A 144,179-nucleotide genomic window follows, 5' to 3' on the forward strand; every position below is an offset into this window, starting at 1 on the left:
ACATAACAAACCACAAAAATACTCACCCATGATCCGAAGCAGTCCACGAGTGTGTCCCACGACGATCTTGGGTAGAGAACTGCAGCATCAGCTGATGCTGCCGCTCTCTACGGGCTGCAGGAATCCAATGACGGAAGGTAGGTATCCTTCCGCACTGTATTCCTCCGCCACTTAAAAAAAAAAAAAGTCCCTAGTCTCACTTTATGCCATTGCTGTGTGGGAAATTCCTACATACATACTACATATATACTACATGCATGCTACATACGCAGTATGTATGTAGCATGCATGTAGTATATATGTAGTATGTATGTAGCATGTAGTATGTATGTAGCATGCATGTAGTATATACAGTGTTGGCCAAAAGTTGGCCCTTTTTTTTAAGATCGGCCGATCCATTCCGATCCGATACTTTGAAGTATCGGACGGTATTGCTCAACTCTAGAAATGACACATGGTTTACATATAGTTAACTATTTCATTTCATGTTTTTTTTTATGTCTATCACTAGTAATTAGATGAGGGTTTTTGTGTAAAATTTTGGAGTTGTAGGTGTTAATTTAAGGGGTTAATTCCTTGTAAAAAATTGCGGGGAATTCCGCTGACATCACTGAGACTGCAGGGAATCCCCGCAATTTTTTACAACGAATTAACCCCTTAAATTAACGCCTACAACTCCAAAATTTTACACAAAAACCCTCATCTAATTCCTAGTGATAGACATAAAAAAAAACATGAAATGAAATGGTTAACTATATGTAAACCATGTGTCATTTCATGTCGGGTAGGGGAATGAATTTACAGAAGCCGGCAAATGTTACAGTGGCTATTCTGCTATGAAGAACTGCATGAAATATATATATATATATATATTGTATTCTATGTGTCAATATCTATTCTTTCGTTTCTTTATTTAACTTGTCAGTGTGATTTTACTGTATTGCTAAATGAATTGCCGGCTTTTTGCAAAGGACACCGGGTGCGATTTTATCGCAGCTCACATCTGGTCCGTTTGTAATCCGATTTTTTATCGCCCCCATAGACTTGCATTGGCGAGTCCGATCCGAAAATCGGTGACAATCGCAGCATGCTGTGATTGTCTCGGTCCGAGGAAACGTTCAGAAAAAAAAATCAGATGATGGGAGCTACCCCATAGAATAACATTGGGACGAATGCAATGCGATTTTTTATCGCATTGCATTCGTCCGATTTAATCGCTAGTGTGACTCCAGCCTTAAATGCAAAATTTGGCTGGAATTCAGATCGGACGCCATGTCACGTTTGGCGAGCCCCTGATGTGCCTAAACGGTGGAAACCCCCACAAATGACCCCATTTTGAAAACTAGACCCCCCAAGGAACTTATTTAGATATGTGGTGAGAACTTTGAACCCACAAGGGCTTCACAGAAGTTTATAACGTACAGCTGTACAATTAAAAAATCATATTTTTTCCACAAAAATGATCTTCTCACCCCCAATTTTTATTTTCCCAAGGGTAACAGGACCCTAAAAGTTATTGTGCAATTTGTCCTGAGTACGCTGATACCCCATATGTGGGTGTAAACAACTATTTGGGCGCATGGCAGAGCTCGGAAGGGAAACAGAGCCATTTGACTTTTTTGGCTGGAATTGAGATCAGACACCATGTTGCGTTTAGAGAGCACCTGATGTGCCCAAACAGTGGAAGCCCCCCAATTTTAACTCCAACCCTAACCCCAACACACCCCTAACCTTAATATCAGCCGTAACCCTAGCCCTAATGGGAAAATGGAAATAAATAAATTTTTTTCATTTTATTATTTTTCCCTAACAAAGGGGGTGATAAAGGGGGGTTTGATTTACTATATATATGGCGGGTTTTTATGTTTGGCAGCTGTCATACGCTAAAAGATGCTTTTTATTGTAAAAATAGTTTTTGCATTATCACATTTTGAAAGCTATAATTTTTCCATATTTTGACCCACTGAGTCATGTGAAATCTTATCAGGACGAGTTGACGTTTTTATTGGTACCGTTTTCAGACACGTGACTTTTTTGATCGCTTTGTATTCCGATTTTTGGGATGCAGAATAAACAAAAACCAACATTCCATAAATTTCTTTTGGGGGGGTGCGTTTACACCGTTCCGCGTGCGGTAAAATTGATAAAGCGGTTTTATTCTTCGGGTCAGTACGGTTACAGCGATACCTCATTTATGTCTTTTTTATGTTTTGGCGCTTTTATGCAATGAAAACAATTTTATAGAAAAAATAATTATTTTTGCATCGCTTTATTCTGCGAGCTATAACTTTTTTATTTTTTCGCTGATGATGCTGTATGGTGGCTCGTTTTTTGCGGGACAAGATGACGTTTTCAGCGGTACCATGGATATTTATATCCGTCTTTTTGATATTGCACTTTTTGTTCAGCGGTATGATAATAAAGCATTATTTTTTGCTTTGTTTTTTATTTTTATTTTTTAAGTGGTTCTCTAAAGGGGTTATCTAATGGGACAGTTTTATAGGGCGGGTCGTTACAGACGCGGCGATATTAAATATGTGTACTTTTATTGTTTGTTTCTTTTTATTTCCAAAAAATGAATTTATTAGGGAATTTTTTTTTTAATTTATCTTGCGATTTTTTATAAACTATTTTTATACTTTTTTTTTAACTTTATTACACTGTCCCAGGGGGGACATCACTGTCGTGTGTGAGATTGCTGATCTGACACATCACAGATCGCTGTGACAGATCAGCGGTGTGACACAGGCGCTGCACAGGCTTCCTCCATATTGGATCCGTGGACCTGCAGGGAAGGAGGCCCCCGCAGCAGCGCTGCTCATCGCGCTGCTGCCGGGGTCTCAGGGAAGCATGGAGGGAGCCCCCTCCCTGTCGATGCTTCCTTAAACTCCCAGTACACTGCGATCGTGTTTGATCGCAGTGTGCCAGGGGTTAACTTGCTGGGGGCGGTCCGTGACCGCCCCTGACACATGGTGCCGGGTGTCAGCTGTGATAATCAGCTGACACCCGGCTGCGATCAGCTGATCGCTATGACGTACTATCCCGTCCTTGGGAATTAAGTCCCAGGGCACATGGACGGGATAGTACGTCATATGACAGAAAGGGGTTAAGTTAAAGGGGCTGAATAATATTGCACGCCCCATTTTCAATTTTTGAATTCCCACAAGAATTTAAAATAACCAATAAATTTCGTTCAATTTCACAATCGTGTTCCACTTGTTGATTCGTCACCAAAAATTTACATTTGGTATCTTTATGTTTGAAGCATGATATGTGGGAAAAGGTTGGAAAGTTCCAGGGAGCCGAATACTTTCGCAAGGCACTGTAATAAAAATCTAATATATATTAGCTGAAGAAACCGGCGCTGCCCGGGCATAGTAACTAACTGTGGTTAGTTATAGCAAATATAATTATCCTCCATCCCATAGTCCCGTGCCCATGTACCCATCATACATATCCACGATCCCATAGGCCCGTGCCAATATACCCATCATACATATCCTCCATCCCATAGTCGAGTGCCCATATACCCATCACACATCCTCCATCCCATAGTCCCATGCCCATATACCCATCACACATCCTCCATCCCATAATCCCATGCCCATATACCCATCATACATATTCGCCTTCCCATAGTCCCGTGCCCATATACCCATCACACATCCTCCATCCCATAGTCCCATGCCCATATACCCATCATACATATCCGCCATCCCATAGGCCCGTGCCCATATACCCATCATACATATCCTCCATCCCATAGTCGAGTGCCCATATACCCATCCCATATGGGCACTGGACTATGGGATGGAGGCTATGTATGATGGTATATGGGCATGGGACTATGGGATGGAGGATATGTATGAGTGGTATATGGGCATGGGACTATGGGATGGAGGATGTGTGATGGGTATATGGGCACGGGACTATGGGATGGAGGATATGTATGAGTGGTATATGGGCACGGGACTATGGGATGGAGAATGTGTGATGGGTATTTGGGCACGGGACTATGGGATGGAGGATGTGTGATGGGTATATGGGCACTGGACTATGGGATGGAGGATATGTATGATGGGTATATGGGCACGGGACTATGGGATGGAGGATATGTATGAGTGGTATATGGGCACGGGACTATGGGATGGAGGCTATGTATAATGGGTATATGGGCATGGGACTATGGGATGGAGGCTATGTATGATGGTATATGGGCATGGGACTATGGGATGGAGGATATGTATGATGGGTATATGGGCACACACGGGACTATGGGATGGAGGATATGTATGAGTGGTATATGAGCACGGGACTATGGGATGGAGGATATGTATGATGGGTATATGGGCACGGGACTATGGGATGGCGGATATGTATATAGGCACGGGACTATGGGATGGAGGATGTGTGATGGGTATATGGGCACGGGACTATGGGATGGAGGATATGTATAATGGGTATATGGGCACGGGACTATGGGATGGAGGATATGTATGATGGGTATATGGGCACGGGACTATGGGATAGAGGATGTGTGATGGGTATATGGGCATGGGACTATGGGATGGAGGATATGTATAATGGGTATATGGGCTCGGGACTATGGGATGGAGGATATGTATAATGGGTATATGGGCACGGGACTATGGGATGGAGGATATGTATGATGGGTATATGGGCACGGGACTATGGGATAGAGGATGTGTGATGGGTATATGGGCATGGGACTATGGGATGGAGGATATGTATAATGGGTATATGGGCTCGGGACTATGGGATAGAGGATGTGTGATGGGTATATGGGCATGGGACTATGGGATGGAGGATATGTATAATGGGTATATGGGCACTAGACTATGGGATGGAGGATATGTATGATGGGTATATGGGCATGGGACTATGGGATAGAGGATGTGTGATGGGTATATGGGCATGGGACTATGGGATGGAGGATATGTATAATGGGTATATGAGCTCGGGACTATGGGATAGAGGATGTGTGATGGGTATATGGGCATGGGACTATGGGATGGAGGATATGTATAATGGGTATATGGGCACTAGACTATGGGATGGAGGATATGTATGATGGGTATATGGGCATGGGACTATGGGATAGAGGATGTGTGATGGGTATATGGGCATGGGACTATGGGATGGAGGATATGTATAATGGGTATATGGGCACTAGACTATGGGATGGAGGATATGTGTGATGGGTATATGGGCATGGGACTATGAGATAGAGGATGTGTGATGGGTATATGGGCATGGGACTATGGGATGGAGGATAATCATTATAAATTGTTATAACTAACCACAGTTAGTTACTATGCCCGGGCAACGCCAGGCTCTTCAGCTAGTTGGTTATATTTCCCAAACAGGGATTTGAAATATTTCATTATATAATGTGTGTGATGGTTTATTATTCACAATGAGTTTATGGAGGCTATGGACCTCTTTTTAGAAGACTAAGTAAAAGTTACATTTTAAAACCACATTTTCTTTTACTAATATTTTTGTTCTTTTCTGTGGTAAAAACGGTGAAGGAGAATTTATTAATATTTCTCCTCTGGCTATATATTTCTGTTATGCAATGTGACAGGTTCCCATTAAAGGCATAGAATCCTTTTTCTTCTCTATAACCTTTTTCATAGATGCTTCTTATAATGCTACAGCTGTCATGTCCCATGTAAAGTATAGGTGCAAGTTGACTTTTCTAGTTTGATCAAAATCTGTACTAGGGACTTTTTCATTTTTTAAATGTTGCTATGTAGCAATAAATCAATGTAAAAACTGTATGTCCAGGCATCAGACCTGGTCTCTTCCATCTCTTTGCAAGACTGGCTGTGCTATGAACCAAAGTGAACAGTAGGTGTCAGCAGAGTATAACATGGGCCTGAAATATAGTCAACATCTCACAATTGTGCGCCAAGACTGGTGGAAAGGGCGTCGTGCTCATTATACAGCTGAATGGGGCCCATGAGTTGGTGGCCAGAGCAGAACATCTCCACCTCCTGCTCAATATCTGCCCACTTCTACCAGTTGCTGGTTGTTTTGCACAGCAGACTTGCTGGTAATTGTTGTGACTGAAATAGCTCTAATTGCAGAAGGTAAACTCCTAAGTTGCCATGATCGCTGTTCATGAGATTATCTAAGTGGTTAGATAAAGGTGGCAGCTTCCTGGGTTACTCCCATTGGACCCCGTGAACTCGATGGGTTGATGTTATTGGCTGAGGCTCTAACACGTTACCGGGCTTTTGTTTGGAGCGTTACCGAGCTTTTGTTTGGAGCTGACTTTAGAACCATTATTGGTCTTTAGGACCTAAATCTCATTGTGTTTACTAAACTTACTGATTCTGTTACAGAAAGGATAAGATGGAGGACTGAGCAGTGAATTGGAAAAAGAGGTTTAAAAGGGAATCTGTCACAATGAACCATCCCCAAACTGCGTGTCTGGCAGAAGGTAAAGCATAAAGTAACAAGTCCATACAATAGTGCTGGTTAGCCCACCTGGCTTAGATTACTGCTTCCATGTCCTTTAGCAAAGGACATTCATTCAAGGACACCTGCAATCTCTATAGTCCAGCTTTCCATAACACAAAAGCTCATCTTCAGAGTTTTCACCTCCAGACCCACCCACACTCCAATATTCTACAAAGCTGGGTTTTTACCCTCTAGACTCCTCCCACTCCATAGTTGTTCAATCAGCCTATTATTAAGCATGGCTGATTAACCCCTCTCATCACTTAGGGTATGTGCACATGTTGCAGATTTAGATGCGGATCCGCAGCGCTTTTGGCCGCACGGATTCACATCAAATCCGCAGTGTAGTGCACAGCCAATGTTAAACTATGGGAAAAGGAGGTTTGTTGTGCACATGCTGGGGAAAAATCCGTGCAGAATTGCAGCATTTTTTTTCCGCAGCGTTTCTGCACCCATTGACTTCCATTGAGTCAGGCACATCTGCAACTTAATGGCAGATGTAAAAAAAGATCTGTGGGTTTGCTGCAGATGTGGGTGCTAGAAACGCTGCAGATCGAGAAGTGTGTGGGCGGAGCTATGTGCATGTATGTGTGTGCAGGGGTCTGCGGAGCTGTGCGTGTGTGTCAGTGTGTAGGCAGGCATAGTCCGATAGGACTATTACTCCCATCCGGCTATGCCTGCTACAGTGACACCATTAGCCAATGATGGGAAAGTAGTAGTCCCATCATCCGGCTAATTTGTTGAATGTTAAAAAAAAAACAAACATATTCAGTACACATATAGTACATACTTACCATATACACCTAATCCCCGAAGTCATCGATCATCTGCAAAGAAAATTAAAATAATAAACAAACAATATACTCCCTGTTCTGACGTAATCCAATTAATAACGATTGTCCCACGACGATCTCTCGTGGAGAGCTGTCACATCAGCAGATGTGTCCGCTCTCCAGGGGCTCCGGTTATCCAGTGACAGAGATAAACTTCCGCATGGTATCACTCCGCCACCGCCAGGTCATTTGAGTTCATCCTGTCACTTGCGGTTTATCTCCGGTCACTGGGTCACCGGAGGCCCTATAGAGCGGTCACATCTGCTGATAGAACTACTCTATAGGGGAGATCACACTTGTTATTGAAGGGATTACGTCAGAACAGGGAGTATTTGTGTTTATTATTTTACATTTTTTACAGGAGATCGATGGCTTCGGGGAATTAGGAGTACAATAAAAAGATGGATAACTGTACTGTTTTATTTAATTAAAATACTGTACTTTTTTCTGGCTGTTTTTTTAACCCATTAATTACTATAGGATTAGTAATGGATAGGCGACTTATTGACGCCTCTCCATTATTAACCGGGCTTAATATCACCTAACAATCAAAGGTGACATTGACCCCTTATTACCCCATATGCCACCGCTACAGGGCAGTGGGATGAGAGAGGCTAAGTGCCGTAATTGGCGCATCTTAGAAATGCGCCATTTCTGGGGCAGATGGGAGCTGGTGTTTGTAGCCATGGGTGGCAATATCCATGGCCCCTCCCTAGGCTATGAATATCAGCCTGCAGCAGTCTGCATAGGCTTTCTGGCTATTAATTATAGGGGAACCCCACTTCATCCGCATGAAAAAACGCATCAAATCCGCATAAAAAATGCAGTGCAGGGTATTGAGGTGCGAGTTTCTCGGAAGTGTGACCCCGGCCTTAAACGCATTATCTGTTTAATTTTTTTAAAAAAAGGAAAAAAAAAATTGCGTGGGCTCCCACGCAATTTTCAAGTCCAGAGTGGGAAAGCCGGCGACTGAGGGCCAGTGTTTACAGCCTGGGAAGCGGGTAATACCCATGGATCTTCCCAGGCTATGAATATCAGCCCGCTGCTGTCTGCGTAGCCTTTACTGGCTATTAAAATAGGGGTCCCCTATAATTAATAGCCAGAAAGGCTGCACAGACACCTGCAGGCTGATATTCATAGCCTAGGAAGGGGCACCCCCTGGCTACAAAGACGAGCCCGCAGCCGCCCCAGAAATGGCACATCTGTAAGATGCACCAATTCCGGCACTTAAATTCTCTCTTCCCACTGCCATGGGGTAATAAGGGGTTAATGTCACCTTTGTATTGTAAGGTGATATTAAGCCCGGTTAGTAATGGAGAGGTGTCAATAAGGTGCCTATCCATTACTAATCCTATAGTTGTTAAGGGTTAAATAAACACACACTGTCAGAAAAAAGTCTCTAATGAAATAAAACACTAGCTTTCCCACTAATCCATGCGACGCCCTCGATCTCCTGAAAAAAAGAAAAATAAACAAATACTTCCTGTTCTGACATAGTCCATTTAATAACAAGTGTCCCGTGACGTTCTCCCCTATACTGTAAAGAAGTCACATCAGGAGATGTGACCTCTCTACAGGGCCTCCAGTGACACACTGACAGGAGGTTACCCGAGTTCAGGCTCTCACTTTACAGTAATGCTGCGTGAGAATTAGGGTTACAGGACCTCTTTCCCGGCGGCGGAGGGATACACAGCGGAGGATTACCTCCGCCTGTCATTTAATCGCGGGAGCCCCTGTAAAGTACCCGATGTCAGTGTTCTACATGGGAGATCATCATGGGACACTCGTTATTATCTGGACTACAGCGGAAAGGTAAGCATAGGTTGGTTTATAATTTTTATTACAGGAGATCGAGGGCTTCAAGGAATTAGGTGTATATGATGAGTATGTACTCTATATTATATGTACTGTCTGTAATATATGTGTTTATGTATGTTGTTTTTTTTTTTTTTTACACTTAACATGCATTGTCTGATAGGACTACCTTCCCATCATCGGCAATGCAGTAGTCCCATCCGACAATGGCTGCACAGAAGACACGCACACCAAGGACACACAGACACGCACACACCAGGGACACACACATGGACGCGCAGATCCCCGTGCACACATACACGCAGACCTCGCCCCGCAGAGACACGCACATAGCTCCGCCCACACACTTCCCTACTCGCAGCGTTTCTAGCACCCACATCTGCAGCAAAACCACAGATCCTTTTTAAACACTGCAGATCCGCACAAAGAATTGACATGCTGCGGAAAATAAAACGCTGTGAATCTGTGTTTTTTTCCGCAGCATGTGCAAAGGAAATCTCCATTTCTCATAGGTTTACATTGGCTGTGCACTACCCTGCGGATCCGATGCAAATCTGTGACAAAAAACGCTGCGGATCCGCAATAAAATCCAAAACGTGTACACATACCCTTAGGGTGCTGGATAATTTTTCCTAGATTTATATTACTGATCCTAACAACCTCAGTGCTACATATCTTCACTCTAGTACTCTGCCAGTGACTTTGTTACACTATATTTAGGGATTTTCCAGATATCTAGTAATGCTCACCTATTTTTAGGACACAGCTGCTAGATGTTCTGCAGAACCCGACAGCAGCTGATTCATTTTGAATGGAGATGAGCCACACAATTTCAATCAATGCTTACATCTAGCTGCCAGAGCTAATAACACCTGATGAGTGGGGGTGCTGGGTGCAGAAACCCCACCGATCAGATACTGATAAGCATAGATCAATAATATTATATGTCTGGTCAAGTTCTTTAATGCGAAAGTCTTGGGTCACAAATTTGAATAAATGTTAGTGAATCCATCTGAGTGATACTTGTTGTGAAATGTAGATCCACACAATATAATTAAAGTGTTCCAATCTTATTTAGCAGTAATGGCTGGCAGTATTTGACTGGGGTGCCAAGGGCCCACCAATAATCAACTCCAGGGCCCAACTTTTAAGCTACATGCAAATGTGACATTATCCTCAATCCCAAATGTATGTGAGGCTCAGGAAAAGGATCCCCTTCCCAGAAATCGCGCGTCTTTATTTGCGTGATTTTGGACGCGATTTTGACGCGTTTTTTGACACGTGATTTCTGTGATCATTGGGGATGGCTAAAAATGCTGAGCAATGCGGGAATTAATGAGCATGCTGCGTTTTTAGCCGCTAAGCGATTCCTGAGCGGTTAAAAACGCATGCATTGGCACAAAAAGCCAAACACGCATGCTAATTAATTTGATGCATCTTTTAAGCATTTCTGCAGCATCTGATCCGGCTCAAACGCTGCGGAAACGCTTAACAAAACGCATCGTGGGCACACAGCCTAACAATGAACAAGGTAGATTGTTAAAGGGAACATGTCAGCAGGATTGTGCACAGTAACCTACAGACAGTGTCAGGTCGGTGCCATTATGCTGAACAAAATGAAACCTTGGTTGATGAAATCCGTCTTGTGGTTGTTTAATCTTTGTTTTCAGTATTGAATTAATGATTTGCTTGTGCTGTGGAGGGTCTTCTTCAAGTGATGCTCTGACTATATATTCATCAGTATGGCTTGTGACAGGTCACTGATCCCTCACTGACATGCCCACTAGTTTACATAATGATTATTTTATTTTTTTAAATCCCCTTCTGCAGGCAGGCATCAGCTCCAGTGCTGCACCTTGGTCGCACCCATATTGTGCATTTAATTATTCTTTTTGATGGTATCCATATATTCCTAAATCGCAAGCATGACCGGCACCATTTTCAAACTGATTTTTTTTCTTTCAGCAATTTATGGATAGTGTCAAAAAGAATAATTAAATGCACAATATGGATGCGATCATGGTGCAGCGCAGGCGCCACCACCACTGCCCGCCTGCAGAAGGCGTTTTTTTATAAATATAATATTCATTATGTAATCTAGGGGGCAGATCTCTCAACAGTCTGCATTATGAATATCTAATCAGAGCACCACATGAACACTAGATATATACACATAGAATACATATACATATATACACACACACACACTATATATATATATATATATATATATATATATATATATATATATATATATATAATCAGTGACGTCAGTGGCTGACCTGAGGTGAACTAATGAGCGTGGGAAAAAAGTCAGAAATGTTCCCACGCTTATTAGTTCATCTCGGGGCAGCCAGTGAGGCTGCGCAGAGCTGAACTAATTCATTCTGCAGTAGTTTACAGTGGGGCTGGTCGCATTAGCACCGGTCCTCATTGAAAACTATTTAACCCCTTGTCAAGAATTACAGCGTAGGACATGACTGAACGGCAGAGAGAAAAGGATATTGTTGATTTTTTTTTTTTTGCAGATCATGGTTTTATTTTGGAATAGCAGAGCAATAAAATGTGGTTAAAAATTTGTTGTCTTTATTTCATTAAAATACTTTTTCATTAATGTCTGTGTTTTTTAACCCTTTACTAGTGTAGGGTTAATAATGGAGAGGTGTCTTATTGACCTCTCCATTATTAATCAGCTTAATGTCACCTTCCAATCGCAATCCATTAATATTAACCCATTCGCCACTGCTAAAGGGCAATGGGAATAGAGAGGGGCTAAGCGCCAGAAAAGGCACATCTTATAGATACGCCTTTTCTGGGGTGCCTGGGGGCAAATTTTTTTTAGCCTGGGGGGGGCTAAAACAATGTTCCCTCTCTAGGCTAATAAAATATGCCCTCAATCACTTGCTTACCCTCTCTGGTTGTGAAATTTGCGCGGGAGCCCACGCAAATTTTGCCGGGAATTAACCCCTTATCTTAACACCTAGATGTCCCAAACTTTACACACATACCCTAATCTAATTATTAGTCAGGGACATATAAAAATTAAAACGAAATGAAATGGTTTACTATATGTAAACCATGTGTGTTTTGCAATTATTTTACAAAAGCCGACAAATGAATTACGGGTTATTCTGCATATATATATATATATATATATATATATATATATATATATCTATCTATCTATGTGTGTGTTTTGAAGAATTTTTTTTTAAAAAACGATGTGTGCAGTGTTAGTTTACAAGGCTATTTTAACATGAGTTTTTACATGGAGAGAACTGCTCTATGTAAAACCTCATGTTAAAATCGCATTGCACAAGGATTGCATACGCATGTCATACGGAAGTCATACGGAAAAATCGCACGGAAATCACATGACACTCACATAGCACTGGGCCGTTTCTTTTGGTCCTGAAATCGGACCGTTTTTTAATCGCAAATGGGGATGAGCCCTTAGGCAGTTTTTCCTCATGGATGTTTGTAAGCACTTAGCATGTTTGCTATTATAAAAAGCATTATCCAGTCACAAAAATGTAATGTAAATTGCAAAAAAAAAAATCTGTATCCAGATTACAGAAAAATCCACATTGAAATTATAGGAAGGGACCATCAGAATTTTTAATTACAATTTAGGTTTGAAAGGTGAAGAATTTGGCACATAAATAAAACAAATCTTAAAGGTCTGCAAGGTGCAGGTGATCACACAAGCTATCGTGATCCAGAACGGTTTGGCCAAGACAGCATGTAATATGCACATAAGTACGGTGCATGCCAAAATAATTAAAGTGTAAATTTTGGTAAGACTTCTCTAAGGGCAGTTTCACACGTCCGGCTGGAGTCACACACAACCATTAAAAATTCGGACCGATTTTAACGGTACGAAATCGCACAAAGATTTCTTGTCCAGGGATCCGTCTGTCTTCAGAATTTCCAGCGATGAACCGATTTTATTCGCATCTAAGCATCAAACTGACATCCAATGCCAATGCCTGATGCTCTTTCCTGTTGACCTGGAGAAGTCTTGCGATTTAATCGCAAGTCACACGTGTGGTGCGTTTTCAATGCGATTTTTAATCGCATCCATAGACTTGCATTGTCGAATCCTATCCGAAAATCGGTGACAATCGCAGCATGCTGCGATTGTCTCGGTCCGAAGAACGGATCCGATAAAAAAACGCATGATGGGAGCAGCACCATTGAATAACATTGGGACAAATGCAATGCGATTTTTAATCGCATTGCATTCGTCCGATTTTATCGCTAGTGTGACTCCGGCCTCCAGATAATTCCGGTACCGGAAAAACCGGTACCGGAGCTATCCGTGTCCGTGTGTATACGGAGGTCATCTGTGTGACATCCGTGTGCTGTCCATATGTCCGTGTGTACCATCTGTGTGCTGTCCGTGTGTCCGTGTTTGAAAAATTATTTTTAAATGTTAACCCTTTGACTTTTAAAAACACACACGGATCGCACACGGACAGCATCCATGTGCGGTACGTGTTTACACGGACCCATTGACTTGTATGGGTCTGTGTGATCCGTGCTGTTGCACAAAAACAGACATGTCAGCGTGTTTTGCACACGGACACACGGTCCGTGAAAACACGCTAACATCTGCATAGACACATTCATGAGAATGTGTCTACGTGTGTCAGTGTCTCCGGTACGTGAGAAAACTGTCACTACACGTACCGGAGACACTGACGTGTGAAACTGGCCTAACACAAGTTTTGGTGGATATTTCTAAATGTTTGAAAAAAAAAATGTCAAGCATTTTAACAGCATTTTGTTTTAACATGTGCTTTAATGTCTTTAGTTTAACATGCATTTTAAAGAATCCTAGGGGGAAAAAATGTTAAAATGCAACATAAAGCCCTAACCACCATTCCCACCCCTAAGAATTAGTGTGGTGCATTAAGAATTTATTTTAGGCTTTATAATAACATCTTTCCACATAAAAACACTTAAAGGTGATCTGTCACCATGAAAATGCAGTCCAATCTGCAGGCACCACATTATAGGACTGGTGGAGCTTAGCGGACTGATATACAGTTTTGTAAGAAAAGATTCAGTATAACCTGGGTTTTAGGCCAGGGTCACACTAGCAACTGCAATGCGAGAGACTCGAGCGAGTCTGTCGCATCTCAACACCCAGCACTGCCGCCGGCAATCAGGACCGGAGTGTTCAGCTGCATAGAAATACATGCAGTCGCACACTCCGGTCCCAAGTGCCGAGTATTGAGGAGAGAGACTCGCACAAGTTTCTCGCATTGCACTTGCAAGTGTGACCCTGGCCTAAATCATTTAATCCTCTGTTCTTTTTTAGAATTTGGATGGTGGATGGTCAATCACTGACTAAATGACTAGAAATCAGGTTATACTGAATATTTTCTCAAAGAACTAGATTCCAATCTACTCCGTTCCCCCTGCTCTATACATGAGGCCTGCAGATTGGATAGCATTTTTATGGCAATAGTTACTTTAAAGGGAACTAGTTACCAGGTTTGACTGATATGAGATATGGCCACTACCTTTCAGGCCTGATATACCACATTCTATAATGCTGAATATCTTCCCCCAACCAGCTCTGCAAGACAAGAAAAAGAGTTTCTATTATATTCACTTGCGGGGTGGTCCGGTGTGTTGATGTTCTATGTCCGGCGCCTCCCATCTTCTCACGATCACCGTCCTTCTTGATTCGTGTGGATGACGCGTCCCTGCATCATCTACATAGGTTCCCTGGCATTGCGCTCCTGCGCAGGCGTACTTCTCTGCCCTGTTGAGGGCAGAGCAAAGTACTGCAGTGTGTCGGGAAAGGTCAAAAAGCCCTGGCACATGACAATAATGGTTAAAAATTTGGCGCTATTTCTGAAAGTGTGCAGCCATAGATTTGTATTCTCATACATCCCCTATAATTTTCCTGCCATTTGACTGTAGAAACGACTTGTTTATTGATACCTCTAGTGCATTTGGCAGCATTTCTGCAGCTATATTCTTTAATGCAATACCCCACCTTCCCTAAAGCCACTTTAAGATTACATTTTTATTTGAGCTGATTATATTCTCCAGTTCTCCCGCAAAAGAATCCTAAAATTCTCAGCCAAGTTTTAACTAATAAGAAATCCAGAATTATATTGCATATGTCATACACTGGAGCACATGTAGTAAAGTGTCAGCCAGTAAACTGTCTGTGTTGCTAGGGAACAGATGACAGGCTACAGCTGCTGCACATTTATAAAGATATATTATGAGTTTTTTCATCAATTCGTGGCTTTGGGAGTTCAGCAAGTGAAAATAAGGCTGGAGTCACAATAACGTACACAAAAAAAATAAAAATCAGTCTGCTGTTGATACAGAGAAGTAGGAGGAGTGACATGTGAGTACACTGATTTTTCTCACCTAGCAGCTGTACGCAATGTGTTTTTAACATTAGCTTTTACATACAGTAATTCTCTGTTATTTAAAGCTAGTTTACAAACTAATACATCAGTTTTATACACAAATATAGATAGATATCATGTAGATATTTAATGTCACAAGCCCCCTACATATAATAAACTAGCACCCTTTGAGGCCTTTCATGTGGCACTAAAGGATGTTTAGCCTTTATTAACATTAAACCTATTAAATAATTCATTGGAAAAAAAGGCATGGGATCTCCCTTATTTTTAATAACCAGCTGAGGGAAAGCAGACAGCTGGGGGCTGGTGTAATTATTCAGGGAAGGGGCCACTATGCAGGGATCTTCCCAGCCTATTAATATCAGTTCACAGCTGTCTGCGTAACCTTTAGTGGTTATTAAAAAAGGGGGCCTAAAAAAATGATATGGGGTCCCTCCTATTTTTAATAACCAGCAAAGGCTAAGCAGACAGCTGCCGGCTGATATTAAATCACAGATGAGCACTGACTCATTTACTAACATTGGTCAGAGTGCAATGCGATGTTTTCTCGTATTGAACTCGTCTGATTTATATGCTTGTGTGACTAAGCAGCAAGCCCCAACTCTGCAAGTACAAAAAAACCCTAAAAATAACAAATACTATAGTGCCTGGCAGCATCTGGATAACCATGCCTCCTCTCATTCCATGTCTCCTCTCATTCTATGAGATGTCATCGTAGTAAGCAGAGTATCACAAAAGAGTTATCAGGGAAGGCGAGCATTTTTTTTCTTTTAAAGCTTTCTACAGGGACAAATCCACAGACATATCTGTACCAAAATCTGCTTTGGTGCAGGTGTGCTGCTCTAGATCTCATTGTGATTTCTGGCAAAATTTTGGCAGAAACCTTCCAAAACCAAAATGTACAAGTGAAGTTCTCTAAAGAACGAGGGACAAACACAATATGAAACTATGAATGGATCGTTATTTAGTAAAAGGATTTTCATCCACCTCAGTCCAGTTTCTTAGTTGCTGATCAGGAGATAGATACGTGTACCAGCTCTATGGGAAAGACCAGTGACCAAGAATTAAAAGTTCTTCTACTGAAATCCCCTCTTCCCCATTCACACAATGCGGACTAAGCAGTGTAACTTTTAGGCCTTATTCTGGCAAACTTTGTTCATGTTCGTGTTCAATCCAAGATTGTTACAGATATAACATGTACCCATTATAGTCTAAAGGACTGCTTACATGTCCGTGTGTCTGCAAAAATAACCAAAACACGGGAGAGATGTCCGTTTTTAATTGGCGTCACAGATGAAAGTCACCCATCCAAGTTTATAGATCCGTGGAAAACAGACAGCACATGGTTTAAGTGTGTTGTCCAAAGATTAACATTGTAGTAGATAAATAAATTGCAAATCTCCTATTTTTCATACAGGAAAATCATTACTGGTAAAAACAAACACACTGACCAAACACTTAAGACACACGGACCCAAAACACTGATGACACTCATACCATTTTTTTTTTGTGTACAGGACAAAACATGGGCCGTCTGAATGAGGACTTAAACAGTGCAAATGTAGACTAGACCATCCTGAAATACAACAAATTGGCACATCTTTAGACTGTTTATTCTAAAGTTCTGCTTCATCATTGTCTTAAAACAACTTTTACTCTAAAAAAAAAAAAAAAAAAAAAAGGCGCAAATAATGACTTATGCATGTTTACGCCTTATTCACCATTTAATTAGTTCTTTTTTATGTTTTGAATGCTTTTTTCTGGTTGACAACGTGGACATGATTTTCCTTATCCAGATGTTTTATCATCATTTGTGCATTTTCTAACTATCACAATTTTTTTTTACATAATTGTCTAATTTTATTTTTGCGCAGTTAAAGACTAAGGTGCATTTTAAAAATGCACAAAAAATGTAAAAGAAAAAAAAAAAGCAGTGTGTGACATTTTGAAAAATTTGGCACAAAAGACGGCAACAAGTACCACAAGACCAAGAAATTATAGTCACTTAAAAAAAGTAAAAAGCAATGATGCATTGGGACATAAATCAATACCATTGTTAGTTGGCTTACTTTGGTCCACAAACTTCTGGCAATTTTTAACTCATTGTCAGCGCACATGTTCACGATTAATGCAATGACACTTGATTTCTGACAGACTGTGCACCTTCATGGAGCATGTTAATACAGTGTTGTGAAAAGTGTTTGCCCCTTCCTGCTTTCCTATTCTTTTGCATGCTTGTCACACTTAAATGTTTCAGATCACCAAACAAATTTACCGTATATACGCAAGTATAAGCCGACCTAAGTATAAGCCGAGGTCCCGAATTTTGCCACAAAAAAACTGGGAAAACTTATTGACTCGAGTATAAGCCTGGGGTGGGAAATGCAGCAGCTAATGGTAAATTTTAAAAATAAAAATAGATACCAATAAAAGTAAAATTAATTGAGAAATCAGTAGACTAAATGTTATTGAATATCCATATTGAATCAGGAGCCCCATATAATGCTCCATACAGTTCATGATGGGCCCCATAAGATGCTCCATACAAAATACACCCCATATAATGCTCCATACAGTTCATGATGGGCCCCAAAAGATGCTCCATACAAAATACGCCCCATATAATAATGCTCCATAAAGTTCATGATGGGCCCCATAAGATGCTTCATACAAAAAATATGCCTCATATAATGTTGCACAAAGGTTAATAATGGGCCCCATAAGATGCTCCATAGAATAATATGCCCCATATGCAGCTCCATAAAGGTTGATGGCCCCATAAGATGCTCCATAGAATGATATGCCCCATATGCTGCTCCATAAAAGTTGATGGCCCCATAAGATCCCCCATATAATGCTGCATAAAGGTTGATGGCCCCTCATAAGATGCTCCATAGATATATATCCCCCGTGTGCTGCTGCTGAGACGCAGGGAAGTGATGAGACCGCGCCTGGAGGGGGTATGATGTGACAGCTGCTGGCTCCTGCGCTCCCCCTCCCCCCTGGGAAAATGACTCGAGTATAAGCCGAGAGGGGTACTTTCAGCCTAAAAAAAATGGGCTGAAAATCTTGGCTTATAATCGAGTATATTAGACAAAGATAACACAAGTAAACACAAAATGCAGTTTTTAAAGTGAATCTGTCACCCCATTTTAGCCCTATCAGCTGATGGCACTGCCATCAGGGGCTTATCTACAGCATTCTGTAATGCTCTAGATAAGCCCCTGATGTAACCTGACAGATAAGAAAAACAAGTTAGATTATACTCACCCTGGCGTCCGGTCCAGTCTGATGGGTGTCGCGGTTCCGCCGGCGCCTCCGATCTTCATATGATGCCGTCCTCCTTCTTACTTCTGCCACAGCTCCGATGCTGGTGCACTTTCTTTGCCCTGTTGAGGGCAGAGTAAAGTACTGCAGTGCGCAGGCGCCGGACCTCTCTGACCTTTACCGGCGCCTGCACACTGCAGTACTTTACTCTGCCCTCAACAGGGCAGAGAAAGTACGCCTGAGGCGGAGCCGCGGCAGAAGTAAGAAGGAGGACGGCATCATATGAAGATGGGAGGCGCCGGACAGGACCGCGACACCCACCGCACCGGACCACACCCCCGGTGAGTATAATATAACTTGTTTTTCTTATATTTCAGGTTACATCGGGGGATTATCTACAGCATTACAGAATACTGAAGATAAGCCCCTGATGGGGGTGTCGGCAGCTGATAAGGCTAAAATAGGGTGACAGATTCCCTTTAAATGAAGGTCTTTATTAACAGGAAAAGAAATCCAAATCTACAGGGCACTGTGTGAAAAAGTGTCTGTTCCACACCCCCTTAAAACATTAATTAACTGTGGTTTATCACATCTTTCGGAAGTGGAGTCCAAATTCCCTAGCCTGATTACTGCCACACCTGTTCTCAATCAAGAAATCACTTAAAGGGCTACTCCCATCTAATGGATCCTATCACAATATGTAGAACGTGTAATAAGAATATTAGCAAATACCTCCAATGAGAAATGTAGTATGGTTTTTCTGATTTGCACTGTCTCTTTCCTCATGTACATTTCAGGACCTTAGGTGTCCACGGTTACGACCACTAGCAACTAGATAACTGTCATATCAGTGGTCGTAATGATGGATACCTAAAGTGCTGTAATGCCTGCACGTGAGGAAAGAGACAAGGCAAATCAGAAAACTATACTACATTTCTCATTGGAGGTATTTGATAATATTATTATTACACCTTCTACATATTGGAATAGGATCTTGGAGATGGTAATATCCCTTTAAATAGGACCTGCTTGATAAAGTGAAGTAGACCAAAAGATCCTCAAAAGCTAAACATCATGCAGTGATCCACAGAAATTCTGGAACAAATGAGAAACAAATTATTTGACATCTATCAGTCTGGAAAAGGTTATAAATAGAGTTGAGTGAATTTGTTTGGGTTCCTTCTTATTTGGCAAGTTATAACACTTACCGAATAAGCTGTAGAGGGAACCCAACTTCCTGGATCAAGTCAGCTGATCAGCGTCGCAGCTGCATGTGTCGCGGCTGTGTGACAGTCACGACACATCCGCCACACATGTAACTGCGGCGCCGATCAGCTGGCGCAAATCAGGAAGCCGGGTTCCCTCTGCAGCTTATTCGGTAAGCACTCTAGCTTGCTGAATAAAAGGGAACCCAAACAAATTCACTCAACTAGTTATAAAGCAATTTCTAAAACTTTGGGACTACAGCGAACCACAATGAGAACTATTATCTACAAATAGCAGAAACACGGAACAGTGGTTAACCTTGCCAAGAGTGGCTGGCCGACCAACATGATCCTAAGAGCACAGTGACTACTCATCCAAGTGGTCACAAAAAAACCCACAAGAACATTCAAAGACCTGCAAGCCTCACTTGCCTCATTTAAGGTCCGTGTTCATGACTCCACAATAAGAAAGACTGGGCAAAAATGACCTGTATGGCAGAGTTCCAAGATGAAAACCACTGCTGAGCAATAAAAACAAAGGCTCATCTCAGTTTTGCTAGAAAACATCTTGATGATCCCCAAGACTTTTGGGAGATTACTCTGTGGACTGACGAGACAAAATTTGAACTTTTTGGAAGGTGTATATCACACTACTTCTCGCGTAGAAGTAACACAGCATGTCCAGAAAAGGAACATCATATCAATAGTAATGAATGGCTTAAGAAAAACAAAATTAGGACCTTGGAGTGGCCTAGTCAAAGTCCTAACCCTAATCCAATTGAGAAGCTGTGTCATGACTTTAAAAAGGCAGTTCATTCTTGGAAACCCTCTAATGTGGCTAAATTACAACAATTTGTTGTAATTGATATTGCAAACGCTTGATGGCAGTTGTTGCTGCTAAGGGTGACCCAATCAGTTATTAGGTTTAGGGGGAAATCACTTTTTCACACAGTGCCCTGTAAGTTTGGATTTCTTTTTCCCTTAGTAATAAAGACGTTCATTTAAAAACTGCATTTTGTTTTTACTTGTGTTATTTTTGTTCTATTACACTTAAGTGTGACAAATATGCAAAAGAAGAGGAAATCAGGAAGAGGGCAAACACTTTCACACCACTGTATATGTCTAAAACAAATAAATGTGATGTTTTTTGGAACACATTAAACCAGATTTCTGCACACATAGCTTAATTAATCAGCCCCAGTTTCTTCCACTGATACAAAGTTACATAGGTTAAAACAAAAGAAATAGGTCCTTCAAATTCAACTTTTCGTGACAAATTATGCATCATCTATAACTCATAATGCCATTTATTGTGAGAAAAGCATTTAGGCCTTTTTTAAATGTTATAATATATCTGTCATTACTACCTCTTGTGGTTGGGCATTCCACAGTCTGGCTGCTTTAAGGCTGGGTTCACACGTAGCCTTAAAGCACGCAAAAAAAACCAGCATCCCATGCAATCCTATGGGATTCCGCAATGCTGTGCTAATGCTGTGGATTTTCCCGCGGCGGAATCACATCGCGGTAAAATACCCAGCATGCTCATTAATTTTGCGGAATCGCAGCGATTCCGCCCACAGAGGAATGCACTGTTCTGCTTACTTTCCGCATGTGGCTGTGCCCACCATGCGAAAAGTAAGCAGAACATTTGCGGATGGTACCCACGGTCCGGAGGAGAGGAGACTGTCCTCCGGGCTTTGGGTACCGTATCCCTGTAAAAAATAGAATTAAAATAAAAAATATTGCTATTCTCACCTTCCGGTGTCCCGCGCAGACTTCCCGCCTCTCTCCCGCTCCCGGCATCATCCGGTCCCAGTAATCACGATCTCGCGGGAATGTGACGTTTCACGGTCATTCGCGATGACGTCGCGGGAGAGCGGTCATTCGTGCAAAGGATTACTGGGACCGGAAGATGCCGGGAGCGTGGAGAGAGGCGGGAAGGCTATGCGGGACGCCGGAAGGTGAGAATAACAATATTTTTTACATCCTATCTTTTACTACTGATGCTGCATAGGCAGCATCAGTAGTAAAAAGTTGGTCACACTTGTCAAACACTATGTTTGACGAGTGTGACCAACCTGTCAATCAGTTATCCAAACAATGCTACAGATCGCTTGCAAAAAACGCTAGCATTCTGCAAGCTAATTACGCTTGCAAATCGCTAGTTTTTCCGCGGGAAAATCACGGTAATTTAAAATGCGATTTTCCCGCGGAATGGAATTCCGGAATTCTTGCGGTAACTTCCGTGGGAATTCCGCTACGTGTAAACTTGGCCTAACTGTAAAGAGCCCTTTCCTACTTAGATGTCACAATCCCCAGCCCTCAACATTTAATGAATGCTCCCTGGTTCTTTGTAAGGTCCTAGGAATGAACAAATCATGTGCCAGCCTTTGTATTGACCACACATGTATATGCGATCACCTCTGAGGTATCTTTTCTTCTAAGCTAAAGAAGCCCAACTTTCCTAACCTCTCATTATAGGAGAGATCTTCAATCTCATGTAATAATCTATTTACTGCCATTGAACATTCTCTGACTTTCCAATATCGTTTTTAAAATGCAGAGTCCAAAACTTGATCCCATATTTTATGTTTTCTTACAAGTGATTTATAGAGGGGTAGTAATACATTTGGATGACGGAATTTAATCTCTGTCTTTATACACCATAATATCTTAAGTCATTCTGCCCAAAAAAGACCAAGTAGAGGGGAATACACTGATTTCTTACACAATCCCATTAGTTTCTGTTGGATTGAGCTGCAAGGAGCTACATACAAAGGAAGCATTATACAGTACAAAGAAACGGAAGTCATTTAGTAATTGCAGATCTTCTTCACGAGGTAACATGCAGAGGATACACACAGCATGAGCGTCCCTGCATTACACTCTGATAGACCTTCTATATGGTCACTAAGAACCCTGACCGTAGGGCGATTCAAGTTCACACGCAGATATCAAAACACATGCCGCTGATACGTCCAGCCATGCCTTAAATAGATTTCCTCCTGACTCTGAAATGGTTTGTGTAGCGCTGATTCTCTGGTGAAAAAAAGCTGTCAGGAGAAGAGAAGCCGGTGTTGTCACGAGTGCTAAGGGAAATTTCATCAATTTTGAAGGAGATCGAGTTGTAATAAACTGGGTTGGTGTGGCAACTCAGTGCCTCATGGTGCGATATCGCAGGACTGTCACAAAAAGGGGAACGGTAGCACATACAAGTGCAAAAAGACCCTACTCTTGAGGTTGCATTCGAAGACCTGCGTCTTCCCCTGTCGGGATCATCCTGCATGAGAGGTATCAGGTTAATCTGGCTTGTCCTATCTCCTATGGGAAGATAAATAGAACTCCGACTGCGGGCATCCATCTTTGACCGTAGAGAGATGCTATTTTGTGCTCTCCGCAGGGAAGCCCTCTCTTCTGCATCTCGTCTTTCATCTTCAGAGTTCATGGTCAAGAAGCGAAGGACAACCAAGTTGAGGAATGCTCCAATTACCGTCAGTCCCACCAGGATATACATAAAGCTAAAAGCAACGTATGGTGGTTTCTTTTGCAAAGCTTCATTTTTCTGAAGGGCAACAAAGTCTCCAAACCCTATGGTTGTAAGTGTAATAAAACAATAATAGTAAGAATGGAAGAAGGTCCAACCTTCAAAGTACGAAAAGGCAGCAGCTCCAATGCCCAGTGTACCAATGCATGAAAGGAAGCCAACTAGCACCATATTCTCCATGGACACCTCAGTCTTCCTCATGCGGAAACATTTTTTTAGCTTTTTTAATAAGAATCTGACAAAAGTGTTCATGCGTTCTCCCAGGCTCTGGAACATAACCAGTGTGAGAGGAATCCCAAGGACAGCGTAGAACATACAGAAGACTTTCCCAGCATCAGTTCCCGGGGCAGCATGACCATATCCTGAAGGAAAATAAAACCAAATGTTAAACAGGGAATATTCTAACAAGAGGCAAAAGTGTGTTAATCTAGAGACAATCATTGGAATACATATACTGTTGGTGTAGCAGATATTGTCTACGTAAATACTCCTGCAATACCAGATGCAACCTATGGAAAAAAGTGGTACTGTTTGGGGAGGGTAGACCTTTAAAAATGAAAATTGAACATTAAACAGAATGATTTGTTGTTTTAGCGTAAATTTGTGCTAATAATTCAAATACTAATCTTCTGGAAAGATGCAGCAGTTTCCTTCTAGCCTGCTGTCAGTCAGATATGTAGCACATAGCTAAGCTCTGGGTAAGTGAGCTCCCATCAATCACTGCTCTCTGGTTACAAAAATCCAACACAAGCTTGCATTTTGCTTTAGTCATGATTAAAATATTCTACAAAAAAAATGAATTCAAGGTACATATAAAAATATCATTTTTGTTAAAGTAATAGGAACAGCTGCAGCTTTGCTGGAGGCACTATGATGATCAGACAGCAGATGGCACTGTCTTAGAGGGACTCTGCCAGCCCAAAATGACTGTTCTAACCAAGTAGATGTGTTCGGTGCACTGTGGCGGGGCCAATAATTTAAGTGCACCTTCACACCTGCTTGTTTTCTCGCTATCTCCACCCCCTCCCCCCCCCCCACACACACACACTCTATTTTGATTGACAGCTCTGGCTTTATATAGCCAGAAAAGGGTGGAAATAGAAAACAACCAGGTGGGAAGGTGCACTGACTAGTTTTTGCCCCGCCATGGAGCACTTAGCACCTGTACTTTGTTTGAACAGTCATTCTTCGCTGACAGAGTCGCTTTAAAAAGAGCCTGCAGGAAAATTTTAAGCTGAGCCCACCTGTACAATTGCTTCAAAGTATATTTTTCTCTGAAAAGCTGAATTGATTAACCCCTTAAATTAACACCAACACCTCCCAAATTTTACACATCAACCCTCATCTAATTACTAGTGAAAGACATATAAAAAATACATGAAATGAAATGGTTTACTGTATGTAAACCATGTGTCATTTCATGTCGGGTTGGGGAATGATTTTTCAGAAGCCGGCAATTGAAGTAGCGGCTATTCTGCCATGAAGAACTCTATGAAATATAAATATATATATGTGTGTGTGTCTCAATGACATGTGTGTATATATATATATATATATATATATATATATATATATATATATATATATATATATATATATATATATATATATATATATATATATATATTCTCTATGTGTATAAATCTATTCTTTTGTTTCTTTATTAAACCTGTCAGTGTGATTTTACTGTATAGCGCACTGAATTGCCGGCCTTTCTAAAGGACACTGGGTGCGTATTTCTCGCAAGTCACACATCTGTTCCGTGTGTAATGCGTTGTTTTTGCGCACCCATAGACTTGCATTGGCGTACTACAGGCGTAGTACGCTGACAATCGCAGCATGCTGCGATTGGCATGGACCGTAGAATACGGCCGAGAAATATACGGCTGATGGGAGCTACCCCAAAGAGAATCATTGGTCCGTGTGCAATGCGTGGTTTTTACGCCTCTCACTCGTCTGTATTTCACTCTAGTGTGACCCCGGCCTAACAATAAGGCTGAGTTCACATGTGGCGCTTTTTTCGCGTTTCCGTGACGGTTTTAACAGCGCGATTTTGCCGCGAAAACGCGAAAAATAAGCATCCCATGCATTCCTATGGGATTCCGCAATGCTGTGCTAATGCTGCTGTTTTTACCGCGGCGGAATCGCTTTGCGGTAAAAAACGCAGCATGCTCATTAATTTCGCGGAATCGCGGCGATCCCGCACCCATAGGAATGCATTGTTCTGCTTACTTTCCGCATGTGGCTGTGCACACCATGCAAAAAGTAAGCAGAACATTTGCGGATGGTACCCACGGTCGGTCCGGAGGAGAGGAGACTGTCCTCCCGGCTTTGGGTACCATATCCCTGTAAAAAACAGAATTTAAAATAAAAAATATTGTTATTCTCACCTTCCGACGTCCTGCGCAGCCTTCCCGCATCTCTCCATGCTCCCGGTCCCAGTAAGCCTTTGCGAGCGATGACGTCTGTTCTCGCGGGATGGCAAAGTCTCGCGGTCATTCGCGAGACGTTGCGATCCCGCGAGAACAGACGTCATCGCGGTAATTGTCGCAAAGGATTACTGGGACCGGGAGTGTGGAGAGAGGCGGGAAGGCTGCGCAGGACGTCGGAAGGTGAGAATAACAATATTTTTTTTTTATTATTATTTTTTACATTCTATCTTTTACTATTGATGCCGCATAGGCACTATGTTTAACGAGTGTGACCAACCTCTCAATCAGTTCTCCAAGCGATGCTCCAGATCCCTTGGAAAACGTTAGCAATTCTGCAAGCTAATAACGCTTGCAAAATGCTAGTTTTTCCGCGGGAAAATCGCGGGAATTTAAAATGCGATTTTCCCGCGGAATGGAATTCCGGAATTCTCGCGGTAATTTCCGCGAGCGTTCCGCTACGTGTGAACCCAGCCTAAAGCTTTGTGAATACCAAACACCTGGAAGTATTAAAAACAGAACAGCTTTATTTAAAGCATGACACGCCAAGAGACAAAAACTGGAAACTCAAAAACGCAATACGAAATAAAAAAAAAAAATTCAAAAACTGAAGAAATCAAAATTTACATAATAGGTTGCAGAATCTCACCGAAGGGCTCATACTCATTTGCGAGAAAAATGAACGAGTGCAATCAGAAGTAAAAAAAAAAAAAAATATCAGATTGCAGTCTGACTAAGGGCAGTTTCACACATCCAGATAATTCCGGTACCGGAGCTATCCGTGTCCGTATGCATACTTATGCCATCCGTGTGCTATCCATATGTCCGTGTGTACCATCCGTGTGATGTCCGTATGCTGTCCGTGTGTCAGTGTTTTTGAAAAATTATTTTCAATGTTAACCCTTTGACTTTTAAAAACGCACACGGACCCATTGACTTGTATGGGTCCGTGTGATCCGTGCTGTTGCACAAAAACGGACATGTCAGCGAGTTTTGCACACGGAGTCACGGTCCGTGAAAACACACTGACATCTGCATAGACACATTCATGAGAATGTGTCTACGTGTGTCAGTGTCTCCGGTACGTGAGAAAACTGTCACTACACGTACCGGAGACACTGACGTGTGAAACTGCCCTAATGTCATTCAATGGGTTACATCTCACCTGTGATTTTTTTTTCTCAGCTGAAATCGTACAGAGAAAAAAAATTGCAGCATGCTTCAATTTGCCATGTGTCTCGGACGAGACTCGCCAATGCAAGTCAATGGGTGCGAGAAAAAAAAATATCGCACAGCACACAGACCATGAGAGTGCTGTCCAATTTTTACATACCAATGTCATTTGAAAAGCAGGCAATTCATCAGCTGCGTACAGTAAAATCACAGCGGGACTCAACGGGATTGAACAGATAGAATATTGTTTATACTTGAGTGTAAGCCGACCCGAGTATAAGCCGAGGCACCTAGTTTGGCCACAAAAAACTGGGAAAACGTATTGACTCGAGTATAAGCCGGTTATGCATTGTCCCCTCATCCCTATCCTTGTATGCACGGCTACTCAACCCTATCCTTGTATGCACAGCTTCCTCATCCCTAACCTGGTGTGCATGGCTCCTCATCCCTGTCTAGGTATGCACGGCTCCTCATCCCTATCCTTGTATGCATGGCTCCTTATCCCCGTCCTTGTCTGCATGGCTCCTCATCCCTATCTTTGAACACATGGCCCCCCATGAGAAAAGCATAAAAAAAAAAAACAACAACTGCTACTTACCTTTGTTGCGAGCACTCGCAGCATCCTGTTCTGGCTTCCAGCAGCTACTTCGGCCAGGCGAATCATGTGTCCCCGCTCATTAAGGTTAAAGGACAACTCACCTCTTGCTACTCAATGGGGAAACGCGATTGCTCGGCCACAGTAGCTGTGTCAAAGTCAGAACAGAATGCTGCGAGGGCGCGCAGGGAAGGAAAGTAGGTTTTTTTCTTCACAGCTGCTGGAAGCCGGCAGCTGCGGCTGTAACTGTGCACAGTATAAGAGAAATGAATATTAAAAATATTCATTGCCAGTGCAGTGAATACTCATTTCTCTTTAGCAGTGGCACACATACAGCAGCAAGCTCCTGCCTCCTGTGACCAGCTACTCCGTTACCCCTCCCCCGCTGGCTTCTGGGACAATGATTTGTGTATAAGGGTACCGTTACACCTAGCGATGCACCAGCGATCCCGACTAGCGATATGACGCGGTCAGGATCGCTGGTGCATCGCTAGGTGGTCGCTAGTGAGCTGCCACTCAGGCAGATCTCACCAGCGACATCGCAGGGGACGGGGATTGCTACTTAACTGTCAGACGCGGCGATCCTGCGTCCTCCCGCCCGCGTCCACGTGTCGCTCGTCGTCACAGCAGGAAGCGCCGCAGGAAGTGACCGACGAGTAATGGTCCAGCAGCTTCTCGCGCGATCAGCGATAACCAGCGGGGGAGCCGGTCGGAGGTAAGTATCACATGCAGCGATATCGCTAGCAATATCGCTGTAACGTCACAAAATCGGTTCTTCAATACAAAAAGTGTAACTCATGTATTATATAGAGTCATTACAGAGTGATCTATTTCATGTGTTTATTTCTGTTAATGTTGATGATTATGGCTTACAGCCAATGAAAGCCCAAAAGTCATTATCTCAGTAAATAAGAATACTTTATATATCACCAGCTTAAGAAAATTATTTTAAAATCCAAAATGTTGGCCTACTGAAATGTATGTTCAGTAAATGCACTCAATACTTGGTCGGGGCTTCTTTGGCATCAATTACTGCATCAATGTGGAGTGACATGGAGGCGATCAGCCTGTAGCACTGCTGAGGTGTTATGGAAGCCCAGGTTGCTTTGATATCAGTCTTCAGCTCGTCTGCATTGTTGGGTCTGGTGTCTCTCATCTTCCTCTTGACAATACCCCATAGATTCTCTATGGCGTTAAGGTCAGGCGAGTTTGCTGGCCAATCAAGCACAGTGAAACTGTGGTTGGTAAACCAGGTATTGGTACTTTTGGCAGTGTGGACAGGTGCCAAGTCCTGCTGGAGAATGAATTGTCCATCTCCAAAAAGCTTGTCAGCAGAGGGAAGCATGAAGTGCTCTAAAATTTCCTGGTAGACGGCTGCACTAACTTTGGACTTGATAAAACACAGTGGACCTACACCAGATGACGTGGCTCCCCAAACCATCACTGATGACAGGTACACTTTAAGGACAAGGGGAACCTTCCCGAGTCACCTCATTAGACTTTAATACAAGGTGCCAAGTGGGAGACCTTTTCTTTCAAGCTACAGTGACATAAGGTGACTATTAAGAAATGGAGAGGGCCTTTGACTTTCCTGAAGCTAGTAATGTTTTATTTATTGAATGGAATAGACTAAAATGTCACAATCTGTCAGGTGATAAAACGACTCCTTTACAGATTGCGTACTTGTATACTTTTATTTTCCCAACGCGTTTCGAAGTTTGAAACTTCTTCCTCAGGGGATGATATGTACATATCATCCCCTGAGGAAGAAGTTTCAAACTTCGAAACGCGTTGGGAAAATAAAAGTATACAAGTACGCAATCTGTAAAGGAGTCGTTTTGTCTAGCAGCGCACGTTTAATCCGAAAACTATTTCTTTGAAATCTGATGATTTATGGTCACGGCGTGGCCATTTGGATGTGCAGCAGCTTGACCTCTATTCCTTTATGCCTAAAACTCTCCTGCTATTGGTGAGTATAATAGCTTGAATTATATCTCTTTTTACTTGGGTAAGACCCTATTGCGCTCTTTCTCTTTTAGTTTTAACCACTTACAATCTGTCAGGTAACATTTCAGAAATACCGTATCACACTCATAGAAGCCCAAAATGCACCAATTAGACAGAAATAAAACTTATCGCTGGCCCGGAAGCCACCGTCTCATGTGAGAACACTGAGCTCTACACACTGACGCCACATGCCCCCCACAGACCGAACATCTGATGAGACCTCAGTGCTGGAGCTCACATTGCTGCTATTTCTGGAGGTTTAGTAGGTAGGTGTGAAAGCAGTTTCTAATAGAGCACCATGGTGATAACATAAATCTGACAAGCTGCTGCCTCTGTACTTTTTTATAGTAAAAGTCTGATCTCTTTACCGTCTATGTATAGCGACAGCAATACAATGATTTTACGAGAAAGTCTCAACTTTCCTAGTAGTATTTTTGTTACTATTTTTATCATGGGAAGAGTATAAATCACCCCGTAGTTTAGTAAGAGGTGTCATCCGACTGACACTGGACCAGATTCTTTAAGACTGGCAATGTGCATGGCAGTCTTACTGAAGGCTCCGCTGGAGTAAGATGCGCTTAATTCATTGAGAGGCACACATGACAACGAATTAGGCTCATTTTTCACTTGCATGCACCTCCATCACAATGGTTACCGTACTTCATCAGGGACTGGAGTAGATTTGTGGCATAAATGTTGATGAATTTGACAGTTTGGCTCAGCCATGCTGTGTCCTGCCACAGTCCCATCCACTTTGGATGGCAAAGCTGGCCGGGATTAGTATAAAAACTGCAAAAAGTTATAAAAAAGTAGCAAAATTCATTTTTGTGCAATTTTAAGATGTTGTACAGCAGAACTATGGCATAATCACCCAAGTAGATTGGCGTATGGTCGGTCTAAACAGGTCATTAAACTACTATGCGTACAGAGCAATCATTAACCCCTTCACAACATGCCATATGTTTTACATTATATGTCACGTCCCTGCCTTTGATGAAGGCTCGCACGCTGAGCCCGCATCTTTCACCGCACATGACAGCTGTCATGACCCGTCATGTGCCTTTAATAGCTGTGGGTGGAGTCATGCCCAGCCCATGGCTGTTAACCTGTTATATCCCACTGTCAATCTATGGCATGGGGATTTAACATGCACCGGCAGGGAGCACGTCATTCCACGCTCCCATCAGCCAGCCTGTCACGTGATCGTGGGGCTCCTATGGGTTGTGATGATAGCACATTACCCCGATGCCTGCTCTCGTGATTTCGGCTATACATAACCCCTTGGATCCCAGTCAGACGTCTCTCAATCAGCCAAACCAGACCCCACACTTTGCACTGAAGAGAGGGGCAGTACCCTAAAACACATTGTCTGCAAAATGAGATTTTGGTTTGGGCTTTTATCCTAAGTTATGTGACAAGGTCCGTTAGAGAGTCGATACTGACTTTTAGGATTGGTACTTTCTATAGGTAGCACTAGAGTTCTAGTCCTCTTCATCTCTGAAGAGACAATTTGCATGTTTCCTAAAGAAGCATTGCGGCTTCACCTCCCCATGCTTATCAACACAAAGCATGGCTTCCTCAGGGGTAAGACACCTGGGGGCTCCTTCCTCCACACTCTGGATTTTCTTGTCCTTCTATAGAATGTGTTACAGTGGGTACAGAAAGTATTCAGACCCCTTTACATTTTTCACTCTGTTTCATTGCAGCCGTTTGGAAAATTCCAAAAAGCGCATTTTTTTCTCATTAATGTACACTCTGCACCCCATCTTGACTGAAAAAAAACTGAAATGTAGAAATTTTTGCAAATTTGTTAAAGAAAAACTGAAGCATCACACGGTCATAAGTATTCAGACCCTTTGCTCAGTCATTCATATTTAAGTCACATGGTGTCCATTTCCTTGTGATTCTCTTTGAGATGGTTCTACTGCTTCATTGGGGTCCAGTTGTGTTTAAATTAAACTGATAGGACGTCTACCTTTTTTCCTCATAGATTGTAAGCTTGCGAGCAGGGCCCTCATTCCTCTTGGTATCTGTTATGATCTATGTGATTATTGTTATTCTGTCATGTCTATCATCTGTACAAGTCCCCTCTGAAATGTAAAGTGCTGTGGAATATGTTGGCGCTATAGAAATAAAATTATTATTATTATAGGACTTGATTTTTAAAGGCACACACCTGTCTATATAAGACCTCACAGCTCACAGTGCATGTCAGACCAAATGAGAATCATGAGGTCAAAGGAACTGGCCAAGGAGCTCAGAGACAGAATTGGGGCAAGGCACACATCTAGCCAAGCTTACAAAAGAATTTCTGCTGTACTCAAGGTTCCTAAGAGCACAGTGGCCTCCATAATCCTTAAATGAAAGAAGTTTGGGACCACTAGAGGTCTTCCTAGACCTGGCTGTCCAGCCAAACTGAGCAATCATGGAAGAAGAGCCTTGGTGAGAGAGATAAAGAAGAACCCCAAAATCACTGTGGCTGAGCTCCACATATGCAGTAGGGAGATGGGAGAAAGTTCCACAAAGTCAGCTATCAATGCAGATCTCCAACAGTGAGCACTTTATGGCAGAGTGGCCTGACGGAAGCCTCTCCTCAGTGCAAGACATATGAAAGCTCACAGAGTTTGTTAAAAAAAACACATGAGGGACTCCCAGACTATGAGAAATACGATTCTCTGGTCTGATGAGACGAAGACAGAATTATCACCAAAAAGTTCTAAGCAGTATGTGTGGAAAAAAACAGGCATTGCTCATCACTTGCCCAATACAATCCCAACAGTGAAACATGGTGGCGGCAACATCATGCTATGGGGGTTTTAGCTGCAGGGAACAGGAAGACTGGTTGCAATTGAAGGAAACATGAATGTGGCCAAGTACAGAGATATCCTGGATGAAAACCTCTTCCAGAGTGCTCTGGACCTCAGACTCAGACGAAGGTTCACCTTCCAACAAGACAATGACCCTAAGCACACAGCTAAAATAACAAAGGAGTGGCTTCAGAACAACTCTGTGACCATTCTTGACTGGCCCAGTCAGAGCCCTGACCTAAACCCAACTGAGCATCTCTGGAGAGACCTGAAAATGGCTATTCACAAACGTTCACCATCCAAACTGACGGAATTGGAGAGGATCCCCAAATCCAGATGTGAAAATCTTGTTTCATCATTCCCAAGACGACTCATGGCTGTACTAGCTCAAAAGGGTGCTTCTACTCCATACTGAGCAAAGGTTCTGAATACTTATGACCATGTGACATTTCAGTTTTTCTTTATTAAATTTGCAAAAAATTCTACATTTCTGTTTTTTTTTCAGTCAAGTTGGGGTGCAGAGTGTACATTAATGAGAAAAAAATGAACTTTTTTGAATTTAACAAATGGCTGGAGTGAAAAATGTAAAGGGGTCTGAATACTTTCCATACCCACTGTATATCCCTTATTCTTGGGATACCACAAGATATGCCTCTTTCCCATCTATAACCTTTCAGGGTTTATTTTTGCATCGGGGCTTATTGGCTTAGGACTATTTATTATCTATTCACTTTTACTTGTTCACGTTTATAGCCTGTGAATTGTATGACACTGACTGCTATGGTTTTTGAACAGTTCTATTCCCAGGACATTCTGAGTGTGCAATATTTATAGCATACCCCAAGTGCATACAGTGGAGGAATCTGGATGGTCCTTATATGGTCCTCCAGTTATTTACATTAGCCCTTTGGCTTTTAAATGTGTTTTTGTCTTTGCATATTTGAATCTCAATAAATCTAGTTTATTTTGTTTATAACAGTGATCCTTGCTATTGTTTACACACTTTTTATTCCATTGTCTGTGCCTTATTGAGTGTGTAGCTAGTCATCCTGTACACTTATTTGTAATGCCCTCAGTTTTTTCTCTCAGAAAAAAAATAAAAAACAAAAACACCAGAATTACCATATTTTTTGCTTTATAAGATGCACCGGATTAGAAGACGCACCCCAAATTTTGAGGAGAAAGATAGGAAAAAAACTTTTTTTAATAAAATGCTCAGCTACTTACCGGTAGCGGTGTTTTTCAGGAGCCCATGACAGCACCACGAGAGAGGGGATCCGCCCTTCGGGGACAGGAAACCTACAGACATAAAAAGGGCGGCCCTCTCTCCCGCTCCAGTTGGATTTCAGAGCATGAGAGGACCTCCCTGGTTAGTGGCAACTTAAATATGTACAGTCAATTACATGTCTCTACTACTGTGACTAATTTTTTTAAATAAAGTAAAGTAGAATCATAGAATCGTAGAGTTGGAAGGGACCTCCTGGGCCATCTGGTCCAACCCCCTGCTCAAAGCAGGATTCGCTAAATCATCCCAGTCAGATGTCTGTCCAGCCTCTGTTTGAAGACTTCTGTTTGAAGTAAAGGTGCTGACCCAATATGTGAAAGCAGAGGGAGGGAATGTGAAGGTGCTGTCATGGGCTCCTGAAAAACACCGCTACCGGTAAGTAGCTGAGCATTTATTCAGTCGCCATGACAGCACCACGAGAGACTTACAGAGATGAGGAAAGCTCTAGGGAGGGATAGCTGCTTCAAGCACCTTTCTCCCGAACATGAGGTCGGTGGACCCGCCTAAATCTAGTCTATAGTGGTTGAAAAAAGTTGACGGAGAGGACCATGTGGCCGCCTTACATATGTCCTCGATGGATACTTCCGACCTTTCGGCCCAGGATGTTGCCATGGCCCGAGTAGAGTGCGCTCTTATGCCTTCCGGAATCTCTAGTCCACCTGCAGTATAAGAACAAGAGATAGCCTCCCTAATCCACCTAGCTAGGGTGTTTTTGGACACTCTAAGGCCCTTCCTAGCTCCCTGGAACGACACAAATAGGGCATTGTCTTTTTTCCATGGCTCCGTGGCTAAAATGTAACTATGGAGACACCGTTTTACATCGAGGAGATGGAGCTTCTACTCGGTCGGGTTAGAGGGGTTCGGGTAGAAGGATGGGAGGACTATTTCCTGAAGCCTGTGGAATTTTGAGGTGACTTTGGGTAGATATAAGGGGTCAGGTTTTAAGGTGACCCTATCATCTGTGAACTGAGTGTATGGAGGTATCCTAGAGAGGGCTGCAAGTCACTAACCCTCCTAGCTGACGTTAGGGCCACCAACAGGGCAGTTTTAAATGCCAGGATCTTAATGAGAATGGAACCAATGGGCTCAAAGGGGGGCTCTGTCAGAGCTGACAGAACTAGATTGAGGTCCCATGCAACCAGTCTGTCTTTAACGATGGGTCTAGATCTTGCTGCTGCTTTAATGAACCTTGCCACCCAGTAATTGCTTGCTAAGTTGCAGTTATAAAAAGCCCCTAATGCCGAGACCTGGACTCTAAGTGTATTTGTGGCTAGACCCATCTCCAACCCCTTTTGAAGAAATTCCAAAACCTGACTAATTCGGATTCTTTGACCGACTTCTGCTCCTGACACTGCTAGAAACCTTTTCCAGATTCTAGCGTAGATATCTGTTGTGGAGGCCTTCCTACTTTTTAGACTAGCCTCTGGGAAAACCCTCTTCCCCTTAAAAGTTCCCCCTCAAGTTCCATGCCGCTAGATATAAATTGGAGACCCGCGGGTGATATACCGGACCTTGAGATAGAAGGTCCGGGAGCTCGGGGAGAATCCATGGCTGGGATACAGACATCTCTCTCTGCCAATGAAACCATGTCCGCCTGGGCCAGAATGGGGCTATCAAGATAACCCTGGCTCTGTCCTCTCGGATCTTCCTTAGCACCATCGGAATCAGATTCAGAGGGGGGGGGGGGAAGGCGTACGCCAGTCCGAAGCTCCACTGAACCAGGAAAGCGTCCACCGCGTACGGGTTTTCTCTGGGGTCCAGAGAGCAGAATAGAGGGAGTTGACTGTTCTTTCTGCTGGCAAACAAGTCTATCTCTGGAAGCCCCCACATGTGCACGATCTGTCCGAAGATGGCTTTTTTTAGTGTCCATTCTCCCTGTTTGAGCCTGTTGCGACTCAAAAAGTCGGCTGTCAGGTTTTGTTTTCCCTTTATGTGTAGAGCTGTGAGGGATAGGAGGTGTCATTCGGCGATCTGGAAAATATGATCTGCTACATCCATTAAGGGCCTGGACCGGGTTCCCCCCTGGTGGTTAGTATAGGCTACAGTTACCTGGTTGTCTGAGAATACTCTGACGTGTTCGCCCTGTAGGGACACAAGAAAAGCATTCACCGCCCGCTCTACTGCTAGTAACTCTTTAAGGTTAGAGGAGAGACTTTTGTTCGGGCGGGGACCATATTCCCTGGACCCAGTTGTCCCCCATATGAGCCCCCCAACCTCTGGGGCTAGCGTCTGTTGTTAGAATTCGGGAGATTCGGTTTATCCAAGGAACCCCCTTACATAGATTCGAGCCCAGGGACCACCAGTGAAGGGACTGAACCGTAACATCAGATAAGGTGACTCTGGCATCGAGGCAACCCTCCAGCCGGGTGTTGCATAGGATGTCCCACAGTAGGGTTCTTGTGTGGAGTTGTGCCCAGAGTACTGCCGGAATGCATGCCGTAAGAGAGCCTAAGAGTGACATAGCCCTTCTAAGGGTCATTGACGGATTATCTATTACCCTACATATGTGATGTTGAGTTTTCAGAACCTTAGACTCTGGTAAACGACATTCCTGCAAATCAGAGTCTATAGTAAGGCCCAGGAATTGTTGTACTTTTGTGGGTTGTAGTCGTGATTTTTTAAAGTTAATGATCCACCCCAGATCCTGGAGGCTGGCTATTACCTTCCCTAATTGGGTGGCACAATGAGACTCCGAGTTCCCCACAATCAGGAGATCGTCTAGATAAGGAACTACAAGAATGTTTTGTTCGTGCAGATGGGCCATAACCTCCGTCATTAATTTTGTAAAGACCCGGGGTGCCACCGCCACCCCAAAGGGAAGTGCTGTATACTGAAAATGGCCTATTTTTCCCTCCAGTGAGACAGCTACCCTTAAGAATTGCTGATGTTCTACATGTATCGGAACATGATAATAGGCGTCTTTAAGGTCTAGGACCACCATAAAGCACCTCCGGAACAGTAATTTAATCGCCGATTTTACAGACTCCATTTTAAAAGAGTAGATTCTGATGAATTTATTAAGGCATTTGAGATTAAGTATGGTGCGATAAGAGCCATTCGGTTTCTTGACTAGAAAGAGAGGGGAGTAAAACCCCTTACCTCTTTGCGGCTCAGGAACTTTAATCAGTACACCTTTTCGAAGAAGATCGTAGATCTCTGCCTCCAACGCCTTCTGTTCTGTGGGTGAAGAACGGATGGGAGTTAGGATAAACTTGTCGCCTGGAGACTGCTGGAACTCGAATCTTAGTCCCGCTTTGATGATGCTCCGTATCCAAGGACTATTTGAGATACGCGACCAGGCTGGGTAGAAGGACAGTAACCTTAAGCCCAACGGGCCCGACAGTCATTTGGGATCATTACGGTCACGAGGGGTGTTAAACATATACCCCCTACCTCTCCTTCTGGTATCGTATCTGGGTCTTTCTCTGGAAGGTCGCCTACGATCAAACTACCTTCTATAAGATCCCCTTCTGAAATGTGGTCTACCCAAATATGGGAAGCATTTTTTGTTATCTCCTGCTTTCTACAACAGTTCGTCCAGAACTTTGCCGAACAAGTAAGTTCCCTCACACGGGACACCGCATAATTTAGATCTGGCCTGCAAATCACCCGGCCAGCATTTAATCCATAAGGCTCTGCGGGCTGCATTGGAGAGGGCCGCGGATCTGGCTGCCAATTTCACCGAGTCCGCCGATGCATCCGAGAGGAAGGCTGCTGCTCCCTGAGCTGTCGAGAGGGAGGAGAGAATGTCCTGTTTTGGGGTTTTATCCCTAATCTGTCTTTCTAGCTGGTCTAACCAAACTGTTAGGGATCTGGCGGTGCATGTGGCCGCAATCGCTGGTCGAAGAGCTCCAGCTGATGTTTCCCAGGATCCTTTGAGGAAAGCATCGGCCTTCCTATCCAACGGGTCTTTTAAGCTACACAGATCCTCGAAGGGAAGGGAAGTCTTTTTGCAAGCTTTTGCTATGGCCGCATCCAATCTTGGGGCTTTATCCCAAGATGCCGAATCTGTTTCCTCGAAGGGATACCTTCTTTTAAAGGCCGGAGGTAGGGAGCCCTTCCTTTCAGGTTTTTTCCATTCTCTAGTGATAAGAGTCCTGACCTTGTCTATTAGAGGGAATGACCTTCGATTTTTCCGGTCCAAACCCCGAAACATACAATCCTGTACCGACTTCTCTGCTGGGGTTACCTCAATCCCCATTGTAGTATTTACCGCCTTTACTAAACGATTGACCCGCTCCAGCGGGAAACAGGAACGTCCTGATCTGGTCTCAGATGACGAGGACGAAGATGAATCTGATCTTAGCTCCTGCGAATCACTGTCGGAGACTAAGAGTAATGGTCTAGGGGACTTGTCTCTAAGTTTTGCTGGAGACCGAGATCCAGCCGAACTCCCAAGTTCCTGCCTGACTATCTCCCTTATACTGGAGGAAAAGTCGGCCGTCTCTTCCGAGACCAAGTGATTAATACAGGGTCTACAGAGATTCCTTCCCTGACCGTCCGGGAGGGGGACTCCGCACACTGTCTGTGCTTGCTTTTTCCCGAACTCTTTTTCCCCTGGCAGAATGGGAGAGAGGGAACATAAGGGGAACAGATCATCACCCACTGAACTTTCTCGAAGCTCACTTACCCCCTCCACGCCTTCTGGTATGTGACAGAGCAATACCGGGTTCTGCGGGGGGTCCATCGGAGCCGCCATACTCCGGCTCGTGGACTTCTCAGTTCTCGCCTTCTGAGTGGACTTGTGTTTCTCAGAACGGCTGCTGCTGCTGGTAGAACGCTGCTCCGGCTTCTCTGAGGCTTTAGGCTGCGTCTCTTCCTGAGGCTCTGGCTGCTCCTGAGATGCCATTATGGGCTACTACAGGGCCAGAAGCAGCTCTCCGGGTCACCTGAGCCCTTAAGTAGACGTGGCACCGCCCCCTCTGGGGCTCACAGGTGCCTTCCATCAGCGCCTGGTCCCCTTCACCTTCCCCACCTCCTCCGCCCCCCTCCCCCGACCGAACCCGCGGCGAGACACCCCCCTCCCCCAGCCGGTGCACGGCCGCCCCCCTGGGATGCCACACGCACACCCCCCGCCACCGTCCAACCCCCAGAGGCGCGCCCGCGATGCTCGGGCTGCAGCCATAGCGCGCGCCCGCCACATCACTTCCGGCGCGACCGGCCGCGTCATTAGACTGCGCCCGCACAGCGACAGCCGCCCCCCAAAGGGGAAGTAGGCGGCGGCAATGGCGCGAACACTCCCTGGGCCCGCGCGCCCCAGCAAAGGAGAGCGCCCACCCCTGGTCCCAGCGGGGAGAGGGAGGGAGGAAGGGGAACCGGCGGCGGCACCTACCTGTAGTGGACTGGACGCTCCCCCTGGAGGCCACCTACAGCTACGTCGCCTGCACCGACAGTTCCCCTGATGTGCGGCGCCTCCATGGTCCTGGTCAGGCCGAGGCAGGGGACCCCCGCTGCCTGGATCGGCCACCAAGCCCGGGCATCCATCTACTCCTCTTCAGGTATGTCTGCAGGGTCCCCTGTCAGGGACAGGAAACCAACTGGAGCGGGAGAGAGGGCCGCCCTTTTTATGTCTGTAGGTTTCCTGTCCCCGAAGGGCGGATCCCCTCTCTCGTGGTGCTGTCATGGCGACTGAACAAATGGTGGTGCTTCTTATAATCCATGCGTTTTATTGCTTACCAGGGGTGGTGGCTGCGGTGAAGCGGGGTCTGAGGGTCGCTGCTGGAGGAGGCAAGATAATTCTATTTTTTATGTACTCTTTCTAGGTACAGAATAGGACTGCTGTCAATACAATGAAGTCAAGTTAGTTTTCCACAAGTCTTGGAGGACTTCATTCACTTCATGAATGACCCATAATCCTCATCGCCTCCAGCCATGACCATCCTTAGGTGTAAGAGAATACACTGTTGGGCATATGTGAGACAAGGATTTGAGAAACATTATGGAGAGTTCTGCCTGTAGTCAGTCCGTAGAGCCATGACAAAGAGTCTCCACATGAAAGAGAACATGGCTGAGTGCTAATTACCATTCTCCCGGACGCAGAATTACACTGAGTGCCAGCGTCTGGCTTTATTATAAGTACTCGGTATGAGTGCCAAGCAGAGGAGATAAGTGGCCTGTGTTTAGTGGAAATTATCTCTGCTTTTAACCTCCTATTACTTAAAATGCAAATGGGAAAACATTTCCTATAAATCTCTCACCGGGCATTTCTATTTAATGCATAATGAATGTCGTTGTTAAATATTACTGAAATAAGTGAGCAGAGCTTCATTCATTATTTACAGACAACTTTGTTCCCAGTCAATATTTCTGAGGGTGCGCGAATTCTGGGACTGAGAAAGGAAGATGAAGGTGGAAGAGAGAAAATAAACTTAGCTCTTCGTGTAGTACTAACCGAGGTCTTGACTTAGTCATTTTTCATCTCATCCAAACTGCAGCGCTCTCCACCAACATTCTCCATGCCAGACGTCAAACTATAAGGGGCGCAGAAGTAGAATTTAGGCTAGAGTCCTGGTTCCTAAAGAGTCCCAAAACGGTATGCCTTTGTACTAACTAGAGGCCCGGTTACAAAGTTTGCATTGTAAACCCAAGAACTTACAATCTATGCATGTGGTCCTTGTTTTTTCTGTTGATGGAGTAAACTGGTATTCTCTGTTTGTACATGTGCTATGGTTTTTCGCTGCTGCTTCCAGAGCTGTTGATAGAGCTCACTACTCTTTCCCTCAAAACAACAGAAACCTTGATGAATAGTCAATAGAATCCATCAATCACGAAGAATCCATCAAGACGTCATAGCTGCAGTTTATAACGAACTGAGCCCAAGCTTTGCTTGAAGGTAACTGCGTCTACATCATATAGTGTTGGTCTCTGGCATCATAAAGTCACTACCTCACCCAACAGATGATGTTTGGGCATGTAGAACTTAAAACACCCATACGTGAGAGAGAAACCAATTTCAGATGTCTGATTGCAGTTTACTCTCCACCCCTGCCACATTGAAAAAATAAACACACACACACACAATTGTGTTTGAACAAATAGATATTAGACAAATGACCATTTGGCCAACAGTTATTTAACCCCTTCATGACCCAGCCTATTTTGACGTTAATGACCTGGCCATTTTTTGCAATTCTGACCAGTGTCCCTTTATGAGGTAATAACTCTGGAACGCTTCAACGCATCCCAGCGATTCTGAGACTGTTTTTTCGTGACATATTGGGCTTCATGTTAGTGGTAAAGTTAGGTCGATAATTTTTGCGTTTATTTGTGAAAAAAAATCAGAAATTTGGCTAAAATTTAGAAAATTTCGCAATTTTCAAATTTTAAATTGTTATTCTGTTAAACCAGAGAGTTATGTGACACAAAATAGTTACTAAATAAGATTTCCCACATGTCTACTTTACATCAGCACAATTTTGGAAACAATTTTTTTTTTTGTTAGGAAGTTATAAGGGTTAAAAGTTGACCAGCGATTTCTCATTTTTACAACAAAATTTACAAAACCATTTTTTTTTTTTTTTTTTTAGGAACCACCTCACATTTGAAGTCACTTTGAGGGGTCTATATGGCAGAAAATACCCAAAAGTGACACCATTCTAAAAACTGCACCCCTCAAGCTACTCAAAACTACATTCTAGAAGATTATTAACCCTTCAGGTGCTTCACAGGAACTAAAGCAACGTGGAAGGAAAAAATGGACATTTTAATTTTTCCAACATATATTTTCTTTTAGCATCATTTTTTTCATTTTCACATGGGCAACAGGATAAAATGGATCCTAAAATTTGTTGGGCAATTTCTCCTGAGTACACCGATACCTCATATGTGGTCATAAACCACTGTTTGGGCGCACGGCAGGGCTCAGAAGGGAAGGAGCACATTTGACTTTTTGAATGGAAAATATGCTGGAATATTTAGCGCTTGCCATGTCGCGTTTGGAGAGTCCCTGTGTGCCTAAACACTGGAGCTTCCCCACAAGTGACCCCATTTTGGAAACTAGACCCTCCAAGGAACTTATCTAGATGCATAGTGATTACTTTGAACCCCCAGGTGCTTCACAAATTGATCCGTAAAAAAAAAAAAAAAAATACTCTTTTTTTCACAAAAATTATCTTTTAGCCTCAGTTTTTTCATTTTCACATGGGCAACAGGATAAAATGGATCCTAAAATTTGTTGGGCAATTTCTCCCGAGCACACCAATACCTCATATGTGGTCATAAACCACTGTTTGGGTGCACGGCAGGGCCCGGAAGGGAAGGAGCACCATTTGACTTTGAATGGAAAATTAGCTCCAATCGTTAGCGGACACCATGTCGCGTTTGGAGAGCTCCTGTGTGCCTAAACATTGGAGCTCCCCCACACGTGACCCCATTTTGGAAACTAGACCCCTTAAGGATCTTAACTAGATGTGTAGTGAGCACTTTGAACTCCCAAGTGCTTCACAAAAGTTTATAACGTAGAGCAGTGAAAATAAAAAATCATTTTTTTTCCCTCAAAAATGATTTTTTAGCATGCTATTTTTTATTTTTAGAAGGGTAACAGGAGAAATTGGACCAAAAAAGTTGTTGTCCAGTTTGTCCTGAGTAAGCTGGTACCCCATATGTGAGGGGGAACCACTGTTTGGGCGCACGGCAGGGCTCAGAAGGGAAGGAGCACCATTTGACTTTTTGAAATGAAAATTAGCTCCAATCGTTAGCGGACACCATGTCGCGTTTGGAGATCCCCTGTGTGCCTAAACGTTGGAGCTCCCCCACAAATGACCCCATTTTGGAAACTAGACCCCCTAAGTAACTTATCTAGATGCATAGTGAGCACTTTGAACCCCAAGGTTCGTCACAGAAGTTTATAACGCAGAGCCGTGAAAATAAAAAATATTTTTTTCCTAAAAAAAATATTTTTTAGTCTGCAATTTTTTATTTTCACAAGGGTTACAGGAGAAATTGGACCCCAAAAGTTGTTGTACAGTTTGTACTGAGTATGCTGGTACCCCATATGTGGGGAAGGAACCACTGTTTGGGCGCACGGCAGGGCTCAGCAGGGAAGTAGTGACATTTTGAAATGCTGACTTTGATGGCATGGTCTGCGGGCGTCATGTTACATTTACAGAGCCCCTGTGTGCCTAAACAGTAGAAACCCCCCACATTTGACCTCATTTTGGAAACTAGACCCCCCCAAGGAACTTATCTAGATGTGTGGTGAGCACCTAACCCCCAAGTGCTTCACAGAAGTTTATAACGCAGAGCCGTGAAAATAAAAAAATCATTTTTTTTCCTCAAAATAAATGATTTTTAGCCCGCAATTTTTTTTTCACAAGGGTAACAGGATAAATTCGACCCCAAAGGTTGTTGTCCAGTTTATCCCGAGTACGCTGGTACCCCATATGTGGGGAAGAACCATTGTTTGGGCACACGTCAGGGCTCGGAATGGAAGTAGTGACGTTTTGAAATGCAGACTTTGATGGAATAGTCTGCGGTCATCATTAGGTTTGCAGAGCCCCTGATGTGCCTAAACAGTGAAAACCCCCCACAAGTGACACCATTTTGGAAACTAGACCTTCCAAGGAACTTATGTAGATGTGTTGTGAGCACTTTGAACCCCCAAGTGCTTCACAGAAGTTTAGAATGCAGAGACGTGAAAATGAAAAAAATCATTTTTTTTCCTCAAAAATCATTTTTTAGCCCCCAATTTTTTATTTTCCCCAAGGGTAACAGGAGAAATTAGTCCCCAAAAGTTGTTGTGCAATTTTTCCTGAGTACGCTGATACCCCATATGTTGGGGCAAACCACTGTTTGGGCACACGTCGGGGCTTGGAAGGGAGGGAGCACCGCTTGACTTTTTGAACGCAAAATTGGCTGGAATCAAAGGTTGCGCCATGTCGCGTTTGGAGACCACCTGATGTGCCTAAACAGTGGAAATCCATCAATTCTAACTTCAACACTAACCCTAACACACCCCTAACCACAGCCCTAACCCTAACCATAACCCTAACCACAAGCCTAACCCTAATTCCAACCCTAACCCTAATTCCAACCCTAACCCTAATTCCAACCCCAACCCTAATGGAAAAGTAAAAATAAAAATATTTTCTTTATTTTATTAGTTGTGCTTACCTATGGGGGTGATAATCGGGGGGGGGGGGTTTATTTACTTTTTATTTCATTTTGATCACTGTGAGAGTGATGAAAATGAAAGAATGGAATCTGCATCCGGCAGATTCGGGCGAGCGCACTGCGCATGGGCCCGCCATTTTCCAAGATGGCGGCGCCCACGATCCGGACCCGCGGGACACCGGGAGCGACAGGGGGACTCAGGAGGTACCAGGGGGTGAGAGGGGGAACGGAGGGAATGGGAGGGGGGCAGATGATGATAGCGGTGGCAGATCGCCGCTGTCATTCAGTGGCAGGGGGGCGATCGCCGGTGGGGGGGGGTCGGATCGGTGTCTCCAGCCATGTCCGATGCTACAGCAGCATCAGCCATGGCTGGATTGTAATATTTCATCAATTTTCATTGATTAAATATTACTATCGCTCTGATTGGCTGTTTCACTTTTAACAGCCAATCAGAGCAATCGTAGCCACGTGGGGGCGAAGCCACGCCCCCTGTGGTGAATTACAAAGCCCCCTGTATCTGCGGGTCAGGTGACCTTTCATTGACCCCGGTCACCCGACCCGCAGGGGGGCTTTGAAGTCATGACACAGGGTATGCGTCATGGGTCGGATTGGCACCGACTTTCATGACGCATACGCTGTGTCACAGGTCGGGAAGGGGTTAAAGGGAACCTGTCAGCAGGATTGTGCACAGTAACCTACAGACAGTGTCAGGTGGGCGCCGCTATACTGATTAATGATTCCTTGGTTGAGGAAATCTGTCTTGTGGTTGTTGTTTAATCTTTATCCTCAGTTTTGAGTTAACGATATACTCGTGCCCTGGGGTGGGTCTGCGGAGGGGGGCGTGGTCTTCATGTGGTGCTCTGATTAGGTATTCATATTGGAGACTGCTGAAAGGTCACAGATCCCATACTGACCTGCCCCCTAGTTTACATAATAAATATATATATATATATATATATATATATATATATATATATATATATATATATATATATATATATATATATATATATATATATATATATACACACTCACTGGCCACTTTATTAGGTACACCTGTCCAACTGTGTGTTAAGACTTAATTTCTAATCAGCCAATCACATGGCGGCAACTCAGTGCATTTAGGCATGTAGACATGGTCAAGACAATCTCCTGCAGTTCAAACCGAGCATCAGTATGGGGAAGAAAGGTGATTTGAGTGCCTTTGAACGTGGCATGATTGTTGGTGCCAGAAGGGCTGGTCTGAGTATTTCAGAAACTGCTGATCTACTGGGATTTTCACACACAACCATCTCTAGGGTTTACAGAGAATGGTCCGAAAAAGAAAAAAAATCCAGTGAGCGGCAGTTCTGTGGCCGGAAATGCCTTGTTGATGCCAGAGGTCAGAGGAGAATGGGCATACTGGTTCGAGCTGATAGAAAGGCAACAGTGACTCAAATTGCCACCCGTTACAACCAAGGTAGGCAGAAGAGCATCTCTGAACGCACAGTGCGTCGAACTTTGAGGCAGATGGGCTACAGCAGCAGAAGACCACACTGGGTACCACTCCTCTCAGCTAAGAACAGGAAACTGAGGCTACAATTTGCACAAGCTCATCGAAATTGGACAGTAGAAGATTGGAAAAACGTTGCCTGGTCTGATGAGTCTCGATTTCTGCTGCGACATTCGGATGGTAGGGTCAGAATTTGGCGTAAACAACATGAAAGCATGGATCCATCCAGCCTTGTATCAACGGTTCAGGCTGGTGGTGGTGGTGTCATGGTGTGGGGAATTTTTTCTTGGCACTCTTTGGGCCCCTTGGTACCAATTGAGCATCGTTGCAACGCCACAGCCTACCTGAGTATTGTTGCTGACCATGTCCATCCCTTTATGACCACAATGTACCCAACATCTGATGGCTACTTTCAGCAGGATAATGCGCCATGTCATAAAGCTCGAATCATCTCAGATTGGTTTCTTGAACATGACAATGAGTTCACTGTACTCAAATGGCCTCCTCAGTCACCAGATCTCAATCCAATAGAGCATCTTTGGGATGTGGTGGAACGGGAGATTCGCATCAGGGATGTGCAGCCGACAAATCTGCGCCAACTGTGTGATGCCATCATGTCAATATGGTCCAAAATCTCTGAGGAATGCTTCCAGCACCTTGTTGAATCTCTGCCACGAAGAATTGAGGCAGTTCTGAAGGCAAAAGGGGGTCCAACCCGTTACTAGCATGGTGTACCTAATAAAGTGGCCAGTGAGTGTATATCTCTCTCTATCTATCTTGGGGGGGGGGACCTTGTGCAGGCAGGCGCCAGCGGCAGCACTTGTTCTGCAGCCTGATCGCATATGTGTGTCATAAACACATTTATTTGATGCAATTCTGAAGTTCTTTAAAGAAAAAAAATCTGGTTTGAAAATGGCGCCACGCCAAGCAGCCGTCGGTGATTTCATCAACCAAGGCCTCATTGTAATCAGCATAAAAGGTGCTGACCTGACACTGTCTGTAGGTTACTGTGTCCAATCCCGCTGATAGGTTTCCTTTAACATCTAAGGCAAAAAGTCAACGTGACTACAGTTATCCCCATGACCCCAATTTGCACGATACAATAATTACAAAAGTCTGGGAAACTGAGAGTTTGAGTTTCAATATGCGATCCTCACATATTAGAGCTACAAGAAGCATATTGCGTATGTTCAATGGGTGCAGCCACAGGGTTTTCATCTCAGAAATGGAATTCTGTTTATTTCCACTGGTTGCACAATAGCAAAAAAACAAAACAATAACCATAAACTCCTAGCCTTGTTCAGGCGCTAACTAAACACAGACCCTGGCTACTCATACGCGGCTGAGCTAGTCCAAGTTCGGTCACACAAAACCGCTATCATCCATAGCAACCAGTGACACTTGCAGTTTGTGCACTCGGCCTGTGCAGTCTCCTCTCAGAGTGATTTCAGCTTGTGTCTCCCCAGCTCCAACACAACCCACTCTGCTCTGCTTTCCCCAGCTGACTGACCAGTGAACACATGGCCTGGTTCTTGTTCTAGCTACCCAGGGGCATGTATCAGGACTTGTGCTAGGATTTAACCCTAGCCTACCTAGTATTGCTGGAGCCTTCACCACCGAGACTTACATTCCTGAGGCTAGCCACCTCCATGAGACATATTTCCCATCCAGGACTTGACTTCCTGCTTTCCTTCACTATCCATATACACAAAACGCAAGTCCACAAAGCAAAATCAATGTAGTACCTTAAGTAAAACAGATTGTGTCTTCAGTTAAAGTGGTTGTACAAAGAAAACTCTTTGCCTATAAGGGCATATGGACATTTTATAGGGGTCCCCTACTCAGGACTCCTGTCTTTGAGCCAAAACTTACTGTATTATAGTCCCTACAGAGATCTTTCTTTCAGACTTGCATAGTCCCTTTGTTACAAAAACAACTGCAGGACCTGCGATCCGTGGTGATCAGCCTAGGCCCTTTAGGGCATGTGCCCGACATCTTTTACAGGTGTGCGAATCCACCCAGTTTTTCATGAGGCAGCCACTTCAGGACAAGTCGGCATCCTTTGTCCTGTCTTTATGCCCCATTTTTGGTTGTTTCATGGGCACTTTTTGCAATGTTTTTTTTAATTTGAATTGTAAACTAGTGAGTGGCTTCCAAGTTAGAACCGTCAAAAGAATGGACAACTCACTTCTTTTAAGTGATTCATGTCTTTAGAAACCTGAAAACAGTTAAAAGATGCTCAACAGACTCAAACACTTGAACAGTATGTCGTTTTTACTTTGCAGTGCATACCGTATAGCCATTCATTTTAGCATTTAGTAAGCATTTTTTTTTTTTTCAGGCAGATTATGAAGTGTACCCAACAGAAAAAAAAGTGTGTACATACCCATAAAGTCAGCATTTTTAAAAAGGTAGTCTTTTGATGGCACTACCCCTTTTTAATGGGCCCAAACATTTTTTGCTTTTGCATTTTAGTTTTTTCCTCCCCTTCTTCCAAGAACCATTTTTTTTTATATATTTTCATCTACATAAGGTATGTTTTTTTTGCAGGACGAGATGTAGTTTAGAATAGTAGCATTCATTTTACAATGTAATGTACTGAAGAAAAAAAAAAATTCAAAGAGGGGTGAAATGGTGAAGAAAAAACAAAACAAAAAAAAAAAACACACACTTTCGCCATTGTTTTGTAGTTTCATTTTCATGGAATTCATTGAGGGGTAAAAAAAAAGTACCTGGAAATTGAATACTCCAAGTTACCAAGATGAAGGCAATCCCAAACAACAGGATCGGATTCAGCAAGTTGCATTTGCCAGATGGCGGAAAGCATCTTGAAATGTTGCAAAATGTTGTGCAACTCGAAGTTCAATGACGTAAATTATGCTAGATTTCTGGCGGAGGCCACAGCAGTTGTATCAGTGAGTGCGCAGAGCGTCAGGTGCTCAACTAAGCAGCATGCGGTGCTCGCACTGAGAAGCGGGTGCCAGGTGCCGGATCCTGCAGTGTGTTCCCCAATTTTCACAGGCGTGCAGCGGAGCACACATAGGACAGAGACCGCTGCAGCATTCCTTCCCCACACTTTGACTGCCCAGATTAATGGACTAGGGCAGTGGTCCCCAACCTTTCTGACTTTGAGAGCCACATCCAGCTGTGAGAGATGGTGGCGAGCCACAGCCAGCTCTGAGAAAGGGTCGCGAGCCACATCCAGTTCTGAGAGAGGGTCGCGCGCCATGTCCAGCTTTGAGAGCTGTTCGGAGCCACATCCTGCTCCCACACTCCCTCGCATTAGTGGCAATCAAAGCCCCTATTATGGATATAATAACAGCCAAAGCTTTTCCACAGAAGCAGTATACCAAGATCCAAAGGTTCCCACAATCCCCCCCTTTAGTATTCTCCCATCAAGCACCTCCTCTGACCGGTAGTATCATCCTGTCTCCAGCACAACATCCTTAAATTATCTCTAAACCCCTAAGACCAGTATATGTGCATCCATATCTGCCCTTCTGTGCTGGACTACTCACAAAATTCACCATTTTGAGATGTGCTCTTCGTAGCTCTTTGCTAGATCTGTAGCTAATGCACCAAGCTAGCAGACAGCCGCGAGCCACAATTCTTGAGATCACGAGCCACATGTGGCTCCCAAGCTACAGGTTGGGGATCCCTGGACTAGAGGTTCAGCGGGTAAAACCGTAGACCACCCTTTGCCGCCAGAAGCTGGTTCATGCGTAGGCGGGTGACGCCTAAAGACACTGCCAGCCGTTGCTGGGACTACAACCCCCACCGGATTACACGCGGCTGAGGAACATTGGAGTCACGATAAGTTCATAATAAGACTGTTGTATTGAATTACAATTTCCTTTGTTAACTACCTGCCAGGAGTTTTCCCTGTTGTTACAATTAAATTGCATTATTGTTAACCCTTGCTCTGCATTCCCTGCGTTACTGCATCCCGGGACCTGCTTACAGTATTTCGGACACCTTCAAACGCGACGAAGCAAATAGGTTTTTTTCTTCTTTATTTTTGAATGGATTTCATTGAGAGGTGTAATTTCTACAATGGGGTCACTTTGGGGTTTTTTTCTGCTGTTCTGGCACCTTCGGGGCTCTGCAAATGTCGCCCATAAAATATTCTAGCAAAATCTGAGCTTCAAAATCCAAACAGCGCTCCTTTCTTCTCAGCCATGAGGTGTGGTCAAACAATAATTTCTGACAACATAAGGGGCAGCACCACGATTGGGAGAAATTGCGCAATAAATTGTGGTGGCTAGTTTAACCTATTAACCCTTGTGTAACAGACAAATTTGCAGCAAATACGAAAATTACATTATTACCACTAAAATATCACATTTCCATGTCTCACTGTTAAAAAATTCTGTGAGGCACCTATCGGTTCAAAATACTCACTTCACCAGTAGATTAATTCCTTGAGGGGTCTAGTTTACAAAACGAGGTCACTTATGGGGGGGGTTTCTGCTGTTTTCACATGCCAGGGGCTCTTCAAATGCGACATGGCATTCCCAATCTATCCCAGGCAAATAGCGCTTTATCCTTTCCTAGCCCTGCCATGTGCCCAAGCCGTTTTTTGACCACATGTGGAGCATAGTCGTGTTCAAAACAATTTGCGGAACAAATTAGGAGATCCATTTTCTCCTATTATCCATTGTGAAAATTACAAATTTGGGGATACATTTTCGTGAAAAAAAAGAAAGTTTTCAATATGACGATCTAATGTTATCAAATTCTGTGTATTACCTGTGGGTTCAAAATACTCACTATACCTCTGGATAAAATCGTTGAGGGGTGTGGTTAACAAAAACGGGGTCACTTGTGGGGTTTTCACTGCTTAGGTACATCAGAGGCTCTCCAAACGCGACATGACGCTCGCAGACCATTACATCAAAGTCGGAGTCTACAAAACGTACACTCCTTCCTTTACAAGCCATGTCGTGCTCCCAAACAGTGTTTTTCCTTCACATATGGGGTATTGGCGTACTCAGTAGAAATTGCACAACAAATTTTTGGGTCCATTTTCTCATGTTAGGCCGGGGTCAGACTCGTGCAAGTTTCTCGCATGTCAATACCCGGCACTGCCGGCCGCACTCGGGACTGGAGTGTGCGGCTGCATAGAAATTCATACAGCCGCACGCTCCTGTTCAAGTGCCGGCGGCAGTGCCGGTAATTGAGATGCGAGACTCGTGCGAGTTTCTCGCAAGCCTGACCCCGGCCTTACCCCATTTGCAAAATTAAACAATTTGGGGCTACAGTGTCTTGCGAAAGTACGAAAGTATTCGGCCCCCTGGAACTGTTCAAACTTTTCCCACATATCTTGGATCAAACAAAGATACCAAATGTTAATTTTTGCTGACAAATAATCAACACCAAGTGGAACACAATTGTGAAGTTGAACGAAATTTATTGATTATTTTAAAATTTTTGTGGAAAGTCAAAAACTGAAAAGTGGGGCGTGCATTATTATTCGGCCCCTTTACTTTCAGTGCAGCAAATTCACTCCAGAAGTTCATTGTGGATCTCGAATAATCCAATGTTGTCCTAAATGACTAATGATGATAAATATAATTCACCTGTGTGTAATCAAGTCTCCGTATAAATGCACCTGCTCTGTGATAGTCTCAGGGTTCTGTTTGAAGCACAGAGCATCATGAAGACCAAGGAACACAACAGACAGGTCCGTGATACTGTTGTGGAGAAGTTTAAAGCTGTATTTGGATACAAAATGATTTCCAAAACTTTAAACATCCCAAGGAGCACTGTGCAAGCAATCATATTGAAATGGAAGGAGTATCATACCACTGCAAATCTACCAAGACCCGGCTGTCCCTCTAAACGTTCATCTCAAACAAGGAGAAGACTGATCAGAGATGCAGCCAAGAGTCCCATGATCACTCTGGATGAACTGCAGAGATCTACAGCTGAGGTGGGACAGTCTGTCCATAGGACAACAATCAGTCGTACACTACACAAATCTGGCCTTTATGGAAGATTGGCAAGAAGAAAGCCATTTCTCAAAGATATCCATAAAAAGTGTTGCTTAAGGTTTGCAACAAGCCACCTGGGAGACACATCAAACATGTGGAAGAAGGTGCTCTGGTCAGATGAAACCAAAATCAAACTTTTTGGCAAGAATGCTAAACGATATGTTTGGCGTAAAGACAACACAGCTCATCACCCTGAACACACTATCCCCACTGTCAAACATGGTGGTGGCAGCATCATGGTTTGGTCCTGTTTTTCTTCAGCAGGGACAGGGAAGATGCTTAAAATTGATGGGAAGATGGATGGAGCCAAATACAGGACCATTCTTTAAGAAAACCTGTTGGAGTCTGCAAAAGACCTGAGACTGGGACGGAGATTTGTCTTCCAACAAGACAATGATCCCAAACATAAAGCAAAATCTACAATGGAATGGTTCACAAATAAACGTATCCAGGTGTTAGAATGGCCAAGTCAAAGTCCAGACCTGAATCCAATCGAAAATCTGTGGAAAGAGCTGAAAACTGCTGTTCACAAACGATCTCCATCAAACCTCACTGAGTTTGAGCTGTTTGCCAAGGAAGAATGGTCAAGAATTTCAGTCTTTCGATGTACAAAACTGAGACATACCCCAAGCGACTTGCAGCTGTAATCGCAGCAAAAGGTGGCGCAACAAAGTATTAAGTTAAAACGGCAGAATAATATTACACGCCCCACTTTTCAGTTTTTGAATTTCCACAAAAATTTAAAATAATCAATAAATTCCGTTCAACTTCACAATTGTGCTCCACTTCTTGTTGATTCTTCACCAAAAATTTACATTTGGTATCTTTATGTTTGAAGCATGATATGTGGAAAACCGTTGAAAAGTTCCAGGGGTCCGAATACTTTCGCAAGACACTGTAAAAGTAAATTTTTGTGGGTAAAATGTGATTTTGTATTTTCACAGCTCTAGGTTATAAACTTCTGTGACACATCTAGGGTTTCCAGGTGCTCATGACAGATCTAGATGAGTTCCTTGAGGGGTCTAGTTTCTAAAATGGGGTCACTTGTGGGGGTTTCCACTGTTTAGGCACATCAGGGGCTCTGCAAACACGACATGGTGTCCGCTCTCTATTCCAGCTGTGTTTGCGATCAAAAAGTCAAACAGTGCTCCTTCCCTTCTGAGTGCCCAAATAGTAGTATTCCCCTTCATATGGAGTATTGGCATACTGGGTAGAAACGGCTTAAAAAAAAAAATTGAGTCCATTTTCGTCTGTTACCCTTGTGTTAATAACAAATTATGAGCTAAAGTAAAATTTTCAAAATTTTCGCCAAATAAACGCAAGTCATATTGAACAAGTGTTACCACTATTATGTACAATGTGTTAAGAAAAAACATTGTCAGAATCAGTGGGATCTGTTGAAGTGTTACAGAGTTATAACCACATAAAGAGACAGTGGTCAGATTTCAAAAATTTGGCCTGGTCACTAAGGGGCTAAGAGGATGAGCATCCGGCCTGTACACACTATGCGCAGAATTAAAAAACAAAATACCCTGAGAAATAAATCAATCCGCTGTGCCAGGTATGGAGGAGAAACTGTGCAGCACAGCTCCTACATCATACTCCTGTACAAATTACTTTGCTGCTACAGACAAGAAAACCTCTCTCTAAATATTAACATTTCCACAGAAAAACCAAAGTCTGACGCCAAACGTATAAACAGAATTAGTGAGTGGAAACTTGGCGCTTGCCAGTGAAAGCATGAAAATAAAATTCATATCTGGACTTGCATCCACACGTTTCTAAATGTAGTTTGTGGCCGAGCCAATTTGTCTACATGTCCAGAATATTTCTTCTGGCCTTCCATGTTCTGTAACCCAAACACTACTGATTCCAGCAGGAGAGGCTTACCGGGCACGCACTACAACACGCTCTGCTCTTAACCTCTTAAATGCCACTGTTATTCTAATGCGTGCTGCCCCAGAGATGCCGATCTGTTGCCATAGCAGCTGGGGGCCTGCTCAAAGCCCCCCACGCTGGCGCTCCTGTAAAGTCCAGCAACCGACTGGACTTCTTAGGAGACCATGATTTTACCCATACACTGCAATACATTTATAGTGCAGTATATAGAACAATTGGTCGGGGGAGGGAGAGTGGGGGGGGGGGGAATTTAAAAATAAATATTCAAGTTACTCCATTGATGAAAAAAAAAAAATAATAATAATTTATACGGGTCTAAGAAAGTGGCGACAAGCCAAAATTGTGTTTTTGTATAAATTTCTGGTGTTTTTTTCTCAAAAGAAAAATAATAAATACAAATTTGGCATATCGGTAATCATACCGACCTGGAAAATTATGTTGCTGGGTTATTATTACCACACAATGAACACTGTAAAAACAAGCCCCATCCCCCAAAAATGGATGAAATTAAAAGTTGTTTTTTTGCAAGTTTCACCACACAGATTTTTTGCCATTTTCCAGTGCATTAAAGGGAACTTGTCACCAGGTTTCTCCCATATAAAAGTATAGACACCGCCATAAGGGCCTTTTTTTGCAGCATACTAGAATGCTATAAAAAAAAAGTCCCCAGCGCAGATCCCCAAAAAAGACCTTTTATTATACTCACAGATGGTGCGGTCCGGTCCGATGGGCATCTCTGGTCTTGATCCGGCGCCTCTTTTCTTCTTGCGATTGCCTTCCCTGCCTCGTGTGGATGACGCCTCCTACATCATCCATACAGTGACCCCATCGCACTCCCGCGCAAGAGGACTTGTCTCTGCCCTGCCAAGGTCAAAGAAAAGCACTGTAGCACTTCCGGGTTAGCGCACTACATTGTTTTGCTCTGTTCTCGGCAGGGCAGGGAGAATTGCGCCTGCGCAAGAGCACGATTCAGGAGATTGTGTGGATGATTCAGGAGACTGTGTGGATGACGTAGGACACAGGTATAAAAGTTCCCCATTCTACCAATCGGTGCTACTCCCAGAGGTTGGTCCGCCAACCATCAACAAGCTATCACCTGTAATTTGGAATAACTTGTTTCCACCAGACAACCCCTTTAGGAGAAGGGCATGAAATTGGCTTGGTTGCTTTTCCGCTCCAACAGAGACCAAATATTATTTTAAAATGTTCACAATTAACTAGAATTTTTTTCCCAAGTGATTGCCAGAAAATTTGTTGATGAAAAATGTTATCGATTTTTGTTAATATTATATTTGGTATTAGAGCCTCAGGAATCCACGTTACTCAGTAAATGTCGTAGCTTTATATACTCCTAGGTTTGCCATTTTATTTTCTTGTAATTAAATACACAAAAAAGGAAGGTGGATGAGGATACAGCAAGGTGAAATATATAGATTTATGAGAAATGACAGAGTATTTGACGAGGAAAGAGAATGCATTCATCACACAGCTCAGCGGTGCCAGCTTCTGACCGTAAACACCCTACACAGGACTTCATAGGGCAGCTAGAATGGAGACACTGGAATATGGAGATACAAAAAAAACTGAATTATATTGTAATTAATATTTAATAAAATCTCCAGACTGTCTAATGCGTTGTATTTTTATGTACTCCGTCTGCCAGACCATGCCAAATTATTAATGAGGTATCCACAGTATATACCATAAATGTCTGATAGAGGTGGGTCTCATCTCTGGTACCTACATCTGTATCCCTACCCCTATACTTAGATTCACCTTGTTCATAGCCATATATGCCTTTATTGTCTGGAGCACAATGCACATTGTGTACTAGTACTAGGTACAATACAACTTATTTCATAATTACATAGAGTTGCAAGGGTAAAATTGTCTGAAAAGTAAGATGTGATTTTTATATACTTTCAAACGCTGAAAAATATCTAAAAAATTCCATCATGTACAGGGCATAAGAAAATATAATAATCAGTCATTGGATTTGAAACAGTTTTCACAAACCCAAAGTTTGCTTAGTGTTATGTAGCTCTACTTAGAATCATAGAATCGTAGAGTTGGAAGGGACCTCCTGGGCCATCTGGTCCAACCCCCTGCTCAAGGCAGGATTCGCTAAATCAATCCAGACAGATGTCTGTCCAGCCTCTGTTTGAAGACTTCCATTGAAGGAGAACTCACCACTTCTCGTGGCAGCCTGTTCCACTCATTGATCACTCTGTCAAAAAGTTTTTTCTAATATCTAATCTGTGTCTCCTCCCATTCAGTTTCATTCCATTGCTTCTAGTCTTTCCTTGTGCAAATGAGAATAAAGTTGATCCTTCTACAATGTGACAGCCCTTGAGATATTTGTAGACAGCCATTAAGTCTCCTCTCAGTCTTCTCTTTTGCAAACTAAACATTCCAAAATCCTGCAACCTTTCGTCATAAGACAGGGTTTGCAGACCGGTCACCATTCTGGTCGCTCTTTTCTGAACTTGCTCCAGTTTGTTGATGTCTTTTTTAAAATGTGGTGCCCAAAATGGGACACAATATTCCACATGAGGTCTGACCAAAGAGGAGTAGAGGGAAATAATGACTTCACGTGATCTAGACTGTATGCTTCTGTTAATACATCCTAGAATTGCATTTGCCTTTTTTGCTGCTGCACCACACTGTTGACTCATATTCAGTCTGTGATCTATTAGTATACCCAAGTATTTTTCACATGTGCTGTTGCTTAGCCTTATTCCTCCCATTCTGTATATGCTTTTTTCATTTTTATTGCCCAGATGTAGTACTTTGCATTTTTCCCTGTTAAAAACCATTCTGTTAGTTGCTGCCCACTGCTCCAGTTTATTTATATCTTTTTGAATCCTCTCTCTCTTCTCTAGTATTAGCTATCCCTCCTAGCTTTGTGTCATCAGCAAATTTAATCAGTTTACCCTCAATTCCTTCATCTAAATCATTGATAAAGATGTTGAACAATACAGGGCCCAGGACAGAGCCCTGTGGTACCCCACTTGAGACATTCTTCCAACTGGATGTGCAGCCATTTACGACCACTCTATGGGTCCAATCACTAAGCCAGTTATGAATCCACCTAACAGTTGCCTTGTCCATTCCATACTTAGTCATTTTTTCAATAAGGATTGTATGAGATACTTTGTCAAATGCTTTGCTGAAGTCAAGATATACTATATCTACAGCATTTCCTTGATCCACCCAATCAGTGATTCCGTCATAGAAGAAATTAAGTTAGTCTGACATGACTTATTAGTTACAAACCCATGCTGACTCTGTTTAATCACTTCATTCTTATCCAGGTACTGACATACATGTTGTTTAATAATTTGTTCAAAGATCTTTCCTGGTATAGAAGTCAGACTCACCGGCCTATAGTTGCCTGGGTCCACCTTCTTCCCCTTTTTGAAGATAGGAACAACATTTGCTCTTCTCCAGTCTTCTGGGACTTCTCCTGTTCAAGAATTTTCAAAGATTATGGAGAGGGGTTCAAAAATTTCTTCTGCTATCTCCTTCAGTACTCTGGGGTGTAATTCATCTGGACCTGGAGACTTGAATTCATTTAGGTTAGCTAAGTGTTTCCTCACTATCTTTCTGTTCATAGATATCCTGGATTCGTCTATTCCCTTAATAGGACAGTGAAGAACAGTTGATGTTACATTTCCTTTCTGAGAGAAAACAGATGCAAAATAGGAATTTAAAAGTTCGGCCTTCTCAACATCCTGTCTTACCATTTCATCATTTTCATCCTGTAAAAATCCTATAGCATCTTTGACTTTTCTTTTACTTTTGACATATCCCCAAAATCCTTTATTATTGCTTTTGACATCTCTTGCAAGCCTCAATTCATTGTCAGCTTTAGATAATCTGATTTGTGCCCTGCAGGTTCTGCAGACAGCATTATATTCTTTAGATATGCCTCCCTCTTTCAATTTTATAAACATTTTTTTCTTCTTTTTTAGCATGTGCTTAAGTTCTGTGTTCATCCATCCTGGTTTCCTTAAATGCTTCCTATTCTTCCCTCTTTTCGGAATTGTTAACAATTGTGCTTTGAGAATTTCATTTTTCAAGATTTCCCATCCTTCCTGGACATTTTTGTCTTTAAGGATATCCAGCCATTGGATCCCTCCAATTATCTTTCTGAATCCCTTAAAATCTGCCTTTCTGAAATCTAACCTTGACGTCTGAGTCTTCACATGTCTTCCTCCTCTAGTTATCCAAAATTCTAAAATAGCATGGTCGCTACCTCCTAGGGTCCCAGCCACTTTTACCTCCTCAACCATTTCCTCCCTGTTTGTAAGGATTAGATCCAAGGTAGCAGTTCCCCTTGTTTTCTCCCCTACCTTTTGGAAGATAAAGTTGTCAGCAAGAGAGGATAAGAATTTCCTTGACCTGTTAGTTTTGCCTGAGAGAGATTCCCAACAAATGTCTGGATAGTTGAAATCTCCCATGACAATTATGTCATATTTTTTTGGAGAATTTGGCCATTTGATGCATAAAGAGTTCATCCACATCTTCAGCTTGCACAGGCGGCCTGTAGTAAATGCCTACAATGGTGTCCTTTCCATTGTTCTGTCCTTGTATTCTTACCCAAACAGTTTCCACAGAGCTCCCAGTCTCTGAAGCTTCAAACTCTGTGCAGATAAACGCGTTTCTAACATACAATGCGACACCTCCTCCTCGTTTATCAAGTCTGTTTCTTGCAAATAAGTTGTATCCTTCTAGTCTTGTATTCCAATCATGTGTATCGTCCCACCAAGTTTCAGTGATTCCAATGACATCATATTACTTTTCCTGCGTTAGTAGTTCCAATTCTCCTTGTTTGTTGCCCATGCTTTGTGCATTAGTATAGAAACATTTTAGTTTGTGATCAATTTCTCTTTCTCCAATATTTTTATTAATTAGATTCTTTTGTCTTTGTTCTTCCTTTCCACGTCTAATAGCAGAGTTCTCAATAGCATTTGTCAGGTGTATGGCTTTTTCTGGCCTTTTGCTTCCCTTCCCATGTTGTTCTAGTTTAAAGCTCTCCTTACAAGTGTAGCAAGGTGACTTCCAAATACATGTTTTCCAGTCTTCGTAAGGTGCACCCCATCTCTAGCAAGTAGTCCATCGTATAGGTAATTCACTCCGTGATCCAGAAATCCAAATCGTTGCTGACGGCACCATCGACGTAGCCAGTTGTTCACCTGCAGAATCTTATTCCACCTCCTTGTTCCATGGCCATTCAATTGGAGGATGGAAGAGAAGACCACCTGCGCTCCCAGTTCTTTCACTTTCTTGCCTAAGCTTTTAAAGTCTCTGCAGATGGTTTCCAGGTCGTTTCTTGCGGTGTCATTTGTCCCCACATGTAGTAGCAGGAATGGGTAGTCATCTGTAGGTCTGAAGAGTCCTGATATCCTGTCAGACACATCTTTAATTTTTGCACCTGAAAGACAGCACATTTCTCTTGAAGTTATATCCGGTCTGCAGATACCGGCCTCTGTTCCTCTCAACAGGGAATCCCCCATGACCAACACTCTCCGTTTCTTCTTCACAACATTTTTCTTTCTCCCTCCAGGAGGACTCTGAAGGCGTACAAGGTTGCTGTTTGTGGGCAAAGTCTTATCCTGATGTATTTCTTCATCGTTTTCCTTCGTGAGAGCCTGGTACTGGTTCCTGAGAAGTATGGGTGATGACTGCCTCCTGATCCTGCTTCTCTGGGTCACATGTTTCCATTCCTCTGTTTCTTCAGGTGCACTTCGAATTTCTTCTCTTTCTGTAACATGAAGAGATAATTCTGCTCTGTCCAAGAACTCTTCACCTTCCTTAATGATCTTCAACGTAGCTAACCTCTCTTCGAGATTTTGCAACTTTTCCTCCAACAGGGACACAAGCTTGCATTTGTGGCATGTAAAGTTTGGCTTTTCCACTGGTAAGCCTGTGAACATGTAGCAAGAAATGCAGGTCACCAAATGGCTCCTGGCCACTTCCATATTGAGATTTCTTAAAAACGATGAAAGATTTCCTCTTTTCAGCTGCAACGGCCAAAACCCAGTGATCGTTGAGCTCGTGAAGACTCTTCACTTATCCCAGAAGGCACTGGGAATATGCAAATGATCTCCTCAGGACTCTTCCCCTGGTTTTCCGATTTCCTCTTTTCAGCTGCAACAGCCAAAACCCAGTGATCGTTGAGCTCGTGAAGACTCTTCACTTATCCCAGAAGGCACTGGGAATATGCAAATGATTTCCTCAGGACTCTTCCTCTGGTTTTACTTGTAGACCGTGAGAAAACAGACCAAGCAAAAAATTGGTATGCACACCTAATCAATGTATGAAAAATAGATGTATGAAAAATGCTTTTATTAGGAAAAACAAGACACAATTAAAACCAATTAAAACAAGACAATAAATGTCACAATAACACACCCCTGAATCCAGATATGGTATATAACCTAAACAGGTATAGAGGTCCCCCTATGCCGGAACCAAACCACTAAAAAGATTGAAGTCTGTCAAAATGAACTGTGGAAAAATGGATGTATAAACATACATGGAAAACCCACAGATAAATTGGAACATATCCACTGACAGAGCATGCAAAAAATGATGAACCAGAAACAAGGCTTAATAGACACCAAAGCCAGTGGAATATGGTAGTGAATGGTGCATACTCACTACACACCCAGAGTATAAAACATGCCCTGGATGTCTGCCTGACCCGGGAGGGTGGAAACGTGGCCGCCAACCATGTTCCTATTGAAGAAGTAAGAAACCGGTAGGAAGACATGGAGCAGGGGTAGTGTTATGTAGCTCTACAGTGTAAACGTGGAAGACTAAGAATATTTTGGGGGTTATACATTTCCCTATTATCTCCAGCTTTTTTCTCTTTATGAGGTAAATGGGTTGTCCGGGCAAAATAATACATTGTCCTGGGGACTGGATATCTATAATAATAAATGCCCTAAGCAGCTTCCGGTTGTAACAACTTCCGTCCAGTTGTAACCGGTGACGTCACCACACACACGCACATGTTAACCCTCAACACACCACACCGCCTCAACACACACTCCTCTCACCTTTCACGTCCACTCACTCTTTCACTCCACATACGTTCCATTCTCTCACTCCGTTTCTCATACTCACACCGTCATCGTCGCTGCCCCGACATCTTCCTCCGCCGCCACGATCCTGGATCCAGACATTCTCCAGGCTGCCGACATGTTCTTGCGGCGACGCCATCTTGGATTTCGTGAAATCCCGCGAGATTCAAGATGGCGTCGCCGCAAGAACATGTCGCTGGCGTGGACGACTCGGGATCCAAAAAGATGGCGTCGGCGAAATCTCGCGAGATTACGCCGACGCAATTTTGGATCCCGATGTCGTCCACGCCGGCGACATGTTCTTGCGGCGACGCCATTTTGGATCGGCAAAATCCCGCGATAGTCAAGATGGCGTCGCCGCAAGAACATGTCGCCGGCGAGGACGACTTCGGGATCCAAAATGGTGTCGGCGAAAAATCGCGAGATTTCGCCGACGCCATTTTGGATCCCGACGTCGTCCACGCCGGCGACATGTTCTTCCGGCAACGCTATCTTGACTATTGCGGGATTTCACGATACTCAATATGGCGTCGCCGCAAGAACATGTCACCGGCGTGGACAACGTCTGGATCCAGGATGGCGCCGGCGGAAGAAGATGTCGGGGATCGTGGAGCAGCGGCGATGACGGCGTGAGTATGAGAGACGGAGTGAGAGAAGGGGTCGTATGTGGAGTGAAAGAGTGAGTGGAGATGGTGAAAGGTGAGAGGAGTGTGTGTGTTGAGGGTTAACATGGCAAGAGGTGTGATGCTATCGCATCCTCCCGATGCGATAGCAGCGGGCCATAATCTAGTGTAAAACATAACAAGCTTAGTCATAGTCACCTACTAGTACTCACCTAGACTTAGCGCTGGTCACTCAGTGGATTGTGCATAACCAGCAAGCATTGATGTCACAGGTGCACCAGCCGCTGGACCACTGCAGCCTGTTATCGACTGCAGTGGTCAGCTGACTTGAAGGGAATCTGTCACCTATTTTTAGTGATATCATGTAAAGATATCACCCAAATGTGCGTCCCTTAAGGATTCTATTAGGGCTTTTCATTCCCCCCGTCCCCGCACCTTTGATGCATAAATACCTTTTTTATCTTGTTGGAGATGTATGGAAATCGCCGTGGTCCGGTCCAATGGGCATGGCTTATTTGCCTTGTCCCCCCCTCCTCAGCTTGCTGAACGTAATCTTCATTTGTGAATATCACAGACGCCGTAGTTTTACGCGCTTGCGCATTGAAAAGGCCTCCGGCGCTTGCGCAGTATGCTTTGCCCAACTGTGGGCAATGCATATAATCATATAATCGGTACTGCGCATCAGTATTTTTCAGAGCAGTCTATGCCCCGGAACTGTGTCCTGCATGTGAAGACTTCCGGGGCATAGACCGCGCTGAAAAATACTGGCGCATGCACAGTACCGATTATATGCTTTGGGGTCTTACATCTAAATCTTTTTAGAGGGAGATGCAGCTCCTCCACTGCAACCGCAAGCTCAACAAGTATGGTCCCACATCAAAAATTATATTCCACTTTTGAACCCCTCTCCAAAATGTATTTATGAAATAATTCTTTGTTAAGAGACCATATACAGGGTATCCCAAGTACTAAATAGTGAATCCTGGATGATCTCTGCCTAAATATGGTGTGCACTGAACATACCAGGGTAGAATACATCCTCAAAGATGTTCTCCTGAGGAAGCCGGCCTCTGGAACCTTATCTGGTCATTGTCCAAAATCGCTGAGTTGTGTGGTAACATTTTAAACCCTCAAAAACTCACAATGAAACCCTAAACCTGGAGCCCCAAATAAGTCTTTCGCTGTTTAGAGAATATGTAGATACTGTATCTGATTTTTATGTCTTGAGGGCTCCTACTGTTGTGATGACTACATAAAGGATTTTTAAATTCTATGGTACAATTATTATCAAGCCATCTGCATGACAACTTACTGTGGACTATATTTATGCCTGGTAGAGGGGGAAGTAGATTCACTTGGGACTACATATTAAAAGCTGCCAGAGGGGGAAGGAGACAAACTAGGATCTTACTAAAGACTATATTTACAGCTGCTAGAGGGGAAATGCATTGCTAAGAATATGCAGTGGGAGAGTAAGGAAAAGGAGGATGAAAGACAAAGCATCCAAGTGGTTTTAGGATTTTCAGCCAGAGAAATGGGTCAAGTACAGCAGCCTGCCAACAATAGTAGATTACCAGTGGTGTTAACGTGGACATAAAAAAAATACAAGGTGAAAAGATTTCATCTTTTTACGAAAATAGTGCAAACAAATATAAAAACATGGTAAAAAAAAATTTATATTAATACTTTTTATATAGCTTCATGTGATAAACCCTTTGTCTAAACTAACATTATTGGTTCTTTAATAATTAGGAATTATTACATATGTAATTCTCTATGAACAGAAATTAGAGGCAGGTGAGCAGCTTATAAAACACAATAAAGAAACTGCAATTAAATCAGAATCTCACTACCAGACAAGGCAACATTACTCGACCTACAGAGACTAGCACCCGAATAATAGATAAGGGTCAACTATAAAAAATAGTGGCATAACTGAAGGGGTACAGAGATAGCCGTCACATGGGACCCAGATGGCTGAGGACGTCACAAATCCTTGGATACCATATGAAGACACTGGTATTATAAATGGCACATGGTAGGTGGGGGTCCTTATTGCAAATGTTGCATTGGAACCCATCATACAATTTTACTTGATTATGCAAATTTGCTACTATTTTAGGATTTGCAGGCCTGTACGTCTGTATATTCACAGGTCATCATCTGAATGTAATCCCAAAGAAACAGATCATTTGCAATTACACCAAAAGTAGGGGACTACTCTATTCTTAAAGACATAAAAAAAAATAAAAACTGACCGACACATCCAGACGTGTGTGAATAGGTGCATACCAAGAGGCGCTACCCCCATATACAATATACAAAAAAGGTTGCACTCTATGATGCTAAAGCATGTCAATGTGGAATATATGTAATTTGAACAGCTATACAGCTTTGGAACATTAGAAAAAAAATTATATGAGACGCTTAGCATAAAATTTGGCCAAATATTATCTGCCCACCAGCCAACGTCAAGGCAGTCTAAAATCTGATGGGTACCTACACTGTGTGAATACCTCTCTTGACTGAGCAATCCGCCCTCCACCAGGTGGTAATTTTAACTATAGCAGGTCCCTACTTACCCATAAATGCTGACAGAGGTGTCCACATTCACTCAGGAATTCAGCCTTAGAGAGGTATTCACACAGTGTATTCACATCCGATTTGAGACCGCCTTGACGTTGGCTGGTGGGCAGATAATATTTGGCCAAATTTTATGCTAAGCGTCTCATATAACTTTTTCTAATATTCCAAAGCTGTATTGCTGTTCAAATTTCATATATTCCACATTGACATGCTTTAGCATGATAGAGTGCAACCTTTCTTTGTATACTATTCTTAAATGTAGCTATGAGCTGAGCCCTGTGTGTACACGGCCTTGTATGAAGCCTTGGCAATCCCTTCTCAGGACAGAGCTGATGGGACTGTTAGAGGAACATAAACGAGGCAGTGTGACCCATGACTAAGGGCAGTTTCAAACGTCAGTGTCTCCGGTACGTGTAGTAACAGTTTTCTCACGTACCGGAGACACTGACACATGTAGACGCATTCTCATGAATGTGTCTATGCAGATGTCAGCGTGTTTTCACAGACAGTGTGTCCGTGTGCAAAATACGCTGACATGTCCGTTTTTGTGCAACATCACGGATCACACGGACCCATACAAGTCCATGGGTCCATTTAAACACGTACCGCACACGGATGCTGTCCGTGTGCGTTTTTAAAAGTCAAAGGGTTAACATTAAAAATAATTTTTCAAAACCACGGACAGCATACGGACAGCACACGGATGGTACACACGGACATACGGATAGCACACAAATGACCTCCGTATGCACACGGACAGCTCCGGTACCGGAATTATCTGGATGTGTGAAACTGCCCTAACATGGCTCCTGGCTGTCACAACAGCACCTGTATAGCCGAGTGGCTGACATAACCGCCTGGAAATGAAATGTGGCCGGCTCTAACAAGCATGTACAAACCAAGCACCCTAAGTGCTTTTACGTCGAGGAAACTACAAACACTTTCAGCGCCTTGTGTACACAGCCAAAAACTGTTTACATGTGAAGACATTACTCACGACGGTGCCAGCTGCAGACGTCACCCGCTTATTTTAATGCTGGAACTGCACATTTGCAGCCTCCTGATACCAGCACGAGGTAAAGAGTTCAGTCCTTGCCAGCACTCCTTTCACATGATGGAACATAAGGATTATAAAACCTTATTATCTAAGCGCAGTAAAGGCTCTAGTTGTGCACAGGCCAAGATAGGCGTCAATGAGACTGGGAACTGCACCACCAAAGAGAATTGGTTGACTTGCTATGTGTTTGGGTACCAGCTTGGCTCAAACTAACGATTTCCGGATGATTAGCTAATGATTTTCCGTGTGGCGACCTCCTGATTGTCCAACAATGGGAAGTACTGAATAAAGAGTCATGGAGCATGTTGAATTTTGACATGTCTGATTTTAGAGTGCCATGAGAAGAAGCGATTAATAAAAATGTCTAAAATTAAAATAATGAACTCCATCTGCCAATCTCTGTAAATGTATGATCACTGGGATCTCCATGATCACTTAAACAGGGATCCCTCAGCTTAGTTGATGTGGATTTTAAACGAAGCCGCTGTTCGCAATTCACCCTGCCGCTCAGTCCATAGGATTGATGGAGACACCCGGGCAGTAAAAGAGGTGATACCTTGGACTCGAATCTCACTTAATTCTAGACGACAGGTTGAAAACTGAAATTAAAGTGATGTGATTGTTTGCCATGGGCAACTGTTCTAGTTTCTGTCTGCGTTAGCTTCCGTACACGGGTCTGCTGCATTGGCTGAGCTCCCATCATGACCCAGTTACGATGCCAACTTCATGTGCATGAACGTGAACTTGCATGTGTCACTATTGTAGATTCTGTCATCTAAAATCACTTCTGTGAAGTCCTTGCATGAAAAAATCTGGCCCGAATAATAAACATAACCTCCAGACTTGATTCCAGTGTGACTCACCATTTTATCACAGGGCCGACTAATGCATCTGGCTGCTGACAAAGGGCCTTTCGTTACTGTGGTGTCAAGTTCTCATATTCATACTTGATATCAGCCAACATCATACTAAGTGACATGTATACCGCTCTACAGACTGACGGAGAGCATGATGCCCCATTAAGATCATATACAATCGGGCCAGGAAAAAGGATCTCAGCTCACTCATTTGCCTTAAACTGGGGTCAGAGACGTCACGAAGATTACTCAGGGCATAAAACCATGCTCATTACAGGACTGAAATTACATATACAGCAGTCCCTTACATTTTCTGCCTTCAGACATCACATGGATGTGATAAGATAGCACTAGCATCAGTTACGCACTTCTAAGATCTCAATTGGTAGAGATCTCAGACCGCACAGATAGCTCTTCTATGACATTTCAGAAGAAAGTAAGGGCTCATCCTCATTTGACCTGTGTGACGTTGTATGTAAAATCAAGTATTTTATGACACCTATTGAAATCAAAGCGCCATCCATGTAAAACATAAACCAGCCAGGTCCTACAAATGAAGAGCAGGCAAAATACAGCATGGTGGCAGTGGTCAACAACATAAAACTGGCCCTGTCCTGTTCGGATAACTGCCATAATCCTCTAATATTGACTTATGGCTGGGTCTCAATGGGATCAGTTGACAATCTCATGTATATATTGGTCTGTCAAAGCCAGATGTCGGGGGAATGAGAGTTTGGGCATGTTGGACTTTATCATTCCCAATGCTTTGTTTTACCAAGGCATAAACTGATACGAGGGATTCGACCGCTCCTGCTTTGACATAAACATGTATGCTCAATTCCGAATTTTCACAGTGCTTATGGTACTCAGCCAAATGTTGCATTTAATGGACATTTACGGCCACCATTGACTACTAGGATAGTTACCATTTGTACAGGGAAGAGGCGGGCACTTTTCTAGACATAATATTCTAGAGACCTGAGCAACATACAACATTGAAATTGCAACACCAAGAAGGAAAAGTCTTGAAATTATGGAAATCACAGGATGGGTAGACATATTATGATATGCAAAAAAACTTTTTCAAAACATCTTGACTTATTCAGTATGAGCGCCACTGTTACGGTTGTTGTTAAAGGGGCAATAAGGAACAACCCGAAAGTGGACCCTCTGGGTCAAGGCTCCAGAGCCCCCTAGTGCGAGCGGCCCAGGTGTGGCCACCCCCTATACAGGGAGTGTTAGGGGCAGGCCCACGGAGGGTAGAACCGTGACGGCCGGAACCAAAGGGGCGACTGGGGTATGGCTGGAGAGGATACACAGGGAATCAGGGCTGATGCAGAGAAGGACCTGGAATAACGGAGAAGGGGCTGCGAGACAGACTCAGCGGATGGCTCAGGCGGGAGGCTGCAATAGAGAGGGACAATGGATATGGCACAGACTGGGATACAAGGCAGGAGACAAGCGGACAGAGGCAGACACAGGAGACAACGGAGGCAAGGGCAGGCAGAAGAGTCAGAGCGAGAGCCGACAGGGAGAGCGCAGGCAAGGCACAGACAAAACAGGAATGGCGCAGCCAAGACAGGGCCTGAGACACAGTGAACGCTGCAGGAGACAGCGTCACCGAAGTCTACAGTCAGGCACCTTACCTGACTATACACAGATCCTAAATAGCCGGTGGACGCCGCCATGTCATCACTCCCAGGAGGCAGTGCGCAGGTGCCCGACGCCGAGGAACCCCCCCCCCCTCTTACTCCCCTCCCTCCTAATGTTGGTAAGAAATCGTTTCATAATAACAGAAGCATTAATATTCTCCAGGGGTTCCCAAGATCTCTCCTCCGGGCCGAAACCCTTCCAATCAACCAAAAATAAAGTTTTTCCTCTGAATGTCTTCATGGCTAAAATGTCCTGCACCTCGAAAATGTTATCTGAACTACAAGGTTGGGAAGTCTGAGCTGACGCAGAGTGAAAATGATTGAATACTGCAGGCTTGAGAAGGGATACATGAAAGGTATTGGGAACTGTCACGGCCCCCACCGTCGCACGCCCTGCCACGGCCCCCACCGCGCACCCGGCCGCACGCTTTCATACTCACCTGCCAGCACCGCAGCTCCCCTCACTCCAGCGTCGGCGTCCTTCTCTGTCCGGCCCGCGGCCTGTGACGTCACTGCGACTCCTGCGCATGCGTCCTAGGCCGCGGCCGGCTCTTCCTGCTGGATCTTATACTCCGGCGGTGCCTTAACCCGGTAGCACTGCCGAACCAATGGGGGCGGATCCTTACCTATATCAGGCCGCCCTCCCTTAGTGGAGGCGCCTGATCGTTAATGTTTCATTAGCACTCCGGGTCCCGTGGTTTGCCCTGTATGTGGCTTTCCTCACTCTGCCTTATGCTTCTTTGCAGCCCTGCCTGACCCGTGTCTGTTCCTGCCTTCCTACTCCGGTCCTGCTCCGTCCTGTTGTCCGTGTTCCAGTCCTCGTCCTGCTGTCTGTGGTCCAGCCCTGCCTTCCTACTCCGGTCTTGCTCCGTCCTGTTGTCCGTGCTCCAGTCCTCGTCCTGCTGTCTGTGGTCCAGTCCTGCCTTACTGCTCCGGTCCTGCCCTCCGTGTCCTTGCTCAGTCCTGCTGTCCGTGGTCCGTTCCTGCAGTCCTACTCCAGTCCAGCATAACCGTGCCTGCTCCAGCTCCGGTCCTGCCAACCTGTGCTTGTTCCTGCTCCGGTCCTGCCTACCTGTTCCTAACTCCGTAGCGCACTCCGAGCCACCCCTCTTGGCTCCGGCTACCGTGGCATTCGAACCCCTGGACCTGCTCCTAACGATCCCTGTATAGGGGTCGGTTCCACCTGGTTGCTCGTCCGGGGCCCCTCGGTGCTGCGGTCCAGAGGGTCCACTCCGGGACTTCCACCTTGCCTAGGCGGTGCTAACAGCAACTTTCAGACAGGGGGGCAATTTTAACTTATAGGCCACGTCGTTAATACGACTCAGGATCTCAAAGGGACCAATGTATCATGGACCTAACTTATAGGAAGGAATCTTTAACCTGATATGCCGTGAGGATAACCAAACCCTATCTCCAGGTTTATACGGGGGAGCGTCCAACCGTTTGTCGGCATACCTCTTCATCCTGAGGCTGACTTTTTCGAGGGCAAGTTTAGTCTCCCTCCAAATCTGAGAAAAGTCTGTGGACACGGAGTCCGCTGCCGGTACACCCGAGGCAGGGGAAACAGGAAGAGGAATGCCGGGGTGTTGGCCAAAAACCACAAAAAAAGGAGACTTGGAGGAGACCTCGCCGGGATGGTTGTTATAGGCAAATTCTGCCCAAGGAAGCAGAGAGACCCAGTCGTCTTGGTGAGCATTGGTGAAATACCGAAGGTATGATGTGAGAGCCTGGTTGACTCGCTCCACTTGACCATTAGACTGGGGGTGATAGGCGGAGGAGAAATCCAGAGTTATCTTTAACAATCTGCAGAGTGCTCGCCAAAAACGAGAGGTAAATTGAACTCCCCGATCCGAGACGATATGCTGAGGAAACCCATGGAAGCGGAAAACGTGGAGTAGGAAGATCTTCACCAACTCGGGAGCAGTAGGCAAGCTAGGCAGAGCTATAAAGTGGGCCATTTTGGAAAATCAATCCATGACCACTAATATCACCGTACATCTGGAAGACGGAGGCAAATCGGTGACGGAATCCATAGCAACATGGGTCCAAGGTTTGGCAGGCATCGGTAATGGATGCAAGAGACCCAAAGGAGGATGTCGAGGGACCTTATTTCGGGCGCAGGAAGGAGAAGAGGCGATGAAATCCAAGACGTCTTTGCGAAGGGAAGGCCACCAATAATGACGGGAGACAAGAGAGAGAGTCTTTTTAACTCCTGCATGTCCAGAGAACTTAGACAAATGGCTCCAACGTAGAACCTTCAGTCTGTCATTACTTCGAACAAGGGTTTTACCGGACGCTGGGGACACTATGTTCAGTGGAGCCACAGTAAGGATTTTGGCAGGGTTGATGAGATGTGCAGAACCCTCCTCCTCATCCACTGATAAGAATGACCGTGATAGGGCATCGGCCTTGACGTTCTTGTCCCCGGGCCGGAAGTGGAGTTTGAAGTCAAAACATTCGAAGAACAGTGACCATCTGGCCTGCTGAGGATTGAGCCTTTGAGCGGACAGAAGGTAAGCCAAATTTTTGTGATCCGTGAAGATGGTGAACGGATGGATGGCTCCTTCGAGCAGATGACGCCATTCCTCGAGAGCCAACTTTATGGCCAACAGTTCTCTATCTCCAATTGCATAGTTTCGTTCAGGAGCGGAGAAAGCTTTAGAAAAGAACCCGCAGGTGAGAGTACGGCCGGAAGAGGACTTTTGCATCAGAACAGCTCCAGCTCCCACTGAGGATGCATCGACTTCGAGAATAAACGGCCTGTTGGTATCCGGGCGATGGAGTACAGGAGATTTCGCAAATTCTTGTTTCAAAGCTTCAAAAGCATCTTGCGCATCAGGAGGCCAGAGGTTGGGATTGACTCCTTTGCGGACAAGAGCAAAAATAGGTTTAGTCAAAGACGAGAAGTGGGGAATAAATTGCCTATAGTAATTGGCAAACCCCAAAAAACGTTGAATTGCCTTTACACCAAGAGGACGTGGCCAATTGAGAACTGTTATGAATGAGTCACCGAGGAGGAAAAACAAAAACAAGCTAAGCCACAGAAAACCAGTGAGGTTGGTAACTAAGTGGATTGCAGACCCCTGATCCTATCCACACAACTAGCAGTAGCAGTGGAGCGTACCTACGATGATCCTAGACGCCTCGTCACAGCCGGAGAACTAAACAAGCCTAAAGCAAGAAAAGGGGAAATCTAAACTGCCCCAGAGCAGACCCCAAAGCAATAGACAGCCTCCAAACATGTATTGTCGGTGAGACAAGATGAAAACACAAACACAGATAGAAAAATAGGCTGAGCAAATGATGGAGCCCACACTAACTAGAAAGGACAGGAAAGGAAAGATGCTGTCTGCAATCATGCACAAAACCCTGCCAAAAAATGTCCAACACTTTCTGATAACAAAAACCCTGAAGTCGCTAGACTTCAATTCCCTATATCAGCACTCTGGTATATTCTGAAGACAGAGCAAAACGAGACCAATCTGATCAGGGACAAAAAGCAAACTGGCATAAACAGACATAAGAATGGAAATTCAGCACAGCCCCAGCAGGGGCTGGCTGCCCACAAAAACTGAGTAAACCAGACCAAATCTCATGTGAAAAAAAATAGCAGAGCACACTTAGCTTGAGAAGGCAGAAACAGAACTGGAAACTAGAACCTCAGGGCAGGAAAATAAAATCACCAGCACAAAATTAGGGAGTCGGCTGTCTTAAATCCAGTCAGAGACTCCTGATGTCCACTCACAGTCCTCCTCCTCAGGTGGCAGGTCTCTGCCATTTAGATCAACTTCATTACCTACTGTCACCACTAGAGGGAGCCCGAATGGTGAACTCACGACTCCTCTGTCAACACAGCCAGCTCCACCACCCTCACCAGAAGCTAGAGGTAAACCAGAAAATGAGTTCACAACAGACAACTGCAGAGACTCTCTCAGGATCCATCTCCAACCCCGAGCTCGAGACGATGTAAGCAAGAAAAGGCAACGAAGACTGCTCAAAAGTGCACTTCTCCAACTTAGCAAAAAGGTGGTTTTCTCTGAGACGTTGGAGAACTTGGCGCACATCTCGACGATGTGTGGCTAGATCGGGGGAGTAGACCAAGGTATCGTCCAGGTAGACCACGACACAAGAGTAGAGGAGATCTTGAAAGATGTCGTTAACGAGTTCCTGGAACACTGCAGGGGCGTTGCAGAGACCAAACGGCATAACCAAATATTCATAGTGCCCGTCTCGCGTATTGAACGCGGTCTTCCACTCATCCCCTGAGCGTATGCAAACGAGGTTGTAGGCTCCTCGTAAATCGAGCTTGGTGAACACTCGTGCTCCCCTCAGGCGATCAAAGAGCTCAGAGATGAGCGGCAGGGGGTATTTGTTCTTAATCGTGATGCGATCAAGCCACAGTAGTTGATGCACGGACGCAGAGACCCAACCTTCTTTTTCACAAAAAAGAAGCCTGCTCCTGCAGGGGACGAAGACTTCCGAATAAATCGTCTGGCCAGGTTGTCTTGGATGTATTCAGACATGGCTTGAGTCTCTTCCGAGGAGAGGGGATACATTCTACCACGAGGAGGAGTGGTACCTGGAATGAGCTAGATGGGATAGTCGTAGGGACGGTGCGGAGGAAGAGTCTCAGCTTCTCTCTTGTCGAAGACATACGAAAACGCAGTGTAAGCCAATGGCAACCCGGCGGGAACATTAGAAGGAGAGGGGTTACCTACGGGACGCACCGACAGCAGACACCAAGCTCGACAGGACTCCCCCCAGCGCAAGACGTTGCCAGTATGCCAATCCAACGTGGATTCGTGGAGCCGCAGCCAAGGGAGACCGAGGAGGATAGGATGGGAGATCCCTGCTAAGACAAAAAAATCTAACTTTCTCCCTGTGCAGGGCCCCTATCTGCAATTCTACCTCTAGAGTAACGGCCTCCTGTAGGGGTCGGCCATCAACGGAAGCCAGAACCTGGGGGTTCTACAAGACCCTCACAGGGACAGAAAGTTTATTAACTTCCTCAAGACTAATAAAATTTCCGGTGGCGCCCGAGTCCACATAGGCCAATAGAGAAGCCCGCTTCCCACCAACATGCAAGAGGACAGATAAAGTGAGGGGTTGAGAGGTATCACATATGCCTAGGGAGGCCTATCCTACTTGGCCTAGGCGGAGAAGTTTTCCGGATGCTCTGGACAAGATTGGAGTAGGTGGGAGTTGCTGCCGCAATAGAAACAAAAGGCCCTGGAGACTTCTCTCCCTACGACGCTGGTCCGAGAGCTTAAGGCGGTCCACCTGCATGGGTTCAGGCACAGAAGCAGGAGCGGGGGTCCTCAGTCAGGGACTGGGCGGTCTGCGAACTGAAGATATAGGACGGGGAACCCTTCTCTACCGGGCTCGTTCCTGGAACCGGAGATCAATCCGGGTGGCCAGGGAAATCAGATCTTCCAGAGCTGTGGGGGTGTCACGACCAGGAAGCTCGTCATTAATTCGACCCGAGAGGCCTCGCCAAAAGGCGCCCACCAGCGCCTCGTTATTCCAGCCTAAATCAGAGGACAAGGTCCTAAACTGTATGGCGTACTGGCCCACAGTCTGAGAACCTTGGCAAAGGTTGAACAGTGCCTCAGTGGTGGAGGCAAGATGGCCTGGTTCATCAAAAACTCGCCGAAAAGTGTCCAAAAATACGGGTAGCTGGGTGACCGCAGGGTCGTCACGCTCCCAAAGGGGATTGACCCAAGCCAAGGCGTCCCCCTCAAAATGGGAGATGATGAAGGCCACCTTGGCTCGGTCTGTTGGATACTGCTGGGGCAGCAGTTCAAAATGGAGACGGCACTGGTTTAGAAAACCCCGGAATAATTTGGCGTCACCATTGTACCGAGGTGGCTTGGCTAGCCGCGGAGATGGGTGAGAAACTGGAGCTGGAGAGAAGGCAGAGGCGGCCGACTGCAGGGAAAGTAATCAGGCGTCCACAGACGCCATGTAACTAAGGATATGGGTCTGAGTATCACACTGCTGAGCTAATTCTTGTTGTAAGCCCGCCAGCTGGGCGGCGTTACCAGGATCAGAGGATTGGAGAGCGGACAGACACGAGTCCATGGTTTTCATAAAGGACATAATGCGCGCCTGATTCTCCCGAAGGTAAACTAATTCTTTTTGCGCTGCCGAGGCTCCAGCGGGGTCCATGGCCTGACTGTACTGTTACGGTTGCTGTTACAGGGGCGATAAGGAACAACCCAAAAGTGGACCCTCTGGGTCACGGCAGGCCCACGGAGGGTAGAACCTTGACGGCCGGAACCAAAGGGGCGACTGGGGTACGGCTGGAGAGGATACACAGGGAATCAGGGCTGATGCAGAGAAGGACCTGGAATAACGGAGAAGGGGCTGCGAGACAGACTCAGCGGATGGCTCAGGCGGGAGGCTGCAATAGAGAGAGACAATGGATAAGGCACAGACTGGGAGACAAGGCAGGAGACAAGCGGACAGAGGCAGACACAGGAGACAACGGAGGCAAGGGCAGGCAGAAGAGACAGAGCGAGAGCCGACAGGGAGAGCGCAGGCAAGGCGCAGACAAGACAGGAATGGCGCAGCAAGGCGCAGACAAGGCAGGGCCTGAGACACAGTGAACGATGCAGGAGACAGCGTCACCAAAGTCGACAGTCAGGCACCTTACCTGACTAGACACAGATCCTAAATAGCCGGTGGACGCCGCCATGTCATCACTCCCAGGAGGCAGTGCGCCGGGTTCCCCACAGTGCGCAGGTGCCCGACGCCGAGGAACCCGGAAGCCGGGCGCGGGGACGCGCCGGGGCACAAGGACGCGCCAGGAGGAGCGCGCAGCAGCCGGGGCCGTGACAGCCACTTACAGAAACTTACTGATATCATTGAGGTTATTATTAGTGGTCTTAGGAAAGTTCTGTCACACTGAATGCACTTGAGCACTAGAATCATTACGATCCAGCGCTAGTAGCTCCCTTTCCAGTTGCCAACCAAAGACATCCAAGATGCGCTCGATGGGCTACAAGTCATGGTAGCACATTTAAGTCACGCAGTCTGCTCACAGTAGCTCAAGCAACAGGCATTCTGGCAGTGTTAAAAAAAAGCTCCTTGTACACTTTGGAGAAATCACTATACCAGTGGTTGCACGATTGATTCATTCTGTACTGCAAGTGAAATTTTAATGTCATGTACAAAATTTAAAGGGCATTGTCCACTACTAGGACAACTTCTTCTTAAACTAAATGTTTGGCCCCGCTCTGTTTCATCTGTCTCGGCACTCTCGGTCCCGGGGCTGGGATACGTGATGCCCGGTGCCCAATCAGCGCTGGCGTAACTGTCTCCGCCTTCTGACAAACTCAACGTGAAGAGGAAGTCCAGGATGAGCTGCAGCCCTGACCTCCTCATTTTCAGTTTGTACGAAGGTGGAGACAGTGACGCCAGTGCCGATTTGGCCCTGGAGTCACGTCTCCCAACACCGCATCACAGCCAACACCGTGAGAACAGTGCCAGCACGGGAGGTGAGTATAGGCTTTAGGGCTCATACCCATATGCGGGAAACTCGGACGAGTTTCGCATGTCAATACCCGGCACTGCCGCCCGAACTCGGGAGCGAAGCGCTCAGCTGCATAGAAATATATGCAGCTGAAGGCTCCAATCTGAGTGCCGGCGGCAGTGCCGGGTATTGATGTGCGAGACTCGTCCGAGTACCTCGCATATAAGTATGGTTCCTTATTATTTTATCAATGCCAAACATTTAGTTTAAGAAGGGGTTATTCTAGTAGTGGACAACAGCTTTAAAGCATCAAATAATGTCTACATAAACCATCAGAAGTGTTTGCATGACACTGGACTACAAGCCAGACATCCAGCTACAGGTGTTCCATTGACTTCACACTACAGCTTCCCAACGCTTTAATGGTGCACAGCAAGGCAGCAATGGAGGCTGGAAGTCTATCCTCTTCAGCTAGGTGGCCAGTTTTTGTCTTGGACGCAATGTTAGCCGGATATTGTCCACATGGTCTCCATACAAACACCATGAAGATGTCTTCACAGGGAATATGAAAGGGAGCAGTTTCTCAAAAGACAGTGCCAGGCTGCATGTTGCTCGTGCTACTCTGGGAGGTTTGTGTGGCCTAATTGTGCTACCATGGCCTGCAACATATCCAGAATTGTTTCCCATCGCCACATCTGGGACATTATTAGTCAGCAATTGCAAAGGGAGCTGCCAGGAGCGGATCTTGATTATTTGTGTGTCGAAATGCATTCAGCATGGAAGAACATTCCTCAGACAACCATTAGTAACCTCACTGATATCAGCCAGTGCGTACAAGGCCTCATTCACACATCAGTATTTGTATGCCAAAACCAGATGTGGAACTTACAAAGGAATCTTTCATTGAAAGATTGACACCTGTTCTATGTTTCGGAGACACTCCTGGTTTTGGCAAATACTGATGAATTACTGCACAAAAATACAGATGTGTGCATGAGGCCTAAGGGTGTGTATTTCAGTGCGTTGTGCTCAGTCTCGATTCTGAATATACTAAGATGTTTTGAAAGTTTGTTTAAATTTTTTCATCATTTACATGTCTATTGATTCTGTGATTTTCATAACTACGTTTTTTTCCTTCTAGGTGTGTTGAGGAATATATATACCTTAATACAAATTATTCCTTGGATACTAGGATCTCTGTTAGTAATTTTTTTTTTTTTGAGGGTTTAGGCTTTCAGGAAAGCAATTCAAACAATTATTGGATACACTGTGGGGAAGGAATAGAATTGGGTGAGGGAGTTAGTTACAACATGGGGGGGGGGGGGGGGAACCACACTATACATATAGTAGATAGTACTACTCACCCTTCCGTGGTCCAATGCTTGCGCTCCACTGCAGCTGTAGTCTCTGTATTTTGGCTGTAGTGGTGACATTGCGTCAACAGTGCACATTACTGCTTTAGCCAATCACTGGGCTAGGCAGCTCGTGCCGTCTACATCGGCAGAGCTGGTGAGCTCAATGATTGGCTCCAGAAGGGAAGTGTACTGTAGTAGGGACGTCATCACAACGGCCAAAATACAGGGATCGGAGGAGCAGCAGCTAGGACAGGGGAAGAGGAGTGTCGTCTGCCTTTTTTTATTATTATGATTACTATTATTACAAGAATACAATGGGACGGGGACCACTTTCTTTAAAATGGAAATCCCCTTTAAAGACTGAACTGCTGCTTTTTTCTGCTACTTCATATCCCAGTCACTTTATCCCATCTATCATTGCAGTCAATGAAGGTTGAGTCTTATAGTCAGGGTGTTGACAGATAATAAAATGCAGCAATAACTGTTTTATGGGTGTCACGGAGCACATCGGAGGGAAATGATACTCTCAGCAATTCCACAATATTTTGTATGGCCAAAAATAGGTCTGCAGTTACCCTCTGACATCGCCACACAGTAATAGACACAGCGGAGAGAAGAATGACTTGTCTATAGCACGGAGGTTATGTCAAGTACAGAAAGAAATTAAGCAGATGAGACCTAAAAGGATATTTTGGGAGCAAGAAAAAAAAAAATGGATGAGTAATAGAAAGGATGTGACTTTTTCAGTAAAATATTACCTAAATTAGTCTGTGTGTGCACGGAATAGGCGAGATGAGATTACTCCAGGCCAGGCAGTATTCACAGCTAAATAGGGCGCCATTAAAGGCTCATTTACACTCACTGATTACCATCACCAATCCCCCATTTCGGAACAATCAGAAGGGTAATTGACCAGAGTTAATGAAGAAGAAGTTTGAAACCATATTTGATAGTTACTGTACTTGTAACACCATCATTATCAGCGGCATACGTGGTTAACACAGTTACTTTGTTCCTCATACGATTAGATATTGGTCGATACTGGTGGAATTGGCTGACAATAAAACGTGTATGAGGGTCTTCAACCTTTCCCCAACAAATGATGCCGGCGAGAGAAGGATCTGGCCTGTTGGATTTTCAATGACGGATCCCTTTGTCTTCCGCATACAAAAGGCCACTACAAGAGGAGTCTGGCAGCGGCACCCTCAAAGAGAACATGTAGCGGAACAGACATCATAAAAAAAAAAAAAAAAAAAGTACAGGCTGCAAATGAAAATGCATCTAAATGTGAGCGCAGAACGGTATACAGCTGGAGGAGCTAACCAAATTGATATAAAGAATGATGATAAAATATTTATTTTTAGTATTCAGGGAAACCACTGCAGATTCTGGGCTCAGGAGTCCAGGGGGCGGTCCTACTCTATACGGACAGCCTTTGATTTGTAAGAGATGTCAATCATTGACTAGGACTGCCCTCTGGACATCTAAGCCCAGAGTGAGCTAATGAATAATTTGTTGTAGCTGTGGGAAAAAATTCGGAACATTAACCAGTTCATTTTTTTCCCTAAGACATGGTGCCTGCAGATTGGACTGGTTCTCTTTAAGGCTTGTGCACAACGTTAACTCAGAAATACCCTTGGCATTTCTAAAAAAAAAAAAAAAATCATACTTAACCTTTAATTTATAGTATTTAGCAGTATGCAATGTATTTGATCAAGGGCGAGGAACGAAGTTGTCCTCCTCCACGTCTCAACCCCCTCAGCCACATTACTGCCTCCCCCGTATACACGCAAACAGGCTTTTCTTCTATATACATACCAGCACGGTAAAGAGCAATAACCATACAGAACCCAGTCATTAAGTGTGCATATGAGGATTTCAGATATATGAAAATTTCAAAACCAGATTTATCGCCTGATTTTACAAGTAAATGCTCATGTCCCAGGAGTTACTCATCGGCGCCCCCTAATGTTGTGTGTTGTGAGTTCATTTTCCCCTTCACCGTTGATGTATGATGAACTCCCTCTGCTGGTGAAGAGAGGTAGTGAAATTGATTGGGTTGAGAAGAACCTGTCATCTGAACAGGTGGAGCCTGATTGGACACCCGGAATCACTGAGTGGATATAAGGCAGCCGACACCCTACAGGGGAGCTGGTGATCCTTTCTGCTCTGAGCTCTTGCAACCAGTTAGTCCTGTCTACTGAAAGCTAAGTTTTTGCTCTCTTATTTTTCCATGAGATTTTGTCTGTTTGCTTCGTGTTTTGTGTTCAGCCTGCCTTTGTTGGGACGGGCTAAGCTCCATTTTTGTCTCTGATCAGTTTATCTCTTTGCTCTGTTTTCAGAATATACCTGAGTGCTGATATAGTGATTTTGAAGTCTAGCGACTTCAGGGCCTTTTTCCCTATCAGACGGTTGGGACATTTTTGGTAGGGTTTTTTGCGGATTGCAGCCAGCATCTTTTCTGTCCTTTCCTGTTTAGTTAGTTGGGCCCCATCGTTTGCTCAACCTGTCTTTCTGTCTGTGTTTTCATCTGCTTTTCACCAACAATACATGTTGGGGGCTGTCTATTGCTTTGGGGAAGTTTAGATTTCCCCTTTCTTTCTTTAGGCTTCTTTAGTTCTCCGGCTGTGAACGAGGGGTCTAGGGCACCGTAGGAACCCGCCACGGCTACTGTTAGTTGTGGTGAATAGGATCAGGGGTCTGCAATCCGATAGCTACCAACCTATCCGGTTTTCTGGACTTAGCTTGTATTCTTGTTTTTTCCTCCTTCGGTGACTCATTCATAACAGTTGTGTATACACATACACTACCAATATTGCTAGGGTAAAAAAGCTAGGTAAAATGTAATATGTATAGAGACAACTTATGTACATGACGGGGAGGATATAAAGCCTATTCTTCTTACTGTATTTCGACTTTTTCTTATTAGGATATTTCCACAAATCCCTTTGAGATCAATATTAAATCATGTGACTGGCGTCTCTAAATGGCTAACAAACCCTTTTCTGTTGCCAGACCCGCATGAAATGTGTAAAATGATGACTGGTTTATGGACAGAATAAACAGGACCGCAGAGTACAGACACACAAATTACTTGTCTGCGATACGGAGTTATAGATTAAAATGTAGAAAAAAGCCTCCCTCAGGGTATATGCACTCGGCGTCTTTTAGATTCCGAGTGTTCCCAGTCGAAGCTGCTTCTGCACAAAGAATAATATTCCTCCCACCACTAGTTGCGCTGCAGAGCTACTTGAACACTTGCACATATTTGTGTATAAAGTAAATTGTAGACAGCAGAAAAGCATTACTTTCCGAAACGCGTTAGAGGACTGCTGGCCATTATAAGCTTCTGTAGCGGATGACTCATCAACCAAAGCTACTTGTTATAACGGTGTTCAATTCAAAGATGCTACCTATTGCAATTTACCGCTTAATAAAAAGCCTCATGAACGTACAGATCTTTAATTCTATAGTTTACTGCTCGTTACCGACCATCACATAGATAGACGGTTTTCTAGGCAATGACCAAATGCTTGCGCACAGTCGGACACACAGCTTACAAGTGCCGAATTAATCGCTGGATTTAGTGACCCTGCACGTCTCACCAGATTGAATCATCAGAGAGCAGGATGCTCAGGCCACTGACTGAGAAAAGAAGACCTAATGGTTTTTATATACAGAGAAACATAAAGGCAAATGTTATCAGTATATACAGAACGTGAAGCTCCTGGGCTCCAATTCAGAATCCAATACTGGACTCCTCATCTACTACCTACCATTTATAATATAGTGCCTAATGTGGCAGGAACGCTTTGGGGCTCTCTACCCCCTATAGCTACACCATTTTTGAACCCCAGCCTCTGGGACAGGCTGATAAAACAGCATGATCCAATACAGGGATATAATTTGGAAAAAAAGATGAGCAAACAATTCTACTTAGTTATAAATTTGATAAAAATTTCAGATTTAACTGAATCCAAAAAAATTTAGGAGTCCATTAACACAAGTATAGCAAAATAGCGGCCAGTCGCCACTTTGCTAGATTTTTTCGAGGGCTGAAAAAGGTAAAAAGTAAAAAGAATACAATTCCTAGGCCGGATCCTCACATATCCTGTGGTCACAGCTTACTGACTGGTTGGTTCTCTTCTTGCTCAACAATAAAGATCAGATCTTTCGGGGCTGGCTAGGGTTTTTGAAGTCAGGTGGAGCACAAGAAAAGTTCAGAGACGTCAATGACGTGTACTATTCCCCAGTGGGAGTAAGTCAGGCATAGTCAGCACACGAAGATCTGGACCAAAAACAAAGAAGACCGATCTGAAGAAAGTGGAGGACAGGGCGAGAAGATGCACTGTCAGAACATGCAAGGAGCGGGCCTAGGACAGGCAAGGAGCGGGGCCTAGGACAGGCAAGGAGCGGGGCCTAGGACAGGAGAGTATAACCTTTTATTATTTTTTAACCTCTTCCTAGCCCTCTGTATATTATATTATATTTTGAGGGCACGAGAAATCCCAGCGTGTAATATGCATCTTTTTTGGGGCACATTCAATTTGGACGGAATCTAATCTGTTGGCTGAGACAAGAAAATCTGCCGAATCGAATTAGGAAATGTACATTTACCAACATAAAGCAAAGAAACAATCTATCCAGAGGTTACGAGAAGAAAAGAGATGACTTATTGGACTCTAAAGAAACTGTCTGTTTCCATGGTCACTTCAATATTATCCTGAAAAAATGTGAACATCATTTCACCCAGATTTTTATTTTAGGCTTTCTTCCCTGCTGAAGAACATAAGGCTGTAAAGGGAATAGTGACATTTATCAATGACATTTATGGAGGCTTAGCGACACTTTTTCTCACACATACGAGCATGGCTGAAAAAGTCAGTGCTGCCTAATCTGCAGGGGTCCTGCTGAAAAATCTGGAGCTCAGAGGTCATAGAGGTTGCAGCTTAGGGTCTGAAGCCCAGACTTACTAAGTTATGAAGCGAATAGCCGTGCAGAGCGTACAGCCTCCATATGTTCTAGTTTCTGCTTCTGTTTTGCAGAAACAGAGGCTTAATCAAGTCAGCTATTTAGGATGTTCTGTGCACCCCTGGTGTGACCAAGAGGCTCTCCGCTCCATTTCGCCCACTGGTTTTGCATGCACCGCCTCTCTCTAGTGATTGACAGCTCTGACTTGCCAGGAGTGAGGACCATTGGGAAAAATGGTGATCTGAGCCTCTTGGCAAAACCCAAGAATGAAAGTCACCCAAATTAGCATGTCTGACACAACTTTAGTTTCGGCAAAACAAAGGCTGCGATTAGAACACATGGGGGCCAATTGTTCATTGACAACGACAGTCGTAATAAAACAGTGTGGCGGGGGAAGAAACTCTGAATTCATTAAAATGGACATTTTCTCAGTGACATGCGCCATGCCAGAAATGCTACTCACATTTCTGGCCTAAATTACGATGGATGATGGTGAATTTGTACTTGGTGGAGCTCACTGACATTGGTGTAAAAAAAAAAATATATATATATTTTATAGCAATAATGAACTCTGTTTGTCCCAGGCTTTCAGTCATAGAGCCTCATTGATGAACAGCCGGCTGTGCAGAGTGAGCGCTCAAAGTGCTGGGGCATGCTCACAGACAAGATCAATTCCTCCCGGTAGCCACACTTTCAGCAGGGCAGCATTGTAACGCTACCGGAGATTTGTGTGCCAGTTTTCCCCATACAATTGTATTAGATGTAAAAAATCCACAGGTAAAAATATGCATATGCTCCGATGCGGAAACACACATGTAATCTGCACGACTATCACTAAAGCCCAATACCTGGATGTATCAAAAACAAAGCAGCTTTATTTAAAAGATGATCTACCAAAGAAAGACCAAAATCACAGCATCAAAAATAAATGTAAAAATCACAAGTAACATAAGGCTACATTCCCACGTTGAGCTTTTGATGTTGCAAATTTTCAGCACCTAGTCAGTTATTTTAAGTTATGTGTTTTTTACTGGCTTTTAGTGCAGGGGTTTTTTTATGACTGTTTTTATCATGTTCCTGATGCTGCAGTTTTTGTCTCTTTTTGGTATGTCATGTTTTAAATAAAGCTGCTTTGTTTTTCATACATCCTGGTATTTGGCTTTGACAAAACTTTATTGATATAAGGTAGTCATGTGCAGATTACATGAGTGGTTTTTTTTTTGGTTTTTTGTTTTGTTTTTTTATGTGCTTCCACTGCGGAAAAACACTAAAAATGGAATAGCATTTTTTACCTGAGGACTTTCCACATCTATTACAAATCTATAGGAAAGATCTGCACCTAAAACTCAGCGCACCCACAAGAGAATTTGGCATATTGCTGACTGGAAACACAAATCACAGGTCATTTTATGTTGACTAATAAATAAAACACATCCACTTTGCTGGAACTGTATGATGTGTTTTTGACACAGCATCAAAAGTTCATCATGAACGCTCAGCCTAAAAAGTACTGCAGAAAATCTTCAACATTAAGGGTGTGTGCACACGCTGCGGAATTTTCCAAGCGGATTTGTGTAAATCCGCAGGTCAAAAGACCTGCGGTTTATCTGCGGGTTTCCCCTGCGGTTTGACACCTGTCATGGAGCAGGTGCCAAACCACAGCGGAATCCGCGCAAGGAATTGACATGCTGCGGATTTGAAACCGCAGCAAATCCACGCGGAAAATTCCGCACTGTGTGCACTGTGGATTTCATTTTCCATTGATTATAAAGGTACTGTACACCACAGCAGAAACCGCTGCGGATCCGCAGGACCAAAACCACTGAGGATCCACAGCAGAATCCGCAGCGTGTGCACACACCCTAAAAACACTCATCGTGGGAACGTAGTTGGACACCATCATCACTGTCCCCATAGGGAATCGAAATTGTGTACCCCAATCACTATGTCTTTGGGGTGTTTGAGGAAACCAGAGACGCTGGAGGAAACCCATGCAAACACGGGGAGAACATACAGACGCCTTGCCAATGTCCTCCTTGGTGGGATTTGAACCCAGGACCCCGGTATGACAATGCTAACAAATGAGCCATTGTGCTGCCCACAAACTAGGCATAGTCCAATCAAAAAGCTGCAAAAAAAAAAATGCTGCAGGAAACAAAAAACTCCTCCGAAAACTTCTACCCTCCTCTTCCCGCAAAGAAAAAATGTAAAAAAAAAGACCCCCTTTAAACCTGGCATTGGTGCTTGAGGGAGTGCAAAGACCCTGGGATAGAGCTAACACATGGCAGGTTGGGCCCCTAGTACAGATCTGGTATGGGAGCCCAGGAGCGTCCAGTTACACGTCTGTCTGATGCTCTGCACTTACCCAAATATGATCGGTACAGAAGATGAGAAAACTGCATGAACAGCAACTCCCCAATGTCCTGTGTACAAGGGAATGCCTTGGGATCTTCCCCGGAACCTTCAGATGTGATGAGATCCTTGTAGCTGCCCTACAGACTTCCTGCAGGTTGATATGGAATTATTATTTACGCCATTTCTAAGATTTGGAGGCTGGCTACACCCCTCCGCCTATGTCACACAGCTGTATGTCAAGTATATAGGGACGCCACATCCCTCCTATAGCTAGAGAGGCAGCAATCACATCTTTTCATGAGCTCTCGACTCAGAGGCTTCATCAGGTAAAAGCTTTTCAGAACGAAAAGCAAAATCTCTATTATGTAATTCAGCTCGAAAAGCCGACATTTTCTTCTGCAAAGTGTAACGCAACATTTCTTGCATTAAATGGGAATAGGGTGTGTATATATTTCAATAGTGTCTTACATAGGACTGCAGGTACGTATGTGGACCTGTGTGTTAGAAAAGGAGGCACATGGCAGCACCAATTCTTACCTATTGTAGTAATTACTGTAATGGCAAAATAAAAGGAGCCAGCAAATTTCCACTGCTTGCCTGCTCGGTGGGGCTCGGACTGTAGGACCACGCGCTCGATCTCTCGGTAGTCCTCCTCGGTGAAATGATATTTCCTCTTGAGATCTGTCCTTTTTTCCTCTAAGATCCTCTTTCTGGAACTTTCAGATTCGGATTCCAGGGCATCAAAAACTGCAGCCCCCACCAAAAGGTAGGAGAACATGCAGAGGATCAGAGACAGGGTCCGGATATTCTGCTTCTTCATCTTGTGTAGGAAGAGTGACAAACCGGACCTGAACATCAAACTAGACATTCGCTCACAGGACCACCTGAGACTGTGCGGTCACCAGACGATCCCACCAGCCAGAGGTGGCACCTGGAGGGAGAGACAAATACAGGACATCATTCAGACTGATACGTTCTCGGCGCTGAGCTTATGAGATCATGTAGCAGAGATGAGTTTGACATGCAAATCAAAACACTACAAGGCAGCAGGGGGAAACGCTCAGCTCTGCTACATTTGTATCCACTAACATGTGCTCTAAGGATTGGGTTATACATGTACCACCTGCATCCTAAATTCAGGAATCTAAATGGAAGCTGCATACAGTAGAAAGCAATTCCCTGCACCGTCCTAGCTAGTGCATCGCAGCATCCACCACAGCTCTGTATGTATCGCACTATATATATATATATATATATATATATACACACACTGGACACACACACGTATATACATATACACACACAATGATAGTGATTCATCAGGCCCTCCCGTATGATGGTTTTCACTTCAGGCACCACATAATATACCTTTACTAAGCAATTCCCTAATAATGATAATTATAATGTGTGTGCGCATTCTTCAGGCAGCCGAGCTTCTGATAAGTGGATGCAGGGCTGCTGGGATCTGTAGTGCATCACAAAGGATTCTTATTATTTGCCCTCCTCACTAGGGGTCATGATAGGGAATTGCTAGTTGAGTAATTGCCCTATACATTATTATCCTAAAGACCTGACAGAAGAGGCCTTGGTATTACACAGGGCACAGTAATGTGACCTTGGGCATCATTAATAGTTAATTGGCAAACTTTAGCCTCAGATGGCCCCCACAGTCAGGGATGGCAGCGGCCACGGGGCATGCTGGGAGTGGCGTACCCGCCCGTCTGTCTGAGCTCACCTCTCACAGGTTGTACTGTCCGTGCAGCCTGGACTCCCTGCAGCCACCATCATTCTCAAGACCCTACAGGTGGTGAAGCCTCCATAGTCCTGGCTGAGTGTGGGTCATACCACTGTGGCGTCCACCCCTGTGCACCTGGACCTGTCCACTCCCGCAGCCACACCTGAGCCGGCCGGGAGGGGGCGCCGCTAGCGGAGGCGCCGCTGACTGCTCTCCAATGTCTCCATCACTCCCAGGTGCCTTTTGAACTGGCCCGCGACAGGCTGCTGTCTCAGCACTTGAGAACACACTGCGCATGCTCGGATTTTTAACTCTTGCCTGAAGGACTGGAGGGGGTGGGGGTGCAGCATCCCCTTGGAGATGTGCCATAGCAACAGAGATAGCAGAATTTAAGATTTGCTCCCACTTAGCAACATGCAGTGTATACTACGGAGTAGTGGTGGAGAGCAGGGGGTGGGGGGCACAGAGGCAGTGTTTTCACAGGGCATGTACCAGTGTTGTACCATCTGATGACAACTGGTGCCCATCTCCCATAGCAAGTGCTGGCAACTCATATTAATAAGCACAAAGTGGCTTTTAGTTGCCAGCTTTTCCAATTTGGTATCATGAAGCTGCTAGTAAAACATGCATTCATAGACATTGTGCCTCCATAATCAGTGCCGTCAGAGTGCCTCCATAAACAGACAGAATGAACCTACAAAAAGTGCCGGACAGTGACTTCATAAACACTGCCAGTCACCCCCATAAACAGTGAGGATCAGCATGTGCCCATAGTCAGTGACTGCCATTTACCCCTATAAACAGTTCCATCAGTACCCCCATAAACCATCTCAGAGTGCCACCCCTAAACAGTGCTGGCAAGTGGGCCCATTGTCAGTGTCAGAAGAGTGCCCCCATAAACAGTGCCAGACAGAATGCCTTATGATCAGTGCCCACATAAGAAGAATGATATGGCTGTAGTGTGTCCAGTACATCTGGTATGTTACCTTCTGTGTATCATGCCCCATGTCATTGGTTTTCCATCTATGTGGCCTGTGTTGTCAGCTCTGTGTGACAGCCACCAATATTCGCGTCCCGTTAGCTACTGTGGGGAATTCTCGCCTCCTGATGTCGCCTGCCTTCTGCTTCACAGTATCCAGAGCTGCGCGAAAAAAACGATCATTGAATTTACCTATCAACGGGAACCTGTCAGACGATTCATGCTGCCCATACAGTGTTGGTGTGCACCATCCCAGCCAGGTAGATGACGCTCTGGTGTTTCACAGAACATACACTTTGAAGATCCAGCCGCGGACCATAGCCAGGGACTAGTCTGGCGCCACCCCCAACTCGCTTCCACCATGCCACTGCAGGTGACTGACAGTCCTGCCCAGTGCTGGGGACTGGCCATCTGGCAATTCTGGCAAATGCCAGAAGGGCCTGTCTGGTTGTGGGCTGCCTTGTCTGCTATGTTGTTAGCAGAATCGGTGGTATCTCAAGACACCCATACTGTTAAGAGTTGTGACGGAGCACAAAGTCGCTGACTCCATCACTTACCCCCGCAGGCTATGGGTAACATTAGAAATATTGGACTTGTAGTAAATCTTCCTTTCCTCCATCCAGGGTAATATTAGTAATATATCCCATCTGGTGCTCGGGGACGGGAACAGCATGGGCCTGTGTGACTTCAAATGCCAGGGCTGAATTTCAGCCTCAGTCCATACCCTTCTGTGTGCATAGGGAGACACCTGTCAGTCACCTGCAGTGGCATGGTAGAAGCCAGTCCGGGGTGGTGCCGGACTAGTTACCATCCTGGCACCTGCAGGAAGTAATCCACCAGTTATTCCCCCCACCCCCAGGTCATAGCAGTCCTCTATAGTCTTCCTTTGAGTCTGGGAGGCAGGTTCATTTTTAGGGAGTCATTATAGGAATTAGTGGTTAGATGTAAGTATCTGGTTCTTCAATAGATGTTTGCTGTTAAAGAGGAACCGTCTTTTTATTTTATAAATCAGTAGAACACATGAAAAGCAGAAACCTTTGTAACATATCAGAGAAATCTGCGTCTTTCTCCTCCTGGACTGATCTTTCCCTCTCGGTTATTGGGTACTACCTGCATTCAGATTTTACCCATGAATTGGGAGAATGACAGATCAGTCAAAAAGTAGAAAGAAGCGGATTTCCTTAATAAGATATATTTCAATTTTTTTGATTTTTATGTGAAGTATTAATTTATGAAAAATAAAATAAAACAATGGTTGCTTTTTAGGCAATAATTGGGCATTTTGGACATATTTAAATAGTGAGTATAGGAGACTTATTATAGGGTAAGACCCATCCTGTGTCAAAGAATGGCCCAATAGACTGAGATTTTTTTCATACCAAGCAGTCTGCATAAAAATCCTATTTTCATCCGAGGGTTGGCTCAAGATCGGGAATGCGTGTCTACGGGATGGTGAAAAAAAATCTGACCATTCTCGGGGCTGTCAGACAGGAGTAGGTGTGAAACCTTTTTTTCTCTGCGTATGAGAAAAACTGAGGATACCTGGAATACATTCTGATCAAACTATGATTAGAGTCTAAGGCTGGAGTCACACACAACCATTAAAAAATCGGTCCCATTTTAACGGTACGAAATCGCACAAAGAATTCTTGGCCAGATATCCGTCTGTCATCCCATTTTCCGGCAAGGAACCAATTTTAATCGCATCTAAGCATCAAATTGACATCCAATGCCAATGCCTGATGCTCTTTCCTGTAGACCTGGAGAAGTTGTGTGATTTAATCGCAAGTCACACGTGTGGTGCGTTTTCCATGCGTTTTTTTATCGCATCCATAGACTTGCATTGGGGAATCCGATCCGAAAATCGGTGACAATCGCAGCATGCTGCGATTGTCTTGGTCCGAGGATCAGATGCGATAAAAAATCGCATGATGTGAGCTGCTCCATAGAATAACATGGGTTCAAATGCAATGCGATTTTTTATCGCATTGCATTCGACCGTTTTAATCGCTAGTGTGACTCCGGCCTAAGTAAAATAATTGGTCCTTTTTACTCGTCCATGAGGAAAACTAAAGTCTGAATGAAGTCTTAGGGAAGAGTCAAATAGAGCTGTATAAATCGAGGATCGCATCGCAATGCTCAGACTGGCCGACAGCTCTCTCGTCCCGAGCATGATAGCTGCATAGAAATACACTCTTGGGTCGTAAGAGCCGTCGGCCAGATTCTCATCCAAGTTATACAGCTGTCTGACTCTTCCCTAAAACTGATAATTTGTCCTTGGTGTTGGTGCTCTCCAAGGTGCTGGAGTCATTCACCATTCAAATGTAAGTAACCACTAGGGTGACCGCAAAAAAATCGATGTCGGAATTTTGTCCGTCTGGACCCCACAAAACGATTCCCCTTTCCAGATATTGAGAGAGCCAAAATTTGAGCTCGATCAAACGACAACCCGTGCCGCTCGTCGCTCAATGTTTGAAAAAACCCAAATTGAGGTATTTTAAGATTTAGGTATTTTGCATAGTCTGTTAGACTATAAAGAATGTGACAACAACATTGCAGAAATAGCCCTGACCAAATTTTCGAACCATTTGTGGTATTTGAATGCAGAGTTGGTGGGATTATCGTTTTTTGATCCCACCATTACAGACAATGAAAAGTAGTTAATGGCTAATAAATTGCTCAGTAGCACAGATGAACCATCAGAGCACGCTAGGGTTGTAAATCCAAAAGTTAGGAAAGAAAAATTAAAAGAGGTAGGAAGTAACTTTAACGACCTTCTGACAAAAGATGAAGAACAAAAGCAATATGTCCTGCAAGTTGTAAGCAAATGCCGAGCATTATATTCTGACGTTTCAAAAACTACTTTAACAAAAGCTCTAGAATAGATTAGATAACTATGTAAAATTATCAACTCATGTAGGTTAGCGTGCTCTGATGGTTCATCTGTGCTACTGAGCAATTTATTAGCCATTAACAACTTTTCATTGTCTGTAATGGTGGGATCAAAAAACGATAATCCCACCAACTCTGCATTCAAATACCACAAATGGTTCGAAAATTTGGTCAGGGCTATTTCTGCAATGTTGTTGTCACATTCTTTATAGTCTAACAGACTATGCAAAATATCTAAATCTTAAAATACCTCAATTTGGATTTTTTCAAACTTTGAGCGACGAGCGGCACGGGTTAACGTCGTTTGATCGAGCTCAAATTTTGGCTCTCTCAATATCTGGAAAGGGGAATCGTTTTGTGGGGTCCAGACGAACAAGATTCTGACATTTTTTCCCCCCCATATGAGATCCGGTCACCCTAGTAACCACTTTATGGAGCCATCCAACTTTTTTTTGGAGAGATTACAGAATAATCTCATATATGGTTGTGTTGGAGCTGAGCACCATACTCTCCGCAGAGGAGTCCAGCAAAAGGATAAACAGTTTATCTTTGTATATTATACAGAAATAAAGGACACAGAACTCTTTTAAGAGAGTACTTTAAAATTAGCCCTATAAGGTCTACAGGTCAATAAATGGCAAGAGCTGACACACATGGCAATAGCTCAACGGTTGCAGGATTTGGGAATGTTTAGCTTGCAAAAGAGAAGACTGAGAGGAGACTTAATAGCTGTCTACAAATATCTAAAGGGCTGTCACATTGTAGAAGGATCAACTTTATTCTCATTTGCACAAGGAAAGACTAGATGCAATGGGATGAAACTGAATGGGAGGAGACACAGATTAGATATTAGAAAAAAAAATTTGACAGTTAGGGTGATCAATGAGTGGAACAGGCTGCCACGAGAGGTGGTGAGTTCTCCTTCAATAGAAGTCTTCAAACAGATGCTGGACAGACATCTGACTGGGATGATTTAGTGAATCCTGCTTTGAGCAGGGAGTTGTACCAGATGGCCCAGGAGGTCCCTTCCAATTCTACCATTCTATGATTCTATTATTCTATGACGTGTACATAGTAATATGTGGTGTAGTGTGCATATACTGCATGAAAGGGAATCTGTCAGTAGGATCATAGTAAGGGTGGAAGATCTCCCTGAGAATCTGCCTCCATAGCTTATTTCAAATGAATTGGAGCATTACCAGTGTGAAACATGTAGATCCCGAGAGCATACTGTCAGTCATTACATGTCTCACACAGGTAATGACTCCCTTTAAATTAAAATAAGCACTTAAGGCAGATTCTCAGGGAGACCTTTGTCCGGTCCCATAGATCTTAACAGCTCATCTACATATTAAGAAAAATGTGGATTTCTCTGCTATAAGGCTGGTTTCACATTTGCGTATCTGTGCGCAGCGTTTGATCCACATAGTTCCGCATGCGTCATGTGTACATATCTTTAACATGGTGTATTCAGAGACATGCGTTTGCATGTGTTCACTTGCGGATGCGTACGCATGCGCCGTTTTGCGGTGTGCAGCAAACTCAACACATTGCATTTTTTGAGGCTTCAAATATTCGCAGCCATATGCATGCGGATGAGTGCGTCAAAACATTGCATTACTGTTTATGGGAATGCATTGGTACACAAGGACATGCATACGCATGCGTTTGATACGCATGAGCACTTCAGAATGAGCAGGTCCAGGAACTGGATTCAGCCACCCCCCAAATCAAACCTGTATTATTATTATTATTATTATTATTATTATTTATTTATATAGCACCATTGAATCCATGGTGCTGTACATGAGAAGGGGTTACATACAAATTACAGATATCACTTACCGTAAACAAACTAACAATGACAGACTGATACAGAGTGGAGAGAGGACCCTGCCCTTACATTCTACAGGATGGTGGGGAAGGAGACAGTAGGTTGGTGGGTTGCGGCAGTTGTATAAAAAGAAGGTTTGGACACTGGAGCACTGGAGTACTCTCAAGCCTCTGGATGCTATTACAAGCCAGGATTTCACTCTGGATGTGAGTATAGAAGCTATGACAATATCTGTCTCTTTCACTGCAGTCTGTACTCACTTCTGCCTTTCATGCAGCCTTCTTCAAAGATGTCCTCAAGTGAAGACCAGAATTCCTTCAAGCGTGTGGACAGGAGACTGACGAAGTGAGGACATTTGCTATACTGATAGGTATGTATTGACTGTCAATATGACACGTGGTAAAATCATGTATTTTCTTTACAGAACAATTCAAGTGTGGAACAGCAGGAGCAGTTGACTCAGGCCCAAACTCCTCAGGTGGAGGTATTCCTGAATGCTTTTGGTTTAAGTGTTTTATCTTTACAAGTATATGACTAATGTGTTTCTTTGATTTCTAGGTTCCACAACGTGAGGAAGCCAACACTGACAATGACCTCTTGATTACGCTGGTGCAAGAGCGAGTCGCGTTGTGGGACACCTGTGATCGGCAGCACTCGGACACCGTGATGATTAGACAATTCTGAGACAAAGTGGCCAGATCGCTGATGGATGATTGGGACCATGCAAGGCCACAAGTCAGAAAGGATTTTCGTAAGTATTGCAATGTGGTCTGACGCGGCAGTGAACCTGTAAAAGGTGCATTGTTTTACAATTCCCCCCCCCCTTCACAGTGAAGAGGGTAAAAGTGCGTTGGCATTCGATGAAGGATCGCTTCAAAAAGGACATGAGAGAGGAGAACCTAGTTCGAAGTGGTGCTGCTCCAAAGATTGCAAAATACAAGTACCATCGTAATCTCTCCTTCCTGAGGCCTGCGGTTGCTCAACGAACATAAATATTTTTGTGTTGTATTACATGGTATAACATCTGAATTTTTCTATTCCACAGGATATGTTGGCACTTTTACAATTTTATTTTTTAAAAGTAATGTTTTTCGTTTCTTTTCCACACAGAACCTGGAGCAGCACCACCGAACCTGGATCGTCCTCTGTTGGTGCGGCCCTTCATCGACCCATCGACCAGCCACCGAACAGTCCCAGTCATCCAGCAGCGATGCAGCAAGTGGGCATGCTTCACAGGCTGGGGGACAGGCAGCCGATCAAACAGGTTTTCCCCTCTCCAAGTCCTCTGCCACTGGTATTTTTGCATCTTCTCGCCAGCGGCAGAGGAACTGGGACAGGCAGTCATGCCAGAGTTTCTTCACTTCAGCTCGGTCTTCCAGAATGGGCAGAAGGTGATAGGATAGAGACTGGAAAGTGGGTTCACCCATGTGAACACACTTTTCCAGGAAGTCAACCAACGCATTGACCACCTGGAAGCCAACCTTCAGAGACCGGCACAACATTTTTTCTGCTATAAAGCGGGGCATATCAGAAAATGTTACGCCTGAACTCCAGCTGAATGTATTGTAGGCCTGCCAAGTTGCTTACAGCCAGGCAATGTAGCAGTCCCGGTACTACCAGCAGCCACACATGGCATTTTCAGCACAACAACAAGGGCAGTGACAGAAGACGGCGGCCTATCCTCCTCCACCACCACTGGACACCAGTGCTATTCCACCACTACCAAGCTACACCACGATGACGAGTCCAGCAGCACACCAGTCTGAAGCCATCATGATGCCCATTACAGCAGCACGTCAGCCTGAAGCCAACATGATGCCCTTTACAGCAGTACGCCAGTCTGAAGCCACCACGATGCTGAGTCCTGCAGCACGCCAGTCTAAAGCCACCACCATGCCGAGTCCTGCAGCATGCCAGCCTCATGCCACCACCTTGCCGAGTCCTGCCGCACGTCAGCCTCATGCCACAACCATGCCGAGTCCTGCCGCGCGCCAGCCTGATGCCACCACTCCAACGCACCCAAGAAATAAAAACAGAAAACAGATGCCCAGTGCCGTCTCGCCTCAGCACCGCCAGAAGAGGAGAACTAGGGGCACCAAACGTCGCCCGAAAACTGTCCAACCACCTGCATCCTCATCTACCGATGTGTCTATGTTTTCTAATTTGTCTCTCCCAATGTGTCTCTCCCTTCTAATGTGTATCTCCATTCCCACGATTTCACTCCTAATGTGTCTACTCCTATCCATGACCTCCCAGACCCCATGCATTTTATAGACCCTTCATCCAATCATGGTAGCCACTCATGCCAGCTCCACACCCCCCACGTCCACAATATATCACCCTCCGACATACCCCAAAGCTAATTAATCATTTTATTATTAAATAAAAAGTTGCTTTTGTTTGCACAATCGGTTTTATTTTCTTTGTCTCTTTATGCGCCACAAACACACACGTGTGTATTGTATTGTTGAGGTAACTTGTAACAGGTGTTTCACTAGTGGTGTTTTATTATTATTAAAGTCAGCAAATATTAAAGGTACATAACATTACAGGTACATAACATTACAGGTACTACAGGTACATTTTAGTGACTTAAACCATTATGTCTTGCCATGCCACGCATCCAATGTGCGAAACAAAGTTGGCAGCAAATGTATCCCTCATTTGAGCAACTTCAACTGTAGTCCTCAGAGGGTGATCTTGGTAATCTTGCAATGTGGTAGCAACAGGTTCATCAAGTTCTAAGTTGGATCGCTCGTTTGCCAGGATGTAATTGTGCATAACAACACACGCTTTCACAACCTCAGTTTTTAGATTTATGGCTGTTCCCAAAATGCGCCATTTAGATACCAGCAAACCAAAGGCACACTCCACAGTTCTTCGTGCAATTGTCAGTCGGTAGTTGTAAATCCGTTTGATGTGATTCAAGTCCCGTCTTGAGTACGGTTTTATGAGGTTGGCACAAATTTGAAACACCTCATCCCCAACCACAACAAATGGCGTTGGCAGTCGTTCAGTTTTCGGAAGAGGTTGTGGCTTTGGAAAATTGAAATTATTCCCATACAAACATTGGCCTATGTCAGAGTTTTTGAAAGTCTGTGAGTCATTTCCTCGTCCAAATGAGCCAACGTCCACAGCGACAAATCGACAGTCAGCATCTGCAATCGCCATGAGAGCAGTAGAAAAATATTTTTTGTAATTTAAATACTCGGATCCACTTCCAGCAGGTTTCCTAACACGAATGTGTTTGCCATCCACAGCCCCCAAACAGTTAGGAAAATTACAACTGTCCTCGAATTTGCAGCATTTTGCAGCCACAGTTCAGTTGTGGGTTGGGAGAGGAATTCCTCATGCAGAGCGTCACATAAAGCACGGCAGGTGTCTCCAACAATCCCAGAAAGGGTGGACACTCCAATGCGGAATTGAAATTATAGAGATGATAAGGTTTCTCCGGGAGCCAGGAATCTGCGGAACAGAAAATGGGATAAAATCAGTACATGGCTTTTATAACAGTAATATTAATGACAGGTGTTTCTTTTTCAAAATTACGTACCTTAGGGTCACCAAGAGACTTTCCTCAGCAGGAATTGCTCGACGTATTTGTGTGTCCTGCCTGGTGATGAATCCTCGGGCACGTAGCAGCGAGTCATCGATGCTCTTTTCCGACAACCTCGCATAGTTGAAAAACTTCTGAAGGTTTGCACGCAGCTCAGTGTACAACTAGTGGTAGGCTCCTCGGCTCTCTCGGACTTCAACAATGGGGTGTTTGCCAGTAGCGACGACAACATCTTCTCCGTATTTGTCTTCTTTCTTCTATACAAGCCACAGCAAAGGCAACAGGAAATTGCAAGTCCAAGTCCAGATTAATCATGAAGCTCGTCACGCTAAGATCCATCTTGCTGCTGGATATAGCAGCAAACGTTGTGGATTTCATGTGTACAAAAGTTTATATACAGAATTTCCATGAGACACGCCCATTGGATGTGGCTTGTGTCAAGGAAATTCTCCTGGAAAAGCATTGTCCTATGGAACGCATGGGTAAGGGGGTGGCATTGCTATGGACCGTAGAGACAAGCTGCCATTTTAAGAGACAGCACCCCCTTGGTTAGAGCAGTGGGACATTCTGCGCTTCCCTGCTGTAGAGACTGTTTTGGTCTCTTCTGCCAGCACTGGAGAGGGGAGGGGCTGCTTTTCTGTGTGTGAGGAGAGAGCTGAGATTTCTGCAGGGACGTGCCTGCCTGGAGCCGTGAGGAAAAGACTTTGTAAACTCTTCTGTGGAAAACAAGGTGGCTTTCCTATGTTGCCGTGAGGAGCCACAAAGAAAAGACAAGAAAGGAATCCAGAGGAGAGAATCCACTGTTTCTAGGAGCATCACTGGACCTGCACACAAGGAAATGACCACGTTGCACAGAGCTTCCAGTAAGAAGTTGTAGTGCGAATATAAAAATGGCTATTTTGAGTCCATATATTGAAATGTACAGAATGCATTCATACCATGATAGAGCTGCATTTATAGTCAAACAGTTACAGACAAGATAATGGTTACAGTGACAATCTTGAGAATCTATGTTTGCTGTTTGAATTGTAAAACATTAAGGTTTATTTAACCTCTGTCTGTGGTGAGTTTATCAGACCATTAGCTGCATTTCTGATTTGACAGACAATACTAACAGTTACACAATCTTGAGATTACCTAAAACCATTTCACTCCACAAATAGTTCTAAGTTTCTATGTTTGTTATTGTAAGAACATTAAGGTTTGTCTGTGGTAGCTTTATCTAAATCCATTGTGACTTTTATATGCTAAGGGTACCGTTACACTTAGCAATGCACCAGCGATCCCGACAACGATATGGGTCGCTGGTGCATCGCTAAGTGGTTGCTAGTGAGCTGCCACACAGGCAGATCTCACCAGTGACATAGCAGGGGTCGGGGGTCATTACTTACCTGTCAGACGCGGCGATCCTGATGTCCTCCCGCCCGCGTCCACGCATCACTCGTCGGCGCCACAGGAAGCCCAGCAGGAAGCTGACAACGAGAAATGGTCCAGGACCTTCTCGCGCGATCAGCGATAACCAGCAGGGGAGCGGTCGGAGGTAAGTATCAGACATAGCGATATTGCTAGCAGTGACGTTATAGCGATATTGCTAGCGATATCGCTATGTGTAACGGGTGCTTAAGGGTCTATGACCCATTGTCTGAGGATTCCATGATATCTCAGTTTCATCCAATCTTGAAAGCTGGCCACTGAAAGGGCTGGATGAAACTAGCGGTCACACCTAAGTGTAGTTTATTATATAAGGCCAGAGAAACATGACTTAGACAGAAGCAAAAACTGGATACCTGTATGTGTACAGTGTTGATACCTGCATAAGTGGGGATGCCCATGCAGTGTTGTGAATCTTCCAGGGGTCTCTGTCTTGGTGTTGCTTCTCTGATATTCCAGACAGATGATGTTTAAAAGCCTCTTGGTGATTGATGATGTGAGTATACTGTATATAGTTAATCTTTATATATACCTAATCATATGTATTCAATCTTTATCTGTACTTAACCTTTGTATCTTAAAATATACAAAAGTGTACGCAATCATACTATCTAATCATACTATTCCTTTAATTTTGTACTGTGAAATAAAATTCCGTTATATTGCAAGCAGTAGCCTTCTTTAAAGCCGTATCCGAACCTTAGTGTTAAAAACTTTTCAATACAGAAATACGCACCATCTTGCAAAGCTACAGGCCCCCAGGAATGGACTGAGTTACCAATGCTACTGTGAGTGTTAACCTCTTCTGTGCACATGCTAGAGTTTAAGATAGGCTGCAATACATAGAGCATGGCAGCCGTGTGGCCAGGTTAGCAAAGGCTAGATAGGTTATAGTTAGTGAAGCATCATACATTCCTTTACTGTGTTGTCTTGCCAGTTGGATAAATACACTGAGCTGTGATAATTGGTGCTCCGTGCTGTTTGACAGCCCAGCTAGAGAATATTATCCTTGTAAATTGTCTGTTTTCATTGCATACCCCTGTTTCTGCATTTTCCTAAACACTGCATTCCATGCCTGTAAATAAATTAACCTTTTGTTTTTTGCATCTCATCTTTTGTACAATAGTCTCCCTGCATTGTGGTGGTCTCCCGGCCATCTCTTCAAGTGTCTCTGCGAGCAGGGTTACTGTCACCAAGATGCAGGCAGCAGGTGGCAATGTCAAGAGTGCTAGTGCTAGTGGGGATGCTATGGGCATTGGCAGAACCTCTGCAAGGACACTCCCTATGGGCACCATATTTAGTGTGCTTCCAAAATTTGATGGCAATAATATGCCCCTGTCTGATTGGGTGTCCCGGCTGCAAAGCACCCCGAAGATTTATAACATCAGCACAGACCTTGAAGTGGACATTGTGTTGACTGCCTTGGAGGGAGAGGCCCGTAATAACGTCTGTCTACAGCCGGAACTCACCCGTAGTACCCTGAATGAGTTAGTGAAATTCTTGGAAGAGATCTATGGCGAGACTGGTAGCGCAGGACACCTCTCTGCCAAATTTTTCTCTAGACTGCAGCGGGAAGAGGAAGGGATCTCCAAGTATGCGACAGCACTGCAAGAAGTGTTGGCAGAAGTGCAGAGGAAAGAGACGGATGGGCTTGGTGGCATGGGCTCCAAAGACCGGATACTCCGGGAACAATTTATTCTGGGACTGCACAACATATCCTTGAGGCGAGCCCTGTCTGAGCGGGTCCCTGCAGATCCGGCTCTTTCATTCCGCCAAATCCTCGCAGAAGCAATGTCCCGAAGCAAGGAAGACGGCTACGCATCTGGGGTGATGCGTGTCCAGGGTGCCAATACCAGAGGGGACCCAAACAATCAGGAGCCGCCGGTCCAGGTAGTGCAAGACTTGCAGCGGTCTCTTGTCAGTATGCAAGACAAATTAACCCGGATGGAGCAAAGAATGGGAGAACAACAGTCTGACCCATCGTACTCATATAACCACTCTTCGGCCCGACCCATAAGGGATCAGTGGGTGCAGGCCCCCTCCCATCAGACATCGGAGACATGAAGACAGGCTCGGGGTGTTCCTTGGTGGAGAGGAGGCATCCAGTGCTGGGAATGCGGAGGACAAGGGCACCTTGTCAGAGACTTCCGGAATTATGCTCAAAGCCAGCCACAGCCACCGTTAAACTACCAACTCCTGCAGTGACGTGGCACTCTGCAGGGGAGGCAAGAAGAGAAGCCGCTCCTTATCATAATGAACATTTGACAGCTGGGAGTCCCATCCTGCGTGCCGAATTTGAGGGTGTTCCAGTGCTTGATAGATACCGGGTCACAAGTGACGATGCCAGAATCATATTCCAAGCAGCATTTTCAGGCCCTGGCCAAGCCAAAGAAGGAGACATTGATCCGGTTTTTGCTGCAATCAACAACCGATCCCAGTCACAGGGGTCGTGTGGATGAATATTCGAATCTGTGGGCAAGAAGTGGGAAAGAAAGGGATCCTGCTAGTCACTGAGCCCATTAAAGAAGATGTGCCAGTAGTACTGGGAATGAATATCCTACGAGAACTCGATCAGATAATGTTTACCAAACGGGGACCTAGTTATTGGAAGAAGGCTGCTACACACAAGCCTACTCAAGAATCCCTTCAGCGACTGATCCGTGTCTGTGGGACGCAGAAGAGTGTGCCGTCTTATCAGTCGGTAGGTGTTCTGCCTTCAGGCACGCTGACACGATGTGCACTCCAGCATACAGCATAAACCACAGCTCTGTCTTCCAAAATAAGCAGACTGTTCTCCATAGTCTAACTTGTTTATTGATGAACAGTAAAGAACATGCGGTAAAACTGTAAAGAATACAAATGACATGCATAAGTATTGGGCAGATGATCACAGCTAACACAAATGCAGAAGCATTCAGTGTGATGCAACCTACATAGAAAAAACACAGGTGTCTAATTACATCTCTGATAAACTCTCTGCACACACTGCATTGTAAGAAAGATTAAGCTTACCAGATATGCTTTACCCGGATAACGAACTCGAGTTGGAGAGTTAACATGGAGGACAGGTAAACGCATGCATCCTATGATATACACCAAAGCAAAATGGCCCTTCTTTGTCCCAGAATACATTGCTTCCTTCCCACAAAGCATTGCTTCAATCCCATGTGCATTGCTTCTGTTAAAGTCACAGACTGTAAATTCTATCAAAGACACTGCTATAAATTCAGCCACCACTAGATGGTGCTATAACTACCCCAGCATATAATACAAACATTCTTTGCCCTATTCAGAGGGCAGATCAGTAGGGGGTCATCAGAGCCCCAGGGAAAGAGCCTGTAATCCTGCCTCCCGAGCAAGAAAGTATATTACACCTTCCAGTGAGGACTCATCGCAACCTTGACGGGCTGGAGGTGATTGTTCAGCCTGTGGTAGGCGGAGGAGCAGACCAAGAAGTCATGATAGCTCGTACGATAAGGGTGGTCCAGCGAGGACACGTGCCCATAAGAGCTTTGAACGTGGGCTCCGGGGAGGTCACCTTGCCACGAGGGACAGATCAGGCCCGGGTGTACCTACACAAGGGCCAAGTGGTGAGTCAGAAGGAGATGTCTTTATTGCCGATAGAAGGTACGGGGTAGACTCTGGCAGTCACGGTAGGGCCCGAAGAGACTCCAACCCCGGAGTGGAATGGGCAGGTCATCCTGGATCAAATGGAAGTGGATGTGAAGGCCCTAGGCCCTGAGCATGTGCAGGTGATAGAAGCTATGCTGTGGGAAAATCAGGCCACATTGTCAGGACTCTGAACATTTTTTACCCTTTTACATGACTGCCCTTTTCCAAGATGGTGTCTTTGGTCTCATGTGCATTGTGTCCTCCTGCTATAAAACTCCACCCCAGCCTTCAGTCTGTGCTTGAGTATTCTGCCTTGCATCCAGCTCCTGACCTCTGACTACTCCCTGGCCAGATACCGGCTCCTGTGAACCTTTGTGTGATCCTGCTATTTTGCTTTGAGTTCCTGCTGCATTCTCCAGTCTCCAGTAACTCCTTCTTCCTCTGCTGCTCGTGTTCTCTTCCATCTTCATTTGCTGGACATGTAAGCTGTTGCTGCTCTGCAAGAGCCTGAGACTATTTTCCAGGCCTCCCTGGTCGAGCTAAGATATGATTTGAACTGCCTTCTAAGTTTACCCATCTGTGTTTGGACTGAGACAAGGATTTATTCATGTCAAGTATCCTCAAGAATAACTGTGCTTCACAGACTTTTCGCTTGCTTGCATTTTCCTCTGAAGTTTCTATAGACTGCTAAGCTGCATCTTATATTTACACCAAGTGTTGTGGACTTGAGTTTCTTTCTGCATCCATTTGTATCACTGTGTGTTAATATAGACTTTACCACTTCTAAAGCTGTGTCCTGTAGTCATCTTGTTCCACGCACAGAGTCTCTCGAGTTATCCCCTATAATTATTACAGGATACTCAAGCCTGATAAAAAGGAGACTGCTGGAACAATGACTTCAGAAAGCAGATTAGAGCAGGTGTTTTCCATAATTAGATCCCTGCAGAAAGATGTGGAAGGTCTACAAAAGAAGTTTGGAAGCTTTGAACAACAAGTGTTTGGACAAACTTTGCAGGACTTAAGCAACCACATGGCAGCGCAGGAAAACAAACTTGCTGGCATAGAGTCCCAGTATGGACGGGCTCTTCAGGACATAAGCACACAAATAGCTACACAAGTGACTTTACCCGCTGGGCAACCTCCACCAGCTAGCCCACCCAAGTTGCCCCCATTCAGATTTAATGGTGATCGCGACAAATTTCGTGGCTTTGTGAATCAATGTATGCTATATTTTGATGTGCATGCTGACCGTTTTTCTACTGATCTATCCAAAGTATTGTGTGTAATAATGCTACTGACCTCACGAGCACTCGCCTGGGCGAATCCAATGATTGAGTCTCGGGACCCACGGTTAAATAACTTGGATGATTTCTTGGCCGCTATGGCGTTAATGTTTGATGACGCTAATCGCCGTGCAACCGCTGAATCTGCTTTGTTGTCTTTACGCCAGGCTAAACGTTCTGTTATTGAATATGCCACTGAATTCAGGAGATTAGCGGTAGATACCAATTGGGACAGTTATGCACAATTGCCTATTTTTAAGAGGGGTCTGTCTAGTGTTGTAAAGGATGAACTAGCTCGCTCTGAATCACCACAAGAGCTAGAGACATTTATACAGCATTGTGTGCGCATAGACATTCACCTTACTGAGTGTAGGCAGGAGAAATTTGCTGCATATAACCGTATTTTCCCTTCCTTCCAAAGAGCCTGCAGGTAAAACCTCTCAGGAGGTGGAGGAGGTGCCCATGCAAATTGATTCCGTTCAGAGGCGCGAGAGTAATGAGTGTCGGGAGCATCGCCTTCGTGAAAGTCTATGTTTCTACTGCGGTCAGTCTGACCACTTTTTAATCAACTGTCCCAAGCGGCCTAATAAGGTGCTAGCAGCGGTAGGAGAATATGACAACTGTGATGATGAATCTGACATCTCTGAATGTAGCCTGCCTTTAAACGCTGTATTCCATTCACTTTCTATGACTTCACCCCCCAAGGAGCTGAAGGAGAAGAACTCTCACTGTTCTCTCCCTATTAAGATTCTGTGTTCAGGACAGTGGATTTCCAGTGCAGCTATGATTGACTCTGGTGCAGGTGGCAATTTCATGGATATCGCATTTGCCAAGGAACATGGTATTGAAATTCAACAAAGAGCCTCTCTACTTACCATGGAAACAGTGGATGGGTCATCTTTAATCTCTGGGCCGGTGGATCAGGAGACTGTACCCCTTGAAATTTTGTTGGAGCCTAGTCATCAGGAGCAACTTTCTTTCTTGCTAATTTCTTCTCATTTTCCTGTGATTTTAGGCATTCCTTGGTTGCGTTCTCAGAACCCAATTATCAACTGGGAGACCAAGGAGATCATCTTTCCAACAAGGAGCAACGCAGCGTTAACAGAAGCTATCCCTGAGTCCACGGCCACAGAACCGCATGTACAGGTATTTACCTTACCTTCAGCATATAAAGAGTTCTCTGACATCTGTGACAAGAAAAATGCAGATCAGCTTCCTCCACACAGGCATTATGACTGTCCCATTGAGCTGCTTCCTGGGGCAGCTATTCCTTTTGGTAACGTATACCCTTTGGCGGCACCTGAGCTTCAAGCATTAAAGGAGTATATTGATGAAAATCTGGCCAAAGGCTTCATACGTCCTTCTTCCTCACCAGCAGGGGCACCTTTATTTTTTGTAAAAAAGAAGGATGGTACCCTGAGACCTTGTGTTGACTATCGGGAACTTAATAAGGTAACCATACGAAACCGTTACCCTTTGCCTCTGATTCCCGAATTACTGGAAAGAGTCCGCCATGCTAAAGTGTTCTCTAAACTAGATCTTCGTGGGGCTTATAATTTGGTGCGTATTCGTCCAGGGGATGAGTGGAAGACAGCATTCAGATGCCGGTATGGACACTTTGAATATCTTGTGATGCACTTCGGGCTTTGTAACGCCCCTGCAACGTTTCAACACCTTGCTAACGACATTTTCAGAGATTTGTTGGACCAGTTTGTGGTGATTTATTTGGACGATATACTCATCTTTTCTGACTCTCTACAGGAACATGAAATACATGTCAAGACTGTTTTAAGACGTCTGAAAGAGAACCATCTGTATATTAAGCTGGAGAAATGCGAGTTCCATCGTTCTGAGATACAGTTCTTAGGTTATATCATCTCTCCCCAGGGGCTGAACATGGAATCTGGTAAGATTCAGGCTATCCTTGAATGGCCAGTACCCAAGAACGTTAAGGAGGTCCAACGTTTTATTGGTTTTGCAAATTTCTACAGACGCTTTATTTGAAATTTTTCGCATATTGTCCGTCCCATTACTTCCTTGACAAAGAAGGAAAAGCCCTTTAAGTGGTCATCACAGGCTCAAGAAGCTTTCGATCGGCTTAAGATCTGTTTCACCTCAGCACCACTGTTGATACACCCAGATCCAACACTTTCTTTCATTGTGGAGGTGGACGCTTCCGATAATGCTTTGGGGGCTATTCTCTCTCAAAGAACTGGAGAGAAGGGTCTGCTACATCCTTGTGCTTTTCCCGTAGACTAACCTCAGCAGAGAAGAATTACGATCTGAGAGACAAGGAATTGCTGGCTATTATTGCGGCTTTCAAAGAATGGAGACCTCATCTGCAAGGAGCTGCACAACAGATCATAGTGCTAACTGACCATCGCAATTTAGAGTTGCTTAGATCCGCTAGATGTCTTTCTCCTCGTCAGGCTCGTTGGAACTTATGTTTAAACCAATTTAACTTTGTTATCTCGTACCGTCCAGGTTCTCGTAATGGGAAGGCTGATGCTTTATCCCGAATCCATGCTGCGGATTCCGTACCTGGAGCCCCATTCTATCTGATGCCAATTTCATCGGAGTTATCCACGATCAGGACTTGTGGAAGGAGTGCAGGGAGGCTTATGATGGTGATGTATTTCTGGCCAACCCACCTGTGGATATTAATCTTGTCTTTAAGGGTGGCATGTGGTTCAGAGATCGACGTATCTACATCCCTGAGGTCGTCCGACTGCAGATCCTCAAGTTGGTACATGACTCCAAGTTGGCTGGTCACAGGGTGGTACAGAAGACACAGGAGTTCCTGAGCCGATTCTTCTGTTGGCCAACTTGCCTGAAAGATACCAAGGACTATGTTCTCTCTTGCGAGGTATGTGCTCGTTACAAGACTCCTCATGTGGCACCTATGGGTCTTCTACAACCATTACCTGTTCCGTCTCGCCCTTGGGGGTCTATATCAATGGACTTTATCGTGGAGCTGCCCACATCGGGGGGGGCATGAATACAATCATGGTGGTAGTTGATCGCCTGACCAAAGCTGCTCATTTTGTTCCGTACATCGGCCTCCCCTCAGCTAAAGATACAGTGAACTTGGTCATACAAAATATCTTTCGGTTGCCTGGGGTCCCGGATGAGATCATCTCTGACCGGGGAGTACAGTTCACTTCAAGATTCTGGAAGGGGTTTTGCTCTGCACTCAATATTAAGGTCTGTCTCTCTTCCGCTTACCATCCCCAGACAAATGGTCAGACTGAACGGACCAATCAGACGCTGGAACAATATCTAAGATGCTATGTCAGCCATCTCCAGGATGATTGGTTGGAGTTGCTGCCGTTAGCCGAATTTTCATATAACAATTCTCAGAGCGCCTCCACTAAATTTACACCTTTCTTTGCCAACCTGGGTTATCATCCGTGTATCTTACCTAGGTCTCCAATTAATTCTCCGGTCCCGGCAGTAGAAGAAAGGCTGACTGCGATGAGGCAAAATCTGGAAGTTCTGAAGGAATCCCTGACCACAGCTCAAGAACGTTATAAGAGATCGGCTGATAGATTCCGTAAACCTGCACCCATGTTCAAGGTAGGAGATTCCGTGTGGTTAGCAACTAAGAATCTGAAGTTAAACGTTCCTTCACAGAAACTTGGACAGAAATTCATTGGCCCTTTCAAGATCAATGGTATTGTGAGCTCTGTGGCCTGCCGGCTGAAGCTGCCTAAGACTATGAAGGTACACCCAGTTTTTCATGTATCTTTACTAAAGCCTGTATCTCCTAATACCTTCCAGGGACGTGTTGTGCCACCTCCGCAGCCTGTGGTGACTGATGAGCAAGAACAATTTGTGGTGGAGGAAATTATTGATTCCAGGATTCGCAGGAATCGGCTCCAATATCTGATAAGATGGCAGGGATATTCCCCTGAGGAAGACTCTTGGGAACCTGTGGAAAACATCAATGCCCAACAGAAGATTTCTCGTTTTCATCGGAGATTCCCTGAGAAACCAGGTCCAGGATCGTCCTGAGGCCGCTTCTAAGGAGGGAGTAATGTCAGGACTCTGAACATTTTTTACCCTTTTGCATGACTGCCCTTTTCCAAGATGGTGTCTTTGGTCTCATGTGCATTGTGTCCTCCTGCTATAAAACTCCACCCCAGCCTTCAGTCTGTGCTTGAGTATTCTGCCTTGCATCCAGCTCCTGACCTCTGACTACTCCCTGGCCAGATACCGGCTCCTGTGAACCGTTGTGTGATCCTGCTACTTTGCTTTGAGTTCCTGCTGCATTCTCCAGTCTCCAGTAACTCCTTCTTCCTTTGCTGCTCGTGTTCTCTTCCATCTGCGTTTGCTGGACATGTAAGCTGTTGCTGCTCTGCAAGAGCCTGAGACTATTTTCCAGGCCTCCCTGGTCGAGCTAAGATATGATTTGAACTGCCTTCTAAGTTTACCCATCTGTGTTTAGACTGAGACAAGGATTTATTCGTGTCAAGTATCCTCAAGAATAACTGTGCTTCATAGACTTTTCGCTTGCTTGCATTTTCCTCTGAAGTTTCTATAGACTGCTAAGCTGCATCTTATATTTACACCAAGTGTTGTGGACTTGAGTTTCTTTCTGCATCCATTTGTATCACCGTGTGTTAATATAGACTTTACCACGTCTAAAGCTGTGTCCTGTAGTCATCTTGTTCCACGCACAGAGTCTCTCGAGTTATCCCCTATAATTATTACACACATTTACTCGTTACGCCGAAGATTTTGGCTGGACTGAAGCAATCACATACGAGTTACTGCCTGGGGACGCTCGTCCAATTCGAGAATGATACCGGCAAATCCCACCCAAGATGTATCAAGAGGTAAAGACATTACTCGGGCAGATGCTGGATTCAGTAGTACAGAGTAGTCAGAGCCCCTGGGCGACCCGGGTGGTGCTCATCAAGAAGTAGAATAGGACCATCCGGTTCTGTGTCGATTACAGGAAACTCAATGCTTGTACTGTGCGAGACTCATACCTGTTACCCCGCATCGAGGAATCCTTGACAGCTTTGGGAAGGCCAAGTACTTCTCCACCTTGGACCTAGCAAGCGGATACTGGCAAGTAGCCATGGCAGAAAAAGACAAGGAAAAAAACGCCTTCATCCTCCCTATGGGACTGTTTGAGTTTAACCGGATGCCCTTCTGGCTCTCCAATGCTCCGGGCACATTTCAACGGCTGATGGAAAAGTGTTTGGGAGACTTAAACTTTGAGGCTACCCTGATCTACCTGGATGACATCATTGTGTTCTCTGCCTCGTTCAAAGACCATCTTGCCTGGCTTGAGCAGGTACTTGGAAGACTGTGGGCTCATAATCTGAACGTAAAGCCAAAGAAATGCCACCTCTTCAAGAGAGAGATCGAGTACCTGGGCCACATAGTGTCACAAGATGGGGTACTACCCTCACTGGAAAAAGTGTCTGCCATCCAGAACTGACCAGTCCCTCGAACAGTGAGGGAACTCAGGCCTTCCTTGGGCTCACCGGGTACTACCGATGGTTTGTCAAAGATTTCGCAAAGGTGGCGGGTCCCCTGAATGAGCTGCTGAGGGGGACCGCCGGAGTGCCGAAGACCCAGTGCATATCTTGGGACAAGAGGCGAGATGAGGCCTTCCGAGATATAAATAATGCTCTTACGTCAGCCCCGATTTTGGCTTAGGCAGATTTTGATCAATCGTTCCTGTTGTACACTGACGGTAGCCTTCATGGACTCGGTGCAGTACTTTCCCAAATACAAGATGGACATGAGAGAGTTATCGGGTATGCTAGCAGGTCCCTGCAAGACAGTGAAAGAAACCCCCACAATTACAGCTCTTTCCGGTTAGAGCTCCTGGCCCTGGTGTGGGCCATGACAGATAAGTTTGCAGGCTTCCTGGCAGGGACCAAGATTCAAGATCAAACGGACAATAACCCCCTGGACCACCTTGAGAATGCTAAATTGGGAGCCTTGGAACAACGGTGGGTGGCTCGCCTTGCCAAGGTTGACTTTACCATCCATTATCGCTCTGCCACTGAAAATGCAAATGCCATCGGCCTGTCACGAGTGATGGTGGAAACACCAGTGGGGGATCTCGTTGAACAACTCAAAGAGGAAGAAACCCCAGACTTCCGTAAGTTCAGGATCCCAGTGGTTGCCGTTCAGTCAAGTAGGGAGGCCTGCACACTACCCTGATCTCTGGGGAGAACCAATGAAGAATGGGGATGTGTTCAAGATGAAGACGAAGGGCTGAGACAGATGAAATGCTGGGTAGCGCAGAAGCGGAAGCCAGGCAAACAAGCGAGGGATAGTCTGGATACTGAGTTGAAGAGTGTCTTACACCAGTGGGATAGGCTTGAGGTGCGAGAATCGGTGCTATATCGCAAGAGACAACAGCTGAAAGACACTGAAGTAAGGTGGCAGGTGGTCATCCCAGGAGGAATGGCCCAGGAGGTGGCTAAACAAGCCCACAAATTTGGAGCCCATTTCGGGTCCACAAAGACCTACCAGTGGTTACAGCGGTACGTGTACTGCCCCCGGTTGGAGTCCATGGTAGAAGAAGTCTGCCGGCAGTGTTGGGTATGTGACCTCGTTAAGAGTACTGAACAAAGGGCACCCATCCAGATCATACGCAGTAAGGAACCGCTGGAAGTCTTGATGATCGACTATCTCCTTGTGGGACACTCAGCCTGGGGTCCACAGTATTGTTTGGTGATGACCAACCATTTCTCCAAGTTCACGGTAGTCACCCCATCACCCTTTGTTGTTTGCACCTTATCTTGTGTACCGTAGTCTCCCTGCATTGTGGTGGTCCCCGGCCATCGCTTCACATGCGCATAAATAACGCAAAAGCATGCCAAAAAGCATGCAAATGCAGCTTTTTTTGGCGTCATGCGTAAGCTGATGCGGATAAACACGCTGCGTTTGCATGCGTTTTGGCATGCAGATGATATGCTGCGCATATACAGTATATGCATATGTGAACTTAGCCTAAGACATCAGATCGCAGATATTAAGATATTTATTCAACTTACAAGGACTTACATGCCCATATAGATGGTTTAGCAGGATTGATCCTCTTTCGACTGCTCCCAATGTTCATCATATGTTGCATACAGCAAATTAAAATGCCTAAGTGGGTTCCCCAGGATTACAACCTCTTCAACAAATCCAATAATTTGGTTATGATTATGACTGATCTCTAGATGCTCTACCTTATATACTTCCAAGACTGCAACTAGATAGCCATTGCTCAACTGAGAGTTAGGCCGGAGTCACACACAACGTGTAAAAAATCGGTCCAATTTTGTAATGCGATAATCGCACAACTGTTTTCAGTACGTTGATCCGTATGTAATCCGTGTAAAATGCGATGATGCGATTTCCTTGCATCTAAGGATCCGTGTGACATCCGTTTGGTGTCCGAATGGCGTGATTTTATTGCACTCATTCAAAATGAGCAAATGAATGATTTCTGGCCTGAAAATTATTTTAAATTAATGTTTAAGGCTATTTATTGGTTGACTAACAAGTCCCCTCCTCCTCCTAGTTTGCTGTTGTGCTCCTAGAGCTGATTTGTGTGCAACATGTCATACAGGCTAACCTTTAACACCACTGAGCAGGTTCTTTTACACTGGGTTTTGTCCCTGCGTTTTGGGGAGCCTTACCCAGTGATTATTGATCCGGGGAGGCGGAGAAGAATGTGGGTCCATCCACTTTTGAGATGATGGGTGCCAAAAGGCCATTTTCACCATCTGTATGCTTCACTAAGCAGCCATCCAGACAAGTTCTATCAATATCAGATGAGCCTGACCACATTTGATATTCTTCTCGAGACTGTGTGCCCTGGGATCACGAACGTTTAGAGCAAATTGGTATTAAAACTTAACATTTATTTCACAACAGTTAAAAACCTAAAGTGCCAAGAAGTGCATTAAAAAGTGCTCGTGCTATATTGCAAATAAAACAGCAACCTGTGCTATACTGCTTCATTGTAAATTGTAGAGAGAAATTATTTTGGGACAGAGTCCACCTAGCAAAGGTAGAGGTGCTGTGACATGCTAAGGTGGTGACCCCCACTGAAAAAGAGTGCGGACACAGGCATCGGTGTATGTAAGCATGACACCTCAGATGAGTATAAATGACACAATGATAACTCACTATGAGGGTTAATATATGACAGATCCTTTTTTTACATTGAATATTTGGATCCATATTACTCCATGGGTGGGGTGATTATTGTGAATACTGATGAATTGAATATGAGACATATATGTTTCTAAACCGCTTTATTTCAAAGGAAGGACATGCAACATGATATGATCCAAGAGTGGATGTATGTGGGGCTTGATTGCCAATAATAGAAAAATAATCACACTACAGAGGTTATATTTGTGTATGCAATTGTGGTATTAATCTGTAACCAAAAATACCTGGCTGATACCTGGACATTAATACCAAAGTATTATTTGTACTAAGACATTATAACTAAAGTACCAATCTTCAGAGATATTGATCTTGATACCAAGGTGATATACACTGGGTTATAAATAAAATATTGGTCCTTCAGAAAGGTGAATTTAAAAGGAAGCGGTATAGCACAGGTTGCTGTCTTACTTGCACTATAGCACGAGCACTTTCTAATGCACTTCTTGGCACTTTAAGTTTTTAATTGTTGTGAAATAAATGTTAAGTTTTAATACCAATTTGCTCTAAACGAAATTGAATTGTATTGGTATTTTGGCACCTGCTCTACATTGATACCAGGGATTACGTACAAGGACATCGTGATGCGCAAGTCTATTTCGGCAGAGGAGTGTCTTCTACTGACTTTACGGTATGTTACCAACCTTAATGTTGGGTCTTGTTTTTAAATTGTTATTTGGTTAGACCCTAATTTTTTTTTGCCTCTAGCTTTCTGTCCACTGGGCTGTCCTATGCGGCCCTTCACCTTGAGTTCTTACTCGGTAAATCCACCATTTCAGGCATTGTCCGCTCTACCTGCTCAGAAATTTGATAAAGACTGCATAAAGTGGTATTGCCTGAGCCGAAACAACAAGACTGGCTGCGTATAGCCCGTGGGTTTGAGGAGACGTGCCAGTTTCCTAACTGTATAGGGGCACTGGATGGGAAGCACATCCGTGTACGTAAGCCGCCCAACTCTGGCTCACAATATTATAATTACAAAGAATATTTTTCTGTAGTGCTGTTGGCCCTGGTCGACAGCGCATACATGTTTACAATATTGGGGCCTATGGCAGAACAGGAGATTCCAGAGTGTTCAATACCTCGATTATGGGTCGGCGTATGGGCAGTAATCAGTTGGACTTCCCACCTCCACATCAGCTACCAGGGTCTAATCTCGAACCAGTGCCTTATGTGATGGTTGGTGATGAGGCTTTTCAGTTAACCAGGAACCTCATGAGGTCCTATCCATGGCGAACCCTGGACCACCGGTGCAGAATTTTTAATTTCCGTCTATCCCGTGCACGCCGCCTGGTGGAGTGTGCCTTTGGCATTCTCATTGCCAAATGGCGGGTTCTGCAGTCTGCAATCCAACTAAGCGAACAAAATGTAAATCAATTTCTAAAAGCATGTGTGTTACTTCACAACTTTACCAGAACACATGACTGTCTTGCAAATGAAGCTTCCGATGTTGTAGATGTAAATAATGTCGGGCCTACTCCACTTGGACATCAACCACGTCGGCCACCATTTGGACTTAAAGTGTGGGATGTCTTCACTAATTATTTTGTTTTGCTGGAGGGATGTACTCCTTGGCAAGAGAATGCATTGCCAACGTTATGATTTTTTTTTGCTGTGTGTGTGTTAAACACAAAATTATGTTAATTTTACCCTTTTTTTTCCTAAAATATAATATTTATACAATAAGACATTACAAGCATCATCTATACATTATAAATAATCAAAGAAACCCATATTGACTTTACGCTTTTTACTTGCATAAATTTTAGGAGATAACATACCATATTAACGTCATATGGAAAATATGGCCTGTATTGCCAGCCAGAAACCAAGTTTGACAAAAGCAAACAATAATAAGATAAAGTTTACAAAACTATTATCAACCAAAGGAAAAAAAAACATTCACAAATTTATAAATGTAGGTGGTGGAGATGGAGAAGCAGCAGTCTGAGTGCTTTCGGTACTTTGTTGGCCTAATTGGCCATGATGCTGAGTGGTGGCTGAGGTGGCATGATGGAGCATGGAAGGTACTTGGGGTGGAACATGCTGGTACTGTCCACTTTGGTAATGAGGGACATAATCAAGGGTATTGACAGAGCCCATGTGTGGATACACCCCAGAATGTCCATGTCGACCATACCCATGTAGTGGCCACTCTCCTCTACTGGGTATGGTCAAGTGGCCATATAGATTCCCATGTTGTGGGCGGTGTTGGATAACACCTTGAGGTAGTTGTTGGGATGGACTACGTGTGGAAGGGGGATCACTTTCAAGTCTTGTGTTATCCTCTGGTTGCACAAGCATTTGGAGACGGTTTGCACGTGAAAGTTGCCATCTTTCTAGATAAGCCAAGATCTGACTTGGGTTGTTGGGTAGGGTGCATGCATCGATTATGATTTGGAGAGCACTTCTGGCCCGCAGCCTGACTTCTCGGGGGATTATGCGGAGATAGTGAGCCAGACTCCGGGCATAGGATTTTTCCCTATCATCATTTGCAGTGCGGGACAGGTAGTTCAATACCCCAGTATCCACTTGGCGTTTGGTCCCAGTGGTGTTTAGCTCCCTTCTGCGTTGTCCACACCGTGACACTACTGCAGCCTGTGGTGAGGTATCTTGCGGGAGGGTTGGGCTGCTACTCTGCCCATGGTCCTCCTCTTCTTGATTTGCCTCCTGTCCTGCAGAAGGCCGTGCTGGTGGTTGGTGACTTCTCACTTGTTGGGAAGATGGTCCAGCCTGTTATTCCCCTTCACCAACTGGGTCCACGTGGACCTCCGAGGCTGAGCCTGTCTCCCGCTCTGCTATATTGGATTCGGTTCTATTTTGCAGGAAAAATTTAAAAAATTACTCATACCTTAAGGCAACTTGGCAAATGTGTGGTGAGTTGAAGCATGCACTTACGGACGGAGATAATTGGTGCCAGAAAATTCAAGCAGTCGTAATATATGTATTTCTGCTTTTGGGGTCTCTCTGACCCACTCCTGGCCCGATTCTGCCGCTCTCTGCGGAACTGGTCATGGCAACTACGCCACCGTCTAGTGACATCACACACTGCAAAATAATCCAACAAATGTTTGACATTAGGATTACAGTGTAAGCATAGTGAAATGTAGCTTAAAGGCTGCTGTGGCATGCTAATGCACAAGTGTAAAATTACAAACATGCAGGCTAGCAAGCAGAACATCACACAGGATCCTGTTAGCTTCATTTGTGCATTAAGGTAAAACCATGCTTTGGGTTTGTATATTTAGGTTAGTACTTACTCATTTCCTGCTGAACTTCAAGTGTACTTTCTGCATAGTTTGGAAAAATTTGCCAGCAGATACGTTTCCACGAGGCATCTTTGCGAAAACAGTCGGCATAATGTGCATCACGTACATCCCAAAGTTCTGGGGTCTCCTGCACAAGTACAATGAGTAGCTCGACATTAATTTGCCTGGCCATCTTGCTCTACTCCGTGGAGGCGTGATAGTTCCTTGTTCCAGAACTTCCTAGGCTAATTAGCATGCCAAAGCTTCCTGATTAATGGCTGAGGCAATTTCCTGTCACCTGGCCAATGCCTGCGTATTTCTCGCAAGTCACACGCATGGTCCGTATGTAAGCCGTTATTTTATCGCACCCATAGACTTGCATTGGCGATTCTCAGCCAAGATACGCGTACAATCGCAGCATGCTGCCATTTCACTCGCATGTAGAAAATGTGTGAGAAAAAAATCGGATGATGGGAGCTTCCCCATAGATTAACATTGGGACGAGTGCTAGGCGATTTTTTTATCGCCTAGCACTCGTCTGTATTATACGGTAGTGTGACTCCAGCCTTAGAGAAGCCTTTAGAATTACTAAGATTGTTGGCTTTTCAGAATTAAATGAATGTGCACATTGCAGAAGTGAATATGAGTATTATTTTAAAAAGCATTATGAAATCTGTCTAAAATAAAAATTGACAATTTACTAAATTATGCATCAAGCAGAGGTCCACAATCATAGTTCAATTCACCTGTTCACCTGAAATAGGACACAAAACACAATAGAGAATCCATAAGGAATATGGATTTAATACATTTGTATTCAGAAGAGACCCGCAATATTTGATGGGAATATTTGATTTTATGCCTGCCTTCTAAGAGAGAGCAGCAGACAAAAGAGTATGTGCAGTATAGATAGACAAAGGTACTTCTGAAGAGATGAAATCATGCCTTACTTGGTCTAATCTCCTGGGAGTAATGAATCTATGCAGAACTCCCCAGAGGAACTACATTGCTAGCAAGCAGTGGGAAATTAGCCTATGGGCTCAACATAAACTCTATGACGTTAGTTTGTAGTCCCAGAAAACAGCAGCACTCGGTTGACAGCTTCTCTTCCCCCTCTTTTTAACTACTGTTGTGAGTCTCACTACATGGATCACCACCAATTAAAACTCAGAACTGAAATCCTTGAAGGCTCAGCAGATATAATGTTAATTTGTCAGAGAATCTGACAATAATAATCCAATAATAATAATTTTATTTAACATTTTCTGCAGCACTTTACAATTAAGTGGGGACAGGACATATACAGGCAATAAAACAATACATAGTAACACATAGATCAACGGTTACAGGATGAGTGAGGTCCCTCCTCGCAAGCTTACAATCTATAAGGCAATAGCGAGGACACAATAGGAAAAAAATGCTTATCATTGATGGTCCAGCCATCATTATAATTAATAGGGCATTTGAAAAAAGCTGCATGATCCTGTCATCAGTGTCCAAGTAGAGTTACCAAGTGCTATTGGGGACATGGAGGATGTGAAGACAGATGAATAAGAGGGACCAGATTCACAGGAAAATTTAGAAAGAGGGAACATAGAAGAGTTAGATAAGTTAAATTAGGTGATAATTTGTCTAAAGAGATGTGTTTTTAAAGCACGCTTAAACATGTGGGGGTTAGGTATTAGATCATTTAGGGCAGTGCATTCCACAAAACTGGCGCAGCTCAAGATAAGTCTTGGGGACAGAGGTGCGAGGTTCGGATTATAGAGGATGTTAGTCGTAGATCAGTTGCAAAACAGAGAGCACAGGAGGGTGATAGAAATGAGGGAGGAAACATAGTGCTTTGTGGGTGAGAGATAAAGTTTATTGTATTCTGTAGCAAATGGGCAACCAGTGTAATGACTGGAACAAGGTGGAGACCCTGGTGTAGCGGCTGGACAGAAATACGACCCTGGCTGTTGCATTCAGGATGGATTGGAGAGGAGAAAGTTGGGTTGGGTTAGAGGGAGATGAGAGAGTTGCAGTAGTCCAGACAAGAATGAAAAAGTGCAACTTTTTTTGTAGTTTCAAAGGTGAGGAAAAAGTCAGATTCTGGATGTTTTTAATATGCAGGTAACATGAGTGAGTGAGCGATTGGATATTGTGATGCTAGTCACTACTCACAGACAGGCTGTGAGGCAGAAGAGTCAGATGTTTCGGGGTTAATACCAAGAGAGTACGTAGGTAACCAAGGGAAAAGACGAAGGCATAAGTCAGGTCACAGTCCAGGGTCAGTAACAAGAGATAGCAGATCAAAAGCCGAAGGACAAGACAAAGGGATAGTCAAAAGGGTCAGGCAGCAGAAGATCAGAACTCAGAGTTACAGAATCAGGTTAACACTCACCAAAAAGCACAAACTACGTCTGGCAGGGATCAGGGGCAGACAGCTCAGTTAAGTAGATGGGTAATTACCAGAACACCAAACACCCGGAGAAAGTCCCGCAACTCCCAGTCACAAATTGGACGGCTGAGCTGCCACTCAAAGGACTGACAGCTCAGCAAGCCCATCACAGGATTGGACATCCAAGCTGTCAATCAAGACACGGAGACCTCAGCAAGACAATTTGCATAGAACAGCATAGCAATCATTCACTGTGTGGAGGAATCGTGACAGATATAAGAAATAAAGGAAAGTTGTGTCATATATGCTGCTTGGGAGTTATGGTTGAACCACCCAAAGCAATTGCAATATTAGGTATAGGTAGGTTAATAGAGGGAGGAAACACATCACAAAATAATGACATCACTAGTCTCTATCTGCTTGCATGCTTAGGATGCCAGTGACTGGCACATGAGCCTCTGAACCACCATGAAGGAGGGACATGGCACCAACTACCAATTCATGAATTCCCTTCAAAAGCACAATTAGTGAGGTACATTGAAATTAATGGGTCCCATAACAAACATTAAAATTGGGACCCCAATGAGGCTACTTAGTTTTGATACCCAGGGCAGAAAGGCCTATTGTCTGATTTTCCTGTTCATGCTCTTTTCATTACTCTTGGACAAATTCCTCTACCCATTGTTTACAATTCATACCTACAGGGATGTCTGACACTGGTTCTTACCATGTCATAGAAAAAAGGAATGAAACAACCAGCATATGGCCCCTTCTATCCATGAACCCCGTAACAACTGCTTGGTCTGCCTCTATGTAACAATGTCTGATGTCTATTTCTTGCATACTGACAACTGTTATTTATTCTGAGTAATATGCATACATTACCATTTACCATTTTTAAAACAAATACCACACATATTCTTTAATATTCAATGTGCATATATGCTCCAAAAAAATGTTATATGCTAATTTTTTTTCATTCTGATACATAAAGAAAGACACCAGGAGGACATAACAACATACTCTCATCAGCCTCCCCCGTAAATCAATTATATATATATACTGTATATATTTTATCACTGTGCAAAAGTTTTAGGCAGGTGTAAAAAGAATAGCTGCAAAGTAAAACCTGCTTTGTAAGTGTTAATATCGTAGTTTGTTTTTATCAATTAACAAAATGCAAAGTAAAGGAACGAAAGAGATCTAATTCTAAAATAATATTTTGTGACTGCCTTTTGCCTTCAAAGCAGCATCAATTCTTTTATCTACACTTGCATGAAATCAGACAAAATGTATATATATAATTTATTTTTTTTCTGAATGTAGTGGCTGGCAGCCACCTTATTGGGTAAGACAGTGGTTGGGAGAGTCCCTTTTGTACTATAGATCTTGATTATAAAAGTTTGAAAAATATCTTTGCTGTGAGGTCTGCCATGACCTACTTCACCACCCTGATCTCACTAGCTAACAAACCCAAGAAACTTTTTGACATTTTTCACTCCCTCCTCAGACCAAAAGCACAAGCCCCTATCACAGACATTTGTGCTGATGACCTGGCCTCCCACTTTACAGAAAAAATAGATAATATCCGTCAGGATATCTGCTCCCAACCACCAAGTGCTGTGACTCCCTTCCCTTCCTGCATCTCCCCTGGCTCACTTTCCACATTTGATCCCATCACAGAAGAAGAAGTCTCCAGACTCCTCTCTTCTTCTCGTCCGACTACATGCACTACTGAGCCCATTCCCTCACATCTCCTCCAGTCTCTCTCTCCAGTCGTTACAATCCATCTAACTACAATCTTTAATCTCTCTCTCTCCTCGGGCATTTCCCCATCCTCCTTCAAACATGCCATCGTTATTCCATTACTAAAGAAACCCGCTCTTGACCCTTCCTGCACAAACAACTACAGACCGGTCTCCAATCTCCCCTTCATCTCTAAACTTTTGGAGCGCCTAGTTTACTCCCGCCTTACCCGTTACCTCTCCACTCACTCCCTTCTAGACCCTTCACAGTCCGGCTTCCGCCGCCTAAAATTCGACTGAAACTGCACTCATCAAAGTGACCAATGACCTTCTGACAGCAAAACGTAACGGTGACCACTCTCTGCTCATTCTTCTTGATCTATCTGCAGCTTTCGATACTGTTGACCACCATCTCCTACTCTCTAGGCTCCAGCCACTAGGCATTAAGGACACTGCTCTCTCCTGGTTCTCTTCCTATCTCTCTGACTGCACCTTCAGTGTTTTGTTCTCTGGCTCCACTTCATCTCCTCTTCCTCTTGCTGTCGGGGTACCTCAGGGCTCAGTCCTTGACCCCCTTCTCTTCTCTCTCTACACAGCCCCAATTGGACAGACCATCAGCAGATTTGGCTTTTGGTACCATCTTTATGCTGATGACACACAACTATATACGTCTTCCCCTGACCTTACCCCCTCTGTACTACAGAACGCCAGTGACTGTCTGTCCGCAGTATCCAATATCATATCCACTCTCTATCTGAAACTCAACCTCTCCAAAACTGAACTTCTTCTGCTCCCGCCATCTACTAACCTCCCCTAAGTCTGACATTTCCCTCTCCGTGGGTGGTACCACAATAACACCCTGGCAGCAGGAGCGCTGTCTGGGTGTTATGTTTGACACCAATCTCTCCTTCACATTCCATATACAATCTCTTGCTCGCTCTTGCCGCTTACACCTAAAGAACATCTCTAGAATCCGCCCTTTTCTCACCATGGAAACAATAAAAACCCTCACTGTAGCATTGATCCACTCCCGCCTGGATTACTGCAACGCTCTATTAATTGGCCTCCCCGTCACTCGACTATCGCCTCTCCAGTCCATACTTAATGCAGCGGCCAGGGTCGTGCATCTGGCTAATCGGTACTCGGACGTGTCCACTCTTCGTCAGTCATTACACTGGCTGCCCATTCATTATAGGATCCAATTCAAAGTACTTGTTCTCACCCACAAAGCTCTCCACGGTGCGGCACCCCCCTACATCTCCTCCATTTCTGTCTATTGGCCTAGCCGATCGCTGCGCTCTGCAAACGACTTTCGACTAACCTCTGCACTAATCCATACCTCCCACTCCCGACTCCAAGACTTCTCCCGTGCTGCTCCTATCCTCTGGAATGCTCTACCCCAAGAAATTAGGACTAACCACAATTTGCATAGTTTTAGGCGCTCCCTCAAAACACATTTGTTCAGAGCGGCTTATCACGTTCACTAATCAAAGTCATTCTATGTGTAAGTGTGCTTGTATAGCCCATTCACTGTTTCCATCCATCCTTCACTCCCTCAAGATGGCTGGACCATCATTGTAAATATACAATTGTAAATACACACCTGTACTTTGCATCTCCCTCACCTCATTGTAGATTGTAAGCTTCTCACGAGCAGGGTCATCTTATTTCGTCTTATTTTGCTACAATTATTGTATTGTTAACGTTGTTACTTATGACTTGGGAGATGTATTGCCAACTGTTTAGCAATAAAGTTCGGATACGGATTTAAAGAAGGCACCACTTGGATATGACACAATTTTATTATACAATGATTAATTTAAATGATAATGCCCTAAATTAATGGAATATATGACAATGATATAGCAATTACGGGAAATAGAAAATAGTAGGATATTGCGTATACTTATATATTCAAACTACAAAGATTTTAGTACATATACTTACTTCAGAAAGAAGAAGAGAAAGAGTCTTCACTAGGGGCATTTACATCTGTCCGGAAATACTTCAGCTGGAGGAGCGGTCGGCGAAGGCAGAATGCTTCCTAGGATCTACACTGTGAAGAGCGTCCTCTTACACAGGTCAACAAAGCTCCTGCCTCTTCTGACTGCCTCCCTGGCTTTTATATGCTTTAAAAGGTTTACACAATATAATATTGTGTAAACATGAAAATACACAAGTTAGTTGTCTGATGTTCCAATCATGACAGTGGCCAGCTATCATGAATAAATAACATAAAACAAGACTTGCCTCTTCGGACTATTTACTCTTGCCCTAACATTTACATATGATAAGAGTAAATCATACACCAGAACAAAGTTTCCAACAACATGCTATGATCAGAGCCCTAGCACAATATATATATATACATTTCAGACTACAGTTAAAGAGATCCTTAAGATTGAATACACTATAATGGTTTCAGATCGCCAACTATATTTCTGGTTCTACATTAGGCTTCCCCAGCTATATTAGCCTTATGTACAATAATGTGCAATTGTCTATATGCCTAGTCCACTTTTAACCCCCATATGACACAAATATCAGGTGATGCCTGGTCAATATACTCACACCATTTACTGCTCTTAAAATTCAAGTAAGTCAACAGCGTACACAAAGGTTAATCCTTTCCAGTAATCCAGATTAAACATACTGTTTCAACAAGCATTGTCTTTTAGTATACTCAACACTAAGGCTGCATCTCAATAGCCATTGCGGGTCTGACCTCATGAACCCTGGTTTCTAAGAACTGGATATGGGGCCTTCAAATGCAGGTTAATTTCAATATGGACTAATCAATATATTACAATATGTAGGCTATAAGATATCCATATTTTTATTAGCACCACAGGAGATAATATATACAGTAATGGACAAGAGCTGTCCGAATGCTGGTATGCAGCTTCTGTGACTATGTGACCACAAAGAGTTCGCATATGACCCAAAATTAATGTTTAAGGTAGTTAGTTAATATATAAATCACATATCCATTTACCAAATCTAATACAACCACTATCACCCCAAATATCCATAAGTAGTGATGAAGTATATACAGTGGGTACGGAAAGTATTCAGACCCCTTTCAATTTTTCACTCTTTGTTTCATTGCAGCCATTTGGTAAATTCAAAAAAGTTCTTTTTTTCCCTCATTAATGTACACTCTGCACCCCATCTTGACTAAAAAAAAAAACAGAAATGTAGAAATTTTGCAAATTTATTAAACAAGAAAAACTGAAATATCACATGGTCATAACTATCCAGACCCTTTGCTCAGTATGGAGTAGAAGCACCCTTTTGAGCTAGTACAGCCATGAGTCTTCTTGGGAATGATGCAACAAGTTTTTCACACCTGGATTTGAGGATCCTCTGCCATTCTTCCTTGCAGATCCTCTCCAGTTCCGCCAGGTTGGATGGTTAACGTTGGTGGACAGCCATTTTCAGGTCTCTCCAAAGATGCTCAATTGGGTTTAGGTCAGGGCTCTGGCTGTATATTAATGAGAAAAAAAATTGAACTTTTTTTGAATTTACCAACTGGCTGCAATGAAACAGAGTGAAAAATTTAAAAGGGTCTGAATACTTTCCATACCCACTGTATACAAGTGCTTCTCACTAATTAGAATATCAAAAATTTTATTTATTTCAGTTCTTCAATACAAAAAGTGAAACTCATATATTATATAGAGTCAATGCAAATAGAGTGATCTATTTCATGTGTTTATTTCTGTTAATGTTGATGATTATGGCTTACAGCCAATGAAAATCCAAAAGTCATTATCTCAGTAAATTAGAATGATTTTAAAATGATTTTAAAATCTGAAATGTTGGCCTACTGAAATGTTTGTTTAGTGAGGCTAAGTTCACATTTGCGTATATGTGCGCAGCATATTTTCTTAACAATCCTTTCAAGACTGCGGTTATCCCGGTTGCTTTTGCTCCTTTTTCTACCACGCTGTTTCCTTCCACTCAACTTTCCATTAATATGCTTGGATGCAGCCATCTGTGAACAGCCAGCTTCTTTAGCAATGACCTTTTGTGGCTTACCCTCCTTGTGGAGTGTGTCAATTACTACCCTCTGGACATCTGTCAAGTCAGCAGTCTTCCCCATGATTGTGGAGCCTACTGAAACAGACTAAAGGGCCTGTCACACTAAGCGATATCGCTAGCAATATCGCTGTAACGTCACTGGTTTTTGTGACGCAGCAGCGATATTGATAGCGATATCGCTATGTCTGATACTTACCTCCAACCGGCTCCCCGCTGGTTATCGCTGATCGCGCGAGAACGTCCTGGACCATTTCTCGTCGTCAGCTTCCTGCTGGGCTTCCTGTGGCGCCGATGAGCGACGTGTGGACGCGGGCGGGAGGACGTCAGGATCGCCTCGTCTGACAGGTAAGTAGCGACCCCCGACCCCGCGATGTTGCTGGTGAGATCTGCCTGTGTGGCAGCTCACTAGCGACCACTTAGCGATGCACCAGCGATCCTGACCAGGTCATATCGCTGGTCAGGATTGCTGGTGCATCGCTAAGTGTGATAGTACCTTAAGGGACCTTTTTAATTGCTTAGGAAGCCTTTGCAGGTGTTTTTTGTTAATTATTGTAATATACTGAGATAATGACTTTTGGGTTTTCTTTGGCTGTAAGCCATAATCATCAACATTAACAGAAATAAACACATGAAATAGATCACTCTGTTTGTAATGACTCTATATAATATATGAATTTCACTTTTTGTATTGAAGAACTGAAATAAATTAACTTTTTGATGATATTCTAATTTAGTGAGAAGCACTTGTAGTCAAAGGGCAGCACACTGACATCTCTCATCTGCAGTGCATGGCATTTGTAACCACCTGGCACCCTGCAGCCTGCGATTTCTCCATGTCACTCGTACATTGAGCAACATGTAATTTCCAGAATATAATGAAATCTAACAATAAACCTTATCTCTGTAACTGAATTAAGAAGCCAATATCACATCCCCCACACAGTAATGTAATAAACAATCTCACGTAACGCAATTAACACAAGTCAATGTACTGCACTGATACACAAAGTCGCCAGGGTTCTTATTAAATCCACACTTACAAGAGAAGAGTAACCATATAATTGCTGGCTGAAACTGGACAAATCCAGATCTGTATTGAGGCCGTATGTTCTCCCTATGCTCACATGTGTTTCTCCCATGTAGTATGACCTCCCACTACACATGTACATACTGGCTTATTTATTGGCCTAATATAAAATTTTCCCAAAATATAAGATGTGAGAGATACAGAAATCAGATTGTGACTGAAATCTGATGTAAGTTTTTACATGTTGTGCATAGCTCTGCATAATATGCCAGCGATATAATAGGCAATAATGTTCTACCCTCATTCTAGAGGTTGGATTTGTAGCTTTGTGTTTTCTGTCACATATTATTTTAGGAGTGGAGCCGTGTGTGTGTACGAGGTGTACGGAGCAGAGCCTCGAGTGTGTGAGGTGTACGGAGCGGAGCCGCGTGTGTACGAGGTGTACGGAGCAGAGCCGCGTGTGTACGAGGTGTATGGAGCGGAGCCGCCTGTGGATGAAGTAATATATTGGGCCCATAATACTGTATGAAGTCATATATGGTGCCTATTATGCTGTATGAAGTAATATATGGGGCCCATTATACTGTATGAAGTAGTATATGGTGCCCATTATACTGTATGCAGTAATATATGGGGCCCATAATACTTTTTGGAGCATTATGTGGGGATAGGGGATGACTTTCTGTTTGTTGTGGATCTGACCGCTGGGACACCCATGATCCTAGGAAACGTAGCTTTGAAGAGCACCATGTAAATGGAGCTGTGGTCAATCATACGCACTGTGGCGCCATTCACATGTGGCTCTTCAAATAACTCCTTAAAGAGAGTGATATGGGGACGACAAAGTATAGCAAAAATTCACTGATCGGGGTGAGGAGTGCTATAGTTTGTGGGCTGGTGGGATTTGTGTGGCAGGGCTGCATTTTTGTCCCAGTCTGGCCCTGTGCTAGGCCTACCATTGCCATTATTGACCATTGTTCTGGATACTTACGCGTTGTTCTTCTATGTGCGTGTGATGGCGCTGACATCCTTGTGTTGGACACCTTTTTTTTCTATTTATCTAAATCAAAATGTCCACTATTGTACTCAGTTTTACAGGATAGATATGAAAATTTACTTTGTGTGTGTGGGGGGGCGTCATTTTGCTGTTCGCCTCAGGCAGCAGATAGGCTAGGTTCACCCCTGAATATCACCCATGTAACCTGTCTTACAGACAGACAGTTATTCTGCATTCCATATATCAGTTGTACAGTCCCTGAATTTGAGTACACATTTGTGTAGCATAACCGAACCCTAACAAAATGAAATGTACTTTCGGAAGTGTTTCCCAATTTTTGGGAGTTTCATGTAAGTGAATTTCACACCTGAGTGCTCATGGACTGTCCGTCAGGTCTCCTGGCCCGAGTATGACAGGTTCATATATTTCTATGAGGCTGTCATGCGTGGGTGGTGAGAGCTGCTGTCAGTGCATGCAGATCTGTTCAATCTCCGATCAATTTGCACGAACGTCTGAATGAGCCCTAAGAGTTTGCAGCATTGAGAAAATATATTGCTAAGCGAGAATAGGAGATTTGTCAGGGCTTTTATTGGCCAATGAATCCTTTTGGATCTTGCGATTGGAGATTTGTGCTCCTCTAGGTCTAAACTAAAAAACTGATGTTTTATATAATTACTGAATGTATGCTGTATATCCAGGATAAAGTAATGTAATTTACTTTCATTGACAGTTCAGTCTGTTTGTACATTTTTAATCTTCTGTCACTATACAGTATATTGAGGGCTGCAGTATGGGTGACATCTATGCTGTTGTCACCTTTCAGTAACAACTACATAAACTTTTAAATGATACAGTCATAGCGTTAACAGGGAATGTAGAAATAGAAACCCTGATTCCAGTGATGTGTCACTTACTTGGCTGCTTGCTCTAGTTTTGATAAAATAATTTCATTTATTAGTAGGAGATTATCAAGAGAGGACTAGTAAACCTGCTGCCATTCAGCCTTCCATATCCATGAGCTCTGTATAATCCTGCCCTCAGAAGTGATTGTCAGCTTTCTGCACAGTGGACACAGAAAGCAGCCAATCAGTCATGTGGGCGGGGTTACACAGAGCTCAGCATTCAGAGAACTAATAAATCTGCGGCAAATAAGATACTTTTCATCAAAACTGTAGCACATGGCCCAGTAAGTGACACATCGCTGGATTATCCCTACATCATGCTGTTATTAGATGGGGTAGCAAAAACCTGGTGACAGACTCTCTTTAAGAACTCTGTATAGGTTCAGAATGCATGGGCCATGTTTTTCAGGATTTTTCAAATATTTTAAAATTGTTTGAAAGAGTTGGCTAATAAAATGAAGTTTTAAAGACTAATTTTGAAAATTCAATGAAAATCAGTCTGCCAGCATTGTCACTAACAGCGATGAGGCATACATCTGTATGAGCACAGGTTGGTGCATGTAAAGTGTATGATATTCATGTACCGATAGATACGATCCCCAGCCTGTCAGTGAGAGTTGCCACATGTAGGCTAGGAGCAGTGCCGCAGCATTGGCATATTTCAGGATTATTTTACACTGTTGTTGATAGTATATTGTATGTTCTAGTAGTATCACATTTGAGTTTAGCGCAGGTATTACTGTAATTTTATACAGAAGTGTGATAGGTGGGAATTGTACTGATGGCCCAGTGAAAAGATGGGTTTAGTCAAGCCACTTTGTTCCTTAGCTTTGGCCTAGTCATTAATCAGAATTTTAAATATAACGGAAAGGGATTATGCCAGCAGGATTTCACTCCCATCCCCAAATCATTTATATGAGCATACAGTTCTCTCAAAGACAAATTGAGACAATACCTTTACCTCAATAGTCTGTTCCTGCGTTCCTGAAAAATCAGCATTTGAATGGATATACAAATGAGGCTGAAGTGCTTTTGGCATATGGAAGCTCTTCCCAAACAACTGTCACTCCAGCTCTATTTCCCACCCAGCACTGCCCCCTGCGTGATTAACAGCCTCTATGCTGGGTGACTTCAAGCAAAGAAGTTGTGTCAAGCAGCAGAAGGAGGCAGTGTTGGGAAGGGAATAGAGCTGGGGTGGCAGAGGCTTGAGAAGGGCTTCAACTTGCCAAATGCACTTCTGCTTCACCTGAATATTCATTGAAACACTGGTTTCTCAGTAATGGCTGAACAGAGTGGCCAATTTAACATATTGACGGACTTGTGTTTGACAGAGCTACATGTGCATATAAATAGCTTGAAGATGAAATCCTGCCGACAGATTCCATTTAGGGTGGAAAACAATTTTATATGAGTTAAAGGGTTAGTCCCAGCTTCATAAATGGATATTTTCAGATAATGCTTGTAAAAACGCAATTTTGCCACTTACTGCTAATTAAAATTTTCAACTGTTCTTGAGATAGTAACATTCATCTTTTGTTAACAGGTTGTAGCCTTAGAAACCCTTATTTTCTATTGATGTTGTAACAAGGTTTTGAAACTGGCAAGGATCCCTCGAGCGCGCTGTTACCTCCTTATCCCATCCATCTTCTGCGCAGTGCCTACAAACTAGAGAGTAAAGGTGGTCAGTCTCCTAGACAAAAGGCTGTAATCAAAAGTGTAAGGCTATGTGCACACGTCCGGAATTCCCGTGGATTTTATGCATTTTTGCGCCGTGAAAACGCTGCAAAACGCATAAAATAAGCAACCCATTGAATTCAATGGCATTCCGCACATGCTGTGCTAATGCTGCGTATTTTTCCGCAGCAGAATCGCTTCGCAGAAAAATACGCAGCAGGCTCATTCTTTTTGCAGAATTGCGGGAATTCCGCACACATAGGAATGCATTGTTCCGCTTACTTTCCGCATGTGGTTAAGCCCACCATGCGCAAAGTAAGCAGTAAATGTGCGGATGGTACCCAGGGTCTGGAGGAGAGGAGACTCTCTTCCAGGCCCAGGGTACCATATCACTGTAAAAAATTGTGAGACCGCTACGTCATCAAAGGTCATTGTTGCAAGGCATCCCTGGGAACGGGACTTGTCGGGAGTATCGCTGAGGCCTGGGGACGCTGCGGGGGATGTCGGAAGGTGAGAATATCACGATTTTTAATTTTTTTATTTTAAACTTTATATCTTTTTACTACTGATGCCGCATAGGCAGCCTCAATAGTAAAAAGTTGGTCACACTCGTCAAACACTATGTTTGACAAGTGTGACCAACCCTGTCATCAGTTTTCCAAGCGATGCTACAGATCGCTTGGAAAACGCTAGCATTCTGCAAGCTAATTACGCTTGCAAAACGCTAGTTTTTCGCGGGAAATACGCGGGAATTACGCATGCGGATTTCTCATGTATTTCCCGCAGCAATTCCGCAACGTGTGCACATAGCCTAAATATTACAAGTATGGCTGCAAATTTTAATAAGCAGTAAATTGCAGAATTGCTTGCTTTTACAAGCACGATCCACCAATATCCATCTATGAAGATGCATAATAGCCAACCACAGATCGAGCGGGACACAGACACCTTATTTCTTTGTGTACTCAGCCTTCATGAAAACCAAGAGCAGTCCTGTACAATCTGTTCACCATTCTAAAGAAACAAATTGGATATGCCATGTTTCTCAGAACAACATATCCATCTGCATGAAAAATACATGTAGAAAATCAATTCTTCCCTCCTAGCGAAATTCAATAAAGCTTTCAATATATCGACAAGTCTCATGATGCGGCTGTGATGCATGGTGTTAGACATCAGGTCTCTAACATTAGCAATGAATCATCCATATGCTAAACTTAGCTGGCAGATCAGAAACCCTGGGTAGCACAGCTGACCACAGGAAAAGCACAGTCCCAGATCTAAGTCCTGAATATATAAAGCTCATATTAAATAATACTCCTTTTATTCATATTATTCTCTCTATCTGTCCAAAGCTGGCTACAAAGTAATTATTTTGTATCTGATCCATGTCAAAACATCATAATATTTTTTTGGGCTTTGTCATCTGGGAGACTTACAGCATATTAAGGGATTGTTCGTTAACTTTATACTGATGACCTATCCATGGGATATATTTATTTATTTTACTCACTTATATAGCGCCATTAATTCCACAGCACTTTACAGACATCATCATCACTGCCCCCATTGGGGCTCACAACGTAGATTCTCTATCAGCATGTTTTTGGAGTGTGGGATCAAAAAGGAGAACCAAGAGGAAACCGACGCAAACACGGGGAGAGCATACAAACTCCTTGTAGATGTTGTCCTTGGTGAGATTTGAAATAATAACCCCTGAGCTTCAAAGACAACACTTGGCACCCCCATCTATCAGTTATCACTTCCAGTGGTGGCCGGATGTAAACAGTGTATATCAGCAGAACATCACAGCACATTGTTTAGTGGCTGCTACTGGATACTGTGAATCAGCTCCTATTCTTCTCAATAGATGCTGAACTGCAGGATCCAGTGGTAGCCAGTACAGATTGCACGGAGCTGTACTGTTCTGCTTCGTCCACTCCTCCGCTGCAGGTGATAATAACTGATTAGTTATGAGCGAAGTATACTCATTGCTCAGGTTTTCCTGAGCATGCTGGGGGTCCTCTGAGTATTTTGGCGTGCTCGGAGATTTGGTTTGTGTCGACGTAGCTGCATAATTTGCGGTTGCTAGACAGCCTGAATACATGCGGGGGTTGCCTGTTTGTTAGGGAATTCCCACATGTATTCAGGCTGTCAAGCAGCCGCAAATCATGCAGCTGAGGTGATGAAAACTAAATCTCCGAGCACGCCAAAATACTCGAAGGACACCCGAGCATGCTCAGGAAGGTTCCAGGTGTCAGACTCCCACAGGTCGTATACTGATGACCTACCCTAAGGATAAGCGATCAATGTAAAAGAAGTGGACAACTCCTGTAATATCATCAGTGAATTCTCCATATAAAAGGAATTTTCCAAGATTTTAATAAAATGGCATAAAATTAAGATATTTTAAAAAATTAAGTCAAAACTACTGTTTTTCACCAGTTAAAGGTATTGTATGCTTTTAAAAAATACCAGTTCCCAGACAGTTTGTTATAAAAGAAAAAGAAAGAGCTGTGCTTTAATGCTCCTCCCATATCCCAGCGTTGAGTCTTTTCTTACCCATTTCATGCTTTGCAAAAGTCCCTTATAGAAGTGCCTAAAAGAATTGACCAGTCCATTCTTCTGGTGGCTTCTGTTTAGAAGCCCCTCATTAGTTTATATTTACAAAAAGCTTTCTCCAAAACATCCAAAAAGATAGCAAAGGAGATGCTTCAGGGAATTCACAGCCAGTGTACGGCACACCGGCATCTACTTGGCAATAGCCGTGGATGAGGTACTTGTCCTCCTGGAGCGCTACATGATGATGGGGGTCCTGGCTGGGTGTGCGGGCTTTGTCTATGGGCGTGCTACGCTCTTGTCTCATGATGTCGGTGCCTTCAGCTGGTAAACAGTCTTTTACGCAACATTAACTTGGTGAGAACTACTGTATGTATAATAGATATCAGGTGCATAACCTTTCTTTTACAACACGGAGAATCTTCACACACGGTCTCTGTACCTCTTCAAGCTTACTTGTTCTTGCCGCAAGTTTCTCAGTCTTCATTACCACCCAGCACACTACTACAGTCCAGTTAATGATAGTCTTATTCTCAACCTGCGGTTCCTTCTTAAGTGAACTAGTTTGTCAATATGCCGGTACTTAGCTTCTTAGCTTGCTGACGCCTTGGAACTCCCAGCCGGGGTATTCTCTTCATCTCGCATTCTCTGTTCCGTCCTGGCCCTGACCTCTCGTAGTTATAGACTTGGAGCCGTACCACTAGGCGTCCTATCCAAAGACCTAGCTCCAGTACATCACTCTGTCCTTTCATCAGGTCTCTCACTTTCTTTGCTCAGGATCACGCTATCCACTGCCTCAGTCTCCACTCACGTCGAGGACACACACGTCATGCGACTTTAGTTAGCACTCAGACCAAAGGTCTGCTCTAGCTGCAAGCTAGGCTTTAACTGACTAACAGGAAGCTGTCTCTGTTCCTTCACTTTAGCCCCTCCCACTCAGGGTTAACCCCAACAATTAACACTGCTCCCCCCACTAACTATCTGTTGCTTGGCAGAGCACAACTCACTAACAACACCTCACTAAACACATTGCACATCTAAATACATTGAAACAAAACACGTGTCTTCAACTGGGAACTTGGGAAGCATGTCCATTTACCTTCATGTGCACAAACCCGAAACCTTTTGACATACTTTATTTAGTTCACTGATGACAAAAGATTTTGTTTGATCAGTGACAGCCACATTTCAGGCCCAAAATATGTCCAGAGTTCCAAGTAGCCGCCATAGCTCTGCCATCATTTTTTTTTTGCTTTTTTTTCCTTTTTCCATCCTTTCTAGAAATGTACCTTATAAATAATTTTATATTCACTGCAATATACCTTTAGGTTTCAAAATATTGATAGGAGTGCACTTAATTGGGTTACAATGAATTTTTCACGTCTGACTTCTCATTCATGAAACCTACAGGCTGTCCTAATTATCACACAAGAAGCAATGACCATGCAATTAATGAGAAGATCCAGAATTCTCAGTTTATATAAATTCATCCTCGAAGCACAAAAGATGACATTCAAAGTTCGGCTAACATTTAGAGAAGACTCGTGCTTTGCGCTTGTGTTATATTACAAATACAGGTTACTCAGTCATCCAGATACAAATAAACTATGTCTGTGTGGTTCATTATATGGCGTAAGTCTTAAAAGAAATCTGTCAGCAGGATGTCACACCTCAAACTACTTATATGCCCATGTAGCTCTTTCCTTGACAAGTCTACCAATACCTTTACATAGGCAGTCTGTTTCTTGATGACTGAGAAATCAGCATTTGAATTAATATGCAAATGAGGCTGAAGAGATTTTGTCACTCCAGCTCTATTCCCAGTCCAGTGCCACCTCCTCCTGCTTAACTGAGGAATCCTTTGTTTGTAGTCATGCAGCACAGAGGCTGTGAGTCAAGCAGGAGGAGGCGGCAATGGGTGAGGCATAGACCTGGAGTGACAGAGGCTTCAGATCTTCAGCCTCATTTGCATTTTAATACTAACGCTGATTTCTCAGTAAGGCCGGGATCACACTACCGTGTGGGATGCGAGAAACTTGCATGAGACTCTCACATCAACACCCGGAGCTGCCGCCGGCACTCGGAGCGGAGCTGCGGTTGCATAGAAATGCATGCAGCTGCAGCTCCGGTCCTGAGTGCCGGCGGCAGCGCTGGGTGTTGATGAGAGAGACTCGTGCGAGTTTCTCGCATCACACATGTTAGTGTGATCCCGGCCTAACGGAGGTCATGTAAAGATATTGCTGGATTTGTCTTTGAAAGAGCTACATGTGCATATAAATAGTTTGGAGGGTGAAATCCTACTGACAGATTGCCTTTAATATTTTATATTGTTTTGTTTTATAACTGTTTTCCTACATTTTACCAGTTTGATTATCAAGCCCTATCATATCATATCATATATCATGGCACTCAAATCATTAATGCATTTGCACTGTTTTTTAGTTCAGATTTTGGTATTTTGCATGATTTTATTGTTTGCACCAAGTTCATATTTCCATTTGAGGCGTTTGTGAAGTTTATTTTATATGTATTTGCCTGTTTTCTTTTAGTTCGCCACTGTGGGTGAGATGTAGGGTTTCTGCCTGATTTATCATTTGCCCCATTTCAAAAAGTAGTAACATTTGTCCTAAATCCCTCCTAGAGTGATGTTGTGTATTTTTTCTGCAATTTTTGCAACATTTTTCTCTAATAACTTACAAAAACAGTCAAAGACAGAAGAAAGACCATTTTTTACTTTGTGCAGGTGCGGCAATTTGATGACTTTGGTGCAAAAAAAAAAAAGAAGCTTGACTCAAAATAAATATCATGCAAATAATGATCGGGACAAAGATTTCTTTTCATGCATTTTTTCTATACCATCTAGTGGTGAACATAGGTATAGCAAGCAAATTTGAAAAGTGCACAAACGCATACCTTGAACATATACCAAAAACTGAGGACTTGCAGCTAGTACGGACATCTGCCTGGATCCACAGACTTCTCAAAACGAAACTCAGAAAGAGTCCATGAATGCAGAGAAAATCCATAAAACTTAACGTTAATCCCATCATGGTCAAAACAATGTATCAAAAAATGCAGGAGTCCATGAACTGGCCTACACGTTTCGGCAGGATATGCCTTATTCATGGCTAACATCTAGTTACATTGCTGGACTCTCTAAGTTTGGTAACAAACACATATGGCTAAGATTTAGAAAAAGAAAGAAAAATTTAAGATGAGCTGCAGTGTAAAGTATGAAATATGAAACCGAGCCACTTTTGGACCACTGGATCCCGTTACACAGTGCAATTAATTTATTGTTTTAAAATCTTTAGCATCACAATTGCATGCATTTCTGCAACAAATCTGCCACATGTGAACAATATCTTACTGTATAGTTTGTATGAATTACTTTGAGCACATACAGGAGACATTTTCAGATTTATTGGCATACTTTTGTACTATGCTGTGGTTTTGCATGCTGCCATTACAGGTCTAGATGCTCTAATGTCTTCTCCAGTCATCAAAGGGTTAAGTTAGGAGCCGCTACACATTTGCCATGCAGCAAGAGTAGACAGGAATATAGTATTCCCAATCTTGTCTCCCCCTCGTCACCCATGATTCGCGGTAATACCTCTAATGCGCAGCATCATAGATTGGAGAAGAGTCTTGAATAACGGCTTTTGCCATCAAGTGACACCCAAAGGTCTTTCCCAACAGTTTACTATCAGCATTTTGCACCTGCGTTGCTGCAATCTTTACTATATGGGTTTGCTGCATCCCGAGTGCATTGGTTCTGTGATCTGGGCAGGTAAATTCTGTTGCCCTTTTTTGCTGTCTTTATTCCTCAATGAGACTACTAGGGAGGGACAAATCATTTTGTCCAAACTAATATATATGTCTCTGGTTTTGTCTCCAGCAGTATGTACATTGATAGAGCGCCATCTCGTGGGCAAACCAAGCATTTATCGGAAAAAGTGTGAACATTTTTCCAGTTGAGAAACACTGATCACCCACAAGATATCCATAAGTAATGTATCAAAATGTCTGATATAGTGGGGGTCCTGGGCACGCATGCAGGGAGAGACCTGTCACTGCAGGGCAAAGGGCAAAGGAAAGCATCTGGGGACTCACCTGACTAGTCTCTGGTGCGGCTCGGTCCATAGCAACTTTTAAGCTATGCTTTTCTCTGAGACGCTGCAGTGTTTCAAAGTCAAACATACCTGGCTACAATCCAGAGGCGTATCTAGAGGTGGTGGTGGGGGCAGCTGGGGCGTGAGCCCTGGCCGCATCCGGCAGGGTGCGCAGTCGGGCCACCTAATGCAGCGTTTCGAAATGTCTCCCCCCGGCAGCTGGATTCTGCCGCCCCCTGGACTCAGAGCCCGCTGACCCCCAGTGATCAATTGTCTTTCCTACATGAGTACAATTGAAGCTCTGACTACCAGGTCAGAGCGACGTCAGCAGCGTGATCAGGTCATGTGATCACGCTGTTGACATCACTCACCGGTGCAGATAGCATTGGTGGACTGGTAAGTGCTCCACGTTAGTGGCGCTGAAGACACCGAAGATGGAGGGTATTTGCTGTGTGTGGGGGTATTTACAGCCTGGGGGGTATTTACTGTGTGTGGGGGAGATTTACTGTGATGGGGTATTTAGTGTAATGGGACTGGTGGGAATTTACTGCTTGTGGGGGTATTACTGTGTATGTGAGTATATTTACTGTATGTGCGTGGAGCTGTATTTACTGTGTGTGTGGTGGTGTATTTACTTTGTGTGTGGGGGGTATTTACTGTGTGTGGGGGGGGAGATTTACTGTAATGGGCCTGGGAGGAGATTTACTGTGATGGGGTATTTAGTGTAATGGGGCTGGGGGAAATTTAGTGTAATGGGGGGATGATTTGAGGACACAAGTTTGGGGAGCAAAGAATGGACAGGTGCAGACACAATATGGGGAGCAGGAGAAATTTGAAGACACAATATGAGGAGGAAGGGGTAAAAAGATGACAAGATGAAGAAGTGAAGAAGAAAAGAAAGAAAATAACTCCAGAGACAACGTCATCTATAAGGTACCTGGATGTAAATGTTTTTTTGTGATACTAATTCTCATATTTTTATTTATGTTAGGAATATTACAGGGGTTGTCCAGGTTTGTGCTGAGTCTGCAGTCATTCTATGTGACTGCAGACTTCTGAATTCTCACAGTGCATCCTGCACACTGTCAGGATTCTCTCGTGCTGGCGATTTCCATACATGTTGTTTCTGGCGCCCCTGAGGCTCAGTCGCCACAGAGGTACTGCACCTCCTCCTGAGGTGTAGTATCCCACCACCCAGGTAAGGTGGAGACTCCTGACCACACTCCAACACCTGCACCCCACAACACAAAGTAGTGTAGCAAAGCACCTTCGGCGGCTCCCTGCTTGGAGTATAGCAAAGCACCCATTGGTGGCTCCCTGCTTGGAACACGAAACGTGCTGGGAAGTGGGTGGAGTTAGTTTACATTAAAAGGAGTTTAGGATTAGAAGTCAGTTGGTTAGAGAGCTGGAGAGGAGAAGATCCCCGGAGAGAGGGATAGATGGATGGAAGCGCTGCAGCCGATCCCAGTGACCTGGGTCTGCTGGCACGGGAAAGGGAGAGAGAGAGCAACATAGACTGAAAGCCTGATACTCCATAGAAAGCAAGGATTAGTACGGAACGTGATGAGTAAGAGAGAACAGAGGATGTGGGTTAAGAAGAGCACCCTTCCTAGAAGTTCTAAGCGCAAGGCCGGGGCCCAGTCCCCGAGGTTGTATGGATACTAATGGTCCTGCAGCAGACACCGGAGGAATAGAAATAGTGACCACTTTATTCCCGCACAAGACTTGGGGGCACAACAGCAACTGGATAGTGAGCCGGGACTTAGTAGCAAGGAGTCCCCGAAGCAGGCTACAGCTGTCTGCCGTACAAGTAGAATTCATATGAACATCGGACAGGAGGAACTCCAGTGTAACTCAGTACTAGGAGTACTTCACTTAAAGGCGCTATAAGAGGAGACGTTCAAAAAGGCACATATTGGCGGAGTGTTGGAAAGGAGTATTCCATCTGGTCTGGAGGTTGACTGAGTCCCTGACCCGGAGGACATGACACGGAGGCAGGCACCTGTTTGTACAACAGACTGTGAGTAAAGCTTTTGAACTGCATACTCTGGTGTCCTCCACTCATTCCTGTGCAAACACACCCCGGAACTGCTACATCTTGGTGCTCGACATTGCCTCACCTACGCCTTCCCTTGACCTCTACATCTACACTGCCCTGGGACTACAGCTCCACCTGTGGAGAGCTATAACATTTTTGCTGCGCCATACCATCAGTCCCAGAGGACCTGCATGCAGCGTCGGCTTAACACCTCCCTTGCCGAACACCACAGGTGGCGTCACGAACTATTCATTTCAACTACATTTCACCATTCAATTCCCCTTTTGCAATGGGCGCCCAGGGCCACGGACCGGGTCACCGCTGCTGTGACAATCCCCTCTGAGAGACCGGCCCGGTACCGAGTACCCCACAGCCCTGGGAGGGCGACCCAGCTTGGCATCACGAACAGGATGATGAGACCCGATGCCATCGGGTTCTGTGTGGCTAAGGCTAGTTTCACACTTGCTTTTTTTTGCAGCGCGTTTTTCCCGCAAAAAAACGCATTGAAAAAACGCATACATAAGCATACAACTGCTGCGTTTTTTTCAAGCATTTTTATGAGCATGCATGAAAAAAACGCAGCGTTTTTATGCGTTTGTATGCGTTTTTAGTGCGTTTTTACCGCGTTTGCGTTTTTTTCCAACATTTTTAGGTGGCCCCTCACACTACCCAAACCATGACTTTACTAACCCTAACCCTGACCCTAACCCTAACCCTAACCCTGAACCTAACCCTAACCCTAACCCTAACCCTGACCCTAACCCTTAACCAAATCATACTTAACCCTAACCCAAACCCTAAACCCTAACTAACCCTAACCCTAACCCTGACCCTAACCCTAACCCTAACCCTAACCCTGACCCTAACCCTAACCCTAACCCTGACCCTAACCGTTAACAAAACCATACTTAACCCTAACCCTGACCCTAACCCTAACCCTAACCCTGACCCTAACCCTTAACCAAACCATACTTAACCCTAATCCTGACCCTAACCATGACCCTAACCCTAACCCTAACCCTAACCCTGACCCTAACCCTTAACAAAACCATACTTAACCCTAACCCTGACCCTAACCCTAACCCTGACCCTAACCCTAACCCTAACCCTGACCCTAACCCTAACCCTAACCCTGACCCTAACCCTTAACAAAACCATACTTAACCCTAATCCTGACCCTAACCCTGACCCTAACCCTTAACCAAACCATACTTAACCCTAACCCTGACCCAAACCCCAACCCTAACCCTGACCCTGACCATAACCCTAACCCTAAACTCCCTTAACTAACCCTAACTCTAACCCAAACCCCTAAATTCCATGGTTTAAAAAAAAAACGCATATGCAAAAAAACGCATACATGAGCATGCCAGTGCGCACATATGCGCATCCATAGGCTATAATGGCCATTTTTAGTGCAAAACATGCGCATATGTGCGCATGCGCTTTTTTGCAGGGCCAAAAAATGCAACATGCTGCGTCTGGAAAATACCAACGCACACCCCAAAAAAACGCAGCGCATGAAAATCGCATACATGCGCTTACCAGCGCGCAGGTATGCGCACCCATGTTAAATATAGGGGAAAAAACGCATGCGCAGGTATGCGTTTTTTTCCAGCGCTAAGGCTAGTTTCACACTTGCTTTTTTTTGCAGCGCGTTTTTCCCGCAAAAAAACGCATTGAAAAAACGCATACATAAGCATACAACTGCTGCGTTTTTTTCAAGCATTTTTATGAGCATGCATGAAAAAAACGCAGCGTTTTTATGCGTTTGTATGCGTTTTTAGCGCGTTTTTACCGCGTTTGCGTTTTTTTCCAACATTTTTAGGTGGCCCCTCACACTACCCAAACCATGACTTTACTAACCCTAACCCTGACCCTAACCCTAACCCTAACCCTGACCCTAACCCTAACCCTGACCCTAACCCTTAACCAAATCATACTTAACCCTAACCCAAACCCTAAACCCTAACTAACCCTAACCCTAACCCTAACCCTGACCCTAACCCTAACCCTAACCCTAACCCTGACCCTAACCCTAACCCTAACCCTAACCCTTAACAAAACCATACTTAACCCTAACCCTGACCCTAACCCTAACCCTAACCCTAACCCTGACCCTGACCCTAACCCTTAACCAAACCATACTTAACCCTAATCCTGACCCTAACCCTGACCCTAACCCTAACCCTAACCCTAACCCTGACCCTAACCCTTAACAAAACCATACTAACCCTAATCCTGACCCTAACCCTGACCCTAATCCTTAACAAAACCATACTTAACCCTAATCCTGACCCTAACCCTGACCATAACCCTAACCCTAACCCTGACCCTAACCCTAACCCTAACCCTAACCCTGACCCTAACCCTTAACAAAACCATACTTAACCCTAATCCTGACCCTAACCATGACCCTAATCCTTAACAAAACCATACTTAACCCTAATCCTGACCCTAACCCTGACCCTAACCCTAACCCTAACCCTAACCCTGACCCTAACCCTAACCCTAACCCTAACCCTGACCCTAACCCTTAACAAAACCATACTTAACCCTAATCCTGACCCTAACCATGACCCTAATCCTTAACAAAACCATACTTAACCCTAACCCTGACCCAAACCCCAACCCTAACCCTGACCCTGACCATAACCCTAACCCTAAACCCCCTTAACTAACCCTAACTCTAACCCAAACCCCTAAATTCCATGGTTTAAAAAAAAAAACGCATATGCAAAAAAACGCATACATGAGCATGCCAGTGCGCACATATGCGCATCCATAGGCTATAATGGCCATTTTTAGCGCAAAACGTGCGCATATGTGCGCATGCGCTTTTTTGCAGGGCCAAAAAATGCAACATGCTGCGTCTGGAAAATCCCAACGCACACCCCAAAAAAACGCAGCGCATGAAAATCGCATACATGCGCTTACCAGCGCGCAGGTATGCGCACCCATGTTAAATATAGGGGAAAAAACGCATGCGCAGGTGTGCGTTTTTTTCCAGCGCTAAAAAACGCAAATGTGAAACCAGCCTAAAAAACGCAAATGTGAAACCAGCCTAAGACTCAAATCTTTTGAAAATGTGCAGAAGACCCAATTTAATAGACTGTAAAATGAACACTAAAAATGGCCGCTGGTGCGGTGAAGAAGGGCGTGACAATATGGGTGGTCCTAAGAAAAGAGCGCGGACTGTCCAGGGCCTCCCCTGTCTGAACTTCTATGCGACAGCAACATGGCCCACCCCGCGAGGGGTTCGTATACTGGCTTGGTATGGAGGAGTTGGAAGAAGACGCCGCCCCCAGAAGGAGGAGCGGAAGCCAGTGGCGGGTAAAGAACCCAGGAAGGTGGAAGAACGCGAGAACGCCATCTTGGAAGGAGAAGGGAGGAGGCCTGTGGAGCGCGCGGAGGTTGAGCTGAATCTCCCCGGCGCCATGGCTGAAGGCTCCGACCCCGTCTCCGGAATGAACCGCCAGCAGCTGGAGGAGGAAATAGCCCAGCTGACGCACCGTTTATGACTGAGGCAGGAAGCCTTATGGACCTTGAATCTGCAGCATGCCCAGGAGGGGCCTACACCTGCGGTACCCACAACACCGGTACCTGTCACCGCTGCACTGGATCTCCCCCAGGAAGACCCTGTGACACCTGAGACGGCTGCAATGACCCCGGCAGCGTCTGTGGACATCTCCCCGCCGCCAAGGGAGCCGAAGCGGAGGAAGAGGAACTCCCGCCTGGACCTGACGCGGCTGCGCAGGTTCCACCGGAGACCCCCGCGGACCCGGAGCTGCCATCTGCTGCCGCCGGCTATCTCCAACCTGCACCGGAGTGCCACCAGGAGGCTCCAGGTATGTCTGGCGTCCCTGCGCCTGGGAAGACCCTGAGGTGTACCGCGGTAGCAGCGGCTGGCCAGGTCGTGCTAGATATGGTCTGGGACCGGGATACCAGTCCCCCGGGGGGAAACACCGGAACCCCTAGCAGTAGTACCACGGCCCAGGGTGGGCAAAGATCAGTCCCTTGAAGAGGAGGAAGAGACGAGGGCCCACTGCCAGGAGACCATCCAACAACTGGCAGCCGAGCAGCGGGAGAGGGAACAGAGAAAGTTGTCTGTGCTGGCCCCTGACCTAGCCCGCAAAGACAAAGCCCGTGCTGGTCACTATGGTCCCCGGGATTCAGCAGGTTGGGGCTAGGTTCTCAATGTGAACCAGGAGCAGAGGTTCGGTTTTATCTCTGACCGCCAACGGATCTCCGACCTGTTCTTTAATCGGAGAGATGTGGAGTCCCATCTGAGAAAGGGACATCCTGCCCGGAACCTACAACCAGGGGATTATATGACTTTCACCCGACATGAGGGGCTAAGGGGGTGGTATGCCCTAAACATACACCATATCCCGGAGGATTTCATCGAGACTTACAGGCAGAAGCAACCTGCTTCCCCTCCACCCACAGTCATCACCAAAGCCGTGCTGGTACCTACCACCGTAAGTCAAGCTACATCAGCACCAGTCCCGCAGCCAAAAGTACAGGAAGTCACCAATTTCACCCTTTGGGAGGAAGAGTACTTATGGTCTGCCAACTCGTTTTTCACCCCAGGAGGGGATCACCACTACAATGTTGATCTAAACTAACTTTTGTTGCCCAGGAGGGTATTAGCAAGTTCCAGTTTTTCTATTTTTGATTATGATGTTTATTTGTTGATCCTGTTGTTGCCCAGTTTTGTTGGCAGCGTTTTTCATACTTGAACTGTGGAGATCATGGACGTTGAGTGATCCGGAACTGTACTTGTAAATAGTTTGCACCTCTTTAGGTGCTCTCTCTTGGTTTTACATAGGAACCTTTCCCTTGGAACAAGGACTACCTCTTTATAAGGACATTACAGATGTGATGGCCGGCCCAATGTCTATTCGTTGCACTTATGAATAATGCTTAGTATTTTTTAACAAGAAAATAGAAAGTGATAATGTGTAGTAACAGTATTAATGACAGATTTTATAGGGTCTCTCTGACAGTTAATCATTTACATGCAACACGTTCCCACTTCAGGCCAGCAGAGGGAGCTCTGAACCAGGATTGGGGGAGGAGCACTCTCTGAGGGCCTGGAAGGGAAATGAGGAGTTAGTGTGAGGAGGGCAACGTGTGTAGACGCATGGAGAGAAGCTGGAGGTCGAGCTGAGGATAGAGAGCTCCCTCCCAGTGAGAGCGCATGATCTGGAGCCTGGTCTCCATGGTTGTATGGATACTGAAGGTCCTGCAACAGAAACCAGAGGAATAGGAAGCTGTAAATGCTCTATTCCCAACTAAGACTCGGAGGCACAACAGCGACCGGTGAGCCAAGAGAGATAGAAGGCTACAGCTGTCTGCCATACGAGGTAGTTCTAAGAGAAGATAAGAAGGAGGAAAGTCAGTGTAACACTGTACTGCATGTACCTCAAGCCAGTGCTAGGAAGGAGACTACACAACCCATCTGATAGAGAGATCCATGAGTTGCTTCCAGGCTAGCCTGCTCCTGTGCCAATGGTAATCAGGACCCTGGACTGCATTTGCCAAGTAAAGGTAAAGAAACTGCACCCTGTTGTGTCCTTGCCTCCTTCCTGCATCATCCTCAGCACTGCTACATCTCTGTGCCAAACACTGCACATTCTTCCTAACCCTTTATCTACACTGCCCTGGGACTACAGCCCTGCCTGTGGAGGGCTACAACATCATAGCTGCACTACACCATCATTCCCAGAGGATCTGCATGCAGCGTCGGCTTAACACCTCCCTTGCCGAACACCACAGGTGGCGTCACGAATCATTCATTTATAAACTTTATTCCCAACTCAATCCCTTTTACATGGGAGCCCAGGGCCACGGACCGAGTCACCGCTGCTGTGACATTCCCATCTGAGAGACCGGCCCGGTACCGAGTACCCCACAGCCCTGGGAGGGCAACCCATTGTTACATGCCGACTAGATATGTGTGGCCTCACTCAATGAAAATGAATTGAGCAAGGCCGGACAGGTCAAGTCGAAATGTGGCCAGAAGTAAATCACATGCTTGTGCAAGGGAGAATTCTAAAAGTGTGCAGTGCATGCACTGTGAGAATTCAGAAACCTGCAGCCACCTATAGTAACTGCAGACTTTCTTTTCAAACCTGAACGCATCCTTTAATTATAAAATGAAACCCTGTAGCCAGTCTTAACAGCATGTAATATTCTCTGTTATGATTAGGTAACCGAGGAGGACAAGAAGGAATAGACTAGGTAACCAGAGAGGTTGGTAGCTAGAATATTGCAGACCCCTAAACTGACAAGACAGCTAGAATTAGCCATGGGATGTACCTACTATGCCCTAGATGCCTCAGCACAGCCACAGAATTAACTGTTAGGCATCAGGTTCCAGGCTCTGCACAGAGGGAATCCCAAGCCTTGCCGTCAATGGTCTCCCATTCTTCTTCAGCCGCAGTGGAGCCTGCTCAGCAGGCTCATCATCCTGGCGTTCTGCTCACACCAGCAGTGTGTGTTAGGTTGCTGCTGCCACCTCTGGTCCAGTTATGACAATGCAGCCTGGCCAGCAGCAACAGGCTCCAGAGTCTAAGTCCCTTCCGTCGCTCCACTGAGCATGCTCGTGGGACGATCTCCCATAGGGGATCTGGAGTCACATGCTCAGGTCCTTCTCCAGTTCTGATTGGACCATCAGGGGGATCAGGAAGGTTTCGGGAGAACACAGCTATAAAAGGTTCGCATGGCCATCCCGCCATGTGCTATGATAGACTCTGAGGCTATAGTGCTAGTGTATGGGTGATGATAGATGAATGAGCCTGGTGACTGATGCATTAAAATCCCCCCTCCTTGGATATTACGTTTGAGTTAGGGTTAGGAATCTGAGTCAGCACCGTAGCTCCTCATCTTCCACTAGCGCCTTGGGCGTCGGCCAGTACAGGCCTCCTGGACTACTGCTACCGCAGCGTTCGCCAGAGCAGCGCCGTGTGCCGTATGTGCGCTTTCCAGCACTGTTGACAGGCTGGTTAGTGGCATCTGTCAGAGCGGACATTGCACCCGCTCCAAGCGGTGGTTCACATTACCATGACCTGTGACATTAACAGGTTGTGGTTGTTAGTCGGCTGGCACGAACTACGTGAAGTAACGGAGTTTGTCCCTGCTAGCACTGGGTGAGTGGTTACCCACCGGTGTCCGGCTTTCTCCTACATGCCTTCTCCTCATTGTTTAGCTGCAGTTGGTCATCTCTGCACGGTGAGCCCTGGGCTGCGAACGCACCTCATATATTATTCCATCTTTATTATTTGGTGCGTTCCGCCAGCCCGTAACACTAAGCCTAAAGAGTGAAATGGGAAAGCTAAACTGTCCCGGAGCAGAACCCCAAAGGAATAGATAGCCCCCGAACATATATTGCCGGTGAGACAAGATGAAGCACAAAACACAGGCAGAGAATAGAGTAAACAAATGATGGGGCCCAAACTGTCTAGATAGAACAGGACAGGAAAGGATACTGTCTGCAATCCCTAAGAAAAATCCAACATGTCTGATATGCAAAAATATGAGGCCACACGACCTCTCCCTCACTAAATCAGAACTCTGGTGTGAACTGGTTACTAAAAAGACTAACATACGCTGTGGCATATGGAACAGGGTCCAGCACAGGTCCCAACAGGGAACCAGGCTGAACTCACACAGCTAAGCAAAAATCAGAGACAAGCAAAAATGGATCCAATGCAAAAAAAAGTTTCAAGAAGACAAATAACTTATCTGAAAGATGCAGGACGGAGCAGGAAACAAGCAGACTTCGAAATGTGCTCAGGAAGCAAACTAAATCACCAGCAAGAGCTGAGGGAAGGTTGTTAACTTAAATCTCCCAAGTCTGTAGCACCTGACCTCCAATCATCCTGCTCAGGTGATTGACTTCTGTCAGCTAGACCAGCTCCATTACCCGCAGCAACCACCAGAGGGAGCCCAAACTCAGAAGCCATGTCAAAAGTGTTAACAACAATTCTCACTGTCAGGATTCACCTCTGCTTGCAGGTTCTAGCAGTCATCACAAGGTCACTACACTCATATGCAGTTTTCATACTTACGCTGTTATGTGACAATGAGCTTCACTTCCTTTTTCTTTCAGTTTTTCACTGAACATTGAATTAGGGAGAGCTGCTTGCATATGTGCTTGGGGGATGGGGGGCGCCTAACTGAATTCTTGCCCCAGGTGCCAGAAAACCTAGATACACCTCTGCTACAATCATACAGCCAATGCCTGATACAAGTGTGGGAGGAACGGCCCCCGTCGAGTGTCCGGGCCGGAACCAAGGGAGCCGTCATCTGGGTTCCGGGGGAAACTGTACCCGGGGGACAGAATTCGGGGACGGACCATTTTGAAAGACAGATGGGCTGGGGCAGGGACCAGTATAAAGGAGGTGGGGGATTCCCGGGACGATGAGTCAGCAGACCGGGACAGAGACAGCAGGAGACCGTAGGAGCGGCTGAAAGCTAGAGTGACTCATCAGTGCCAGGGAGGACGCTCACCGAGGACTCCAGAAGGACGGTACCGAGGCGATCATCCGAGACTTGCTGCCCCGCTCCAGCCCGCGGCCACTGTGGCCCCAGTTCAATCCGCGGCCGCTGCCACCTCCCCTCAGCCCGTGGTTGCGGCCTACCCACGGTCACCCGCGGCCACTGCCATCTCGCTCCAGCCCGCGGCTGCGGCCTGTTCCCCGCCACCTACAGCCGCCCTGTTCTCTCCAGTGGCCGCGGCAAGTACAGTGCCGTTGGCGGCCACCACTGTCCCGCTCCGGTCCACAGCAGGGGCCGGGCCTCTGCTGACTGCGGACTCCCCGTCGCAGCCGTTAGCCACGCAGGTGGCCTGTAATTTGCCACCCCACAACGCTGCCGCTTGCCCCAGTTCGGGGGCTGCGGCCCATCCGTCCAGGGACTCCGCCGGGGCCTGTGGGGCTCCAGTGTCATCAGCGCGCTGGAGTGCGCAAAGACTTCGTCATCGCCTCAGCAACTGGGCCCAGCAACTAATGTACTACGGCGAAAGACCACCAACCTGAATGGCGAGGGACGTCTGGACGGTTAAGTTGAATTTATAACTAAGGACCCGTAGGCCATACCGTGGCCCTATAGTGACCGGCTATTGCCGGAAGTAGTCGTGTTCTACCCGTTTGTGTTTGCTTGTATAGAGCCCCTGCGAGGGCAACCCTTGTTACCCTTTTTGGTGATCAGGCAGTGACTGAGGAAAGTTCCCTCTAGTCTTATAAACGTTATTAGAGAAAGCACCAAATTGTCTTGCAACTCGTCACTGCATCCTCCGTACCTGCAAGTACCACATTTGGCGTAGTCGGCAGGATGCAGTCTCCGATCGCAGACGGCGGTGCGCCTGATCAGAGTGGACCTGCGCACGCTGCTGATGATGGGGGTCCCTGCTCCAGCATCTCCCTGGGAGCCATGCTAAGTTACTTGCCCCGGTTTTCTGGCTCCGATACGCTGTTGTGGAGCTGGACAGAACGTATGCGTGGCCTTTTCCGCATGCACCCCATGACCCCCGATTTAGAGGCTGAGGAGGCCCTTATGGCGCTAGATGGGGAAGCCCAGAAGTCGGTAATGTTGAGACCCCCGGGGCGTCGCAACACCTTTGCCAGGGTCTTGCAGATCCTGGATGAGACTCATGGGGATCCATCAGACGTGGGGGAGTTGAGAACCCGGTTGTTCAGTCGGATGCAGGGGGAGGGGGAGACCATCACACAGTATATGAACGCCCTCCAGGAGCTACACACTGCCATAGAAAGGAAGGACTGAATAGGGGTAGGGACCGTCGACGTTACCCTGCGTGACCAGCTAGTGACTGGACTCTGGGACCCACTAATCAAGCAGGCATTGCGGGAACAGGTCCGAGTGAACCCACGTTTAGCCTTCTCCGAAGTGGGGAGTCAGGCCCGGGTGCGAGAGCAAGAGCAGGGGATGATGGCTCCTGTGGGGAAGGCCCGGAGCATGGAGTCTTCCGTAAGTGTTGTCAAAGAACCTCAATGGATTGAGGAAATGAGACAAGAACCGAAGAATATCCGGGGCGAGCTGACTGAAGTGAAGAAAAGAACGGAGCCCGCGCCCGGCCGACCTGGCTACAATTCCGGGCCCTGGGTGCCTCGCAATACCCGGGGTGGCCGAGTCTCAATGACCCGGTGTTATGAGTGTGGAGAACTGGGCCACTTCGCATGGGAATGTCCGCGGCATGGGAAATACCCACCCCAGCGGACATTAAACTAGAGGGCTCCGGGCATTGGGGACGCCGCTCGGAGCCAGAAGCCACAACGAGGGGTGGTGGAAGTCCCAAAGAACTGGTCGCTAAGTGCCCAATAGTATGAGCTGAAGTCGAGGGTCGTGCGATGCGGTGCCTAGTGGATACAGGGTCACAGGTAATGACCATGCCGGCAACGTACTTCCGGCAGCATTTCCCGGAAGCGGCAAGGCCCCAGTGGGGGCCCATGATACGACTAGCGGCTGCAAACCAACTGCCGGTACCTGTCGCCAGAGTGGTGTGGCTTCAGATGACATTGTGTGGTAAATCCCTCGGCCGCCGGTG

At 44.7% G+C, this 144,179-nt stretch overlaps 1 protein-coding gene across 1 annotated transcript; it reads right to left on the minus strand.

Annotated features, from left to right (window-relative positions):
• Window positions 1-22,634: 22,634 nt before the first annotated feature.
• LOC141086406 (potassium channel subfamily K member 9-like) lies at window positions 22,635-85,377 on the minus strand. The gene is made up of 3 exons (XM_073572399.1): window positions 85,101-85,377; window positions 83,903-84,296; window positions 22,635-23,916 (listed from the first exon to the last, which is right to left on the minus strand). Exons 2-3 carry the CDS (start codon window positions 84,231-84,233, stop codon window positions 23,000-23,002), a joined length of 1,248 nt encoding a protein of 415 aa, XP_073428500.1. The 5' UTR covers window positions 84,234-84,296; window positions 85,101-85,377; the 3' UTR covers window positions 22,635-22,999.
• Window positions 85,378-144,179: the final 58,802 nt, after the last annotated feature.

The sequence above is a fragment of the Dendrobates tinctorius genome, unplaced genomic scaffold (assembly GCF_039654945.1).
Source record: "Dendrobates tinctorius isolate UK_male_01 unplaced genomic scaffold, ASM3965494v1 ptg000032l, whole genome shotgun sequence".
NCBI lineage: Eukaryota > Metazoa > Chordata > Amphibia > Anura > Dendrobatidae > Dendrobates > Dendrobates tinctorius.

Coding starts and splice junctions, on each gene's coding strand:
- LOC141086406 (XM_073572399.1), bottom strand. CDS start 84,233: ATGTCTAGTTTGATGTTCAGGTCCGGTTTGTCACTCTTCCTACACAAG. Junction 23,917..83,902: donor TACAGTAATTACTACAATAG/GTAAGAATTGGT, acceptor ATTTTCCTTCAG/GATATGGTCATGCTGCCCCG.